Genomic DNA, 144,179 nt, shown 5'->3' with positions numbered 1-144,179 from the left:
TGCCAGTTCTGCTTTTTTTTTTGTTTTGTTTTTTTTATACAAAGAAATACACAACATCAGCAGCATAGTGGGGCGTGACTGGCGTGACATGTAACCCAACAGCATCAGGGTTTAATGTAACATATAACATAAGTGTCGAGCCGCACTTCCTAAACAATAACAATGGTCTATCATGGCAATAACAAAATTTACCGTCCATATTAGGCCTACATGGTGGTTGACCTTGTCATTTGCTCAGAGGGTAAGGAGCTCCTGGAACTCATTGTCTCCCCAATTTGCAGATAATTTTGATTGCTGTCTTATATCTTTGAGTTAGCTGCTAACTGCTTCTAGCTGCTTTTGAAATATCCTGGTAGCTTGATGCACACATAACACATCGTCAAAACATCACACTCGTCTCGTCCTGCTGGCTCACACTTTAACACAGATGTTGATTTGGCACTGTTACTGCCACCACTGATGGCCTGAAGGTGAAACAACTCTGTCCCACCATTCTATGTTTGTACCTTTTATGCAGAACAGCAAGGTGAATTAATAGCATAGCATTCCTGCCTTGAACAGGCAGTATAAAAAGAACTAGTGTTAACCTTGAGGGGAACTGGAGGGTGGGCGTGACGCCTCGGCAACAACCCTGCCCTGCCCAAGTGGGTCGGGACACTGCTATCAGGACGCTGTTACTCCACAATACTTTTACATTGCAAAAAGTTGTTTGCTGATATATTAATGCTTGTCCACCCCTTAAATTCAGGAAGGCTGCGTGACCCCCCTGTGAATCTTTGGTGACCCCTTGTGAGGGTTGGGACCCCCAGGTTTGGAACGAGTGCTCTAAGTAATAGTTAAGGCAGCACAACACATTTCTTTTCACTGCTTCTATGCCTTCAGTACCGGTGTTAAATGTTAGCAAAGTCAGCCAAACTACTTTTGGACTGAAAGCTGGTACAACCTCCTCTATTGTCCACTGTGATTGATTCTTGGCTAACAGTGCTATTAGCAGCAGGAGATGCTTCGTGGCACGCTAGGATTTTATAACTAAGCTATGACCAGAATGGGCCCTTTTTATTTCTCTGACTGTGTGGAAATCTAATATCTTCACATCTGTGATGATCAAAGGCATTTAAGTATCCGTGTCGAATTAAAAACATGAGACTCGTGTTGACTGTTGTGGGAGTTTAGTGTGGGGTGGCTGCTTTGCAAGGGTCACTGAACTGAACGGAGGCCGTGAATAATACATTGCTCATGATTGTAGATGAGGGGTGTTGAAGAAAATTACCAGCAATGATATTGAGTCTTTATGGAAAATTATAAAAAGTATTCATAGATAAGAAAAAGCAGGGACCACAAGCACATGACAGATTAAAATACAGACGTGGCTCTACTTGTTGTTCTCTGACTCTACTCTTGGCACAGCTTGTTGCCTTCAGCATCGCGTCCAGGAAAGAGCTGTGGTCTCATTACGGTGAAGTCGCGCTGGCTGCATGACTGCCTCATGTGAGTCGCAAAGAGAGCACAGGCATTAAATGCTGAAACGGGACTTCCCTCATGTCAGTGTTTGTGGTGTACTCTTTCTCCCCTCCCTCGACCTCCCCTCACCCACAGGAAAGAGGGGCTGGGTGAAGCAGGGAGGAAGAGAGGGAAGGGGGGAGATGTCTGGGAACGGGGGAGGGGTAACAGCACATTTGCTCCCAAGTTTCCCAAATCCAGGAAATCATCTCCTGGCTTCTGTTTCTGCAGTGTTTCTTCTCCACGTCACAGAATTTCAAAGTCAGTGAATGTGTGTTGGGTGAGATTTCAGAGTCTGTTACAAAACCCTTTAACCCCTGTCACCCTTAGGAGTTCTTTTGGCTTTTTAACTACTCAGCCTTTCACTCTGTAACGTCCTGTGTCTCAATCAGGAAAGTGTTTTGATTGTGGCAGGTAAATAAGTAACTTTGTGTGTGTTCTTTGTCACAGGTGACACATTTCTGTTTAAGTATATACGGTATATATGTACAGACCACTCACCCTCACCTTTGTATTTTATTTACCCTCATTGTTGCAGCCCTTAGTTTGCTTTGGGTCAGTGAATGAAACGTGTACACACATGCAGTCACAAATGGTCATCACTCAACTTTGTTCCCCAGGTGTGTGTGTGTGTGTTTTGTCTGCTCCTTTTGTTAACCAATTAGTTTTTTTTGTTGCCCCCAGTCGCCCGGACCCACCCACCCAAAAACAGAGACATGCCTGAGATTCTTTGGCACACCCTGAAAATTCCTCACTGCTTTCCGTTCTTTTGTGGTCATTTTGTCTCTCACTCTCCCGCCCATGGAAGCCACGCCAGCAGAAAATGATACCTTTTAGCTGTATGTATGCAGTACATTGAGACATTCATAAATTCACACACACACACACACACACACACACACACACACACACACACACACACACACACAACAACGAAGACTCTGTAAGTCTTTGCGTGGACTTTAACTATACAAGTGGAAATATAGCTGGGCTATTTCTGTCTGTCCTTCACACTCACCATACACTGCTGCTGCAAGGACAATGTATGGCCATGGGAGCATGCTCAAACCACAGAGCTCTCTCTGCAAGCAGTGCCTGACTGTGTGCGCGCCCGTTTGTTTGTCTGTACACAAGATTGTTTGTTTAGGCTGCAGTCTCATTCAGAGTGTTACTTTGTCTCTGTTATTTCCCGTTATTGACAATAAAAGGATACACACACACACACACACACACATCCTGGGCCTCCTTGCCGTTCTTCCGCTGTTATTCTGGAACCAGATTCTGTAGATGGCTATTGTTTTCCTCTCTGCTTCTTCCTTGTTTTTGTGAACACACACACACACACACACACACACACATACACACACACTGAGCTTGGGAGAAATATATCTCCCAATCTGTGGTGCACCAGACTGGACCAGTCACCAGCCGTCTGTTAGCTCTGTGCAGGGCTGATTGATGTCTGTTTTTCTTTTTTTGACTCTAGCCACTTTGATTCATCTTGAATCTGCAAAATATTTAGCTCCTCATATTAAATGACCAAGAATAAAATAAACATGTCTATTATAAGAACATCTGAATGAATGTAGCTTGAAGTGTGCAACAAAAAACAGAAAAGAGAAACAGAAACAAGAAAATGGTCGGGTAAAAACAGAAACTAAGTTACATCAGTAATTCTTGTTAAATTATAAATAGGGATGCACCAATTGTGAAATTCTGGGCCAATCCTGATGTTTCAAATAACAATTTGGCTCATAGCAATGCCAATACTGATACTTTTGTTGTTATTTATTTAGTTTTTGTTATTTATCCCCCCCTTTGTACCAGGGAGACAAACAAAGCTTCATTAAAACATAGCTGAACTGTTTTAAAGTCATTCAGTCCTTTATAACACTGTCTATGAATGAGCACAAATTCAGTCATATACATTTGTAAAACAATATTGAATACAACCTTCTTTTGCATGAAAAACTAGCTTTCTTCCTGCCGATTTCAACACACATTTGTTCTTCACAATGTAGCGTTATCAGAAAAGAAATAGGGTGCATCCCCACACGCATTGATCATGAGTCCTTTCGTCCCGTCGGTGAATGCCATCTTATTTGCCGATAGGCTAGTATCAGTCAACAAATAGAATCTCATCTGATACCGATGTTTTTGGATAATAAATCTGTGCATCCCTATAGCCTGAGTAGACAATAATAATCAGCGTACACAGAACCAGTTGCACAACTCAGTGAAACAAACAAAACATTATAAAAACAACTGCTAAGATTTCCTTTCTGATATCTTTTCATGTATTATCTCTTTATTCTACAGTTTGGAAGCACTGTTGAAAATGCTGCATCACCACTTTTGTTAGGACTGTGGCTCTGATCATCAAAGCCTGCAGTTGGGGATCCGAGTGAACAAATAGGCACATAAAACAACAGGGTGTCTGCAATGCAGGCGAAACCATTTCAAGCTTTATATACAATCAAAAGGGCTTAAAAATCAGTTGTGATTAATACAGGGAGCTAAATATGCTTTGCTTTTAGTTTGGTCAGGAGTCTAGCAGCAGGATTTTTAAAAAGCTTTAGCCTCTCAAAAGTGCATCAGTATGGATTATATAATAGGCTGTATAGACATAGTGGTTGGAATGTGAAGAGCTATCCAGCTATGGTAATATATGTCGTTGGTTAGGAGTGTTGCTAACTTCTCAGTCTTGTAGTGGAAATAGTTTGCAGCTAAATGAGGATCCAGCCCACTCTGCAGCCAATGAAAATAAAGCCATGAAAGATCTGGGAAGATTGCCTGCTATTGTACAGCTGGCTTACACGTTCACGTCCTGATCCAAAAGTTAGAAAAACACCCAGTTGTGTTTTCCATTCTGCACGCCTTGCCTTGTTGACACAAATCCATCCATTTTGTTTTCGATGGCCGGGCCTCTAACTGCGACAGTTTTTGCTTTCTTGTCAGTCTTTTTTGGTAACAGATGGGGTTTCTCACTAGCAGAGGGGGGAGACGAGAATAGGAGGGGAAGAGTGGCTGTAAATCAGGGTTGTGGAGAGAAACGGGTGGTTTTATGAGAGTTTACAGACCTTCTTCACTTTTAATGAGAAAAGACAGCAATTCTCTTCTAGACAAACAAAAGAGGGAGGGGAGATAGAAGATGAATGTGGCGCAGGCTAGGAGAGGAAGAGGAAGGGGAGAGGAAATGGGCAAGAAAATGGGATAAAGGAAAGAGGTAAAAGTCAAGTGGGATTAGCAAAGGAACTGGAATGGCGAGAAACCTTGAGAGGGAAGGGCAGGAAGAAGGGATGAGAGGCCTATCAAACTGTTGGCAGGCATCCATTTGGCGTATGAATCTAAAAGCAATCTGTCTCTGCCTCGCTCCGTCCAGAGTCTGGTAAACGTCGGTGGTTACACACAGCACACACGTAAAAAAGAAAGAGGGAGAGGTGGAGTGTTTGCAGCTGCTTCCTTCAGTCTTGGTGGAACCAGACCCCACAACATACTTAACACCATACAGCACTGACAACATGTAGCAGCACACACTGGGTGGGTTGGTCAGTGGGTCAGGAGTCAGAGGTTACAGTCATGCTGTGTCACATCCTATATCTTATTACCCACTTTCCAAATGTGTGTTTTTGTCTCTCTGTCTGTGTGTGTGTGGGGGGGGTGTGTGTGGTAACATAGTGTGTCTGTCTGTGTCTCAGTTTTTGCCCATGCATGTTACTGTTTACAAGCGAGGCCATGTGGAAGGTTCACCCTCATATTTACTACTCGTGTGTGTTTGTGAATGAGTGTTTGTCTCTGTGTGCTGTCAGTGCCAATGCTGCCCTGCCCACAGACAGGCCCTGTAATTATGCTTAGACCCCCACTTCCACAGCAGAGGGCTGCAGGGAGCCCATCATGGCTGCTGAGACCCAAAACAGCCCCTACGATCACTGTCATCCCATCCAATTTGAGGCCATATCCAGATGTGAGAAAGTCACAGTTTTAGTGCATACTTGCTGCCATGCCGTAACCCCACCCATGTGTAAAAACTTTACATTTTGCATTTAACATCTGTCAGAAGGGAAAAGAAATGTTATGGCAACTTCGGTGCAGTCTGTAGTTAGTGTTTGGACAGTGACACATTTTGTTGTTTTGGCTCTACTCCAGAACTCTGGGCTTACAATGAAACAGTCATTATGAGGTTAAAGCGGTAACTTTAAGGGGGAAATCCATTGATATTATACATCAAAGTATGTTTACAGTTCTTGGGGAGGCATATGTAGCAGATGAATTGATATGGTTGGGGTTGTAGAAGTTTGAAAATGGCAAAAATCTGGGCGTGTGGCTATAAAAAGACGTGAGGTTACCAGACCTCAGTACTCTGCTCCTCATCTCTGCTTCAGGGTAGCAGGGCTCAAAATAATTTTTCTGTGTACATGCACTGTAACTTTCAAAATTACATGCATCTTTTTTTTATATATATATATTTTTTAATCTTTTTATTTTTATCTGCAATTTGGCCGCAGCCATGGCCAAATCCAACCAAAATTACAGTAACGTACAGTAAAACCACCTCAAACTTCATATGGTCATAGGAACATTTTGAACAGCTTCTCAGCAAATGTAATATGGAAACATTTTATCATATTAGGACTTCTTTGGTGTCATTCACTTCAGTTGTATATGATTATTTTTCATGTTAATGAATGAATATTCTGAACTAATTGATCTCTACACTTCAGCAGCTTTCAAGGGTTTGTGAAACTAAATGTGACACTGGAAGATAGTGGGGTGGGGGGGTCATGATTTATTTTTCTTGAAAATATTTATATTCAAAAAGATATGCAAAAAATATTTATATAGAAAAATATTAAATATCCAACTTAAAACTTACTTCAGTCACAGCTGGCATGGCCGCAGTGTTTACATGGTGGTGGTGCTGTGCTGCTCTGTTTTGTCTGTTCATGTGCTGTCAGTCCTGTTTTTGCTCCAGTGTTATCTGCTCTAAATGTTCCTCAATGCTTGAGTAAATTGTCGTGCAGTGTCCGTAGACTGTGGTTTGTGAGCATGTCAAAAGTGTTCATTGCACAAGTCTCATGGTCAGTATGTGAGTTGGCAGCATGTAGAGCTGAGATTCATGTGCTTATCTTAAATTTGATGTGCGTTATCTTGCACATGCATATGGAATTTTGAGCCGACTGACTCAAGGCTTTATAAGCCAATACTAGCTTAAGACACCTGAATGTCTCACCAAACTGTCGCTGGTTGAGTTGCATTGTTTTTTTGTTGTTGTTGTTTACACAACAAAGAAGAATGCATGGAATATGAAAGACGGTATCTCAGGTTCTGCTTTTTCTCTTTCTCTTTAAACTATCCAACATAAGTTCGACAATATTAAAACAATGGTGAATTGGTGGAGTACTCTATCAAGCTTTAACTTCAGGGTGTTATGTCCACATTAACTTAACAAAAACACAAAGATACCCCTTTTTGACATACTCTCCTCCACTTTTTAGAGCAGCGGTTCCCAAACATTTTTAGATCACAGCAAAGGAAATACTTTGTCATGGCCCTCACCAAATATAGCATGCATTTACATAAATTCTAACTGGTTTTAACAATTTTAGATATTATATGACCGTATACATTAAAGGAACAGTATGTAGGATTAAGGGGATACACTGGCATAAATGGAATGTTAAGTGTATAATAACCTAATGATAAGAATCATATTTTCATTACATTAGAGTGAGTAGTTTATATCTACATGGGGAGCAGGTCCTCGTCTACATTAGCCCAGAATGGACAAACCACACTCTCGCTCTAGATAGGGCGTTTTTTTTCTGGTGTTGGCCACTGTAGTAAGCAGCCCCTTCGCAACAAGCATTGCCAGAAAAACACAGATTTTTTAATGTAAAACGGCTTTATTTAGTGTTGTTACCTGTTTAAATCACAGGTCAGTTTGTTCTGTAGAGGAAGAGACCTCTGTGGATCATTTGGCTCCCACTTAAATCCTCCTGACCAATGAACACTAAAGGAATTCTAACTGGGAGAAGTTTCAGCTGGTTGCAATCCGCACTCCTCACCACTAGATGCCACTTAATCCCCATAAATCTGACACTGCTCCTTTAAATGATGTAGGCATGTTTACAGTCATTCAGAACAAAAGCCAACAGGTGCTCTGCCGATTTACAGATAAATATTTAAAATGCACAGGGGATCAATAGGGGACTGAGTTTTAAAAAAAGGCACTACTATTTCATATACTGTATACTTAATCTGACTGTGAACACCCCTTAAACACCTTTATCACTTGCAGTGAGTCTTGTACTAAGGGTTGGGTAGACCTCGATTACACGTACCGCATTCATCCAACCTGTAATGCCAAGTCAGTAGCAACATGTTATGGGAAATGATTCATACATTTTTAGTAGACACTGTTTCATACACTGTCTCACACACACAAACACACACACTCATGTTCCCAGGTATGCGGACTTGTTGCAGCAGGATTCAAGGAACCTTGCCTTGTAATTTTAATCCCAGAATACAGCATTTTTATTGCTGTGTTCTGAATAACTTTATACATCATCCTTCTTACCTTGCCTCGGTCCTTGGCAGTTTATATACTAAAGTGCTGAAGGTTTTTATTTGGCTCTTTTTTTTATGAGCATTTGTTAATCACTAGTGCTTTTTCACAACATCAGTGATTCCTAAAGACTGAAAGATTTCTGACGTGATATCTCTCTTAGAGCCACTGCTTAAGCCATTAGAGAAAATACATTACAGTTCACACAGCTGGTTTGAGGTCAGAATTATACAGCTGCTCTTCAGATGGTTTACCTTTTTACTACAGTCTGTGAACACCTGGTGTTGCGAGACAAACCATATATTGTTGGTCTGTTATGTCAGTAAATAGTGTTGGCTCAGTATAGGGCTGCAGCTAATGATTAGTTTAATTGCTGATGAGTCTGTTGATTATTTTCTTGATTCACTGATTAGTTGTGTGGTCTATAAAATCAGAAAATGATGTCCTCACGTCTCCTTTTGTCCACAACCCAAAGACAGTCAGTTTACTGTCATAGATGAATAAAGAATCCAGAAAATATTTACATTTAAGAGACGTTTTCTTTTAAAGAATAACACAAACTCATTAATCAGTTATCAAATTACTTTAATCTATTAGTTGACAACCAGTTTGATAAAATTGTTCTGACTCTAGCTCAGTATAAGACTGTTGTTGCAGGAGATCAAGTGTTCTTCAGTATGTTGGATAGATTTACCAGTCAAGTGATTCAGCACTCATAGAAGTATGCACTATTCATAACTTTGAGTGGTTACATAAACTTGTAAAAAACATGAGGGTTATGTAAGCCTGGAGTTTTATTTTTCTTTATTGTATTTTAAGTGGACAATTTTGCAAGTTGGAAAAAAACAATAAGTATATGTGTCCCCCCCCCCCCCCCTCTTAAATGTCATGTCTGAATATCCACATCTTGACAGCATGACACAGGCCCTGATGTTGCCATTTCTCCATGGGCTTAGAGTTCCTGATCTGATAATATTGACTTTTAGCGGTTTGCATCTGTAATGATCAACAAAAGCTTATACTGTGTTTGCTCAGTTTAGTTACAGATGATGTGACAGATTGATTAACTGCATTCCACTTTGTAATCAAGCATGCAAAATGCCAAAAATATAGAGCCAAGCTAATTACATAACGGCATTATTACTGCCTTATTTATTGAAGGTGACAAAACTGTAAATCACTACATGTCCTTCAGACAGTCAGTAAAGCAACAGCTTACACAAAACACTACAATTAGCTTGATGGATTAGGGATTAAAATGCTTTTCTTTGCGTTCAGTTCACTGAATAAAACTCCTTTCTCAATTCATGCATTTCATTCCTTCTTCTTTTTTCATATCAATCACAGCACGCACCCCAGTTGCTGCAAGCTCTATGGCCTTTATGTATAACATAATATACATGAAGGCCAAATCACATGGAAAACACGTGTTGCATTTTAAGACAGCTGCTGTATGTGTGCACCAGCACAAGATGTTCCTGAAAATCTGCAGATGTCAGTAGTTGTGTGTTTGCTGATCGGTCTGTTCCTTGTCATTTTAAAAAGTACTTTACTGCTGGAAAGATGGTGTGTTTTTTTTTTTTTGTTTGTTTTTTTTGTGTGTGTGTGTTTTTTATAGAACTAGGCTGTCTAGAAAACAGAGGAAAAGGTTTGTGGCATTGCTTAAGCAGTAGAAAACCTACAACTACCAGAATGCAGTACACCAAACTGGACCAAAGAACGATATGGCAGCTGGCTGGTAACAAACGATCTCGTATTACAGTTAAACAGTACAATAAATATGCTTCTGAAAACGTTGAAGGCAAGAAATAGGAAGTGAAGTAACAAAATCTTTGTTATATTTGATCAGCACTGCTTAGTTTTAGTTTTAGTTTAGTTAGTTTTGATCTCATTTATTTCAGCCTCTGTTTTTCACAATACAGTACAATACAGTATGGTGCCAACTTCCTGTTCACAAATTCTCATATTACAGCCAAACAGTGTACTAAAATATGTTTCTGGTGTCATTTTATATGAGAAACAGGCCATGCAGTCACAGGATCTTGGTTTATTTTTGATCAGCACTCCATTTGATAAGTTTGTTTTGATACTGAGACAGAGAGAGACAGGCAGCTCTTTTCTTGATCCACTTGTGCTCTTTGCATTCATACTGGCGGTACAAAGATGAGGAGGTACAATTTGTAGTACAATCTGTAGTTTGTAGTACAGTCTGTAGTTGCAGAAACATCCAAAAATCTTAACAAAAATCTGCGGAATGATGCAGTGGATTTTTGCCAACTTTCCTTTTTTTTTCTTGCCCATATGTCCTTGTGTATTACTCTGTGTCCCCTTGGAGGTTTTTACAGGTCCATGAACGCAAGTTCATCCAAGTGCAGGCGGAACTCTTAATGAGTTCTTTTTTTCCTCAACAGCAGTTTGTTGAGTTTTGAATCACAGGGTGGATAATTAATCAAATGATCAGATCAGATCAGATGAGATCGATGGATGAGAGGAGCAGTACCTGCAGGAACAAACATAGACCCAGCACAATAAATGGTTAAGTTTCACTGCGCCTGATGTTCCGCTGCTCTGTCTGTGCCCACAGTACGCTCTGCGCTGCGAGAGTGTGGAGCAAATAATAACCCAGCGGTAAATATATTCCAACAGTGCTCCTAATGAATGGTCCAGCTCTACAAATAGAAAATCAAAACGTGGTGGCAGATGTTTTAATTGTGGTTGGCGGCCACAAACAAATGAATGTGTGGGAAACCCTGTTTACATATACTAGTACCCACACTGTTACGATACAAAGCTGGTTGAAAATTGTTTTAAGTATCCCTTTAAGACTGATAAAAGAAAGAAATATGTCCAAGGCTTAAGATGCACTCATTAAAGGAAAAGCAAAGGGAGAAGATGAGAGAAGATATCTTATTTTTATTTATTTAGATCCCCATTAGTCACTACCAAAGTAGCAACTACTCTTCCTGGGGTCCACAAAAGATAAAGACAAGAAGGAAGCAGTGGTTTAGTCCTTTGGCTGCAAGTGGAGGACATTTCTGTAAAATCTATCTGCAGGGAATTCTGTCATTATGCAGACACATGAGAGGAATTAGTTTAGGGTAAATATCCAAATGGCTGTATTTAAAACAATACACTGATCAGACAGTTTTTGTATCTTGGCCAGTAACACTGACTGCTATTGCCATTTGAGGATTTGCCTGATTTCCAAACCCTAATGACAGTTTGATCATCATGCACTTAAATGTTTCAATGTTCTTGCAATCATCAGCACAGTTTTATCTTTGCCAGTGCAGCTGTGATGCAGCCAGGGATTGTGTGATTGTAATTGATTAGATCTTTAAATTATGTTAATTTGGAATGATCTGTTTGCAGTGGTGAGTATCAGCTGTTAATTGAGCTAAAAGATCAATACGATGGGATTACATTTCTTTCAGATGTTACAACTTTATTCCTCAAAAATCATTCCAGGTGTTTTTTCAGCCTCTCTGCCAGGGATAAGTGGAATTTTATGGGCCCCTTTAACTATGCTTATTATTTTTCTCTCCACTACTCATAGTGGTTGTGTGTTGGTGAGAAGTGTCCACAAGTCTTGACTGCATTATGCAGTAATGTGTGTGTGCGCTGGTTGTTGGAAAGCGGAGCAGGGGGAGTTTACAAGTCTCCTGTGGCATTAAGTTTATGATGGTTCCAGTCAGCGAAGGGTTGGCAAGACTGCACCAAAGAAAGAAATATGAGCTCTATACAAAATGAGCCTTATGTTCACTCACACACACACACACACACACACACACACACACGCACCTTGTGTATTAATGTTTGATCAAGGTTGTGAATAATTGATGTGTCTTTATTATTTGTCCCTCTGGTGTCCTGCAGTCCTCTCTCTCTTCGTTCACCCCTCCCTCTTTCTCGCTCTCATTAATCCTGTTTTATGTTTGTCTCTCCCTCAGGACGCTGCTGCTTCACTGAAGGCCTTGTGATTGGACGAAGAGAGAACCACTGACTACCAGTATGGATGCGCTACATCCTGGAGTTTCCCACAATCCTTAGTTCTCACGTAAGTAGCAACTATAAAAGGGCTTCTTTCAAGTCTGTATGTTTTAAACATAAAAATAGGCTCTTGTTAGCCCTTCAAGCTCATAGAAATTGTTGTTCTTCCTGTCATAACTGAAAATATAGGCCTGGTACTACTTTTATTATTTACAAGCATTGCTTTGTGTTGTCCATAAATATAGGATGGTATTCAGACATGGTAAAGGTATGGTATTTAGATCATTTTAGAACATCTACGCTAAGCTAACCCCAGTGAATATAACTTAGTTACACTTCCTGTAAATACTTCACAGTAAAGCCATTATTAATTCTCATTTACTATGAAGCAGCAAAGGGCTCTTTCACACCTACCTTGTTTGGTCTGAACTTTGGGACTTTTCAGTTTGAGCTGAATAGATAGCTGAATCTTGGTCCAAGTAACAGGGTTGTCTCTGTCTATTATCAATTGATAAGAGTAGCGTGGCACCTCAGTGCGTAGTGTGTTTGGTTTAGCGACAGAGTAGAAATTAGCAGTAAAGTTGTCAAGTGGTAGTAAATGTACAGTTTGAGTTTGTCCATAAACAATGCAGCATAACAAAATGAGACAAGGTGGCACATGAGGAGAGGAGGAAGAAGTCATAAAAACTCCGAGACGATGAGAGAGAGAGGGGATATGAGAGGATAGGAGAGCTTGTCACTCACGTAGGTGATGATGACAGGACATAGGCATGTCATGTATTGTTCTTAAGTGCATTTACATAATTGCAATGTGAAACCAAAACTAACTGGATTATATGTATACAGTGTAACAAATATGCAAACCATGCTTCGGTCTTTTAGGTGTGAAAGGGCCCTTAAGCAGAGTTTTCCCTAAATCTAAGGTGGACTACTGAAGCCAAATTGGAGCATTATTGTTGTTTGGATGAGCAAGCATACTCACCTCATCCATAACAGTTTGGTAGAGCAGCACAGACAGTCATGCACGCAAAAAAAAAAAAAAATGCAGTGCATTGTCAACAGATCTTCCAATAATATTGGTTCCCTGCTCCCATCAATTGAATCATTGTATCACAAACACCCCATCAGAAGAGCAACAAAAATAAAAAGGTCCTTGCTCATCAAATCATCCCATGTCAAATACAGCTTTTTTCCCACTGCAGTAAGGACTCTGAACACCTCTCGCAAACCCTCAGTGCGTTTACATGACATTAGAGAACATTGATTCATTGTGTTTGTCCAACTAAAACTAGATTTTTAAAATACATGTAAACACGTAAGTCTGACTGAAATCGTACCGAATCGAATTTCTCAAAGTCGGACTAACACACTCAGATAATGAGACTGGGAGTCAAATTACTTCCGCATGTAAACAGTCAGTCGGACCCAAACCGGCCAAGGCGCTGTCGAAAGCATTAAATGCAAAACATTTTCAAACAGAAGAAGAAGCAGGTAATAACATGGCGGAATCTACATCCAGAGCCATGCATTTTTGGACCGATGAAATGTACAGAGTAAAGTTGTCTACCATGGTACAAGTTTGCTGCTAGCTAACCATAGCTAACTTGTTGGTTGATTGTTTGGTCTGTGATGTAATAAGCCAACCCGAAAAATGTCCAATACTAACAAGCTGAAAGGGGGCATATCACCACCTATTGTAGCGGAGTCAGACATACTTAGATCAATAAATCGATTCCCCTCCCGTGCTTGTATACTGGGACAAGGACAGTAGTCCAATTAAATGCCCTAGTTGAGCTATAATCATAGCTCGACTTAACTGTGCATGTAAACGCACTGACAGACAGTCATACTGCACTGGAACTTCATGTCAGTCATGCATATTGTGTGTGAATTTTGTCTTGTAATGTCATGTGACTAATGTGATGTGATGTTATTTTGTCTGTAAATGACACTGATATGTATTGAGCTTACCCACCACGACAACAAATTCCACTGACTTCAGCCATGTGGTCCATAATAAACGACTGATTGATTAAAACTTACAGAAGACATTATATCATATCCAGATAGGCAACACCTTTCTGTGTGCTGTGTACCCTCCATGTGTTAAGTACCGCTGTAGCTTCACTGTTAAACAGGAAATGCAATGTAAATAAATACAAAATACAAAAATACTCTGGAAAGCCACCTTAGAATTTGATGAACAGGGAAAACCCTTTCTTCTGTGCATTCAGTGGTCGATCATGTGGTATAGTTGATGTGTATTAACACGAGGAACAGTCCCTCACCAAACAAACAATCCCTATGAATTGACTACTTCCTTGTGTATCACTCCTGAATGCCTCTTTTATAATATCTATGATTTTGATGGTGTTTAGAGTCCCCTCACTGCCTTTCAGTGTTATGCTGTCTCCATAGAAACCGGCTATAGTTGGGTTCTACATGGATGAATGTGGTCTCCGAGGGCAACCCGAGAAGTTTTCAGGATTCTTTGCATTCTTCGTCTGATCATTCTTTTACTTCTTTTTCCCTCTGTTGTGTTCAGATCTGCAGCTGAGTCTACTGAACCCTGAGCCGTGACCAGCGCCAGTCTTTGACTGACCTCCTGTCAGGTACAACACACAGACACACACACAAACATGCTTTCACGCATGCTGTGTTTAGCGTTCAGTAGGAATGAAAACCTCTATAATCGTACCTCTTCATGCTGAGTGGTTCCCCATCCCTGCTCTGCAGTAATATCTCTCAGGAATGTAAAGGATACGCCTGCCAGTAGTCTGTGTTTTTGTTAATGTCAACAAATCCCTTGAAAAGGCCAAAACCAGCGCTGCATCTGTCCTTCTCAGTCTCAATACATTCTAGCCTTCCTGCCATGTCTGTGGTTTTCCTACAACAGCTGGGTAATGTAGTCTTTAGCAACCAATGCTCAAACAGGACTAAATCATGTATTTGTTGGGTACTACTTTCAATTGTGGATTTGGTGCATTCATTAATATTTACAGCGCCAGAAACCAGGAGGAAAACACTACTATACACGGCATCATGCTTTAGCTACGCAGACAATAGTAGTTGTTAGTTGCTTTGGTCTTTTCATAGGTTTTGTTCCCAAGAAAGAAACAACAGAATATTACTGGACCTTTTAAGGATGTTTTAATACATTCAGCAGACTTGAGTTGACCTCTGTCTGATTAAGGCTCTGGTATGATTAATTAGGTTTCTATCAATGTACGAACCAAACTAAAAGAAAAACAGCCCCAGGCTGCATCATTGTTATCAACTATTGTAGCATTTTTTCAATTAAGATTAAATATTAATAGTAAACACTGCATATTTTGCATGCCCGGATATATTTCTTTCCGCAGGCATTTTGCACCTTTAATGATTATAAACTTGCACATCAGGGGCCTCATTACAGAAAAGTATCATAATTGCCTGCCTACCTTAAAGGTCCAGTGTGTAGAATTTAGAGGCATCTATAAGCAGAAATGTAATGTTTCATAAGTTTATAATTACTTTAAACTAAGAACCGTTGGTTTTCGTTACCTTAGGATGAGCTGAAATTATATATATGTTTACAGATAGCACAGTTAGTAGCAGTGGGGCTCCATGCTAGCTCCAACAACTTTATGGACAATCACAAAGGGACGGGGCTTAGCAAACGTCAATTAGGAAACATGTTTCTGTAATATCAAAAATCATAAATGTCATTCTAAACTGAGATAGGATAGGATTTGAAACTCAGAAAGTTTCTGTGATGAGGCCCCTGTTTTGTAATTCTCCCCATGCAGTGAGCCAGTCATGAATATTTGCATACTCATGTACAGTTTGATGAAAAAAAATATGTTAATAGTCCATCTGATGCCATAGCAGTTCTTTATTTACGTTACATGTTTAACTTGATATAATATTGTATTCGTTTTTTAGGCAGAAAATGGTCTGTTAATTTTTACAGAGTTACAGTATATTGTGTTAACATAAATGCATGTGTGGATTTTAATGTATTCACTTCCTGTTCCCCCGGTCTTCCTCTTTCAGGTGATCTGTCTTGTGCCATGATGATGTCAGTAGATGTGACCAATCGTAACGGCCCCGCTGCCACGCCTCCCACCTCACTCAGCCTCCGCTCTTCACACAACCAGCTGTTGAGCAGTGATGTCGTCAAACAGGGCTCCGCCACGCCTCCCAAGTGTCGCAAAAAGTATGCACTTACCAGTATCCAGGCTGCCATGGGTCTCGGAGAGGCAGCCCCATCTTCATCATCCCCATCATCCCCGTCACAGTCTTTAACCCCCAACAATCCCAAATTAGCCAAGAACGGAGTGAACCAGCTCCGCAAGGCTGGTCAGGATCACAACAAAAACACAACCGGCTCTGACTTGACGGACCTGGAGTCAGAGAGTACAGCAGATGACCTCAATGTCAACACAGCTGAGGAGGATGACAGTCACACTCTCACCAATAATGATCGAGAGGATGATGTCATCGAGCAAGACGTTGAACTGCACTCAGACACAGACACTGACGCACAGCCCGAGCAGAAAACTGAATCAGACATAGACTGTAACATTAACACGACTACGGAGCTCAAACTGAACGGCAACTCGACAGATTCAGGCTTTGACCTGAACAATGAGGCCGAGGAGAGCGATGACATCAGCATTCTGTCTGAGAAAGAAATGATGTCAAAGATGAAGACTGAGGAAGATGGGGACGAGGTGGCAGAGGAGGAGCAGGAAGACGAAGAGAAGAAACCTTTACTGATGATAAAAAGTGAGTCTCCTGTGAAGAACCACAAAGTTTCTTCAGGTCTGGAGCTCATCTCTGACCTCCACTCCAACCTCAAGCTCCTCAAATCAGGCAAGGACTCTCCAGTGCCTCCTCCTCCCTCCCCACCTAAGCAAGTCAGCCCAGAGGACACCCCCCTGCTCTCTGTGGCCTCCTGCTCCTCCTCTTCCTCCTCCTCTCCAGAGACGAAGAAGGACAGAAGGACTGGAGCAAAGACAGACTGTGCTTTGAACCGCATCCAGAATCTGAACCCCAGTGATGAAGAGTTGAGTTGGACCACATTGTCCCAGGAGAGCAACTCCCCAGAGGAGACAGGTACACACATTAACACACACAACACATACTGCAGAAGTACACTTCACAGCCACTGTCATTTGCTGATGTTTGGCATAGTTTTCATGTGAGTGTGTGTCAGCTCCTCTGGTGTGTGATGTTTTTCTCTTGTGTGCTATGTGGTGGTTTCACCGTCCTCTCTGCTGATGACATGTTTCCATTTATGGTGACCCAAGTATGTGTGTGTGTGTGCGTGTGCAGAACTCAGACATTGCTGGAACAGAATAACAAACACTCCAGCCTCCAGTAAATCTCCCAGAATCCCTCTGGGACAGGAAGTGCCCTTGTAACCTCATGGGTGGTTAGCTAGCTAGATCAGCTGCGTCCTGTTTCATGCTGTGTCCTGAATGTGCGTGAGAAGGGCTTGAAGGCTAGTTGTGAGTTGATACAAAATCTGTAGCTGCCAGTGTCTCTCACTTTGTCTTTTTTTTTTTTTTTTTCCTCTAGAGCTGATACTCAAGAGAGAGGCTTTAGCTCCCAGTAATCCTCTGTATTGTCCCTTCCTAGTTTTGGTTTTCATCATTCTTTTTCTGAGAATATAAGCATTTGCGATCTGTAGATATTGACTGCAGGACACAGTTTGGACACACACATGCAGACAGCATTACAGCTGAGCATTTCCATATGTACCTGTTCCTATGGGTGCCATCAGAAAAGCTTAGGTTTGCATCCCACTTCTGTCCATAGGTCTGTTGGTGCAACATGCAGTTCAGTTCATTTAGTGTTACACGTTTGTATGATGTTCTAACCAACCCATCTTGATGGGCATACAATGACTGTGTTTATATGCACACTGATGTTCCACTATCATTCATAATCTGAAAATTTGGTAGGGATCATGTAAACAGCATATTCCATTTGGATACTGTGAATCAGGCCTTTTTCAGAGTGTAGCATTGTCAGATTAAGATGTGGGATATGCTGGTATTATTCTGGCTTTAGGAGCATTCTTTGGACATGTATACAGCACATTTAAATTATGCGTCTCAGTTGGGGTTTTTACCGCAGTTTGCAGCACACGGCCTCTTATCTGTTTACGGGCAGCTCTGGGTATTTTACGGAAACCAACAAGCCAACAGTTTGCAAGGCTGTAGTCGAGATTTATGTCCAAAAGAAAAGCCCATGTTTCTGGTCTGAAGGAGAAACACACCTAATTGTCAACATTTAGAAACACTTGGCTATCAATAGGTTTTTGGAAATGTGCAAATATTGCATTGCCAACCTTTCAAGGAAGTGGTTGAAGGAATGAAAGAGGGAGGCTGTGTTTGTGCAGCCAAACAAGTTTGCCATCAGTGGAAAACTTTGAAAAAGTCCTGTTGTGATGCAAAGACGCAAAATGGCTCAAGTGGCTCCAGCTGTTACACTTCTCCATATTTTGATCTGATAAACAACATTATAGGGTATGTTAATCAGAGTATGCACGATTGCATGTGAACTGGAATGTTAGTGGACTGTTTTCATGAGACGTGGTAACAGCTTAGCAGGAAATTCATCTTTTTCAGAATATGTGTCTAGACCCAAAACTGTCCCTATACCTATATTTAGATGTAACTTATGGTTATTATTTTTCATCTAAACTTGATCTATGAAACGTAAAAGAAATACTGAGGTATGCTAACGCCCCTCAGAACTTTCTTAAAGTGTGCTATGCAGGGATTGTCGGTTAACATTTTTATCACCCAACATTTAAACTTGGGCCCTCCTCCCTACCCTGCTTGTTGTAGAAATGTTATATTTGTTGTAATGGAAAAGTTGATACTTTAGCTAGCTAACTAAGCTAACTGCTGGCACCAGGTTAGCTCTGTGTCGCTCTTCATCCTTTCCGCAAGTGCTTGACAGTGAAAAAGTCAGTGAGATGTTTTGAGTTGAGCTTTGTCTGCCTGATGCTTCACCTTGTTATATTTGAGGGTTTTTGGGCCTTGAGTCCTGATGCCGGTTGTTATTACTTGGTCACTACCTTTTTACAAAGTCCCGACCTCGCCTGCACACTGCTCAGGGGTTTCACGCCTATAAACATCTCGCTTCTAACAAAACAAGAAGAAAAAAAGAAAATACAGGCAGAGTCTCTGCAGATAAAAAACACAGCCACACACTTCTAGTAGGTCATAAATGATGATTGAGAGGGATCATTTTTATAGGAGTCTATACATTTTTTTTTTTTTTGTAAAATCTTGCATAATATACCTTTAATCCCAAAGTGATGTCTTCAAATTTCTTGACAGTTCAAAAACTAGCCTGAGCCTAAGTCTATTAATCAATTAATTGTTTGAGCTGTAAAATGAAGTTACTGTACAGTTATTAGGAATCGGTTCTATCTTTTGATCTTCTGAGAACACAAATATGTCTTAACTTCATTAAATATCTCATTATTTATCAGTGTAATTACCTTGAATTGAGGATGACTATGCTCATTGTTTTTCCACACTGTTTGATGATACAGTGCGTACAGTAATGCAGAACTTTAGGGTGGAATTTTTAACTGAAGTTAATTCCTCTGAGTCATCACCTCCTGTCGTGGGCCTCTACTTTCTTAAACTTGCTTGTTGCCTACCTCTGCATAAGGTCCGTTAAAGTCTTTGTATTTCTTTGTCAGCGTTATGTAAAAATCTGGATGTTCACTTTAATTGGGCCCTTAAAACTCTCTGCCTCGTGCTTTGTTGTAAGACATATGAAACACATCCATCTCCTCTAAAGCAGCCGCCCCGACCTCTGACGTGAGCTCAGCTGTAAACCATCCTCTCACACTCTGTGATAGTTGCAGTGCTCTGAGCTGTTGAGCATTGAGTCGCTGCTTTTTTCTCCCAGAGTGCTTCTCCTCCAGCTCTCTGATGACTCACTGTCCCTTTCAAATCGAAGGCTCTGAGCATCTGTGTATTTCATTTCTCTGCAAGTATGATTACGAGCAGCTTGTCCATAATTTGTCAGAATTTACTTTCCATGTGTTTCCGTGTCCTAATTTCCTCTTGCTTGTCTAAAATTATATTCCAACGTAATAATTCTCTTATGGGAGAGCCTTATGTTTTGTGTAGATCAGTGTGCACATTGACGAGCCGAGGAAGGGGGACAAAAAGGAGATGTCGGTGGCACTGCAGTCTTTAGTTAAGATGTATTGTCCCCTGAGGATTTGCTAAAGAGTCACTAATCATGCTTCTGGCATCATTCATGTTGAATTTATCAATATCTAACACACAGTCACCCATACTGCGGCGCCCTCCTCTCTGCCCCTCTCTTATATTGACAAAGCCATGTTGTTTTCCCAGGTGTGTGTCAGATTCCTCTGTGGATGTTGCGGGTTAGAGGGCCAATACGACACTGCTTTCACACAGAGGGGCCAAAACACACACATGCACACACACATATATTGGGTTTAGGAAGGTCATTTAAAGGGGTCCTTTGCATTCTCACACAACAGCATGCATTGTAACGGCCCTGACACACCACGCTGACAGTCGGCTGTCAATCAATGTTGGGCCATCGGTGTGCTTCTGTCGCCCTAGTGGATGCAGTGTGTCCTGCACCATTACTCCAATTCAACATTGGATTGTATTGTTAATGTGCTAACTAGCATAATGACAGTCCTCTGGTTTCCCTTTTTGAATCATGAATCTAGACTACCGTCATCTGCTGCTGTGGGGAGTTATTTCCTCTCACGCAGGTGCAGAACGTACGTGCTAGTTGGCTGTTGGCTGTAGTCTTTGCGGTATGTTCATGTGCAGCTATTTGGCTGAGACACCGGCAACATGAAGCGACGCAATAATCGACTTTCATTGCCGCTACTTCTCTGAAGTCAGTTTGGTGTGTCTGGGCCTCAACACTAGCAAGGAAACACTAGTTGAACGTGGATAAGTGCAGCACATGAGATTCTGTGTTCATTTTGGCATCTTGTGTCTTCTCCCATCATCAGCCCTACTGTATACATCCCTGCTCCTCCTCCTTGCACCTCCACTGTATATGATACTGAATGAAAGATGATCTGGGGTTGCCAGGACAACCAAGAGAGGCTACAGGAAAGGTGGGAAGGAGGGGAGAAAGTGATAAACATAGACATTTGATAAGGATGCCAGATTTTTAGGTTCTTTCCATGTTGCTTGTGTGTGTGTTTGTCTCAGGACAGGAAAGGGAGGGCAGGCTTATTTGAGCTGTTAATGTTGCTGATGCTCCAGATAGAGAGGAAGGAGAGACAACAACAGCAAACATAGCTCAGCTGCAGGGGATACACAACCTCCATCTCTCCCACTCTCTCTCACTGTCTCTCTCTGCTCATGCTTGCACTCCCCCTCCATTCACTCTTTTCTCCCTCTCTTCTCTGCCTCCTTTTTCACATCATGTTCTCCGTGCCTCTCTGCCTCCCCTCTCTTGCAGTGTCCCCCCCTCTCTCCTCTGTCCTCTGTCCTCCCTCTCTCTCTCTCTTTCTATCTCTGTCTGGGGTTCTCTGTTTGGTTACAGCACTGGGTTTTGCTGTATGAGAGGCAGCTAGCTAACTATGATGCTGGGGAAAGACTACATGCTGGCCATTGTGATTGTCAATTACGAGGGTAGGTGCATCTGTCGGCTGGAAACTACAGTGTGAGGTTAGAGTTTGAACGCTGTCTGAGTGTGTGTGTCTGTGTGTGCACAGGCATGGGTATATGTGCCAACACAGGGAAGAAGTTTGTCTCTGTAATGATATCGTTCTCTAAATCTCTGCAACAGGAGTCTGATCCGTGCATGCTGTATTTGTGTGTGTGTTGTGAGTGAATGTGTGTGTCAGTCTTGTCGTGGTGGGATGTTTGTGTGGTGTCGTTTGACAGAGCATGTGTATGTGTTTTGCTCCACAAGCTCACTGCTCTCCCCTCCCCCCTCCGCTCAACTCTACTCTGGCATGGAGCTGCATGCTAACCGAGGCTATCACAGGCTAACTGCTACGTAGCTCTGCTGTGGCCCATTTCCACATGCTGCATAGGTGCATGCCAGTTCTTAGCCTCAGTGTTAGCATGCTAAAGCTTTTCCCTCTAATTCCACACTTGCCACGGTGCTCGCAGTGGGTGACACTGCCAACTTCGAGGCACGATATTCCATTCGAGCCAAGCTAGGCAGAGCACTAAAAAAGCCTGAGCTCTCCCTCTCTCTCTCTTTTCCTTGTGTACGTACATGCTTTAATCCACATCCAGCAGTCTGTTCATCTCATACTGGCACCCATTCTGTGAGTCACCATCTTCCCTCTCGCTCACAGCAGGCATAGACACTCAGGTTCCCTCTGTTGTAGTTTTTTATTTGCTCTGACCTATTTTTTTGCTCATAAAAGACTGCAACTCCCAGAAGGCAAAGCTTCACAGCTCCTTGCTCTAAAGCACAGTCGCAAACCCCAAGGGATGTCTGCTCCCCCAAGAACGTGTGTGCGCATTTTACTTTGTGGGTGATCTGTGTTTTATTAAATAAACAAAGTCTTAATAAGTGTGTGTGTGTGTGTGTGTGTGTGTGTGTGTCTGTGTGTGTATGTCTGTGTCTGAATTCCATCTTAATCTGGACCAACCCAGTCGTCATGATGACATATGGCCTGCTGTCGTGGCGACAGGCCCATGGGCTGTGTTTCATCAGCATGGTCAGCAGTTCGAGAAGTCTTTGTGCAATCACATACATAGACACACACACACACACACACACACACACACACACACACACACACACGGCACCAGCTGACCAGTCCCTTGGAGCCTATATCACCTTTATGAGTTGCTACACCACCTAATGCAGTTTCGTATCGTCTTTACTACCTTTGCCACTACATCAACTTCACACACACAAAGAAGCCATCAATTGTTCTATGTGTGTGTGCGTCATCTGGCTTGACTGCCAGGAAACTGCAACCTTCAGATGAGAAGACATGTAGTACCAGTACAAGAGGGACAGAAGACACAGTGATATAAAGCTGCATTTCCACTGCATGGTGTGGCACGGCTCGACTAAACTTGCTTTGGCACGTGTTTTTGGGGGAAAGTTTTCCATTAACAAAAGGTGTGGGTTATACCTGGTACTTCTTTTGGCACCAGCTTGGTTGAAGTTCCAAGCGAGCTGAGCCGATTTCAGCAGAAATATGCGCAACGCAGGACATCCTGCACGAACCCACCATTTTTATAAGTAAAGCAAATGACAGTAGTGATGGCAACATTTTTATTCACTTGACCCAGAACCACACAGTGGTCAACTGACGAAGCATAGACATTCCTCTAATCGGTTGCAGAAGAAAAGATCAAGTGAGAGCAGGATGGAGCAACATAGGTTTTGTCACACTAAAAATGATGTTCCCACGGTTTCTAGGGCTGTATTCAATGACCGAAATCAATTGGTCGATGGGGGAAAATTATCTGCACTTTATTTCTAGATTAACTAAATCGCCATGGTGCACTGAGAGCACTGTACCTGGTAGTGTTGTGTCCTTCATGTTTGTTTTCTCCTGTCACAGGGCTCGACATTAACACTAGCACAGGGCAAGTAAACTCTGTTCAGGCAGGTGGAATGCCTCGAGTAAAAGATAAATGTGATCTCAAGTGTAATATTACCTGAAAATAAACTGCGCACTGTAACGCTTTTCCACCTGAGCTGTGTGTGCAAGTCTGTTTCATCACTAAATGTTGAACGGGACTGAAAAATCTGACAACCTGGACCTTATAGAAGTAAACTTGGGTTGACGATGTCATATACGACATAACATTATTTACGTTAAATATCTCTGTATTGCTGCATGCCAGAGAGACAGTCGCTATTTTTGGCTCAGGAGCTAAGGTTAGCCATCCTGCCGCTCCAACAATGGCTCCAGTATGATCGTATCTGTTTCAGGAATTTATAATCCAGTCTTGAACTGCAGTGTCTTTTTGGAGACTTAGTAAATAATTCCATAATGATAAATCTGACATTGAATGTCTTTGGTGATTATTTATCTGTTTTCGATTAAAGATGAGAGTTGGACAATGTTTAACTTAGGGTAAAGTGCTGCGCTTGTGTGGAGAAGGGGCGGGACAAAGACCAGCCATCAGAAAGGACAAATATAAGTGTCTAACAACAGCGTAGAAAAGAAAACCAGCACCAGAACACCAGCGACCATCTGACCAATGAGAATTTGGTCGAACATGAGCATATCAATCAACCAATGGACCAGCCGACCAGAAGTTTACAGCCTTACCAGTTTCACATGAGTTTTACATGCCGTTGCTTTAACGGTCAAGAATCCCACCTGCATGGACAGGGTACTGTCTGTAGTGGAAAACAAAATCAAGAAAAGTTCCTGGTACCAACAGTGATTCAAACTGAGCCGTATCATGCAGTAGAAATACAGCATTAGTATTCTGACTCCATCACCACACAGGACCTGTGTGTGTGCGTGTGTGTCTGTGTGTGTGCGTGTGGGTGTTTTCAAGGCAAATGCTGTATTTCCTCTACATTCTATCAGCGTCAAATAAATTATGGTAACAGCCATCTGCTCTATATGCTGCTACGGTGTTCTGTTAGGGAAGTCTAAATTTTATGTGAATCCATACGTGCTGAGCCAATACGTCTAAGTTAATCAACCTTTAGTGTTTTTCTGGTTTTTGAATTACAGTAAGTGCCGAGTGCCTTTTAGACCAGAGCTAATAGTTTGTGCAGGAATATATTAATTTCATTTTAAGATGAATATTTCCTGTCCTTCCACTATATTAAGTAGTCCATGAAGCTATGTAACTTTTAGTGTTAATAACTTATGTTGTTTCCACATGTGTATTGTAAGTAAATATAAAACAAATAAACAACAGGGATGAACGATTCATCACCCACACTGCCAAAAGTTAAGCTTCACTGTCAAAATGCGACATGAAGCATAAATTGAGATTGCAGCATTTAGTGCTTTCATTTCCATCACTGGCAACATGTCATTAACTTTGTGATGTACAGAAAAAGAAGAGATGGACTCAAATTAAGACTTGAGGCTGATTTATTTGCAGCAACCTGTATAGCTGCAGACCTGGTGCATATCTTAAAAAAGAAATGGTGCAAATGATGTGCCTGGCTCTGTTTTTGTTGCCTCCTGAAATCATTTCCATTTCTAATGTTTTGATTTCAGTGTTAGAGGTTTTCCAGAGAAGTCTCTTTGACCTCTATCTAACGTGAGTGCTCTGCTCTGCATAGAAAGCATTTCTTGTTTTAGCAGGGGGAGTTGTTGTTGTGTTGGCATGAATATTTGAGATGATCAGGCATGTGGCATCATCCCGGGCAGCTGGTTACTCCACCCATTTCTAGATTATAAATCTTGTATCTGTGACATAACTTCTGATTTATGAGCTGATAAAAAACAGTAAATTAAAGAAGCCATAACAGATCATACACCCATGGAAATGAGAGAGCAGATTTGTTTGGGTTCAGAGAAGAAGCTAATACAATTACGAGGGCTAGAGAATAATAAGTCCTCATTTGTGTCATGTTGCATAAATCTTAATATATTTAAATTCTGCTTTGGGCTTGCTAGTTGGACTGCATCTGATATATGTTTCTCTGTTGGAAATATGAGAGGGATTGCCTGTGCCTCTGTGTATCTTTGTGTATATTTAGAAGTTGTTATTACAAAATGTTTAAAAATGTTTAAGGTATGTACGTGGGTGTGTTGCAGAACATAAAAACGGCATGTAACATGTTTTACCCAGTTGTTGTCTGTGGAAAGACATGGATTGTTAAAGGACAGCTGCAGCAGATGCTGGTAATCCCAGTCAGCTGTTATTATCACTCAGTATATGAGTTTGGGAGGGTTAACTTCCACTTAACAGGGGCCAAATCGACCGTATGGAAGAAACATTTATATTCTATGTTTGTGTGCAGTCACAGAGGTCTATCACTTTATTGTATTTGTGCCTTTTCCCCTTTGATATCAACAAACCATCCAAATGTCTGTGTGTGTGTTTTTTCACCAGATATCTGGAGTGAACAATCATTCCAGACAGACCCTGACCTGCCTCCAGGATGGAAGAAGATCACAGACATGGCCGGTATCTACTACTGGCACATTCCTACAGGCACCACCCAGTGGGAGAGGCCTGCCACCCGCCCAGCACCCACTGGACAGACAGAGTCCCAGGCCCTGGGCGACCACACAGCCTCCACACCACGTAAACACTCCCTGGGCTCACTCAGCCCCTCACCCACTCCTGACCACGAGGTGAGGGACAGAACAACAAACTGACACACACGAGCATTTGCCTTTTTGTTATTGCTGTAATTGTACATCTGCAGTTGTTCTGTTAAACGGAGATCACACAAGATGGTTTAAGTGATGGCAAACAGTTTGTTAGCCGGTCTGGCAGCGGTTAGCCTCAAACTGGAGTTGGAGTATAGTTTCCATTTTCCAGTCCATTCACAATGTAAAGAGATGATGAGAAGCAATGGGAAAAATAACAAAGTCACAGAATTAAATAAACTTCCATTTGCCAGTTACAGTAGGCAACTATTAATGAATATTATTGTTATTTGTTTGAAAATTAAAATAGTCATTAGTCTAGATCGAAGCTTCTGATGAGCATTAATCAGTAAAACTGCAGTTTGTCCTGTATCCTGTCTGTCAGATTTCATCTTCACCTATGGCTCTTGACAAAACTCTGATGGATATCATCGTGGAAAACACTATTTTCTAACAAGCATCGCACTTATACCTCTACTCCACCTACATGGAATAGGTTTAATTCCAGTTTGCACACCTGATTATGAACCGTTGGGAGCATTTTGACCAAAAATAAATTGCTTCAAAACCTGAAGAGCTGGTTCCCAGCTGTAGTGAAAAAAAATGACAGGTTTTGCATGACCTGAACCCATGTGAACTGTGATGAACTCCATGAGTGTATCTGATTCTACAGGTTGGAGAGAGAGGATGGAGAAGTAAAGTAAAAAATTGTCTTCTCATCATCATTAGTTGGTCCATGCTTGTTTTTTGGGTAAAAACAAATATCAGTAAAACAGAACAAAAGCTTGCAGGTAACTGCTGCTACTACTGTTTACTTTCATTTCACATTGTGCAACACCCTCCGCTGAGGGTTCATGGTAACAATGGTACTGCTCAAAACTGGTGGAAATACATTGTTGTTTCGCAAGATAGCACCAAGGTTTCAAGAATCCTGAACCTGAACCCGTGCTAATTTGGTGGAAAAGTGGTATTAGTTGATTTTTGTCATTTGTAATTGTGGCATTACACCAATGTGGTGGCACTGTATTGTAATCAGCACAGTGCACCGGGAAAGGCGCTGCCAAAACTGCCAAAGAGGAAGAGAAGAGCCGTCTTTTTTTTCTGTAGCAAAGTGGGTACCAGCCCTATAAACGCAAAAGAAAGCAGATGTGGTCATTATTAGTCTCCTTTTCACTGCCATTCAGTGTTTAAACACAGTTTTATGTCACCAGCTGTCACTTTCAAACAATGTTGTCAAAGTTAGCTCAGTGAAATCTTTGCAGTTCGGTAAAGCTGTAAAGATATTCACAGATTTGAACTTCCTGGATCAGTAACTCAAAAGCAAAGCGTTGTTAAAACACAAACAATGCCTCTTTCCAACTGTAGCGAACGTGATATCTCATGAACACCTTGAGTGAATTTCTTCAAATCTGGCACAAATGTCCACTTGGACCCAAGAAGAAACTGATTAGAATCTGGTGGTCAAAGGGTCAAGCATACTGTGACTTCCCAAAACATGTTGTTGGCCATAACTCAAGAGATCATACACCAAGTATGACAAAAATTGACATAAATGTCTAATAGGATAAAATGAAGTGATAACATTTTCTGTGTGTTAAGTTTCCACGTTTTCACAGACATGGATGTTAACTGTAAGTGCGATTTGACTCATGCACAGAGGCATACAACCGCAAGGCAGCAATTCTAGTTGGAAAAAAATTTCAGTAACTTCACTCTTATACGGTGTAGTGTCCCCCAGTCACTATACACACATATAATTATCAGAACTCCTAAAATACATTGCCAGAAAAAAGTGTTGGAGCCACGATACACATGCACATCTGTACACATGATCAGGATGGCACCACTGGAAAAAAAAAAACAGCACATAGCAGAAAATTAATATTAGAGTGGCTTTTCACATGTGTGGATATTGTACACTCTGTTGCCACTCTATTAATTATGCCTAGCTAAAAGAAATGCAGTCTAATACGACAGTCTGACTATAGATCCTTCATTCCTAAATCTATTGTGTGTATCTCTGTAGTCGTGCCAGGCAGAGGTCTTCTTCAGGGCATCAACTCGTTCAGGCAGCACCACTTCTGACAGCTCAGTGGAGCCTCTCTCCACTCACGAGCCCACCCTCACCACATGTGGATTTGTCAACAGCTGCTACTTTGTAAGTATCCACCAAATGTTTTTTTTCTGTTTCATTGTACCTACTGTCTGTGGTATTCTGCACATTTTGTACAAATCTATTTTAAGCCTTCATATGGTCCATCTAGACTGGACAATATATGTGTCTAATTGTTTTTCTGTAGTCCTGACTGAGATTAGTGGAGGATTGGCAGAAATATGCAACAAGACAGCCGGGTAAAGAGAGTGAGACACAGAAAGGACCATCAATACTGCAGTCTAGCAGCAGAACACAGGAATACAAGAACACCGAGTCAATCAATCAGTCAATCATGCAGAATGATGGAGGGAAGCGGAGAGAGGAAAGGAGATTGATAGAGAGGAGCATGGTGTAGATAAAATATTGATCCAGTGAGAATGGACTGATGTTGACAGATAGATGTGCCAGAATGAGATCCTGGCACATCTATCTGGAGCCACTGACATGCAGTCTACTCGACTATTAGCTAGTGACACCAGAGCCAAAATGGCAGATAGACTAATATGGTGGATGAATTCTCACTACGGTAATTTTAGTCATTTTTTGATCCTTGATCTCTCTTTGTCTCCCTTTCTCTCTCTCCGTAGCCTCGGTCCACATCTCTACAGGGGGTGCCCGATCCAGAGGGTCGCTCACAGCATCTCGAAGATGAGGAAAAGGTAGGCTACTTCAAAACTTTTCATGTTTCTATCTTCCTTGCCTGCCACTCTCCTTGTTCTCTTTTGGCTCAAAAGCCTTGAGTTGTGCTTTTATATCTTCCTGTCTGTGTGTGTGTAGCACAATAGGGCTAGGTATCGGTACTTGTTACCTTTTAAGGTATCAACAGAAATAAGCCAGCACCAAGAGTATCAAAACTTCTCCGGTCAATTTGTACCCAGATCCAAAAAAATGCTATTTGTATGGTTCTGCTCACAGCCAATCACTGCAAGCATTCTGCGATTTAATGTGACGTGATTGGCCCACTGCTGCAGCAGCTACAACCCATACAGTTTGTGGTGTGGTGAAGTTGAGCACAGCGAGTTAGCAGTTTAGCGTGTCAAGATGGTATTTTACACAACTGAATGCTTCCATTCACATGATGGGTACTGACTGAAGCAGAAAAATATGAAGTACTCTATTGGTATCAGTATCACTTTAAGGGTACTGGCATTGGAGTCTTGCTGTCAAATTCTTTTAAACGATACCCAGCCCTACACACAGATACAACAAAAAAGATACCTATAGCATCAGTATGTGTGTGTATATTACTGTATAGGTATGTCTACTTGTGTGACATACAGTGCAGTCTGTAAGTTTTTGGACAGTGACATGTTTTCATTTGTTTTGGCTTTGTATTTCAGCACTCAGGACAGTGTGACATCATTGACGTTTGATTAATAGTTTGTCTTTACTGGTGCTTTTTCTGTCATAGTTATAGTGATACTCAGGGATGGATTACTGAAAGGCCCAGAGGCCCAAAGTGTTAGGGGCCCCCCTGGCCTTCACCTACAAAATCTCACTTGAAGAGAGATGTAACCAACCTGGAAGAGACTGGAAATTACCGCAGAGAGATGCAAAACAGCTACAAAGAGACTCTCATCAAAAGGGGCAAAATAACAACAAAGACACACAGAAAGACAGCAAAGAGGTGCTAAACAGCTGCAAAACAACACGAACAGACTTTCAACGAGTACAAGAAGGGGCAAAACAACTACAGAGAGACACAAAATGACAACAAAGACACACAAAATGACTGCAAAGAGATACAAAGCAACTACAACAAGACTCAAAATTACTAAAAAAGTAACAGAAAAAGACAACGAGACACAAAATGACTACAAAGAGACACAAAGCAATGACAAAGAGACATAAAATGATTTTAACAAGGTGCAAAACAATTACAAAGGGACTCAAAATGACCACAAAGAGACCCAGAACGGCTGTAAAGAGACAAAGACACTCACAACCACACAAAGGGGTAAAACAACCACAAAGAGACAAAATTGCTTCAAGAGATGCAAAACCATAGAGAGATGCAAACCAACAATGAAGTCCATGTGTGTTGTTCCTTTGTATGAGAGCTGATGGGGACTTCTGCATATCTGTGCCCAGGGGCCCATGTCTCATTATCTGCCCATGGTGGTACTCTTATGTTTTTCTTGTTTTTTTTTGCTGACTTTGCACATAACGAGCTGAATGTCGGATCCATTTCAGATCCATCATCCAGAAAATAATGTCACTGTCCGAACAGCTGCACTCTATGTCTGTATTGTTCAAGTTTTACTAATCAAGAATCAATAGATTCTCAGCAGTGAGGTGAATGTTCAATAGGAGCAGCAAACACTTGAGAAAACATTTTCAAGTCTGGATCGACAGCTTTTCATTGAAGAAATGTTCTGCTGGGTGGCTCCTTATTGCAACAGGCACTCTGTGTGGAGTGAGCTAGTTGGCTAACAGCCCTCTTCTGTCTTTCTTCCCTCGCTCCCCTCCCACCTTTGACCCCCAATCTTTGCCCCACCACTGTGTGTGTACATGTGTGTTTTAACGCTGTATGTAGAAACAGGTGTGGAGTGATTTTGGCGGAAAGATTGATAGTGAAGTGTGGAAGGCAAGTATAATGCACTCAATGGGTCTTGGTCTATCCTCACCCACTCTTTGAGTGTGTGCATTTTAATGTGCTAGAAAATCACTGTCTGGGCAAAAGCATGTGTGGCTGATGCTTCAACATAAATGTAACTGCACCAACCACAGCATTTTGTCACGCCTGATATGTTAAACACCTCTATCTGGCTGCAGCAACACAGTCGACAGGTTCTTTCTTTCTTTACTCATGTGGCTAAAACATTGTCATCTTTCCTCCTGCTGGCACAGATCTGAATGTGTTTGCACACACAAGTGTGTGTACATGCTATGTGTTAACTTTCTTTCCTTGATGCAGCATGCCCCATTACACATAACACACCGATGACATTTCAGCATTCAGCAAGGCCATTCCGCCCACACTTGGATGCATGCTGGCATATACTGTGTGGGGTCGAAAGATTTACATTTGGTTTCTGCCAGCTTTGTGTCTTTTTAGCCCCTCTCCCACATGCCCTGTATGCGAGAGTGTTATGGCAGCTATACATAAGAGTGTTATGTTAGAACGGGAGCCAATTCGATTTTCTGTTTAAGATCCTCAGGCAGTGTGGGGGTAAGATTTCTGGATATCTGCCATAGCTGCAGTTGGCCCAAAAGCACAAAACTGCATTCACAAGCTGTACAATAAGTGAACTGTTACAAGAATAATATGAATTAAATGTCCTCGTGCATTAATAAAAGGTTTTCAAAATACATCTGGATCACTTTGAACTGCATTACCACACAACTATAAAGTGTCTTAAAATAAAATGACAACAAAGCTCTTATCTGTCTGGAGTTATGTCCTGTGGGAGTTTTTCTTCCCGTTAGTGAATGACAAAAGGTTTCAGTTTTAGCAGACAATATTACAGGTTACATGTGTGAAAGGGGCCTTAGTGTTGGTTGCCTTTTGGCCATAGATTGTGAGTTTTATTTTGGAGTCACTTTGCACTCTCTGATGATGTCACCTGTGTGCACCAGGACCTGCAGGCAGCCACAGTGAACCCTGACCCCAGTCTGAAGGAGTTTGAGGGTGCTACGCTTCGCTACGCATCACTCAAGCTAAGGTGAAATACCTTCACAGACACACACATACAGACACAGACACATGCGCACACACATGCAGATAAAAGAATCAAACTACCTTTGTTCATAAATCTCTGCAAGCAACCAGACTTGCAAGTAGATATCCAACATATTTTTTCGTTCTCTGTCTTGCATCTAGTTTTGTTGAGTTAGTCTCTCTAATCTTGTATGTAATCAGTGTTAGATTTAAATGATGTCAGACAAAGCAGGATGTTAGTTGTTCTACTCAGGAAATGGCTCCATGTTCCTATTAGTACAATGACTGCCAGTAGCCTTTACATGCAGGGCAGGAACCTTGTCAGTAAAGCAGCTAGTGGTTGCAATGGTAATAACAGCACACTGCTTCTTCTATAACTGCAGCCTTTTTTTTTTTTTTTTCCCCCAAATTTCAGGAACCGTCCAGCAGTGGAAGAAGAGGAGTCCAGCAGTGTCAACAGTGACCCAGAAACAAAAGTAAGGAGCCTTTCCTACACTTGACTTAACTGCAGAGACATGTCTGTGTTTGTAATCCGTGGTATAAGTCATAAATAGGGCCGGGCGATATGGAGAAAATTAAATGTCATGATATTTTTGAATGAATGCCTATATATTGATAATACAGTGATATTGTAGGGTCGGTGCTTTCACAAAATATTTACACAATGAGATTTTTTAAAAAATAATCATCAGTAATGTGGATATAATGACTGAGTGAGTAAAGGCAAATAATAGAACAGCTAGAACAGTCTGGTAAGTTAAGAAAATGACATCACTTTACTGTAATGCAGCCTTACAACACTTATGATATTACTATATCCAAAGTGTAAGATATATTGCCCAGCCTCAGTCATACATTTCCCTTCTATTCTATTGTTATGTATCTGTTAAGAAAATGTTCAGCTGTAGTACCTTTACATTTCTAAATGCTAAACAAAAGTTAATTGTAGTTTTTTTGCTTGTCAACCTGCTGCCTTCTTTGTGACTTTTCTGTGTTGCCATACCGTAAACTATAAAAAGCTATATATATATATATGTCATTGTGGTTACAGGCCCGTAAATTTTTTTGTTCAACTTTAATTCAATTTTATAAATTCAAGCCCTTAAAAGTCCTAAATCTTAAATGTTAAAGTCTTCAACTTGAATTTGTGAGGCCTTATTTTTAACTAAATTTGATCGAATTTATCCATCCTATTATTTCTTTTGTCAAAATGAGTCAAGCTTCTGCGTAGAAGTCTACATTTCAGATGTTACACATCTTTAAACGTTCCACTGAATCTAATACTGTCTTGCACCTTTTGGAAAATTTTAGATTAACTTATTGCACTTAAATAATGGTACACTACATAAAATCTACCTCTGCTTGGGACTGCATGTGTACTACTTACCAGTAGAATTTAACTGGAACACTTGAATAAGAAACAGATTATCTGTGCAAAAATCAGTCTTAACTTTGGTTAAAAATTATCTTGAAAATGTCATAAAAAGCATTAAAATTTAAGTTTCTCATACCCGTAGACACCCTGGGCTTGAAGAATACCTCCACTTGTGGAATGTAATGTTTTGCAGAATCTAAAGTTACTTATATTTGTGAGTTATGTAATCCTACTTTTAAACACTGTAGAATATAATCAACATTCCCAGCACACACGGCCTCTTGCCTTGAAATGATTCTGTTTGTATGTTTCAGTCTGTTTATGTCCTCAGCCTGTTTGTTTACTGGTAGTGTTTATGTCGATCACAGTGGCTGTCTGTGGTCTCATCTGTGTAAAGAGATATCTAAACAATACTGCCTCCATGTGGAGGAAGCAAGAAGTGCAGCTCAATGCAGCACACTGCTGCATCAATTACCAAGACCTCTTAAACATTCAGAGCGGAGATTCAAATGAGACATTTTAGGTTTTTAATCACAGAGTTAGGCTCAATAAAACAGGGCTTGGTAGAATGCCATGCCCATTCAGCTGATTCCAGCAAATGTCAGTAGAAGGTATAAATTAATTTAGAATCCAACTAATTAAACAGAAAAACAGATGAATTATTTATCTGATTTGCTACAGAGTCGTTGCATTTTGTCATAAACTGCAGCAGATTGCCAGGAGGCTAAAATACATTCCAAGGTGTGTGTGGTGTTCCCACAATGCCACGGTGGCTGAATAGATCAAAAAGCACTACAGATTAGAGTTTAAAGCCAACTTTCAGCTTGATGACGTGGTGCTGATTTGGCTGTCTACTGTCTGTTTCCCTCTGAGTGTTTGTCTGGCAGAAATTCACAATCCTTAGCAACAGTGACACTGTGATGAATACCAGACACAAACACAGATCTACAGTCAGGGCATCTGGTCCAGAGCACACTCTGAGACACACACACACACACACACACACACACTTCTAGCAAATAGTCCACTGCAGTATCGAGAGTTGAACATTCCCATTTCTACCGATATAAAGGAGTGAAATATAAACGTCTCACTCAACAACAATTTCTATCCGTCAAAGTCTAGAAGACTGAGCAGATAACTGCAGCACACACACAAACACACACACACACACACACACACACACACACATACACACACACACACACACAGATACACACACAAATATGCAGAACATTGTTTACTATTGAAAAAATCATATAAGCTGTGATAAATAAACAGTTATACCATACAGGATTGTTAGTTACTGTTTGTAAACAAGCTCAGCAGTGAAAGTAAAAGCAGACCCCAGCTTCGCTCTCATTTAGCATTTTGCTTTGCTATATTTCCTTTTTTCTGTGCTTTATCTCTAGGATGGCGGTTGCCTACAGTCTGGCACCTGGTCACTACCTTTTTATAAAGCTCTGACCTCACCTGAGTGCTGTGGGGGAACATGCCCATAAACGTCCGGAGCACAGAAAATAAAAAGAATATAAGAAAATACAGGCAAAGGGCAAAGTCTCTGAAGAAAAATACACTGCAACTCACTGAGCATGTTTCATAAGTGATGACTGAGAGGGTTTATTTCTGATGAGTCTATACATTTGTTTTAGGAAAATCATGCATTAGTGTATCTTTTAAATCTAATCTCTTACAACTACATTAAAAAAATCCCTGATGCAATATTGCAGTCTGTGTTTTCATGCAAGTTTACATTGCAAAGATGATAAAATAATGGTACATTGTGCAGCCCTACTTAGAATATGAGTTTAAAAACCTAGCAACCCTTATAGAGAGGCATACTCTAAGTAAAGCTATTGGTTGGGTGTGACACAACTGACAGTTCATGTGTCATGTAGCTGCTGCCACCTGCTGGTCTGGATCTGTGACACAACTGTCACCAGACTCCTGACAGTAGAGAGAGATGCATGCACACACACTGTGTGTGTGCATGTCCACACATGTCTGTATCCTGCCTGTGTGTGAATGAATTACGCACCTGTCAGCTCCACTCAGCTTTAAGTCAGCACTATAAACATCCCCACACTGAAGACACCATGTTTCTGTACATCCTGCTGTGACATACTAAAACTCTGTATGTTTGTGTGCGATCAAAAAGAACAGTAGGTAGACATCCTATTACTGCTTACACACGACAAACATGTTTCAATCTGTTTGATATGAGCACTTGATTCACAATATTGATATTTAAAGTCACTCAAAAAATGACCATAAAGCCTTAATAGAGCCTAAAATTAAAAACCTATTAGGTCAGTGTGCACAAACTGGTGATATATCTGTAGCCCCCATTACACTGCCTGTCCAAGGCGGGAATTTCACAGCATTATACCACCTCGCTTTTCTATATAAATGGTACAATTGTGGAATGGGAGGACAGAGTTATATTGCCTTAAAACTGGCAGTGGAGGTGATGGAAGTGATAACAGCACCAAAACAATGTGTATATGAAAGGGACAGTCGGCAGGACAGGACTATAGACGGTGTGCAACCCATTGCCAGGAGATTTGTAAAGCAGCTGATAGCAGTTAGCAGCTAACTCAAAAAGGTAGAGTGTCTGAAAATGTGTGCAAATTGGAGACACAATGAGGTCCGAGACTTCCTTACCTTCCGAACAGAGGGCAAGACCAGCCAACATTTAACAGGGATGGAAATGATTGTTATTGACATGCTATGCCATTTTATTGTTTATAAAGCGCTGCCGAGACGTTTGACATATGCTAGAGGTTCACATTGTTGTGTTACATGTCACTCACATCACGCCTCTTTTGCTTCTGGGATGCCAGCATGCTGTCTGAAATCACACACTGGAGTGGCACGATGCCACCAATGTTTGGTTCTCTGTAAAAATGCAAAGGCGACATAAAGAAGGAACGTTGTAGCAGCTCTAGAGCGCAATCTGTGTGTATAAGTGTAAGTAGTGTGCTGTATATATAACAGCATCATTGGTGTGATTGTGTGTCTCCAGTGTTTTGCAGTGCGCTCTCTGGGATGGGTGGAAATGGCTGAGGAAGACTTGGCTCCTGGAAAGAGCAGCGTCGCTGTTAACAACTGCATCCGACAGCTGTCCTACTGCAAAAATGACATCAGAGACACCGTCGGCATCTGGGGAGAGGTGAGGAAGAGAGCATAGTGTGTTTTCATGTGTGTTTCTGTGTTTTGTTTTGGCCCTAAAATAAAGGGTGTCAAGCTTTTAGCAGAGGAGGAGTGCTTGTACAGAGGCAGGACGATGAATTCAAAGGTAAGGGTGGAGCATAGATAGAGCAGCAGAAGCTAGCAGGGGCAAGAGTCTCCTGAAATATATGTCAAAAGATTGAGGGAGGAGGGGAGAATGAAGAGAGGAAAGTGGAGCAACGGTATGAAGTCTTTCCCTCCCTCTGCTGTGGTTGTGTTTAATGTGAAGTGACAGAACAGAGGGAGAGAGCTTCATCCTTCTTTCAATAACCTTTCATCTCCCACCCCCTCTTTTTAAGGTTTGATCATTTATTTAGAGACACACACACTCACATACACACTTAGGCACCACACATGCACACACAGGCAAATAGACTTTATAGGCAAGTAAAAGAAAGCACCTGACCTTTAGAGGACTACCTCTTGCAACGTCTTGAGCTGCAGGAAATAAGGATTCCATGTTTTTGTGATGAGATCTGAAGAATTTGTGTGCATGTGCGTGCCTGTGTGTGTTTTCAGGGGAAGGACATGTACTTGGTCCTGGAAAATAATATGTTGAACCTGGTCGACCCCATGGACCGCAGTGTGCTTCACTCTCAGCCAATCGCAAGTATCCGGGTCTGGGGCGTTGGCCGGGATAATGGCAGGTTAGTCACCGTGACAACCACATTTCCTTTTTTTTTTTCTTTCTTTAAATATTGATTAATCCAGTTTCCTTGTCTTCATGACTAATCATGAGTGTGTAAGATGTGAGGCTGTGGTTTTCTCAGAATGCATGCTGTGCTCTAAATTGTCTTTAACATTTTTGTAGAGATGCACTGATTTATCATACGAACATCGGTACCAGCAGATATTCGCCTTGTTTACTGCCATCGGCCTATTGGCAAATAAGATGAAATTCTGCTTTGGCAATAGCCAATGTTTCCTGTCTAATGACGTCAATTTTGCACAGGCGAAAAAGCAGGCGTGAGACTAATGGCGTCATGTCCTCTGGGGGACAATACAAACCATGTTTAGGATGACCCGAGATCTGCCCAGGGTCACCTTTGAGACAAAACTCACTATTGTTGCATCAGGGGACACACCTTACTTTTCCCCTGGTAGTGCTACATTGAGAACAACAAATGTGTGTTTATATTGGCAGAAGAAGAGCTAGTTAAAGTTAGCTGTTAGCAGCTGATGGAACTATCCGCTAACGGAGATTCCACTGAGTTACAATATGATGGGTTCAAGCTCTATTTAGTAAAAATGTTTATTGGACGAAAGTAAATAATAATCATATCATGATGTGTTCAAATGTAATCTTGTAAAATGTAGTTTTTGGCAAGAAACTTGAATAATTACAGCTGTTAGAAGGAGAAATTTGTTGATGTTTTCACAGTAATAAAGAACATATATTAGAGATGGCATTGTGATATTTTATATATAGTAAACAGACTTCTGAAGCAGCTATTTTTTTTTAAAGATTTTTTTATGTGAAAGAAGTTTATATAAAAAGTTATTTTATGAATTTGTGTGATTGAATTTGTGCTCATTCAAGGTAGGGTAATGAAGGGCTAAATGACTGTAAAACACTTATTTGTTCCCCTGGCACAAAAGGGGGAATAATTAACAGACACAAAATAAACAAAAACAACAACAACAACAACAAAAAAACGTTGATTATTGGCTGATGACCAAAGGGTTATTTTAAACATGAATGAACATGAACAGAATTTCACATAGTTTTCACATTTTCACATCTCTTCATTTCTGTAATGTAATGGCTGACTCATGTTCAAGTTAAGACACGTATACGTGGACGAAGCCTCTTGTCCGTCATTTTGTGCATATTTGTACACGTTTTCTGAAAGCCTAAGGATAAGGACAAAACGAAGCAGTACCACCTGAGATCATAGAGGCATTGTAGTGTAGTCCCAGCAACATGCGAGCGAAGAGCACGATGAAGACAATATAAAAACTACCTAACGTAATGAATCTGTAATATTGTGAAAAGAATTCTCCGTCAGAGGCAACAGCCATCTACACCTCTGCCTCCATTAGCAGGTACATTATTATGACCTCCTCCACAGTCACTATGGTGTCAGTAACTTTTGGCTCTTGAAATGTAAACGGAGTACAAATATCCTGAGAGTGTTATTAACCAGTCATCCAGGTCATGACTCACTAAGGCTTTTGTTATCTGGGTTTAAGTTTTTAAGAACTTAAATCGATAGATTAGTCACTAATGTAAATGAAGTCAATGGCACGTCACAGCTACTCAGTAAAAGGTCAGGGTAACAATTGAGGGCAGTGGACGGGCGCTGTGGTGACAGGCACAAGAGAGGAGTTAATGATTGATGATGAAGGGATGCTAATGAAAGATTAATTCATCAGTACAAAGGACAGGATGAGAGGCAGAATGGCCTTTATTCTCTTTCACCACAAATCCCCAACCGACTATCCGTCCCTCGCTTTCACCTCAGTTTAGCTCAAAGAGGAATTTACAGACACAGTGTGGCGGTGCTGCTGGGTGACCAGCGAAGGGCGCTCTGCACTGCTGCTGAATGCACAACAAGAAATGTAGGTTATCAGGCACAGCCAGGTGATGTGGACTGGAGAGGTCGGCTGCTGTATAGTTGGAGCTGGCACGTGCGAGAGGGAGTGCACTCAGGGAAAGAGGCAAGGCTAAAAGCTCTTGGCATATGCAGAGCTGCAGAATTCTGTTGCCTCAGGGATCTCTCTTTTCTCTCTTTCACACACACACACACACACACACACACACATGCAGCAGTGTATGTTACAGCAGATTCATAAGATTGCCCTGTCAGATAAAAGGAATGTGTGTTTTCCGAGTTCTTTTCAAGCATCCACATCTACATATAGCAGGAGAGTCGGAGCAGTGGGAATACCTCAGCTGCAGCAAAGGGAGGAGGAGGATGAGGAGAAGGAGGTGGTTGGAGGGAGGAGGAGTAGAGGGGGGGTTATGGCAGGAGAGAGGGAGAGAGGGGGGATGAAGCTGCCAGAGGGGGAGGCATGGTTAGTGCTCACTGGGTGTGGAGCAGACAGGTTGAAGAGTGTGTGCACGCCTGCAGTGTCACCAGGAACAGATGGCGTAAGCGTGTACAGACGCTCCCGTACGCAGGATTACCTGCCAAAATAGGAAAACAAACAGCTGTGAGTATATTTATATACCTTTATCTTACTTTTGGAACCATCACTTCTGCTGTTATGTTTTATTGCAAAGTAGCAGAAAGACAACAATGAGCTAAAAGATCAGGCCTCAGTATGTGGGAGAGGTTGTAGTTTGTGGATTGATTTTTTTTTTTACAGACAGTGTGAGGTGTGCATGCCACAATTTAGAGGAACTCAAGTGGAGTGTAAAAATCAGATGTGTGTGTGTATGTGTGTGTGTGGTGGTTAATTACAAATAGATTAGGTGATAAAGGAATCGTGTTAATCTGAATCTGGTGTTTGAAAAGCTTCAAACAATGAAATGTGCAGCAGTTCATGACTAAAAGATTTTTAGTTATTGTAGGAAATGTACATCCAAATTTCACTTCACAGTTTATATTTCAGATACTTGAGATGTGTGTGTAGGGACGTAAAACATAGCAGTGACTTGCTGAACATCTTGCATTTAGTTTTTATTTATTTATGGGTTGTTGAACTGTTTTGTTTAAAGATACGTGATGGAATTTGAAACCTGGAGTAAGGATTCTCCCTCTATCGCTCTCCCTCTCTGTCACACACTCTTACACCCTTGTGAAAGACTGGAGTGGTTGTGTCAGTACAGGAACTGTACCCCGGTGCCCCCCCCCCCCCCCCCCCCCATGTGCCATGAAACTCATTATCGCCATAGGGATTACACATTCCCACAGCAACCTTGACATTTTCAGGGGCGTCGGCATGATGATAAGATTATATTAGAAATGAGATATCACCCCTCCCCCCCTCTCTCCCTCTCTTTTCTTCTGACTTTTATCTTCACTCTTCATCTGGGTGTTTTATTCTGCCCTCGTCTTTGCGCTTTTATCTTTATCGTGTACGTTGTTGCAGTTCACTTCCAATTTCCTCCCCCAGTATTTCACTTTCCTCCCATTGCTCTTACTTACTCCCTTCTCAGTAACTTCTTTTTTATGTGGCTTTTGGAAACTCCCAGTCCTTTCATTTCGTTTAAGAAACACAAACCGTCTGCAGCCAATTAAAGCTAATTGCGCCCATCCAACGCATCTCTCTGTCCTGCTATTCCTCTCTTCTCTCTTTCCTTCATATCTTACTTAATTTCTACCTTGAGGTTGAATAAAAATTACCTGCACTGCTTCTTTGACCTGTTCTAGTTCTGTCAGAGTAAAGAAGATGACAGAATATGTAACCTATTGTGATAGTGTGTGAGTGTGTGTGAGTGCCTGGTTGCCATCTCTTGTCCTCCAGCAGGGGGCTGGTATGAAGATTTTTTTTTTTGTTTTGTTTTTTACCTCACTTTTATTTCTACTAACTGGCTTCCTTTCCTCCCTTGCTTCCTTGGACACAGAGAGAGGTAAACACATTCCTTCCTTTCATCCCTCCTACAGTATCTCTCCATCGTCTCCGTCATTCCTTATTGTTTAATTTCCTCTGCGTCTCATTTTTCTCGTCTTCAAAGTGGCTCTGGATGTACTGTAGCATTGTGCACGCACACTCACAGATGGAGGAAGTAAAAGGTGACCTCCTCTGTCCTTGTGTGTCTACAGGCATTTTTTAGAGTACACACACACACACACACACACACACACATGCACACATAAACAAACAGGAATCTTTTCAGGAGTTTCCCCTAAGGGGCCAGGCTCAGAAATCTTGTTAACCCTCAGGCCCGTGTTTTTTATTGCATGCCATATTGAAGCACACAGCTTGAAGGAAGTTATTTAGATTGGTTTTATGTGCATTTCTGAATGATGTAAATCAACGTTCGTACGTGTGTGTGTGTGTGTGTGTGTGTGTGTGTGTGTGTGTGTGTGTGTGCTGTTCGGGTTTAATTTGTCGCAGCTACATCTTTATTTCTCCCTCCCTCCTTTTCCCCTTCCTTCTTCTTTTCATTCCTTCTACTCAGCGGACTTAAATAGTTTTCAGCTCCAGTGGGCCCAGGGGAAAACTTCTTCCCTGCTGTCACTCATTCAACTCCCTCTTGCATCACGCTGCTCTATTGATCTCTAGGGTCCATCAACCTGCGTGTGTGTGTGTGTGTGTGTATGTGTGTGAATGTGTGTCCTGTTGTCATCAGACTGATAAAGGTCAGTTCATCTCTCATCTGTCTCTCAGAGCTGTCAGAGTCAAAACTGGACACACTCACACAGACATGTACACGTCGTTCTTCTTGTCTCTGAGTAGTACTGAAACTAGTCCATCAAACTCTTTTTCCATCATCATCCCGCTGATGTCTTTTCCTTCTTGTGTACTTTCCTCATTGACACTGTTTTCCTCTTTCCCAGGGACTTTGCATATGTGGCACGAGATAAAAACACCAGGATCCTGAAATGTCATGTGTTCCGCTGTGACACGCCAGCCAAAGCCATTGCCACCAGCTTGCATGAGATCTGCTCCCGGGTAAGTGGTTCAGGTCAGAGGAGGAGGGGCCTGGAGACACTAGGCCAAGTTTGGATTTGGCAGATAGATTCAGATGAAGCTCCAACTCATTGTGAGAGTGTTTCGTCTCAACAGCGAGGCTGATGGTCATTATCACAAGTCATTTTACAAAAAAGTGGCACAGATATTCTTTCATTCATTTACTCAAGCACCAGTGGTCATGATTCCAAGCAGCAACCTCCAGGGCTGAAAAATGAAGACAATGCAGACGTGCCAAAAACTGCAGTTCCTCTTATGACCACTTGAGGCGGGGGAGAATTTTTATATAACTCACATGTTTACATTTTACTAAGACTTAAAGTTATACATGATTAAGAGCATGGCCGCTTTGAGGGACAGATGGGCGCTGTTTGATGGCAAGTCGCTATTTCAGTGCATTTTAAGTTCATGAAAGTTAACAATAATGTTTTCATCACCTAAAAAGTTTTGTTGAGAGTTTGGTTTGACTAAAGGACCCTTTAAGTCAGTTTTTCTGGTAAGTAAATATTATTTTAATGGTTTTAAGCCTAGTTTTTGCAAGCAAAAATTAGCATTGTCACATATCTGTAAATGCACCGTGCTAACTAAGATAGCAGCTGACATCATGGCTAACTGCACCCTCTCATCCAAATATGGTCACTCCTGGCTCCAAAAAAACCCAAGATGGCAATGACCAAAATGCCAAACTCGAGGCTTTAAACCAGGAATACACAAACAAACAGGTGACGTCACGGTGGCTGCATCTAATATTTATACAGTCAAAAGAGAGACTACATTCAAAATGCCCATCCTCAAGAGTGCTAGTATTGTTTTACCTTTTCTGCTATTCCACACCCCAGGCACACATTTAAATCTAATCTGCAGTCTAAAAACAAGATTAAACTCATCTAAATTTCAGACCCAACAAAGTTTCTTTCTCCCAAAACACAGTCATCATCAGAGAGCTTTCTCTGCACGTCCACTCTAAGATGAATGCAGATTAATGCAAACAGGGTTAGAGTATTCAAACCATGTTTTTGTTTTATTGTGTCTGCTTTTTACTATGACTCGCCTGGAATTAATGGACTTTCCTTTTATTCCCAATAAAACACATTTATCATTTTAAGATTTTATCCAACGTTGGAGAAGACATTTAAAATCTTTCTATATTTATGTAGACCCATAATTTGGTGCTGAATTCCATTCCGTGTAGCATGAAAGGGGTTTTATAACTTCTGATATCAAAAGATGCCTTGCTATGTTCAGTGACTTGAACAAAGTGTGTCCCCAAAATGTCATTTGTTTGAGGAAAAAGGTGGAAAAGAAACCTTTTGTCCCTCTTCTCATCCTTCATGCTAATACCTACTGTTCCACATTTTACAGTCAACATACAGTACAGGCCAAAAGTTTGGACACACCTTCTCATTCAATGCGTTTTCTTTATTTTCATGACTATTTACATTGTAGATTCTCACTGAAGGCATCAAAACTATGAATGAACACATGTGGAGTTATGTACTTAACAAAAAAAGGTGAAATAACTGAAAACATGTTTTATATTCTAGTTTCTTCAAAATAGCCACCCTTTGCTCTGATTACTGCTTTGCACACTCTTGGCATTCTCTCCATGAGCTTCAAGAGGTAGTCACCTGAAATGGTTTTCCAACAGTCTTGAAGGAGTTCCCAGAGGTGTTTAGCACTTGTTGGCCCCTTTGCCTTCACTCTGCGGTCCAGCTCACCCCAAACCATCTCGATTGGGTTCAGGTCCGGTGACTGTGGAGGCCAGGTCATCTGCCGCAGCACTCCATCACTCTCCTTCTTGGTCAAATAGCCCTTACACAGCCTGGAGGTGTGTTTGGGGTCATTGTCCTGTTGAAAAATAAATGATCGTCCAACTAAACGCAAACCGGATGGGATGGCATGTCGCTGCAGGATGCTGTGGTAGCCATGCTGGTTCAGTGTGCCTTCAATTTTGAATAAATCCCCAACAGTGTCACCAGCAAAACACCCCCACACCATCACACCTCCTCCTCCATGCTTCACAGTGGGAACCAGGCATGTGGAATCCATCCGTTCACCTTTTCTGCGTCTCACAAAGACACGGCGGTTGGAACCAAAGATCTCAAATTTGGACTCATCAGACCAAAGCACAGATTTCCACTGGTCTAATGTCCATTCCTTGTGTTTCTTGGCCCAAACAAATCTCTTCTGCTTGTTGCCTCTCCTTAGCAGTGGTTTCCTAGCAGCTGATTGGTTCTTGCCATAATATGAATTTTAACAGTTGTCCAATAGGGCTGTCAGCTGTGTATTAACCTGACTTCTGCACAACACAACTGATGGTCCCAACCCCATTGATAAAGCAAGAAATTCCACTAATTAACCCTGATAAGGCACACCTGTGAAGTGAAAACCATTTCAGGTGACAACCTCTTGAAGCTCATGGAGAGAATGCCAAGAGTGTGCAAAGCAGTAATCAGAGCAAAGGGTGGCTATTTTGAAGAAACTAGAATATAAAACATGTTTTCAGTTATTTCACCTTTTTTTGTTAAGTACATAACTCCACATGTGTTCATTCATAGTTTTGATGCCTTCAGTGAGAATCTACAATGTAAATAGTCATGAAAATAAAGAAAACGCATTGAATGAGAAGGTGTGTCCAAACTTTTGGCCTGTACTGTATATCAAAGTACATGGAGTCTGATTAATGCAGACTTTTCACACATTCATAAGGAAAAGTGGAGGATTGGCCACAGCAGGGGTTGCCGAGATGTAGATCAGCTGTGGAAAAACTCTCTGATTAAGACAATGTATAATTTATGTGTGGTATTTCCAGGTGTGTGTATGTATGTGTGTGTGTGTGTATGTGTGAATGATTTTCACTTTGGATTTTCTAGTTCTGTGCTTGTATGTGTTTCTCCCTGTGAGTTGCACTGCAGGAAAAGCTTTTACCGTGATTTGGAAAAAGAAGTGTGACCTGATTAGTGTGTGTGTGTGTGTGTGTGTGTGTGTGTGTGTCCCCAGGTGAAATGAGTAGACAGCATGACAGTATCAGGGGTGAAACTGCTCGAGGTTTTTCCTCAGCTCTTTGGTGTTGACTCTTTCATCTTTTTCTCCCCTCATCCTCTTTTTCTTTTTGTCTCCTCACCCTCCTCCCCTGTGTCTCTGCCACTTCTCCGTATACCGATTCTGCTCCGTTTTTACACGCCATTTCCTCATACTTCTGCATCTGCTTTCGCTCCTCTCTCTCTGTCTGTCTCTGCTCCAGATCATGACAGAGCGAAAGAATGCCAAAGCGATGGCAGGAGGCTCTCTCCAGGACAGGATGCAGACAGGACTAGATCTCCCTTTACAAGGTAGGCCTCACACATACAGTACCTCTCTCAGTGTGCTTGCCTGTGTGTGTGTGTGTGTGTGTGTGAGAGAGAGTGAATGCGACAAGTGCCATGCATCAATAGGCGCACGGCAGTCATCACTTCTTTGGCACACTGCATGCATTTAAACTGGTCATTTGTAAGAGCAGAAAGACTGAAATGAATTGCTGTGTTGTCATTAAAGTGTCCTCTGTTAATGCTCCAAAGTCAAGAGAAGTTAGGAACACACGCATCAAGGCACTTTGATTCATAAATAATTAATTTTGGAGCCTTTAAAATCAGTCAGTGTATTTCAAAATATCTGCAACCACCACTGTGAGTAAATCTTGGCCATAAAGGGATACTTTGCAGAAACATATTTTAGCTTACTGTTTAACTGTACTAGCCGGGCACCATATTGTTTCCTGTGGAAAAACCAGGTCCCCAAGAAATGTGCAGGGTATTGAAACCAATTTGAAGCCAACAGTGGGATTATAACTCCCGAGTCCATCACGTGATGCCATTGGGCCCAAAAAGACTTCCTCCCATAGACAAACATTGGAGAAGCGACGTCTGCATATCAGTGGACACATTTTCTTGTGCATCACAACCCCTCAGAAATGACTCATTCCACTATTTGGATTTCATCTATTCGGACCGATAACGTTTGGAAAGTCTAGAAGAGCCGCAAAGTTAAATGATTTATCCTCATTCAATTTAGCGGAGTATCTAAACTGGAAGTAGCCAGCTCAGCCTGCTGAAATATCTAGTGTGCTTGCTCTGTGGGCCCAATGATATGAAAGCAGTGTCAATCATCCACGTAATTTCATACTGTGGATATAGAGCTTTTTCAGCTTCATGTGCCTCTGAGCGACTTTCTTAGAACTTAACAGGGTCCCGCCTCCAACACTGTATCCAGTTCTCTTTATACATCCATGAGAAAAATTGACAAGTTTGCATTGTGTCAACCAACAGTGGGAACATTTATTGGTCCGGTGTGGAGCAGTGCATTCTGGTAGTTGTAGGTTTTCTACCTTTTGAGCAAAAGCAAATTCCACAGTCGTATTTCTCTGTTTTCCCTGGTTCTGTAGCACCAATTTTAAAAGTATTTCCATCTTTCTACTGCCACAGCCCAGTTTTATGAATAGACCCATCTGTCCAACAATGAAATACTTTCACTGCTGAAAAGATGCACTTTTCTCACGTTTCTTGTAAACAAACAGTTCGGCCAGTTACTCACCAAAACAACACCAAATGCTTCATTGTTTACATCCATGTTTTCACAGACATGGATGTAAACTTGACTGTTGCATGGAGACATACAACCGCAGGGCGGTAATTCTAGTTTTACTCCTGCATTGTTTACATCTATATTCACTTGCCTTCAGTCTACTTGTTTCTTGGCTTCAGCTCAGTGCTACTTTTCTTTGTGCATTATGGCTGCCAGCTGTCAATCATGAGAATAGCGGGAAACAAAACGGAGACCCACACATGAAAGCGTTGCTCTGTAGCTCTACTAGTGGCCAAAAACTCCACAGGGTACATTTTAACAGTTGTTCACAGTTTACAGATCTCGGAGTTGATGGTCCAGTGCACCAGCATAATGTGCCAGTGTTCATTATCTCACATTTACAGAGAGGAGGTGGAGGAAGATCCTCAGATTTTTAATAGCCAGACAGATGGGAAAAGTAGCCAGCCAAGGGATGTTGGTGTCAGCAAGACAAAGTTACTTGTACTTGCAGGAAACAGTGCAGGAGAGCAGTGTTGAAGAGATAGACAGGCTAAAACATATATATGTATATATATATCTGTTGCTTAAAAAAAGGATGCTGCATAAACATGAGGGCAACGAACCATTTCTGTTATCCCTCACTGTTTCCTCTCCTGTCAGCTCTCTGTCCCTGTCAGAGAGACAAATGATTGGCTGTGCCGCACTATGTCATTTATATACAGTACATTCATGTGATTGGACGAGATGCAGCAACAGTCAGGCAACCTGACAACAGTCCAGCCTGCTGCTGACAGCTCGTCAGATCAAACAGCTGCAGTGTCTGCCTCTGCTTAAAATAAACTTAGAATAAATTGACAACAACTTTAAAACATGAGAACCAGGAGGTGCTGCATGACAGTATGTCATTATGGTCCACTGGGACAGTCCATAACAGTGTCCTGTTATAAAATGAAAATACCCAGTAATTAATAACAAACCGGTCTGAAAGAACTTTGTCTTGAAGTCATCTTTCAGAAGCATAATTGAAGACTATAATGTTAACTTCCTTTGCAGTGCATGGAGCCACGCCTACAGCAGAGAGTTATGCTTTTGTCAGCATCAGTTGAACTTGGGTAAACTTAACAAGCTCAAGGACCAGAGTGACTTACCATCACATTGTTCAGTCAACAGCCTTGTTAAAATAATTTATAGTGCATCTAGAAAAGTTGTGATGTTTAGATATAATAGAAGCCATTAAGAAGGTGGTTAATATCCAGATATTCAGCCAGCAGGCTACACAGGGGAACCCTCTGTAAATGTGCAGTGTTGTTTTTTTTTAAATGTAGTTAAATATTTATTTTTCAAAGCACCTATTAAATGTGTCTGTGGCTTCTCCCCAGCAGAGTTCCCCACACCAAAGACGGAACTGGTTCAGAAATTTCAGGTGCTCTACCTTGGGATGCTGCCTGTGGCCAGACCTATTGGTTAGTCTGACACACACACAAGCACACAACCATGCAGACCTTAATGAGATGCAAAGCACATGGTTGGTGGTGATGCTGATAATCCAACTTTGCTTTTAACATGCTCTGCTCCAGGCATGGACATACTGAACGGAGCTATAGACAGTCTGATCGGTTCTTCCAACAGAGAGGACTGGACTCCAGTAGCCCTCAACGTGGCAGATGCTACTGTCACTATCAGCAAAGACAAGGTGAGACACACATCAGCTGTAACCACAGCTGCCTGTATGGAAAAATAAAATGTGATTAAACAAACTCCATAAACAAAACAAAACAAAATGTGGGACAGGTTTGGCATTATGGGAAAACAACCACCATGTTCTTAAAGCTTTATTTCACAGTTTTTGTGCATCCTTGCACCTGTCTTTGGGATGTAATTGACTGTTAAGATGGAGGAGCATCCAGAGGCTGGTTGGTGAAGTTTTCTCACCCACCTTGTTTACCTTTTATTTTTTTATGTGCAAAATAGATTTGACTGATAAAATGCCTTTACAGAATATGACTGTATGACAAGACTGACAGTAAGTGCCAAAGAGACTAACATCAGTATTATCCAAACAAAATGTCTACACACACGCACAGCTAGTGAGCTTTGGTCATCTTTGAATGAGTAAGCCTGATTTATGATAGGGCACTCAACACTTTTGATAAATGCAGCTCAACAGAAACTAAACAGTTGTGCATAGTTTTCAATTTATGCTTCAGCAAAAGGTTTCTGGTCATCGCCATGCTAACCAGAGATCCCCTGCATTTTTTGTCATGGTTTGAGTCTGTCACTGTCATGTTGAGTGAAGTGTAATCTGCAGCGACAGCTGTTCTCTGAATGTGTTTTTAATTTATTAACCGTATCTATGTTGATTGATGAGCTCCCAGTCTGTCAGTGAGCAGCAGATTCCCCTAACTCTCTAGGGATGGCTGGGCAGTAAAATCAATTAATCTATAAGTACAAACACTGTTGATATCTTCCTGTGGCACAGACATGAAAACTCTTTTGGTTTAGTAAATGTTTGCTGTCAGTCAGTCTGGTGGAGCTAGTTATGCCAGCCTCTGTTAACTCAGCTCACCAGGAGCTGCCAGATACATGGCTGCTTCTGTGGATAGAGACACCAAATGCAGGTCAGATTTGGTGTGGATTGAAAACTACTATTTCCATAGTGACGTTAGTAAGACTACAAATTACTTTGCGTGATGAAATATGTCTGTGTCTGTGACAAAACAAAATTCTCAAGGTGTGGGCCATGAAAGGAAAGTGTCGCGCAACACGTTTTTCTGTCCAAAATTTGTCATTTCTGTCAAACAAAACTCATCAAAAGTATCGAGCGTCCAACCATAAATCAGGCTTTAGTGTCCTCCCCATTTGGCTTCACTTGCCTCATACTTCTTATTATGTTGGGGGTGAAGAACATTTTGTCGAGCCTGTCATTTATTTCCCTCAGCAGTCACCACAGTTTAAAGTTTATCCGCTGCTCACTCTTCACTGTTGATTCCCATGTGTGAAACTACAAAAATGGTTGAAAACTCCTTTGACTGACACTGTCAGTGCCCAGAGCAAGACAAAAGATTGAGACAAAAAGCAACTCCACTCACATTAAATCTGCATGTTAAACCTTAACAGCATTCAACCATGCAGATGACATAAAATGTCAGTTATAGATCTCAGCTGTAACAGCAAGGCACTTAAAGCCCAGCTGCTCCAGTGGACGTGTTTATTAGAAGGCTGCAGTTTTACTGGGCAGCTCCCCAGTATGAACATGTGTGACTATGTGACTGCCTTCAAATGCAGAAAAAATGTTGATTGTAAATTCCTTCACTAATGTGTTCTCATGACGTCTTTCCCTCCCTGTTTAAGAAGTACAGTTAAATCCTAAAAAATACGTACTTCACATATCTGTGACTTTCTGATGAACCTTACACACCTCTGTATGTTTTTGACTAGGATGAAGAGGAAGTGTTGGTGGAGTGTCGTGTTCGATTCCTGTCTTTCATGGGCGTTGGGCGGGACGTGCACACGTTTGCCTTCGTCATGGATGCCGGCGGCCATCGTTTTGACTGTCACGTCTTCTGGTGTGAGCCCAACGCAGGGAATGTGTCGGAGGCTGTGCAGGCAGCTTGTATGGTGAGTCACTGAGAAAGAACACGAGCTGACACCAGGACTCATTAACACTGAGCCAACTCTGACTATGTTTAGTTAAGGGAGAGAAAACAAAGGAATCTCTCCCAGCGCATGTACATCCATGCTCAAATGTCAAATTACATCTTGAGTTGTTGGATTGTAGGAAATGGAGGGTGTGTAATTTTAACATAAGACTGTAGACTGACAGGAGACATTTCAGGCTATTTGAAAGCATTTAAAATAGATAAAAAAAAACCCTGTATGTTAATTCTGTAAAGACGTTTTCATGGTAAGTAGAAACTGCACCTTTTTTTGTTGCTACGCTTATGAAATACTTCTTTTAGTGCTTGTTTGCACACAGACCTTAAAAAAATCTTCAGAACATTCAAGCATGAAACACAAGACAGCAATTGGCTTAACACTATATGCATAACCTTATTAAAACCAACTGGTCTTCTGAAAGGGTGTTCCTCTAGTCCCAGCTGATTAAATGCAAAATATTTGCCTGTTGATAATGTTTTTAAACTAGGATCATCATCACTTTAAGTCCCCCTCCAGATTTTAAAGTTTGTACTTATATAAATATGTAGTTTCACATAGTTTTCCCTAATAATAATAATAATACTTAAAAAAAACTCTTAAAAGGGGCTGGACCAAGATCTACCTTTTCTCCCTCATTGATATATTCTGGATGTGGCTCCTGCTCCATCCACCTCTGCTGCTAATGGTAGGTTCTGCTCTCCACTTTCTCCAGTGCTGCTCGCTCTTGGTTGAATGGTGAAAGAGCAGTGTGCATCAAGATAGCTAGCATTAGCGTAAGAGGAAACGTTTGAGGGATTCAGCCATACATGTTTGAGCCTCAGTCAGACTCGTATAGGAATAGACTATGTACGAAAGGTGGTTGTCAGCAGCCCTCTTAGCTGCCATGCAAGCAAGAAGTATTCGGCTTTTGTTATGGCACTCCAGTGCGTTTTTTGGAAATTTGACATGCCTTTGAAAAACAACCCCATTTTATCTGCCTCTGCAGTACAAAGTTGGAGTTTCACCCACAACCTTAAATGCCAGTTAAAATTCTGCTTGCTCTTCAGCTCATAAAATTTGTTTTTACTCGCCACTATTTCCTTGTTAAGTGCCCGATGGGTCCCGTGTATAGGCACGTTAACTGAAATGAAGAGGAAGCAAGATGGCTCTCTTCATAGCTACTTCCTTCATCAGAAATTTTGTGAGTTGCCCAATGTGGCATTTTACTTCCCCCAGGCAATTAGGCGATACTTATTGTTGAGCCCTGCTGTGAATCATACAATAATATCTGCCACAACAGTGGAGCTTCTGCCTCTGCACCAGCAATAGCAGTGGCCGGAGGCATTATGTTTCCGGGTTGTCCATACGCCCATCTGTACATCGCATCCTTGTATACATGATATCTCGAGAACGCCTCAATGGAATTCTTCAAATTTGGCACAAATGTTCACTTCTTATTATGACAAAACACACAAATGTCTAATAGGATGAAATAATGAAGTGATGACATTTATGTCCAAAAGGTCAGAGGTTAGCTTGTTATATCATAATGTTCTGCATAAAACACTTTTCTGGCCATTATTCAATGCCGCATTTTAGGAACAGAAGGGTATTTGGTTAGATACTTAATTGGTGGAGCTCATCTTGGGTGTCCACCTTGAACATGGGCTGATTGTATAGCGCTGTGGGGGGGCAATGGGTGTGAGGCATCCATGTTTTCACCGACAGGGATATAAATGAATGAATAATATGGATGTAAACTTAACTGGTGCGTAGAGGCATACAACTGTGGGGCAGTAATTCTAGTTGGTAGATGACAGGAATTTCAGGGACTGGTTTATATCCAAAAACTGCACACTCTTCCATGTTTGCTGTCTCCACTCTCTGTCCTGACAAGTCTGCTCTGCGCTGGAGGTTTCAGGTTTTTGTACCGGTGTTGTGTCGAAGTTTGTTCCCCTGTTGATGTGTGTTTACCATTTTACACAGCAATTGGCTTTTGTCTTAGTGATGTACCTAATCTAGCTGACTGGTGTACGTTTGAATCTCAGATTTTTCGGGAAGTGCACAGACATCATCTCTCTCAGTAGAGGAATGGTAAAACATATCTCTAGTGACAAATTTTGCACAGATACAAGTCAGAATACTCAAGGTTAGACATTTTAGGGACATAAACAGAAGAAAACGCATTTTTAGGTGTAGGGGGACTTGAAGTACAGTTGGAGAACACACTTGGAGCCTGTCTTTCTGAGAGTGAATGCCCTTGACTGTAGTTCAGTTTGAGCTGGGTTTTCTGTCTTGACAGATGGTTGTTTTACTGTCAACCCAGATGCTTTATTCAAGTTGTAATGGGGCCCTCTGTCAAAACACTGCAGGTGTAAAACATGCATTGAAATCAAGAGAAGCCCCCTAAAGGTAAAATATAGTGTGTGTTCAGCATCACTTGTCTCAGAGAGAGGATGTCCTTGTAGGTTTATCTGGTATAGATTTTCTGTTCGCGGTTGTTTTAGATTGTGCAAGGCAAAGTTTGAAGAGGAAACGTGTACAGTCAATTAATAACCGCTGTAATAAACCCATAATGTCTTTACAGTGTTTTTATTTTATCATTATAATTATCCATAATCACAGCCCACTATGCCCTCTGTGGTGTTTCCACTATAATGCAGCCCATTAATGGAGATTACTCATCTTCCTCTGCCCTCTCTACTGCGGGTGAGTCACAAGATTAGTTGACTGCTGGCTGGGCTATTGATCACACATCAGAACTTTGGATATATGGACACACACACACACGCACACACACACACTAAAACTGATTCATGGTGACAAGAATCATCAGTCATTACTATTGATCACAGCTCGCAGCCTGCACCAGTCCAGCTCTCCCTTGTCTCTCTCTCACAGACACCTCCATAGTCGTATACTCAGCAGCTGTAACTCTCCATTATTTACAATATGTCTCTGTCTCTTTCAGCTGCGGTATCAGAAGTGTCTGGTGGCTCGACCCCCCTCCCTGAAGGCCTGCGGCTCGTCGCCCCCTGGTGACTCAGTGTCCCGTCGGGTGTCGACCAGCGTGAAGCGAGGCGTCCTGTCTCTCATCGACACCCTCAAACAAAAAAGACCCGTCACCGAGTTGCCGCAGTAACCACGGTTAAGTGCTACCAACTCCCCGCCACAACCTCCCAGTCACCATGGTAACAAGTTGCATCGCTGCCAAAACCCATCGCCACCACAGACCCCAGTAACCATGGCAACACAGCAAAGCCCCAGGGCTTGGGGGAAACCCTGTCACAATTCCTTCTGGACTAAAAATTGGAATTTCACCTCAAGAGTTTATCGGCTCTTGGGCAGAAATTCAAATCTTTTCCCTCAAAATATCCGACATGAATAAAGACTTGAATCCCACATCAAGAAGGAACAACCACAGATAAACACCTGAGTGATGAGCGCCCAGGTGATCGTGTACATAGAAGTAACTCTCATCCCCCTCGGCACAGAGAAGGAGTGAGGAGAAGAGAGCAAAAACTGAAGAAGTAGGAAGTGCTCCTTCCAGCACGGCATATGTGATGAGCGAGCTCATTGCTGCCCAAACTGCTGATCTCTCCATGCTCTAATTGTATTTGTGTCTGTGCCTGTGCTGCCAGCATGACCTTGCACTCCTGGCCACAACCCCCCTGTCATTCACCTGTTAGTCTGTAGTGGCTTGTCCCCCTCTGTCCCTCTCTCTCATTGTCCTCTGTAGACTGTAACGTACAGTGAAATGGAAGAGATGAATCTTGAAAGCCATCGTGTCTGATTTTCAAATCAGAATGTAATGAATGAAAGTAGGAAGCTGCTACAGATTAAAGAGATTTGGCCGTCAGTCTACACACTCTAACCTGTTCAACTGATCCTGCATGAACCTTTTATATAAAAGTGAACCATTCTTGACAATATCAATACACTGCTGCTGCTTACAGAAGGGGTGAGAAATCCGAAGCCACATTGTGTTTCCTGTCTTCTTATTTGTTTGTCGACTTTGCAAGAATCAGCCTGGAGGGTCTGAACGAGCGGTGACCTTTCACCCGAAACATCCCTCATATTCTTCCTGTTTACTTGTTTTTATTCTTCCGTTATCCCTCGGAAAACGACAGACGATAGCCATAATGGAGAAAGAGCTGCAGGGATAGACAGAACGTTACCCCTCCCTCCTCTGCTCCCCTGCTCTCTGGTAAACAGCACCAAACTGCTGCTCCAAACACAGGAGACATCAGCACGCTGCTGCTGCTGCTCTTTGATACACATGCTGGAGGAAATTTGACAGATTCTCCTTTAAATCCCACCTCAGTATCTGTCTTCAGAGACTTTATGTCCACTAATAGAAGGGGCTTGGCAACATGAGAAAGGCTGGAGGAATCATACAAAGAAGATGACTGGAGGAATTTGGTGACAGCTGAGATCTGACCTGTGAGGAGGGGAGAAGGAGACAGACAGGTTTCATCTCCAGCCCCCCGACAGAGAGACATGTTGACTCAAATTAACAGGACTTTCCTGGGCTGCTATCTATATCTAATCTGTCTCCAGGGTTCTGTTCACTTGAATGCGCCTTTCTCTGTTTTCTCATTGCCTACTTCTTTACTGTAAAACTGTTTTCATCAGTGCCACGAGATCACTTGTTTTTGGTCCGTTTTCTGCAATGTTTCTCACACAAATCTCACTTCAACGCTGCTAGCTCCTTATTATCACATATCTGACAAGCTTGGATGTATGGAAACAGCTTAAGCTCTGTAATTGACCGATTGCTAAACCCATGCCAGATAGCAACTGTCTAATCACAGTTTGGCCAGCCTGTCAAGCTTCTGGGTTGCTCTGCATGTTTAAGAGGCTGTTGGAAGACAACTACTTGGTATGTCAACAGTTTGGAGGGTTGTGCCTTTTATATATCACCTTTTCAAAAACCAATAACATGAGCACACTGTGTTTTTCTGCTCTAATCTAAGCTGCAGTTATTAGCATGTCAGGCTAACTAGCTTACTATAGATAGCTAACTATATTTTAGGGGTTTACAGGTTATGTTAAAAAAACAACTTCTACACTGCAATACAGAAACACAGTTTCTTTATTTTCATGCCTTCTAAGTGGATCATCAGCTGCTGAGGAGGCTAATGTATGACCAAGCAGCAACCTCCAGGGCTAAAAATGAAGCTAACATGGAAGTGCCGAAAGCTGCAGTTCCTCTAATGTCCACCTGAGGCTGGCTCTAAAAGCAAGTCAGTCCCCATAGACCCTTTAAAATTCTCAACATGTACAATGTTAACTTGCCTGGCACAATAACAGTTTTGTTGTCTATAGCTAATTTCCCCATTAATGAAAACTGTACAGGGAGTGAATTTTTACATAACTCACCTGTTTAAATGTGTTTAAGGCTTAAAGTTATTCATAATTAAGGGCATAGCCTGTTTAAGTGACAGGCTGTCTGTGAGGTGTCACCTTTGGTTCTCAGTTAGATCCACCCAAAGCTCCTCCATCTCGTCCAATTACGGTTACTTCTGGCTCCAAAGAACCAAGATGGCAACGGCCAAAATGCCAACTTGAGGCTTTATAACGGGAGTCCACAAACCAGTGGGTGACATTACGGTGGCAACGTCCATAATTTTATTCTATGGCTGCAACATGTTCAGTTGTTAGGATCCCCATTAGTTGTGCCCTAAAGCACAGCTCATCTTCCTGGGTTCCATTATGTAGCTGAAGCCTCTGTATTTTAGCAAGATATTGTGTATGCAGCCATTGAGTGTTTATCAAGACTTCTACAAGAATTTGTTTTAAAAATGAGTCTAACATTTTAAAGAGTTTTCAACCAACTAACAGAGCTATTATTAGCTTTATTAGCTAGCTAGCAAGCTGATAAAATGTGCTTGTCCTTTCAGCCGCCGAAATTGACGGCCACTGGTTAAAACGAAAAGCTGCTTTTTTCTGCTCATTTGTATTCAAGTGGTAAATCTGCCACCTTAGTAAACTGCATATATGTGTGAAGGTACAGGCATAGCAACAGTATGTAAAGGGGGCTTACTGTAGTGAACGGTCACATTGTAACATCTGTGGCTGCATCTTATTGTCTCCGTGTCTTGCACCGAGCTTTTGAACTGCACAGTTACCACACAGACAGGTTAAAGGAACCAGGAGCGTTATTGAGATTTTGCTGAGAAACTTAAGCCACATCACCTTCTTTTATCACACGGATGTTGAAATGTGAATGAGATGACAAAATGTGCGTGTACATAATAGCCATTTTAAATGTAACATTTGGCATTAATCATTGTTATAAGCTATCTTTTCATTTTGAATGTCTGTAGTTTTCTGTTATTTCCTTGTAATGAAATGCCTTTATTTGAGAACTCACCAAATGGCCAAAGTGTAAAATACTGATATACATTGTTGTAGATAAGAAAAATACGAGAGCAAATAATGAAACCCGGAGAGGTGATTGGAAATTTTCACAGTTGTCAATTACGTTGATACTGAATTTAACTGAGCAATTATCTATGCATTCTTTTGATCTCGAGAAATGGAAAGTCGTGAAAAGCCTTGCATGCCCTTGGACGGTGAAAAGAACGACTGTATGTACTGAACAGAAATATTTTTTATTTTATTTATTCTATTTTATAAAGGTATATACTGATTTTATTAGTTGGGGCAAGTAAAGTCTCTTGACTCTGTGTCACTGTCTCAGTCCCTGGTTAACTCACAATGCTACAACAAGCTCCGCTTTGCAGAAAAAGGCCGTTAAAGGAATATATCTTCACCTTGTACAGTGCACTGAGAGCTGGGAGTCCACTGTTGGTCTGAACACTTTAACAGGAGTGAAGAGGAAGATGATGATGATGATGATGATGATGGTAACAGCAGTGGACTCTTAGCATCTCTGTCAAGCTCACACACATAAACAACAACAAACACACACATTTCCCACAGATGGATGTGTTGGCTTCTGTTTGCTGCTCACTGATTTGTACACTTTATCAATGTAATCAATTGTGAGAATAAACAGCATTATAAAACAGAGCACCTGGCTTTTGTGTGTGTCTGTGCATTAAGGTGTCAATTAACATTTGTTTTCATTTTCGATTTACTTCGTTCACTTAAGCCTTTTTATATTTTCTTACTTTCTGAACAATCAGTTGCCTTCCAGGGATGAAAATAAAGTTGAAGCTGAAGTAACTGTATACCTCATGCTAGGCACACGAGAGAACACATTTTGCAGGTGTAGGCCCCCCTGGCCTCAGACTCAAAATGACCCCAAAGACTCACAAAAAAGACCACGACGAGACAGAACAATAACAATAAAATTGGTCAAAACAACCACAGAGACGCAAATTGACCAGTAAAGTTGACACTTTGACACACAAAGTTTGTGTCTTGTTTCTTTGTAGGAGAGGTGGTGGGGCCTTTTTACATGTCTGCGCCCAGAGGCCCATTCTCTCATAATGCGTCCATGCTCGAAAACCAAGACAATGTGTGCGACAGGCATCCTTTTGTCTGACAACATCAAGCAATACAACCTAGAGCTCTGTGAATTAAGCCTATTTGCATCATGTTCTGAATTTTAACCAATGAAAAGTCCATCCTTCGAGCTGGAGTTGAACCAGCAACCTAAGGATCACTACTAGTATCAACTGACACTCTGCTGCTCTGCCAACTGAGCTACTGAAGGGAGCGAGTTGCTCTCCATTGTGCAGCCTCTCCAAAGATGGTGAAACTGATGCTTACCGTTATTTTTCAAAAACTCAACATTATAGCACATTTTCAAAGGTTAAAATCGTTAGAGAACAACTAAACTCAATAACCAAGATCATGGATTCAACACGTATTCTTTTTGTCCCACGACCATAAGCAATACTACCTATGACTCCGTAAATGAGGCCTATTTACATCATGTTCTGAATGTTAACCAATGAAAAGTCCATCCTTCGAGCCGGAGTTGAAGCAGCGACCTAAGGATTTCTGCTAATATCAACCTACAGTCCTCCGCTCTGCCAACTGAGCTATCGAAGGGAGCTAACAGCTCTGAAGTGTTCAGCCTCTCCATGGATGCTGAAACTGATGCTTAACCAAGGTTTATTTGCAGAGACTCAACATCAAAACATTTATTACAAATTTACAATGTATGTACATTTTTCAATTGCCCTTCAGGGATGAAAATTAAGTTGAAGCTTAAGTTACTGAACTGCTCGTGCCTCATACTGAGACTCAAAATGACCCCAAAGACTCACAAAAAGACCACAAAGAGACAGATAAATAACAACAAAAATGGGCAGATCAACCACATAAAAATGCAAATTGACCGAAGGAGACACAAAATAACAGAAAATGACACAGACTTACCTCAGAGACACACACAAGAAAAACACAAGGAGGCACAAATCCACAAAAAGATGCAAAGCTACAAAGAGACGCAAAACAACAAAAAAGAGGCAAAGTCAACTCAAAGTCTGTGTCTTGTTTCTTTGTTAGAGAGGTGGTGGGGCCTTCTGCATGTCTGCGCCCAGATGCCCATTCTCTTATAATCTGCCTGTGCTTGATAACCAAGATAATGTGTTCGACAGGCATCCTTTTGTCTGACAACATCAAGCAAGACAACCTACTGCTCCAGGGTAACCTGCTGCTTTGGGTCTTCTGTCAAACATGTCCGTAAGACATCCTGGCAATCTGGAGAGAAAGAAGACGAAAGGTGTGGGTGATCCATCAGAGTGTGAACTAAAATCAACAGATGTGTGTATGCTGGTGTGTGTGTGTTTTTCTTACCTTTGGACAGCTCATTACTGATTCTCAGCTCCCTGCTTAGGATCTCGGTGGTCACAAATATGGTATCCCTGTGGAGTGTCTGGAACAGTAACACCCTCAGCTGCCACACTGTGGTGGGGCAGGCCCTGTAGATAGAATGACTGTACCACTCTGGAGGGGAGTGGGCAGTGGTACCTAGAATACACAGACATAATATTAAGATGGTGAGGATGAGGATGAGCGGCTTTGTTAAAATGTAAAAGTCACAGATAGATAAGATAGGGCAGAGTTGGAGCCTTGACATCTTGCCGTAGACATGATAAAAGGTCCTTTTCTTGATGAAGCAGCTCAGTCCAAAGTCAATGATACGAATGCGCAGGGCGTCCGAGCCGGTCTCAATCAGGATGTTTTCTACCTTGATGTCAGTGTGAAAGATGTGCATACCCTGAAGTTCAATTGCCGCATCAAGGAGCTGTTTCAGTATAATCTAAGAGATGAAAAGAGAGAGAGATGAAGGATCAGAGAGGAGGTCTGACATTTTTTCTGTGACTCTGGTTTAACTGCTGTGATTGAGAGCTCACTACAACTGCAAGATACAAAGTTTCTAAAACCATCTTTCAAGCCCATGGCAGCTGAAATACTACTGTCTACTGCTGCTTCTATCAGTTAGTTTGTTTGTGTTATTGTCTGACTTTGGCATTTAAAAGGGTTAATTTGCATTCACCGAAGTCACACAATAACACAAACAAACTAACTGATCAAAGCATCAGTAGACCAGCAGCTCCTGTGTTTTAGTCTGGTGGGCTTAACAAAAGCATTGACAGGGATCTGAATAGCTTCCCTGTCAAAATAGGCGAAAGGGCAAAGTAGTGAAAATACTCTCAGTATAGTGTACATTTTTAAACTATTCTGTTTTATTTTAGATGGGATTTTTTTAGGAGGCTAAAATCGGTTTTGTTGCTGATCCCCACCTAAAGCAGTATATTGTTTAGCTTCAATGTCAGACTCCTGTCTGCTTCTCCAAACTGGGAGCGTGCCAATGTCATAGGAGCTTTTCTGTGATGATTGGTGACCTCCACTCATCACATGCATCTCTCCGTTACGGGGTACCACAGGGATCTATTCTTGGCCCTGTCCTATTTTCATTGTATTTGCTACCTCTGGGATCAATAATAACAAAATACAATCTGTCTTTCCATCTCTATGCAGATGATTTACAGATTTATTTACCCATGAAACCCAATGAAAGTACTGCATTTCATAAGTCAATGGATTGTATTAGTGACGTAAAGCAGTGGCTGGCACAAAACTTTCTGCACCTGAACGAGAGCAAAACTGAATGTATTTTGTTTGGCACTTCACCTATGTCGGATGTTAGTGCAACAACCTGTAGCACTCTGGCCCCCTTTTTTAAACCACATGTAAAAAATTTTGGTATAACATTTGACAATGGTTTAAAATTCAATAAACAGATTAGTTCTGTTGTTAGAACGAGCTTTTTCCAGCTCCGTCTCTTGGCCAAAGTGAAGCCTTTTCTCAATCGGCAGGACCTTGAGAAGGCAATTCATGCATTCACCAGCTCAAGATTAGATTACTGTCATGCCCTTTTATGTCGGCCTCAGCCAGTCTACCCTTTCACAACTTCAACTTGTACAGACTGCTGCAGCCCAATTTTTAACAAACACAACCAGACGTGAACACATCACTCCTGTGCTGTCGTCACTCCACTGGCTTCCAGTTCGTGGTAGGATACATTTTTTTAGGTTTATTTATTCTGTTTTAATGTATTTTATCCTATGTTGAAAGGCTTTTAATACCCTGTAGCACTGTCACACTTTCCATTGTTTTTTTTCTTTTATGTATTGTTTTTTTTTCTTGTTGTTGTTGTTTTTTCATGTACTTTCATTGTTATTTGACACTGTTGTTAAGCACTTTGGGTACCTTTGGGTTTTGTAAAGGGCTATAGAAATAAATGTTGATTGAAATGCTCATTGATCTACTGTATCTAATACACTGACTATGGATAAATACCTCATACATCCCCTCTTCAAAAAATCTGAACTACCCCTTTAACTCACACATTCACAGGTCTCCGCCAGTAGCCTGCCTTGGCCTCCTCTTCCTCTGAGGAGCCCCCGTTGACCTCAGTGTACTTGAATAGGTCCATGGAGGGAACTGGTCTCCTGGTACAGATCATACCAGTCCAGTAGGGACACAGTGCTGATGTCCCCATCGATCCATCCAAGAGAGAATAATCATTCATCCATCATACACCCAGTTTGGACTTCAGATTCTAACAGCAGCAAGGTGTTGTTCACTCACCATGTGTTTGCAGTAGATTTTATCTTTTTCTATGTGTTTAATGGCCACCTACAAGACACAAACAGCACTTTGATTGGCACTTTCTGACCATACTGTGTGTGTACGTGTGTATGTGTGTGTGTGTGTGTGTGTGTGTACAAGACTGTGTGAGTATCACTTACAGATTAATGATCTGCTTTGCGATAGCCAGCAAACACAGATCCACAGCCTCCTTAACCCAGTGGATTTAGTTCTTCATATTTGGCCTCAAACTCAGCTAAAGAGACACACACATGTATTTTGTTTTAATACATTTGTGAAAACGTATTTATACTTAACATAAAGACCCAACATTTATCGGTATCTGCTGACCTGTTAGGGCCTCTACTGACAGATCTTCCTCTTCTTTGACCTCTTCCTTGATGTCTTCTGGATCCAGGCTCTTCCTATTTGTTGTTGGTCCCTCTCCATCAGCGGCAGCCTTCCTCTTAACACCTCTCTTGCTCACATCCTCCACAGATGTGTTGCAGCTTTCTACAGATGAGAAAAAACACAGATCAACATCAGCTTGTTGACTGTCACAGTCACTAACGTGGAATAAAAGTTCCCCAAACTAAATCATAAAACAGGCTGTCGTTCTTGCAGAGTTACTTGTACATTACTGGAGTATTTCTGTTTTCCACTGTTTTATACTTCTACCCCACTATGATGCAGAGGGAATATTGTGCATTTATTTGATACCTGTGATTACTTTACAGACTCCGATTAAAAATACAGACTATAACCAACAAGTATGATATTCATTTCATTCATTCTTTTTCCCTAACCGCTCATCCTGGTGGGGTCGGAGGTGGGCTGGAGCCTATCCCAGCTGACTGTAGGTGGAAGGCGAGGTACACCCTGGACAGGTCACCAGATCATTGCAGGGCTGACACATAGAGACAGACAACCATTCACGCTCACACCTACGGTCAATTTAGAGTCACCAATTAATTTTCACATGATCAGCCTACCTCTGTCAGTGTCCGTTGAGGAAGGCGCCACCTACTGGTCATATTTGACAATGTCCACTCTTCTTCTCTTAATCATCTTCTTATATATTCCCTCTCCATCCTCCCTGACTTTCCTCTTCACCCTTCTCACCCTGACCTCCTCTTCAGAGGTGTTTGGGTGCTCAGTTTCAGAGACCCTCATCCTTTTCCTGAGGGTCATCATGTCAGGACTGGCCTTCCTTTAAACCCTCCTAGCAGGGCCATCATTTGACGCTGAGTTATGTCCTGACATGCTACTGTTACGATCTACAAATGAGAAAAAACATGTTTGTTGTGAATTATAGTCACTAACTGTGAAACTGTTCTTTTCTAATCATCTCACAGTACAGACTCAGATGACAGTGAGGGAAAGGGCTCAACAGCCTGGACCAGAGGTCAGTCTTGAGGTACTAACTGAATTACTCTGCCTAATAAGTCATATGGATCATTAAAGGAATACTTCAACCACAGAATGACCTTTTGTAAATCAGTAAGTCATGCCTTGTTACCCTGAATTCTTTAGGAAAACTTTGCTGTTCTCACATGCCTTCACAGAAAACAGGGAATGTATTCATTTATTGATTGAGTGGGGACCACATTTAACAACAGCAAAACTATATCAACACATCTGTTCACAAACTCTCACACAACACTTTGCATTTTCACTAAAAAACCTTAGTATTGGAGTCTGGGTTTGAGGAGAGCATAGATAGAAAGATTCACTTTCAGCTCAGTTTAGAATAATAAGGTTTTAGCAAAAATACAGGTGTTTGGGAAGTACTGAGGGTTCGGCTGATAAATGAGACTTAGATTATACTGCATGAGTTGTGTGAGAGTTTGTAAATGGATGTTTTGATCTAGTTTTGATGTTTGGCAAATGTGGTCCCCGATCAATCATTAAATCCACGTGTTCACCATTTCTCAAGGAGGCATGTGAGAAAAACAGTTTCTGTCACAAATTTAAGGTAACACCGCGTAAGTGAATAACAAAAGATCAGTTTTTGAGTGAAGTATTCCTTTAACTTGTTTCATGGCAGGTTTTTGTCTGGATTTCTCTCTTACCTGTAACTTTTCTTAGAGCCGGAGAACCACAGGTCTTCTTTGCTGGATTTGTCCATGGTAACGTCACAGAAACAAACGTACGTCGATCCAACACTTGTGAGTGAACTCTACCTGTGTGTTCTGATGCTTTAATGTTTGGAACACATTTGAAAATGTAGAGATTACCGACTGACTCATTAACTCACATCTCAAAGGATTCAGTACAAGCACACATAGGTATAAAGTATGTTGTTAACTTCTTGATTTCATTGGGAAAATTCTTTATTCATTAATAGGATAGAAGTCTGTCCAGATTTATTTAAAGATTTTCATGTATTTTTGTGTTATTATTAGGAATAATTTTATTACCTTATTAGTAGTATTTAATTGTTGTTATTTCAAATTATTATTTTTTCTAATTATGATTAATTACTGAATTGTAATAGCTTATCGCACTTAATCACATTTTTAATCATGTAAAAATTTGCAAAACAGTTTTCAAGTCCATATTAAAAAGGTAAATCAATTCTTATCATGTCTTGACTGGGAATCAAATAAATGCAAAGAAATTTACTTTATGATCTTGACTTTCAAATATATTTCATTCAAATCAGAGCTGCACCACTACATCAGTGTGGTCTTATAACCATGACGTAGAGGTAGGAGACAACTTCGAAGTGCTTATTTTGTGAAATACAGGTTTTGTTTTTATTTATTTTTTAAGATTACACTGTTCCACAATGAGAAAATATGCAGGAGTTCATGTACAAAATGTGCAGCAAATTTCAATAAAGTGCATAACAAAAAAAAAAAAATACTCCATAGCTCCATTCACTTTGCATTCAGTTGTAAAAAACCCTTAAGCTAACGTGACAGTAAGAGATATGACTGGTTGTAACATGCCAACCTGAGGATGTTCTTCAGACCTGAGTCCTCCACGGTGTTTACTAGTCTGCAGTCAGTTGCCACCAATTTAGGAAGCACTATTTCTAACTTCTTCGATTAAGTTTCATCCCCAGGTCTGTGGTGATTTCTACACTCAAAAATAGTGCCTTGCTAGCTTTAGCGACAGTTGCCTGCTGACATCAGTCTGATTAGCTGCACCTGTATGCTTAGCTCTGAGCTACCACCTACGAGCTATTAGGTAGTTCCAACTCAAAGTACTTCAGTGAAATTTTAATTCTGTTTGACACAAGGCGCGTATTACTTTTGATTTGCCAACTGAGGCATCGGTCTGTGAGGTTTTTAAGTGAAGTGAGCCATTTATTTGCACTGGTATTTTTTATTTTCCATCACAGTCGCAGCAGGAAGCCGCTGTGGCAGGTTGACTAGTGCATCGAAGAGACAAAGTAACAGCACGCGATTAACACGTTTAAAAAACAACACATTATGTTTGGACCTTAATCGCCTGGCAGGAAATAAGGCTCACTAATGTTAGCAGTAATGTAGCTAACGTAGGTAATGTGCTGGCTAAGGCAAATCGCTGATGGCTAGAAACAAACCTTTATGACTCCACTCCACTGGCTGCAGATAATCTAAACAAAGAACATGTTTTCACGTGGTGTCCTTTCTTAAATGAGCTGTGGTGAATGTGACTATATTCTGTTATGATTAAGGAGTCAATGATAATCAGACAGTGTGGGAACTGCCCATTGGTTCGACAGCCCACTGGTTCGACATCCCATTGTTCCGACCATATTAAACTCATTGTTACGAAGTCCGCTCCGAAATCATCATGATGCCCTGTGGTTAAGGTCTGGTTAGGTTTAGGCACAAAAACCACTTGGTTAGGGTCAGGAAAAGATCATGGTGTGGGTTAAAATGAAAAAGAAAGTGGCAAACACATAAGCCGTGAGCCTGCTCCACCTCAATCCGGTCGCGGCGCACCATACGCCCGCTGCGAGCCGTTCAGCACCGCGGACAGTCGGACTAATGGGATGTCGAACCAATGGGCTGTCGAACCAGTGACATGGACCCAGACAGTGTTAGCTAGCTAGTTGAAAAGTTCAAATCCATGCTTAAAGCCATTCAAGACATGAACAAGTCCTGATTGAACTGTTATTATGATTCCCATCCTGTCCGCTCCTGTTGACTTTCTTGTCCCGTTCCCAGTCATTAGATGAACAGCAAATCTGACTCCCATCCAGCGGGAATCCAACAGAAACACTGCGACCCACAGGGTTCCTGAAAAACGTCAGCCGCTTGCTCAAAGTGCAAAGATTTTAAGGTCATGTATTTGGACTCCCATTAAACCATTAATACTGTAGAGTAATGAACGTTTCTATGGGTTTCACAGGAGTGTATGAAATAAATATAAATGGGGAATGAAAATAAACTTTGCCCCTTTTCAGCACCCACACTCCACCCTAATAATTTACATGCAGTCCCTAAGTGTTACAAATCTAAGGGTTCAATTTGCAATATTATAAAACAGAACTTTGGCATTTTTACTTAAGTAATGTGTTGCTGTGATAACTTGATTGACTGATCAATTAATTGACTAATCACTTTAGCTGCAGTGTACAAGTACTGAAGTCATGCCAGAGAGGAAGAAATGAGTAAAACGGCTTAATTATTTTTCACATATTTTTATTTCTTACAATAACATAATTATATCTTTTAAATAATTTCAAATAATTTATTTGGAAATCCTTTATGTTATGGCTGCGCTGACTGCAGAGTCAAAACATGCTGATAATTTAATTTACCACAGCATCAGTGAGCACATTCTTCTTATAATCCAGGCAGAGAGATTAAGGAGGAGGAGGATGCAGATATTTGGGTGAGCTGACAGTGGGAGGTCTGGGACGGCTGCTTAGAGAGGGAACTACCACTCCTGCTGTTGAATAAACTAGAAGACGTGGAGGAAATTGGTGGCAGGACAAAATCTGCAGGCTTCAACACTTCCTCTGTCACCACCTCTTTCTTCGGTCTGACCAGCTTTCCTCCGGCCTTCCCCGGGCTTTCTGGTTTAGCTTCATCCTTCAGTGTCTTCTCTGCTCTTTCAGGCACTGTGTTGTGTCTCTGCACCTGCTTGGAGGCTGCAGGTGGAGCAGGACGGGCAGGAGAAGAGGTGCTTGAGGCAGTCTGCTGTGATTTAATCGTTACATTGTTACTTAGCTTGTGTGCGAGGGCTGTGATCGGAGACAAGTGGTGGGAGGGTTTAGCAGAGGATATTAACGTCAGTGTAAGACGAGGTATTCTTCTCTGTTTATTTTTTGTAATGCGCCTCTTGTAATGTGATTGGCTGACTTTTCTCTTCTTCTTGTGTCTCTTAGAGTGATGCTTCGAGACTGTGGCAGTCCTGTTGGTTTGTTTTGGTCGTCGTTTTACCTTTCGCTTGTTTCCCTTAATCCCTCCCCCATTCTTTCCTCCCTTATCTTCATCCTTTTTATTCTCCTTTTCCCCCTCTCCGTCCTCACCACATTCACCCTTCTTCTCATTATCTCCTAAAGGTGTATCTTCTCCATTCACGTGCTCCCTTCCTGCCTGCCTCTCTTGACTCGAGGGGGATGAAGGTTTGCTGCTGGCTGATGGGACACGATTCTTCCTGCTTTTCCCCTTTTTGCTGGTTTTCGATTGTTCAGGAATTATTCCACCCAGGAGGCCCTTTGCTGCTGCCCTTGCCAGCACGTCATGGACTGTTTCTACCTTAGTGGGATCCGCCTGAAAAAGCAAGGGCAGCTTAAGATTTGATGTGAAGACACAACACATTAAAACTACAAGCCTCTGGGGTAACATAGCACCAAGGAGATCTATACAACAAAACTCGACGCTGTAAAGGAGCCACAGCTATAAAGTTACCCTGCAGAAGAGGAAGAAGAAGAGGAGGAGGTGGAGTTTATATCCTGACAGAGCAGAGTGGGATATCATTTCAAAGGCAACATGATAGTTACTGTCACAAGCCACTCATATTTCCTCCCCCTTATATAGTCATGCTAGCAACTCTGTGAAGTTGTACTTCGACACAGTGGTGCTTTGAGCTAACAGCATTGTCAGTATGCTAACATGCGGATGTGTAGCAGGCTTTGTGTTTACTATGTTCACCATCTTAGTTTAGCATGTAAGCATATTAACATTTGCAAATTAGTTCTAAACTGAGAGTACAGTAGCTAGTCAGAAATGTCATGGTCAGTTACGATGGGCCCCATTGCATGCTATTGTGATGGGCCCTTGTGCACACCAGTGACTAGTTAAATGGCACACACACACACACACACACACACACACACACCACTGACAACTGTTTATAAAAAAGCCAAAGAAATCTAATTTAGGGAGCTTTGCCACATTTTCCTCCTGTTTGTTTCTCTCTTGTCCTTTCTTACTGCCACTTTTTGTTTAAAGGGTGTGACTGCTCGCTGGGTTTGCAGATGTCAGCTTGTCAGTCTTGACAGATTTTGTGCTTGAACTGGCTACTGGGTCGTATCGTGTTGTCACATGACGAAATAGAGACTAGACATAAGGCAACATCAACATATATGTTACCCAACAAACATAATTGCATATCTGTATATGATATTTGGTCAAAGTATTTGGTCAAAGACCAAAGTATTGGAGATTACAGATTAAATTTTGACGAGATGATGGCGCTAAAATTCAAGGCAACGTGGTGAGTAATCCATATACAAATGGTCATTCTGCAGGGGAAGCACTTCCCTAAAAACGAGCTATGGCTTCACCTTATATGACTGATCACACATTTAGTTTACACTTAACTGAAACCAAAGTGATTACAGTCCAAACTGAGCATGGATGTGTGAAGAGAACTGGATACAGTGTTGGATGTGGGGCCTTGTTCATTCCTATAGAAGTTGCTCAGTTGGCGCATGAAGCCAAACAAGTATGACTTCCAGGTATAAAATTACCTGGATCTTCCACATTGTGAGGCACATAGACCAAGCATACTAGGGACTTTCACCAGCTGAGTGGCTGACTTCTGGTTCTGGTTGTGTGGCTCCTCTGGACTTTTGGAATGGATCACACTCTGACAGTGACATGAGTCATTTCTCAGAGGTTGTGATGCACAAAAAAAATCTATCTGAAGATTTACAGACATTTCTCTCACAATTTAGGTCTATGGCAAAAAGTTTTTTGGGCCCAATGGCATCATGTGACAGACTTGTACTTTGTAATTCCACAGTTTGGCCACTATGTTGAATTGGCTCCAAAGTCCTGTTCAAAGAACTGGCCCTGGGAGCTTGAAACTGAGGGAAACATGAGTGTTCACTGCAATCCATCCAGTAGTTGTCGATACATTTGAGTTTGTACCACCATGGTGGACTGACTTCTGCCAGGTTCAGAGTTCACAATATTAACCCAACAATAGACTGACCAGACAGACACATGGTGTTGGGAACAAAAATTGCCACTGAGCACAACAAGTGATCACCTCATCCCCGTCGCGTATCATTAAGGTGTTTTCAGCTCAAACAGTTCTGGGGACTCCCTGAAAGGAACTGCCCACTTGGGAGCTCCCCTGACAACTACATACTTTGAGGGTTTTTTTTTTCTGTTTGCATTCACACCTTAGTAGGAATGCTGAAGTGACGTTAGCCAGCTGGTGGCTGGTAGTGCAACATCTTGCTATCAAAGATTATTATATTTCACTTTGACAAGTCAAAATTGCATTGTATTGCGCCTCCTTAGTCTTTAGACCACTCAAAGCACTTTTTACACTATGCCTCACATTCACCCATTCACACACATATTCATACACTGGTGGCTGAGGCTGCCATGCTAGGTGTCACCTGCTACTCAGTTTTTAACACACTCACACACTGATGGAACAGCCATCGGGAGCAATCTTGGGGTTCAGTTTCTTGCCCAAGGATGCTTCGACATGCAGACTGGAGGAGCCGGATTGAACCGCTGATCTTCAGATTAGTGGATGACCTGCTCTACCTCTGAGCCACAGCTGTCTGTATTATTTCCCCCATCGCATATACAGTATATATGCTCAATAAAGCCTGGACTTCACTGTAGAGCAGTGGTCTACCTCCTAAAGTGGTTCAGTCCCTGGCCCTGATAATCAGATAGAGCCTGGGATGAGCCTTGGCCACCAGTGTATGAATGTGTGTGTGAATGGGTGAATGGTGCTTGTGTTGTAAAGTGCTTTAAGTAGACTTTGCCTCTCTATAGACTCATGTCGCTTGCTTGGTTAAATTACAGTTGTTGCCTGCGGCTAATAAACAAGCTTACCCTGAAAATAGTCCTCCTAATGTGTCTTTACAGGGAGGTCAGTGTGAGCATTAAGATGAACTGATTCAGCACAGAAACAAGATGTAGCCAGCAGCTCATTAACACCAGAACACACACACTTTGTTCCAAGTGTACATACTGTACTGTATATGTGCAGGAGTAAAACACAGTCTTCATCTGCAGAGACATTCAAACAGAGCATAAATCCCTTCAAATCTCCTGTAAGCCTTTCTCTTCCCCATCCTCCTCCCTTTGTCTTTCTGTCCGTCTGAATCTTCATATACTGCCTCTTCTCTAATGAAAGTTGAATGATGTTCAGCAGGCTGCTCAAAACACTGCAAATGCATTTTTTATCCACTCTCGAGTGTTTAATCTGACTTTACACTGTTTTTCATTTTTCCTGCTTTGACAGCAGTATATGCTGTGAGTCATTCATAAGCCTCAAAACTTTAATTATGCTGCAAAATGAGAGTTTGTAATAAAATGGAGAAGACTGGAGTGTGCTGGAGAGAAGCATGAATGATGGCAGCCTGTCAGATGTGTTTTACACAAAAGATTTTTCAGGGTTTTTCACACATTTTTGGACACATCTGTTTCTGGTGTCTGTTTGCTTGTGTCTTTGATTTCAAGGAGACTTCTTGTTGCCTTGCCTCATCTCTCTCTGTGTCTTTATGCTGCCATGTTGTCCATTTCAGATCCCTTTAAATCGTCCTCTAGCACAGTTTGACTGCTGTGGAGTCGTTCATCTGAGCAGCAGTCAAACACTTGTGAATTGCCAATGTAACTTAATCTGCAGCCACAGCTCTTGTGTCTGCTGTCGGTTTAGTTAGACATGACGGTCATTCGATTTTTTATTACTGTACTGTCACCAGACAGGTGAGCAAGACACCTGCCCCCCTATATCTGTGTGTGTGTGTGTGTGTGTGTGTGTGTGTGTTTGTATTTTTCTAACATAAACACACAGTCCCCTCCCTGCACCATTTTTGGAGCTGCAGGGGATCAAAAGAGCAGCATCTCATTTCCTTCTGTTGTATTTTTCTTCTTTTTATGAGAGGAGCAAGAGGAACGACAGAGGAGGGGGGCAAATAGATTGAGCAACGAGGTGATGCAACAAGACCGGAGGGCTGGAAGAATGATACAGAGAATTATTCATTCATCTTTGCTGTAAAGTACTGAAATGTTTCAGCGGCTCAGACGTAATTCATCTTTAACTTGTCTCTTTTTTATGGAGTATTGGAATAATGCTGCAGTGTTTCAGGGAGAGATAGTCAGTGTGTGCGTGTGTGTGTGTGTACGTGTGTGTGTATGTGCAGACAAGCCGAGCCGACCGACCTCCCAGCAGACAGACAGTAAAAGAGTGCTGCCTCAGCACTACTGGAAGGTCTCGTCGCAAAGCAATCACACAGAGCACTCACTCACACACACACACACACACACACACATACACACACTGTACACACAAACACACAAAGAAACACAAGCACACCCCACAAAACCTCTGTTCACCCTCAATCTCCAAACACAACCTTGCCCTCTACATGTCTCTCATTTTTTTTCCCGTCAATCTCCACGTCTCATTCGTTTTCCTCCCCCTCTCTCACCTGTCGGGACAGCCGTGCAATGAAGCAGCCGTTGGTGTACTGAGATGTTTCGAGCCTGAAGAACTTGGAGTCGATCGTGTCTCCTGGCGTGGAGTGATCAGGGAAAATCGGACCGTTCACCCTGAGAGGGGAAGCAGTTGTTAAAAGATGCTATGTAGCATTTAAACATTAATTTGTCGCTGCCACATTAATTCAGAGACATATTACTGTCAACACAATGGGAGTATTGCCCACAGGTGTCGTCATATACACAGGTATCATAAATTATTCGTGACAACCAATACAGAAAATGTATCATTTACACCCTGTGGTCAGTGACACCTTTAATAATTTGTTGTTGAGTGTTTTCAGGCAGGTGGGAGAGAGAACTTTTGCAACTTTTGTAACTTATAAACTGACGCCCAGTTTTTGAGGAATCGGTTGATACAGTAAACACAATAATCGTTTATACCAGTGATTGGACACCAGATTGGACAGTGATTGTTCAACACCAGTGAAACAGTATACTTTATATGCACAACTGTTGTGTAGATGTAAAGGGCCTTTTCCACTGTAAATTTTGGCCATGCCGAGTCAAGCCATACTGTGCCAATTTGCGTTTCTATTGTCAGTTTAGACGCTCCATGCCACGCCAAGCTGCACCAGAGATGGACTTTCTCATTTCAGATGACCCAGGCCTGCGCAGATTCCAGAGTTGGGTATAACGCGTTAGAGTATATTGATTAGTTTTTGCAGTAACGAGTAACCTAACGCGTTAGTTTGCTGTTTGAGTAATCAAATACTTAAGTACATTTTCAAACAAGACATCAGTTACTTCCGTTACTTTTAGAACGCTGGTCCTTCAGCTCCGAAACAGCAACGACTGTGGTTTGGTTCTAATAACGGAGATAATGTTAAACCTATCAGTCTGAAAGAAGCCACGGAGCTTGTGGCTCGCTACGTGGTCGGAGAAATGCTGCCATTGTCTAAGGTGGAGTCTAAATAGGTGGAGTAGGACTCGCTGACAGACATATTTCAGACTCAGGACTTGCATTAACATTATGCCTGGTACATGCTACAAGCTGGTACTCACCAATTATCCCCGGTCGTCTTTCACGGCATGTGTGATGTCATCGTGTTATTCTTGTCCTATTTTTATTACTTTTACCATCATCTGAGTCACTGTGTGTGTTCATGTGCCAGCCGACATGTTGTTGTAGTCACCTAAAAGCGTCAGCAGATGGCAGGAGCTACATTTGAAGCGCCACATGTAAACTATCAAGCTACTGTATCTTCCACAGGAAGTTCTGACAAATGTTTCAGAATAAAAGACTATTTAGAAAATGGAGGGATTCTCTCAGCCGAGGTTATAAGGGGGTTTTAATTTGAAACAAGTGTTGAGTTTGAAATGACGGTGCGATATGTTAACTTTATAAAGACAACAGAGCGGATAAAAAGTAAATATATAACCACACAGAGGGATTAATAAATAACGGACCGTCTATAATGCAGTTTGTTTCAAATGAAGCTGGGAGCCTCTGCAGTTGTGGTGAGTAAAAGCCCCGCCGCTATTTGTTAATGTTATTACTTTATGTCCGACCGCGAGGATGTACCATTGTTTGCTAGCTTGATGCTAATGACAGTAACGTTAACTCAGCGGGTTGACAAAGTGCCTCTGCTGTTTCACACCATCATTTGCCCCTTTTACTCTGTGTGGTAACATCCCTAGAGGAAATATTAAAAACGCTGGGGTGTTGTTGTCATACAGTTGTCTACGGCAGCAGATCGTTCTGTGTTTCTACTGGTCAAAGTGACGGCTGTGATGGGAGAATTGGATCTCAGTGAAGGGCAAGTGGTCCATAACTTTAATTTTGGAGACAAAAAATGTAGGCTGAGCGCCCTGTGGTCCATTGCCCAATAGGAAATGTAGAATACTCAAAAGTACTTTAAAAGTGCTTGAGTTACTTTTCTCAGGGAGTAACATTTGAAGTACTTTTAAAGTAATTGAGTTACTTTGGGATGTGAGGATTGTTAAGACAACATCTGTACAGATGTGAAGCCCTGAGTACACCTGACTGATCTTTAATAAAAGCTGTTGTCTTGTTTTTTTTTTTTTCCTCTGAAAATATTAACCTAATGGTCAGACACAATTTATTTAGCCTGTGTATTTGAGGGGACAGGTCTGCTCTGCAGCAGCAAACTGACATGATGCTGATTTACATGAGAATTCATGTAAAATGGAGTTTGAACCATGACCATAAATTTCAGATTGCCTGTAAATCATTTTAAGAGGATGTGAGTGTTTCTGTGACTTCCTGTACAGACTGAAGGTTGCTGGAAACTGTCTGGAAAGTGTCCGACTTCATTGCAGCTATTTGTCACTGCCTCCTGCTGTAGCCACCTGATCCCATCTACTTTCCTCAAGGTGAGATGCAAGGTGAGATCTTGAATGAGCCTTCTTTTGGCCATGTTGATGTTGCGTTTCCATCGCCAGTGGATCCAGCTCAGAGCCTCAGGACAGTCATGTTTATGTGCCGCTGCACTGCTAGCTATCACTGCTGGGTCCTGTTCATTGTATATATGGTATAAGTGCCCTCACCTTAAGATGTGTTGACAAATGTTGGTGAGCAATTCTCAGCAGACCAAACTAACCAACTAAGTTACTATAGAAATGTGATTATGATACGTATAAAAACATACAAATGTATTTCATTTGTTTGTAGACACGTACAATGCCAACATTGTCTTGTGATGACTGGGCCGGTTGTACCTGTAATCACATCCAACAGTAAAGTTACGGTGCACCAACAAACCCCAGAGTACACTTCTATTGCATCACTGCATTAAGTTGCTCTTAAAACTTAAGATTTAACAACCTGGAAAAACTAACTTGTGCTAAATGATAATTCTGTAGTTCTGATCTGTTTGTTTTACTGCCAGTGTCTCTCTATCACATTCCTTCTGCAGTCAAATATACAGGAACGACTTCCATGTTTGAAGTTGAAATGGAAAGCAACATTTTCATATATGAGGGAATCAGTGTGGAGGTAGTTTAGATGAATGTGTGTCTGGTATTAGTTGCTACAGACTATACAGTCATAAAAAACAACAGGCAGCATGGTGCTACAGTACCTTTGTGTTGTCACTGAACAGGTTTAGTAAACACAGAGGTGAAATAGCTGCTGATCGTCTCACTGCACAGCAGTAAGTTGATAAAAGAGCCTCTGTGCCCAAATATAATAACATTTGGATTTCTCTAAGACGATGGATGGCAGGAAATGAGTGGTGTGGAGCAGCAGGCGTGAAACAGACTCTGAAATCTTCTCCACCCCATTCACCCCGACTGTGGGATTAACTACTGTCCCCACAGCAACCACAGCTGATCCTTTATACTGTCGTCAGCGCGGTGACTGTAACCTCTCCCTCTCTCACACACAGACACACACAGCTGTACATATACAGTATATAATGTGCAGATATAAGACAGCCTGTCATATTTACAGTAGACAGACATTATTTACTCCTTCCCTCACTCACTCTGTCTCTCTTACAGTCTCTCCTGCGGTCTGTACCTCTCCAAAATTAAGCTCACTGCTCACTGTAATTGGATTCTGCAGTTAGATACGCATGCAGATGTTGAATGAGCAGCTGTTGAGCTGAGCTGTATTTTTATGAGACTGTGAATTTATCTCATACACTCTATGCCTATATATATTTTTTTTTAACTTTCTGTTTATTCTAATTATGCCACAGTATGAGGACGGACCTGTTACTTGTTGTCTGCATAATGCAAGCAGATGTTTTATAATCATTGCTTATAGCTACAAGGACTGTAGATTTTCCCCTCAGGCTAACCTCAATTTGAGATCAGTGAATGAACGGGGAAGCCTTCTGCAGAAGAGAATAACTAAACTACTACAACTAGTTTCAGTGCAGTTTCGTGTGTATGTAGGTAAGTATGTATGTTTATGTGTTTTTAGCCATACTGGAGGTGTTGCCCTTGGGATGGCATTGTTGGTCTGTTGGTAGGTCCCATAGACCAGGCATGTCCAAAATTTGGTCCCGGGCCAATTGTGGCTTGTCTTTCAAAATATACTATCTGTGGTCCGCCCGGTTAATCAAGCAAGATCACTTTACATTTTTTTCTGTTCACCTCATGACGGCAGGACTATCATACAGTTTGTAGACATGCACCAAGTAGGAGCTACGCATGATGGGCCCTAAAACATCTACTGTATATTTTACAGTCAACATACATATTAACAATCACCAGCACAAATCTGTATATGACAAAAATACCAAATTAAATAAGAATTTACTTTTTTAAACGGTTTATTTATATTTTATATAGTTTATGTAAAATAAATGAAATAAACATATAATTCTGATATACATTGTCACTGACTATTTCCCAAAAGAAAAAAAAAGAAACATTGACAGAGATGGGTTTGCAAGGGCATCTAGGCCAGATGACAGCATTTGTATTTTAATGTGAGTTCTTTCTTGAAAACAGGCATATTTCTGAGGTGGCAAGCTGAAACACTCCCAAGGGCCCCTTTGCTGCTTCAGAGAGAGCGGGCCCTCCAACCACTCTTTCTACAAGCCCTCCCATCCCATGGGCCCCAGTGCATCTGCACTCCCTGCACTGTCTATGTTTACGCCCCTGGATGCCACAGACTGTATAACGTAACAGCTCCCCAAAATTGAAGCCAAAACATTTTGATTGCCCCCCAGTGGCTGGCCACAGTATAGGTCATTTTTTCCAAACATAGTTTCTGTCATTTTAGGAAGTTCTTATCACCTTGGTGTATATAAATGTTTGTTTTTCTGAAAGTTTGGTTTTAATTAGTTATTTGATGCTATAAAAAAAGGGGTGGCGTGTCAAGCTTGACAGCTGATCAATGGCGCTGCTTGTGATTAAGTCGAGCTGGTGTATTGGCAGGATCTTGACAGCACGGCGAGAACGAGATGCTTTGCTTTGTATGTACTGTCTATAGTCAGTCCAGTTTGGTCCAGACTGAAATATCTCAGCAACTATTGGACAGACTGCCATGAAATTATAATCCCCAGAGGAATCTTGCTGAGTTTTGCTGATCCCTAGACTGCTCTTATAGAGCCACCATGAGGTTGACATCTTTGGCTTTTGGTGAGATATCTTGACAACTATTGGATGAAATTTGGTTGAGACATTCATGGTGTCCAGAGGATGAATCTAAGTGACTTTAGTGATCCCCTGACTTCTCCAGCAGCATCACCGTCAGGTCAAAATGTTGATTTGTCCAATGTTTGCTTTTTTGACCCAAAACTATTGACATTCAAATACTAGCAGGGTAACACGCTATGCTAACAACTACAACATGGTAGATACCTGCTTTGCATCAGCATGTTAGCACTGTCATTGTGAGCATGTTAGCATGCTGCCATTAGCATCTGGCACAGCGTCACTGCTGCTGGTGCGTCTGTAGACTCTTAAGATTGAAGATGTGCAGGTTGGTTTTATATTTGGCATGTTGTTTGATCTCAGGGAAAGTAATGGCCCTGATGGATGAGCATAAATTCAATAATCTGACAGAATCTCAGTCACACTGAGCGCACAGTCAACTTCAAAGTAAATTTTATATTAAAGCAGGTGAGCTTCACTGTGAGCTGCCAATCAGCTGTCGCTCTCTGTCACAGGCTGGTTGGGTAGCAGAGGGAAAACAGTGTCTAAATGCTTTCAGCTTAGTGTTTCCCTTTGAATGCAGCTAGAATTACTTTTTCTGTCGAGGAAACAGTACACTACCAATTTCATCTTTCTCATATTTGTGGTTTGAGCCTGTGGACTTGTAATGAAAAGTCTGAGTGCATAATTAAAAGCTTAATAGAGAGAGAACTGATACCTGCACGAAGAGAGAGCAGGTGTGTGTGTGTGTGTGTGTTTACCTGAAGGGCAGCAGTTTGGGAGGAGTATGTGTTTTCTCTAACACTCTCTTCACCAGCTGTTCATTTTCCTCAGGATACACTGAGCGCGTGCAGTAGACCACCGTCTGAACCTTTGGGACTTACAGAAAAGGGGAGAATACAAACAGTTATCCTCAATTCTGCTCTTATAGTGCCGACATCTTATCAAGATATAAACAGGAGAAACAACTGCACAGACAGTGTTTTAGTAGTCTGTTTATGTGTTTAATATAGTGCTTCATTGCTCTGTAGGCCTATCTTTGTGTGTGTGTGTGTGTGTGTGTGTGTGTGTGTGTGTGTGTGCATGCTTTTAATATATACTCACATGAGAGAGCATGTGCTAGTAGTCGTGCCTGCTGGGCGGCTATTGTGTGTATTTTGCTGTGGGATACATAACTTCGACACAAGTCTGGCAGTAGATCCCAGTCTGTCAACAGAACCAAACTTATTTATACTTAACAAAAATTTAAACATTTAAACCTTTGTTTGTACTCCTATTTTTCACAGGTTTGAGTTAGAGATAGATATATGTCTCAATAGATATATGTCAAATTTTGGTCACAAATTTTTTAAAATCCGTATTAGTGAGCACTTCTCCTTTTCCAAGATAATCCATCCGAACGCATTTGTGACCAGAATCTAACAGGTATAAATCTATTGAGTGCATGAAAAAGTCATACAGCTTGAACTTAAACCTGTGAAAAAAGGGCGCAAAAACAAAAGGGTTTACATTTTTGCTCAGTGTAGCATTTTTTATCATACTTGACAAATTTAATAAAAAGACACTACCTTTATCAATATTTCTATGTATTTATTTCCCTATAAGTTCATTTGTTATGTACCTCCATGTTCACTGTGGATGGTAGGCACGGGGTCATTGAGTGCAGAGGACGAACACTGAGGCAGCACTATGATGACCTTTAAACGCTGGACAGCAGCGTCCCACTCATCCAGACCAAGAAAGGCTTCTGAGAGTACTCGCACATCTACATTGGACATGAATGGCATCAGAAATGTCATGCGAAAGTACAGAAGTTGTGCTCATAGATTAGAATGGAAAAAGCCTAAAAAAATGTCCATTACACTTACATAACAGACCTGCATTAAATACTTTTAGAATATATTTTGTCTCTACACTCCTTTTATCACTCACTTTTGATGTCCATTTGTGTGAGTAGTTCTTGTATCTCCTCTATATGTGAGGGAGTGTGATCAGCTCCACACACCAACACTCGGACAGAGCGGGCAGAGGCCGCCACAGCGATGTGAGCCACAGTCATAGCAGAGAAGGACCCCGCCACCAGGACATCTCCATTATCAAACAGCAGGGGGCGTAATGTGCTCACTGCCACGCACACACTCCTGTCCTGCAACAAGAGACACACAGATGCACACATCTTATTCAGACATACAGAGTATTCTCCAGTAAATCTGCCTTTAATGAAGTGTACATACATAAACATGTCATTAGTGTGCCATAAGTAGAGGAACCATAAGATTAGCATCATTTGTGCTGAGTGGTTGGCCAGCGAGGATAAGAAGAATATCTAAATTTACTCTGTTGGTGCAGTTCTTTTTTTAAAGGGACAGTTCACCTCAAAATCAAAACTAAATATTCTTACTTCTTACCTGTAGTGCTGTTTATCAGTCTAGATAGTGAGTTGCTGAGAGTTGGAGATATCGGCTGTAGAGATGTCTGCCTTCTCTCCAATATAGTGGAACTAGTTGGCACTCTGCTTGTGGTGCTCAAAGCACCAAAAAAAGTGCATCGGAAAATCTCATCAGCAATGTCTCTTTGCAGAAATCATGACCCGGTCACTCAAGATGATCCACAGACCTTGTGAGGAGATTAATGTGGGAATTATTTTCTTTCTTCTGAACAACACCTTCCAACTGCACTGCACAGAGGGAAGCGTGTATCTACTGCTAGCTAACCTAGCACCACTGAGCTAGCTAACATTAAAGCTCAGTTGAGGATCTGATACATTTTGTACTGTCACAAAACCGCTCACAACAAGGTCTGTGGATTATCTTGAGTGCTTGGAGCACCACAAGCTTAGCGCCATCTAGTTATATTATACTGGAGAGAGGACAGACATCTTTATGGCTGATATGTCCAACACTCGGCAACTCATACCAACACAATCTAAATTTATATATAGCATTATAGGTAATAGAAAAAATACATAGTTTTGACTTTGGGGATTGTCCCTTTTTATTTAATTTTTCAATTCCACTTATGAAAGTAAAGAACCAGTAAAGTAAAAGTACTTCTACTTCAGTTGGACATGTACTCTTTCCATCAGTCAGTCTTGTACCTGTCTTCTAAAATTACCTTCAAAAGCACCCGAGGGAGGAGAGCACGTTTCTCATTAATGAGTGTTACCTATATTAAGCTCAATTACACACTTCACTACACGCACAAGTTCATATACGTACCTGTGTGTTTAGTGCATGTGTAGTTATGAGGCTGCTGTGCTGCAGCAGAGCATGAAGCTGTTGGGAGAAGACAAGTGTGTCTGGACAGAGAGGATCTCTGCAGAACGTTGCCTCCCTGACGTCAGCGATGATCTTCACTTCACACAAGCCGGCGCTTTTTAACGCTTCACACACTTCCTCAACACTACAGAGAAGATAAGATGTAGAGGATATTTATGACAAATATTGTGACTCAAATGCACTGCAGGTTTTTCTGTTAAACATTGTTGCAGCATTTTAAGCTTTGCATCAATAACCACGGGAGTACTTTTTACCCCCAAGCTAAAAGAATGCTGAACGCTTCTGTCTCAGATACGCCCCGCTAAACTTCACTCACCATTAACTTCATATTGCAGTCCCCCCAAACAGAGCCTGTCATATTAAACTCAGTGTCATTCTATGAACAGCCATTCTGTTAAACACTCGTCTTTACACTGACGTCATGTGCTCCTATAGAACCAAACAGATTATATGTGAAGTCTATGTACCATAGAGAAGAACAGAGGAGTCCTGCTGAATGCACAAGAGTCATATAGATAATTTAATATGTTCAATATGTCCTTAAATGCAGGCGGTTCAGGACATGAGAAAATATCAAATAAGAGCAGAATGAATGTGTGAACAAGTGTGAAATAAACAAATGACTGCATGACCCTCTTTCTGCGTGTGTGTGTGTGTGTGAGAGAGAGAGAGAGAGAGAGAGAGAGAGAGAGAGAGAGAGAGCGTACCTTGTCTTGTGAGTATTGACCCAGGCGTAAAGTGGCAGACATTTTGCTCTGTTCTGTTTGGTCCTGACAGGATCAGACAGAAAACGGGAGACGCTTTGCAGATTCTGTTTTACTCTGCACCGAGCTAGAGATGCTGCCAGCTTGGTCTTACACCTGCAACAAACACAACAGTCTGATTAACTTAAGCATATATCATGTCACTTTTTTATGTCTTTCACCTTCAGTTTGTTTGCTTTCCAGATTTAACTACAATTTCAAAGTTGCATTAGCAATAAACTCTTAAAGCTACAGTTGGTAACTTTTATGAAAATAACATTGTGGCATATTTGCTGAAACTGTCACTATATTCTGAAAGAAGTACATCAGTCACTAAACCAACCAACCAACCGGTCAATCAATCAATCAATCAATCATTCATTTATTTGTCACATGAAATTATACAAGACACAACTCCAGTGAAATATGATCCCATCAGCTCCTTCAACTTGTGCAGTGTAATTTAGTCCTTTTGCGTCTGCTTGTTGGCTGCTTTATAATTGTCCATGTTTCTGGATGGCTCTGATATGGTTGCTCCTGAAGAACAACAGCAGCGCCGCTCTGCAGCCACCTCTGAAGGGTGTATAGCAGGGAACCACAGCAGGAGCAGGACAGCACCTCACATTTCCATCATGACACCAGTCCTTATTGACTGTAAAGCACACGCCTCCTCTCCTTCTCTCACTAGAGTCCTCTGCTCTGTCTGGCTTTTCTGTTATATCCTGTGTGTTACGAGTCCTGAGAGGTTATTTGTGCAGACTGTGAAAACAAATTTCCTCTATAGAGGACAATAAAGATTGAATCTGAATCTACAGCTTTAAATGCAAGATGTTAATGCTTAACACCTACACATGCCTGCGCGCACACATGCACACACACCTCTGCAGACTGCTCTCCAGATTCCTGACTTCCTGCGCAGGCTCCTCCCCTTCCTTTTTTGAATGTTCACGCAACAAAAACCTTCGGTCCTGGAAGTCAAACAGCATCACCATCGCCAATGGCAACAGGTCGCTGGACTGAAAAACATAGGCATTTTTATCATCATCGTCATGATGATCATCATCATATAGAATATACAGACATGTTGGCAAAATACCTTGTTTTCAACATTTTTACTTGTCATGATTGCAAGAAAACTACAGTTCCAAAATAAATTTTGTTAACAGTGACTCAGTTCCACCAAGTGTCCCGGTGAGTCATGACTGTGAACCAGCCTGCATAAAACCAGGACCCTGGAACTAACTCACCTAAACATAATACAGTCATTTTTAATGTTATCAAATACACTTGTACTTTTCCTGCTATGACAAAAATGTCTGCTGTGAGGAAGATCAATTGTGATCATCTTCAGTGATAATCAATATCTTTGGCCACCAGGGGGCAGTGGAAACAAGTTGTAAACACAACGATGATGTCTCATCTGTCTGCAAACAATAACAATTACACATACAGCAGATATGGAGCAACATTAGAATGCATTAAGGTGAATGTAAGTCCAGTATTCAATTTCTTTTGACTCTGTTTTTGGTCTCCACCAACTATAATATCAACCATAATATCTGTCTCTTTAGCTGCTAAATGCTGCACTATGTTCACCAGCTAGACTCTAACTGTATGTGTGTTAGCTGTTTGCTGCTGAGCAGGAGGTGTACAGGGGCTATAGGGCTTTTTGTTTCTTTTTTTTTTTTCTTGCTAAAAACAACTTCCTGCTGCATCTGTGGGTTTGTCACTACAAGCAACCCCTTTCACATTACATTCATTCCTAATATTAGGAAAATGATCAGCAAATCTTTTCCCAAATTTCCCTTTCTGTCTTTTATAGCCGCATGAACACTATTCTTTCCATAAACTTCAATTAAAGTCTCAGTGTGTGTGTGTGTGTGTGTGTGTGTGTGTGTGTCTGAATATGTATATTGCACCAAAGAGGCGTATGGAATCACTAAGAGCTGTGCAGCTTTTATAGTCACACTTGCAGACTAATGATCTGCCAGCTTGCTCTATGTTTCACCCATTCCTCAATAAAGTCATCCATTACACACACACACACACACACACACACACACACACACGTTAGATGTGTCTCTTTATCCATGTATGTGTCATTGCACAGTGTTTTATAGACAGTGTTTTATAGTGTCCCAGTTGGAGGGTGCGTCTGCCTCTCTCCTGTGTGCACCATTTGCCACCTATAACCAGCCAGACTCCATCCAGATCTGAATACAAATGGCCTTTTACTGCATCCCCGTCACCTTCACTTATTCTCACAGAACACGGCTACTTTATCTGAAGACAGTTTAACAGTCAATAAGTAAGTGCTGAGGTGTTTTTACTTTCAGTTTTGGGTTTGAGACCACTCATGTTAAATCTGGTGGGACTCACAATGTGCTGAGAAGTGTGGAAGCAGCTGTCAGTGATGATGTCCTCCAGTAAATCTTGGTCTAGGAGAAAAACGATGTTGTTAATGGGCAGAAAAATATCAAAACATCAGTTGGATTTCATATCAAACACATTAAAGCTAATAGAGAGAAATCTTAAAGGCTCAGTTCACCCAAACTGCTAAAATTGACATTTATAGCTACACAAAAATAAAATCAAGGTATCCTTATGAAACGGTTCGTATGATTTCTTATGAATTAGTGCCACAAGCATGGTGGGTGTCCCGTGGGCGTCGGTAGCATAGTGGATAGTGCTGGCGCCCCATGTACAGAGGCATTGCCTCGCTGCAGCGGCCGCGGGTTCAAATCCGGCTCGCAGCCCTTTGCTGCATGTCAGTCCCCACTCTTTCTCTGTCTCACTCTCTAACCTGTCAATAAAGGCAAAAAGCCCATAAAAATAATCTTTAAAAAAAAAAAAAATGGTTGGGTGTCCCGTTCTCAACTAGGCCCTATTATAGGATCTGATACCAGACTCCTAGACTGCGCCAGGAATATAAACCAAAAAAGTTTCTACAGTTTCCAGGTATACCTGCGCTATATGTGGCCCCATGATGTGCCATAGTGTTTCTCTGGCATGGCCCCGCCTGTTTACATTGTAATGACATCCCAAATTTTTAAATGGGAAAATGCGTTTTGGGCTGCAAGGGATTTTTTGCTGCAGTGCAGTGAGTGGCCACGGGGAAAAAAATGGTAGCAAGGTTTCATGGTATTGCTAAGGCAGCTTAACATTATGACATGATGTGACCTGTTGACGTAACTTAATGTTTAGTTTCCACATGGTCACGAACACCAACCTCCTGGGTGCTGTTTGAACCAACCACCTCCTCAACCTTCTTCCCTATGAAGACTTTATCGTCATTTATATTACATGGCCTCACTTCCTTGTTTGCCCCTGACAGCCTGCAGTGCATAGGTCATATGATTACATCTTATATCTTGGCTATTAAATACATGGTTAATGCGAATTACAGTGTATTACTTTTTGTAGTTGTAAGTACCAACAGTGAATCAGAACAGCACTGCTCCATCCAGCTTAGTCTTGGCAAGGTGCTGGAAACATCAATAAGTCCGAACAGGTAGAAAAGATTTCCGCACTATGACATCTATGCAGTGTTTCACTTTATTCTTGAGCTTTCGGTCTGTTAGATCTTTATCAGAGCATACATCTGATGAAGGTTTAATAGACCAAAGCTCAAGAATAAAGTGAAACACTGTGTCAGATGTAAGTGAGTGGAAATCCATTCTGCCAGTTCTTGCAGCGAATGAAATTGTGTGAATCGGACTAATAGATACTTATCAATGCAGCTTTTTCACTGCTCCCAGCAACACAGACATACAAATCAATTCAGATGCACTGTACTGAGGTGGCAGCAGACATCTCAGAGAGCAATAGCTCCAAAGCTGGCCAAATAAAATCAAAACTATCTGCAGATACCTGTCACCCCCTACATGTGCAGTCAAATACTGTGTGTGCTTGCTCTGCCCTGTGTGTACGTGTGCCTTTGTGTGTGTGGCATTGTGTGTGTGTCCATGCCATGCACCCTCTTATCGCCTCCCATACAGACATCTGCTGCACCTCCAGCTCAAGTAATTTGCAGTCACATGGAGAAATGTAATGTATGACTACATATACTATTTAATCTACAGTCTGCAGTTGAAGCCGCTTTTCAAAAGTGGATATTGGAGTTGACATGCTGCAGCTCCACTGGCATTCATTATGGAGATAAGGCTTCCTTATAGGAGGTGAGTAAGGTCTGCAGAGATAGCAGGAGAGTAGATCAAATTAATTTCTCCCTGACTTTATGTTTAACCATCAGCCCGTGCTCTCCAGGCAGGGTGCGTGCTTCTACTTAAATCTCAAAGTTAGTAACTTCAGTAATTAATACATTTAAGTGTGTTGAAGGCAAGGTGGTAGGCCTGTCTCTGGGTGGCTTTGTCGCCACTCTCTGGTAGTGGCGCGTCTGTCTTCTTCCCATAATGCAGTAGTTGTTGTGCGGCCTGCTTCTCTGTACGCAGCTGCTGGAAAACATCTGCTGCCTGCAGGTAGGCCTGATCTGAAGGAGGAGAGACTGTAGAGAGAGGGGATGAAGTAAGGAGATCGAATTGGGAAGGGTGAGGAAGAATAGAGGTTTGTGGGATATTAAAGTAGAGCGTTGATGCAAATTGGAGAGAGAGGATACAAGGAAATGTCATGAAAGGAGGTGAGGAGACATCAGATGAATTAAGTTACAGTGCATGCCCTTAGAAATGATACTGCTGGCTGATAGTGTAGCTGCTAACAGTATGAGGTTTAGATATCAATAGGCAGTTGGCCTTTGTCACAGCAGATATTTTATCCTAAGCTCTAACTTTAGGATAAAGTTTTTTCTTCTGCTTCAACTGCGGCCTACAGCTCAGCTATAGGTGACTGCAACCTGAGGCCACACAGGTATATCTGAGAGCCTTGTCTTTGTTTTCACAATAAAAGCCCTTGCCCTTTGTCCGGTGTTGAACTCATGGATGGATTACTGAACGGGCCTACCGGGCACAGGCCCAGGGGCCCAAAGTGTCAGAGGGCCCCCCGTGGCCTTCACCTGCAAAATGTCACTCCAAGAGACTTAAATACATGACAACCAAAAGGGGCAAAACAACCACAAAGTGACTCAAAATCACTACAAAGAGCTGCAAAACAACCTTGAACACACACAAAATGACCAAGAAGACACAAAAATAACTGCTAAGACACACAAAATGTCTACAAAGAGACGCTAAAGAACTACAAAGAGACTCAAAACGACCACAAAGACACAAAATTTCTACAAAGACATTCAAAGCAAATACAAAGAGAAAGGAAGCAACTACAAAGATATGCAAAATGACTTTAAAGACACACAATGTGTCTATAAAGACATTCAAAGCACCTACAAAGAGACACAAAGAAACTCAAAATGTGTGCAAGGAGAGACAAAAAGACAACAAAGACACACAAGAAAACTGTAGACAAACAAAACCACAACAGAGAGATGCAAAGCAACTGCAAAGAGACTTAAAATGACCATAAGAAGACGCAAAAAAAACACAGACTCACAAAATGACTCCAAAGACACAAAATTACAACAAAGAGATTCAAAGGAACTACGAAGAGACACACAGCAAATACAAAGAAACTCAAAATGCCTACAAAGACACAAAAAACACCTCAAAGAGACACAAAATGACAACAAAGAGATGCAAAACAGCTGCAAAGAAGCTCACATGACAACAAAAAAGGAGCAAGACAACCACAAAATAACTCAAAATCACTACAAAGAGACACAAATCAACTACAATTAGACTCAAAATATCCAGTAAGAGACACAAAACAGCTGTAAAAAGACTGAAACTCACAGAAATTACACAAAGGTACAAAACCACCACAAAGAGACACAAAACCAAAGTGAAATGCATTACGACAACAAAGAGAACCCGCAGAAAGACAAAATGACCACAGAGAGATGCAAAACAACAAAATGAGGCATTTCTCCTGTGTAGGAGAGCTGGTGGGGCCTTCTGCATGCCTGTGCCCAGGGGCCCATTGTCTCATAATCCGCCCATGGTTGAACTGCCACTTTCATTATATGAAATGAAGTTTGATCAGTGTACGCCCGTACTTTTCTTACAGCCTGCTTGATAAATCTTTGAATATACACTGACCCCTTACACTGTGCTACAAAAGAGGGTTGAATAAGAATCTTACCTGCTGAAGGTAAAGGTGCATGAAGAGGGGGAAGAGGAGGTAAAAATGATACGGGCTTCTTGTGGTCCTGATGTGAGATGAAGACCTCCTCTGTCACAGAGCTCGTGTTCACATCCTCACTGCAGCCCACTGTGAGAGAGGGGGAACAGCTTATATTACACACTCACACAAAACAAACAAACACAACAGCAGCATAAAAACCTTACCTTTGCCTGCCATGATCACAGCAACAACACCAAACACTTGTCAAGCCTGTCTGTAAACACTTTTCAGTCTGTCTCTCAACATTTACGTCTTCTACTCTTTTATGCTCCCGCCAGCCTCTGCTGAGGCAGCTCACATCTAAACAGACACAAACATTGTTTGTTTACAGAGTTGAATCTGAGCTGTGCAAATGTAAATAAGACGCATAGTGCCAGTCAGGGCTGACATGTGATCCACCCTCCAGTTTCTGTGAATGTGAGACAGTGCGGCTGTTGGACGCCGTGGGTAATTGGGCTCCTCCTGGTGCAATTAGACGGCCAGTCACATACATCAGCATAAATAAATTATAGGCCGCTGTCCGACCCTGGACAAAGGTCCACCTCTCACTGACCTGCTTCACTTGTTTTTGTGCAGTTTCTCTCTCTCTCTCTCTCTCTCTCTCTCTCACTCACACACACACACACACACACACACACACACATACACACACACAAATATGAAGCAACAGTATACAGGATGCGGTTTGATTACAGGGGTGGAAAAGGTGCTCAGATCTTGTACTTCAGTAAAAGTAGTAATACCACATTGTAGAAGTATTCAGTTACAAGTAAAACCCCTGCAATCAAAACCTTACTTAAGTAAATGTACATTAATATTAGCATAAAAAATATACTTAAAAGTAAAATACTCATTATGCAGAATGGCCCATTGCAGAATAATATATATCATACTATTGGATTATAATTATTGATGCATTATTGTGTTCATCACTTCAGTGTCACAGCTGCAAAGCTGGAGCTCATTTGTATTACTTTATACACTGCTGGGTAGGTTAATCTTTACGTAACAACCTATTGTACTTCATTAAGTTTATATTTTAGATTAATAATCTGAATCTGCAACGTAACTACAATCATCAAATAAATGGAGGGGAGTGCCCCAGAATTGTTCTTAAGATTTTAGGTGATTTAGTGTTGTCTGATGGTAAGGATTGCAGAATGCAACCAGCTGAAACTTTTCCTGGTTAGAATTCCTTCTGTGTTCATTCATCATTGAGAAGGTTAACCAGAAGTGAAATCTCTCCAAAACAAATGCACCCAGTGAATAAAACCAGTAAAGTCCTTGTAAAAAGCAGTTTGATAGAGCTGCAGAAAGGCAGCTTGTTTAGCGCCTGTTGTGTATTTGTTTTTTTCCCACCGATAACTGAATTTAACTTAACAAATAACTTAAGATTCAGACATTCAGGAGGTTTTCACCGAAAGACATATTAGCCGCAAAGGTTTCCTCCTCTCCAAAACACATAGGCGTGGTGATTTAAATTGGTAAAAACACTATGTAAAGCAGTTTCACGTTGGAAAAAACAACATTTTACTACACTCTTGCTACACTCTTGCTGCGTAGGGGCTGCTAACTACTATAGCTGATGGGAAAACGCAAAAATGCAAAAAAGCAAAAACACAAAAATGCAAATGGCTCTGTCTAGAGCCAGTGTTTGGTTTGTCCACTCTGGGCTACTGTAGAAAGATGGCAGTGCAAAATGGTGATCTCTGTAGATGAGGACCCGTTCCATCAATCTAAAGTAACGAAAATAAAATGATTATTATTTTAAGAATTTATTTCCAAATAAGATATAGTGGAGTAGAAGTAAAAAGTAGCAGGAAATGCATATACTCAAGTAAAGTACTCTGAATTGTAGTTAAGTACAGGATTTGAGTAAATGTACTCAGTTACTTTCCTCCACTGGGTTGAAGGCAGTGATGTAGGTCTTTGGATGACATCACTTGAGTTGACAATGAGAGCTGGCACCTGAGGGATTAACATCAGGAAGTCACTGGGAACACTAGCCTCTAATTAAAGTGGATTAATAGAGAGAAACACAGACAGAACGTAATCAGCTTTCACAGCGCTCATCAATGTTTAAGCACAAAGTTGGAACTGACCAGAAATGTGCAGCGTGTCCAATAAGGCCATGTCAGTGCAAATGGAATAAATTAATGAATATCAAACAGCAGTGATTTAATGAGTGTGAGGCAGTTTCCTCTGCTCCACAGGCAGGAGAAACTCTTAAGTCCACTTTAGAGGAGCAGGACTGGAAGAAAAGGCTACAGCGGCTTAGTGTAATCTGCATAGACGATGATGGGCTGTTTAAAATTGCATAGCAGGTCTTACCTTTGTCATTCAGAATCCCCCTCACAGGAGCAACACAGCTCATCTTCTCAAAGAAATGCAGCCTGAGCAAATATCCAGACTCTGACCACCAACCTCAAACTGGTGGTCTCTGCTCCGCACTGGGTATCACATAGTGTCCCAGTGAATTAGAGTACTTCATACACTCATCACCTCTTTGTCTTGCGTGGTTTTGTTCTGTCCTGAGTTTGAAATACCATGGCAACAATATGATAATGAAGGAGGCCTTTCTTCTGTGAGACAGATATACAGTAAAAATATATAATATATTCTGTTTTTATTACCTTTAATACTGACAGGTCACCATCATGTGTTATCCCTGTAAGAGTCTGCAGTACAGTATACAGTACCGTGTCTGACCAGTTGGACTTGTTGTAAACTTTATTCATACTGTCTCCTGATGAGTGACAGCAGGGAGGCATCAGACAGGCAGACCAGATTGAGACTGCCCCCTACCGGCCGCTGCAGTGCTTCACATCTCAAGCTGTGGTTCAGATGTAATTCATTTCATTCATGCACCAAAGACATAGGTGTCATTTACACTGGGGACACTGAGGACATGTCTTCATCACTTTTAAAAGCATACTTTGTTAAAATTTCAACACATACCATATTAAAGTCTGGGAGTTATAAGTTAATTAAATTAATGAATGTGTCATTAACATCATTAGGTGCCACATGCACATTTAAAGAGTTACTTCTCCAAACAAAGAGGACTGAAGACTTAGAAGGGAAACTTGTAAATGAGAAAAGTTCATCTACAAGAAAAAATAAGTATGTGAAAGCAATACAAGTGTTTGACACCAACTACTCTGACCTCATACTGATCTCCTCATTACAGTATCTAAAATCACACAGAGCAGGTTAGGAAGACTGTGTCAAAAAGTTTTTTTTCCTCCAAACCAGTTTTCAACATACATAAAGTGACGCCCTTGGCTAAAGGACTCACAGTACCAGAAACCCTGTTGAGTAAAAGTGACTTTGAAAATGCAACATCGGTCCCTCCCCTGTTATCACATCCCGCCTACACAGGCTATTTATATTAGCTACGAATTGCATGAGAGAACTTGCTCTGCGTAGGTTAACTTTTCATTCTTGTGAAACACAACAAAGGTAACTTCATTTGGCATGCCACAGCAATGTCAGCGCCTGGGACTCTTCCTTTTGTGTGCACTGCGATAGTACAGTTATGGGATCTAGTGGGTTTCACCACAGCCCCTTGGAGCTGTTAGAAAAGTTCCTTTACATCCTGAGAGCTCTTTTCATGCTGAGTCTAAAGAAATTGGTTGTAGATTAACCATTTCATCAAAATGACTCTCTGCAGCCAGAGGAGGCTACATCAGTTATTATTTGTGACCTGCTGCTTCTTATTGTTTTCCTTTTCTCCTCTGAATATAGTTTTGCTTATCTGGCTCGGTGTTGCTGGAATCCCAGCAGAAGCCATTGCTCAGCTGCTGTAGGTAGGTAGGCCTACAATCAGTGTCAAACACTGTACTGTGTCTCTGTTTCATTGCTTTCAATTGTATAAAAGTGGAAAACTAGAATTTAAAATGAGTGTTCTGTAGGCTACATCATTTTTATTTGTGCTAGTCTGGTAAAGTGTTATTAGACTAAATAGAAAATGATTAGCTTCTCTCAATATTATGCTAAATTCCTCAGAACTTTAGCGAGCTAGTATACATTCTGTACATTAGCTAGCCAACAGACAATTTATTCTGAGCATATGCTACATTCTAGCTTTATGTTATGCCATCATTTGTAGAGGGAAAACTCATTTTTACAACACCCTACATGATATTGTTTCATATTGTAACATCATAACACTTCACTTCAACCAGGACATGTATGAAAAGGTAGATAATGTTGGCCTCAATATGTGATTTTGCGCTGGAACTGTAATTGTGGAAATAAATTTAAAAAAAAAAAAATTAAAGTGTTTTTTCCTGCAATTATGTCTCCTGTGTTTTACTCTCCATCTCTTCCATTTCACACTTAATGATATTTTTTATTGGTGAAAAATGTGACAAAATTTAAAGTAAAAAGAGTTTAGAATAGTCTCTATTAAGTGTTAATGGACCAGGTTGAACATTGTTACGATACTGACTTGTTTTGTAGGCTTTGTAAAAAGGTTGCCAACTGTCATAAATAGTGAGAAAAGCACTTAAACTCAGTGGGCATCTTCCTTTAAACTGAAGTCATAAATCAGAGCTGTGTGACATCTGTATGAGACCAACAGGGGGAGACATTTTACTGAGGTGCGTTAGCGTTAGAGTGCGGCCTCCTTCCTGCAGTGTGTGACCCATTTCAAAGCCACTTTCTGGCCTTTATTTGATTTGAGTACGTATATGTATGTGTATGAAGCTGCCTCTTCACATCAGTCAGCTGCATGAACAGGGCGCACACTAAACTCAGCAGATGAACCCAGTGTCTAAATCAGTAGTACTGGAGCATGAGGGATAAACACAGAGTAGATTTTGGTAGTTTATTAGTGCTTGGTAAGCTGCAGGGGGTTCATCATTGTGTGGAAAAACCTCAGTGAGCTTTTTTGGGGGCCAAATGAGCCTTGCTTCGTTGCGGGTGAGAGTACAGCTGGAGAGATTATCCCATCCAACACGCGTCATCAATGTCGCCTCACAACAGGCCTCCAGTTGCTCCCTATGTGTCGTGTTTGTGTGGGTGTTCTCGTGTGTGTGTGTGTGTAACGGCATATTCAATAATCGGCCCGGTTGGAGACGGCGGGTCGTGCGGCCATAAGCCGACCTGGAATTTTCTCAATAAAGGTCTAATCTGTACGGGAAGCTGTACAGTGCTTGAAGGAGTTTCTTCTCTCTTTTTAATCATAGCTTCATACACTCACACCAGGGTTCTTCAATCACATTCAGTATTATCTTTTCTTTAATGTGAGTGTGTTGTCTGCTTGAGTGACCTTGAGCTGATCTACTGCATAAAAGGGCCAGGTGTCCTGCAGGTATTCTGTGGCCAAAAGTAGTCAAGTCAGTTTTATTCATGCACCCTAATGTCACAAATAACAAATTTGCTCACAACGTTTTACAATCTGTACAGTATATGACACCCTCTGTCCTGTGACCCCTGATTTTGATGAGGAAAAACTTCCCCAAAAAACCCTTAAACGCAGGGGTCTTCAACATTTTCAGGCTAAAGAGTCCTTTACTGAAAGAGAGACGGAGCAGCGACCCCCTACTGCATACTGTGTAAAACTCAGTTGCACTTGAGATAATTCTCTGAATATTTTAGGGTCTTCTCTCATTTGCGCTTACCTGCTGCTGCTAGGTCAGCAGCAGTTGTAGCATGGCTAGGTGTATTAGCCTCACCCTTGGCACTTTTGCCAGTGGTTTCTGAGGTGGGTGTTGTGTCAGAGTCTCTTGTCGCTCGAAAAGTTATGAAACAATCCACTGTAGCTCACAAGAATGTCTGTAAACTTTGAATAATGACACAGCTAATTGGCTAGTATGTTCAATAGTATGTAACTGAGAGCTAACTAGGTCACCTTGACATTATGGACAGGTGCTGCACAGTAAAGACAAAAAAGGGGATTTGTGCAGGGATTCAGAGATAGCTAGCTCACATGATAGTACAAGGATTCTTGGGTTAGCCTGTTGTTACTGTTGTGTACTGTAAATGAAATGGGTTTTATGAATGGGCCAACTTATCTTCTATGTTGGATTTCAGACACATTTTTTAAAAAAAACTTAAGTAAAAACTTGAAGGAGTACCCCCCTTTTGGGTAAAAAAATTGAAAATTTAAGAAACCCCGGGACGGACAGACGTGCAACAGATGTCGTCTGTACAAGGTCCTGTGAATGTAACAGATTTTCTTTTCATTTTGGGTCTCTCACTTAAATATGAAGTTCCTAAGGCTAGGCAATATATCAACATCATATCGATATCTTGAGACTGGATATTGTCTTAGATTTTAAATGGTAATGTGTTGTCTTTTCCTGGTGTTAAAGGCTTCATCACAATAAAGTGATGTGATTTTCTGAACTTATCAGACTGTTGTAGCTGTTCTATTATTTACCTTTAACCACTGAGCCATTCAATCCACATCAATGATGATTATTTATCAAAAATCTCATTGTGTAAATATTTTGTGCTAACACCAATAGTCAGAGATGTGCACTCGAGTCACATGACTTGGACTCAAGAAATAGAATACATTTGGAGAACACGAGAAAGCAGTCACCACTCCTCTATGAGATAATGTGCTGTTATAGTCACGTATGAATCCACTGACCTTGAAGTCCAGGCGTTGCCACCCTTTCTGCTGTACTCAAAGATTCCTCAACTTTATGCGTCACTTCTCTGTAGAGCTTGGCTTGTCAGAATGAAACAAAAGCCTTTGTTTCAGCAACGCTGTATGGACGCAGATCTTTGTACATGAAGCAGGTGATGGACTGTGTTATTTTCTTAGCTCTCTCAGAGTTGGATGGTAGTTTTGTAAAGCCAAGTGTGTCCAGTGTTAGTTGATTTTTCGGCGGAGGGAATTTATCGTTAGCTTAGCTAATGCTGTCTCTGGATGGTGGAGTGTTAGGTGAGCCCTCATGTTCGTAGTATTTTGTTTTATAGTATAGAGTATGTCATTCCTATATTACACTGCCTGCAAATCGCATGTGTCATATCCAAAATAATACTGGATGTTTGATTTAAATGCAGACGGCACATTCCTAATTTCTGTCTCCAGTGCCTCTACCTGCCATATGCTGCTGACTGAGACCTCTGCTGACCTCACCAGACAACAAACAAAACATCAGCATCATCTGGTGGACTGAAAAAGATGATTTTATTATTCTAGTACCAAAAGTTGTATTGAAATGTGTATTTGCAAAAACTGATAGTGTATGTAATAAAATATGGCGTCTTGGTGTCTGTGTATCGATACAATGTCGCCACTCAAAATATTGTGATACTATGCTGTATCGACCCCCCCACCCCTACGTGATACCTTCTCCCAAGTCCAAAGATAAAAAGTATGTTCTTTAAAAAGTTTGCCACAAATCAATTGTTTGAACAATCCAACAGCATCCAATCAAGTATCAGGAGAGAACCATGAAGCGCTAACATTATGTTAGAGCGACAGCTGGAACAAAAATTATACTAAAGATCATTTTGTTCATGTGCAAAAACTACGAAACAAACTGCAGTATACAAAGCATGCAGGTTGAAAATTACAGATGGAAACGCAACAAATTCCAACAAACTTGTTTTAACAAATATGTCCTAATTTTAAAAAGCACTCATGATTTTTGTAAATTTAAGGTAGCGCATTACTCTGTTTTCTTAAACTGCATTACATTTGGTGAAGAGCGCATTATGACTTGCTTAGTTCAGGACAAGTTCAGGACTTGGGACGTGACTTGGGACTTGAGTGCAAAGAACTGAGACTTACATGTGAATTGCAAAACAATGACTTGGCCCCACCTCTGCCAACAGTCAGCCCCACAAAACTGACCTCAAAGTATTTGGTCAAAAATATCATGATTTTTGATTTTCTACATACTGCCCAGCCGTGGTACTGCTTATATTGTTATTCATTTAATATGCACCAACTTTTTCTCAAAAATCAGTAACAACTTAAATGTCAAGAAAAAAGCCCAGTCCAAAAGTACCGGTACACAAAAGTACCTGGACAGGATTGTCCAAGTACTTTTGGCCATGTAGTGTATTTATTGTGGATGTGTGTGAGAGAGAGGTTGGGTTTGATCTCTTTCACTCATCAAGACCCAATTAGAGACTATAAGACCCACATCTTAATCTCACACACACCACCCCTGCATGTATGCACATGCACACGCGCACACACACTTCCACATAAGGCTAGGCTGTAATTATTGTGGCAAAGTGGAGAATGCTGCTTTTGTGTAGTACAAGGTACAAGTACAAGGTCAGAACTTGACAAGAAATGTCGCTACATCACAGCCAAATATGTAAGTGATCTTATTTGTGTAACACGAGAGACAGAGAGATTAAAAACAAGACACACACACACACACACACACACAAACACACGTCACTCGATACAATTTGACATCATAAATCCAGTTCACCAGCAGATACAATAGTAATATGATCCAAGTTTTCCTCCTTTCTCAGTTTTCCTTGTAGTGTATGTGATGGCTTGATCGGGCCCACTTGCTGCAGGTGAATAGATACACTTTGCCCCGTCTCTTTGTGTGTCTTTGTCGGGTGTTTGGAGCACCAGCGGAGTGTCTTCCTGGGAATCCGTGCACTCTGTGTCTCAGGTCTCTTCTGTCTATTGTGTAGCAACCAGGGCAGGGTCTGAGCTGCTTATTGTGGGAAAGTTTGCTTTTGTTTACACCCTGTGAAAAGGCTGCACATCAGCAAGTCTGTGTGTGCGTGTGTGTGTGTGTGTATAAACTAAACGTTTGTGAAGCCATCATTATCATTAAAGGATAATTCCAGTTTAACTATTAAAGGAATAGCCTGACATTTTGTAAAATAACGTTACTCTTATTTGCTTTTTAGCATTCTGGACTCTTGTTGTCACCCTAAGTTTGACAAGCAACAAGTGAAGTTACTAAATGAGACCAAGAAAAATCTGGCACATAACCTGCTGTGAAAACAACCAACAAACAAACTGGCTCTGTCCAAACTTCTGGATGGAACCAGGCTAGCTTATTCCCCCTATGCTAAGCTAAGCTAAGCTAAGCTAAGCTAACCATCTGATATATGTGGTATTCATGTTCTCATCTCATTCTTGCCAAGAATGTGAATCGGCTGAATTTTAAAACTCCTTTAAAAGCTAAAATTTATACACACCAAAGTAACTGCTGAGATCTCAGACAGTGGTGACATCAGAAAACGGAAGTCAACAAACATCAGCGGAGAGAAAACAAAGACCAATGGAAAAACTATTACCCAACTTTGTAAATCTCCATCACAGGTTACAGAAGGACTTAGTGGCTGAAACCAAGCAGCAACCCCCCGGGCTGGAAAATGAACCCAACTTGGAGGTGCTAAAAACTGCAGTTCCTCTAATGACCACTTGAGGCTTATCCCTCAATGATTGAGTCAATCCCCATGGGCCTCCATGTTACAATGTCCAACTTTACAGCAGAAATAGGCATGTTTATAGCCTGGCTGGTACAAAAATCAGTTTCAGTCTCTATAGCTAATTTTCTCTGTCATGACAACCGTACAGAGGATGAATTTTTGCATAACTCAACTATTTAAATGTTAATAAAGGAGCAGTGTGGAAGATTTTGAGAGATTTAGTGGTATCCAATGGTGAGGATTGCAGATTACAACCAGTTGAAACTTCTCCTGATTATAATTCATTCAGTTTTCATTGTTTATGAGGTTTTTACCAGGAGCTGAATTATCTGCAGAGGTCTCTTGCATTTTCAAAACAAACAGACCAGGTGATTTAAACTGGTAAAAACACTGAATAAAGCAGTTTATTTTCCTTTTTATTTTTTCTAATATGGCATTTTTCCAGCACTGCTTGTGCAGAGGGGCTTCTGTCTATGGTAGATGACGCTGAACCATAAAACCGTGAAAATACAAATGGCCCTATCTGGAGACTGTGTTGGGTTTGTCCATTCTGGGCTGTTGTAGAAACATGGTATATTCCATTCTGCAAATAAATCCCCCACAGGGGGACAAACAAATCAGTCTCCAGCGTGCCGCTGTCCAGCAACCTCGAATCTGTAGGGGAGGGGGGGCGGACACGACTCGCAGCAGTATTTTGAATTTGAGTGCAGTAACCGTTTTGGCCACATTCTTACATACAGCACCTTTAAGGTTTAAAGTTATGAGTAATTAAGGTCGTGGTAGCTTTGAGTGACAGGTGGGCGCCATACATTGACAAGTAGATGCCATGGCGACAACGCTTGTTAGGTTATGTAACCATGCCATAACCCCAGATTAACAGAGTAAAGGTGTAGCCATATCTTTGGCTATTTCAGAGTGTTTTCAGTTCATGAGAGTTAATTTTAACGTTTCGGTCGCCTTAAAAGTCATGTTCAAAGACCCTGCAAGATGTCACAGCGTTTAATTTTTTTTTTTGGTAAGTTTATCTTATTTTAATGGTTTTAAGTCTGTTTTTCATTAGAGATAAATAGCATTAGTATTATCACAGTTAATCATGTCTAGAATTGCGCCATGCCAACTACGCTAGCAGCTAGCATTCGGGTTAGCTCCACCCTCTCATCCAAATATGGTCACTTCTGGCTCCAAAAAGGCAAGATGGTAGAAATACCAAATACGAGGCTTTAAAACGGGAGTTCACAAACCAATTGGTGACGTCACGGTTATTTTATACAGCCTATGGCAATTTCCCATAGACCCCCATATTAAAATGCCCAACTTTGTTTAAAGCCTCCAGCTATGTCCATTATTTTAAAGTCTATGGGGTAAAACTTTGATCTACTTGACCTACCGTAAGTGTGCATATTTGCAATTTCCTTCCTGCATGTTGTATTTGCTTAAGAAGGCTTCAAAAATGACCAACCAGTGTTTTCACAATAACTTAATATAAAACTCTCAACACTTGGTGAACCACATACTGTTTGAGGAGGTGTATATAAAAACTCCAGCCAATAGAGTAATCTTAAACCTTTGAACAATCCAGACCCTTCCATCAAATAATATGACCTTTATCTTTATTACCAAAATCTGTCTGGTTTGTGAATGATCCTCCCTGCATTATTCCATGACCCAACATGTTGTTTCAACGGGAGACAGTGTAATAGCATTAGAAACATACTCTTTCAGTTTTAGGAAGTTGCATGTTAAGGTTTATATCAAAATCATCTACAAGACTATATGAAAGCTGTGGAGAAAGTACTTCTGACACCTGTGCAATGTAATGTGATATAATTTTCAGTTTATCTAAAGGTTTTTCATTCCAAGTAAGCTCCAAAATGAGACTGGGACCAAATATTCAACAAACATCTTACATTACTGTATAAATGTTTTTATTGAGCCATTTCACCACATGTTAAAGGACCACACAGAGGTTCATACAAGTCCCATTTATTTTAAACAACTGATAACTGTTGCCAAAGCCTTTGAGATACTTCCATTCATGACATGTCAAAGTTATTATACTGTCAGTAAATTAGTATTTGATGCAGATGACTTTCAAAAGCCTGCACTGTATAAACATGTAGGAATAATGTGACTTAAAGTCACAGTGATGGATTACCTAACCCGAGCAAGTCTCTGCAAGCGGATTTTCATACTGTGAGAAAATGATTGAGGAGTTATGAATGGTGGAGTTGGGACTAAAACACTTTGGTGTGATTTGGATAGTTGTCAACATGAGTGGATGTGAACTGTTGTAGCTAAAATACAGAAAGACACTGAATGTTTTTGTCCTGCACATGTAAATAGACTTTATCTGCCAACACACTGTTACTCTGTAATCAAATAATGATGACTAAATACTGATAAACCACTTCACTGCTTCCACCTGAAGTAAGAAAACTTTTTTCAGCCTACTTGCAACATTACAGATCTGAAAACTGAACTCAGTGTTATGAATGCATCTGCATTTGCACACTTCATTCAACTTGTGTTAAGTAAGCATTAAAGTGAAACATATTAAGCAACACGTCCAACGGCTCCGGCCTCCTCCCAGCCCGGAGTTCAGCCGCTGTGTTGAAACGTTATTTCTCTGTGTGAGCACGTCTGACTCAATCTCAGTTTCCTATACACACACACACTCGCAAGTTCCCTACTGTGCGTGTATGTGTGTGTGTGTGTGTGTGGGGGGGGGGGGCTTTATCTGAATGTATTCGTGTGTGTGTGTGTGTGTGTTGTTACTCTAAACAGAAATCCAGCTTCCTCACTTCTCTCTTCTGTCCTCAGTCTGTCAGTTGGCTGACTGCGGTTGTTACTGCTCAGTACAGCTCTCTAACTTGCTCTCTGTCTCCATGACAACTTGCTGTCACGAAGACGTCACACACGCCACGCACCTGAGATCAGGAAGGAGGAAGTGCCTGGTCCCGCCCACGTCGAATTCTGCAAGGAATCCAGGTAGGCAAACACACACACACACACACACACACACACACATACACACACACACCCTGAATGAGAGGTGAATGCAGGAGGCCTGGTAGTGTTGAAACTGCTCTGCGTGATCAAACAAGTATGAAATTGTCAGAAATAAAAGAGAATTAAGAGTGCGTGGGAGATATGAAAGAGGAGAATAAGAAACAGCAGTTGAGCCGGTGGTGTTTGGGTTATCTTCCACTGTTTTACTTTCAGTTCAAGTTTCACATTTCAGGCCTGTCTGTGTCACACTCACGCTGACTGACTGTTTGAGGAATGAAAATCGGGTGTGAGACAGTTGTTATTAGTGAAAGTTGTCATTACAGAGGCACCTGCGTACGTCAAGGGTGTGAACGGTGTAACATAAAGACAGCTTGTCCTCATGACGTCGGGGGTGGGCACATGCATTTGTGAATGAGTGAAAGGTCGGTGTGTGTGTGATCATCGGTAATAACCATGTGGCGGATGAGAATGATCATGTGGTGTGTGAGGTTTTGAACTAGGTGTGCAGGATACTCCTTTACAGGAATGCTGCTCTGGCTGAAATGATTCAGGTCTGGCTGCACACACACTAACACACAGATTGGCCAGGCCACAGGAGGATAGCATTTCTCATCCGGAATGATAGGAGGGAAGGAGGGAGGGAGGTGTGTTGGGGGTTTGGGCAGTCAGATTCAGGTTTGGTGAGTTTTAGGAGGCGGCAGTGTGTACACCACACACATGATCGAGAGAGAAAGAGGGACGGACAGAGAGAAAGAGACAGAAGAGAAGGCTAAACACTTTGCGAGGAAGTCTTTGGAGAGTTTTGGACCTTCATTCAAGATCATGCAACCTCTGACTTGAGCTCCGCGTCTGCGATGCTGTGCTGTAAGAGAAGATAGATTTGTGTTTGTTTTCAGGTGGATTCTCTGATGAGTTTCCTGGGATCATTAGCGTGTTGGTGTGTGTTTGGAACTTTTTCCTTTCTTTTCTCCTCCCTCTCTCCCCCCTTCCCAGGAATGTGGGGCTTATGTCAGTGAGAGTCAGGTACAGACTCACTAATTACCACTGCCATTCCTCCCTCCATCTCTCCCTCCCTCCCTCTTTCCTTCAACTCCACCACCTTCCCTCTCTCTCTCCTCCACTTCGAGACCTTGTGTGCTCCCTCCCCTCTCCTGCCTCCTGCTGTTGCGTCTACGAGCGCTGTCGTGACTGGAGCAGAGGAGAGGACAAACAGAGAGGATCTGAGTCAGAATCCAAAAAAACACCAAAAGGAGAACAGAAACTCTGACTTGTCCTCTCTCTTGTTCTCAGTGTGTGTGTTTGGTAGATGTATCTGAGAGTTTGTTAGTTGTGTCTGAGATCTCTTCTGATTCTTCTCTGGGGGACCTGTCATTGAAGACAGGAGGCGCCTTGACAGCAAACGAGAGGCCGGAGAGAACCTGACAGACAGAGCAAAAGGAGGAGAGAAGGAGGAAGAGAAGATGAGAAAGTGACAAGCTGGATCGTTGCTTTTGAATGGTGGCAGAAGAACCAAAACGACGGCACTGTGATTACACGTCCCATCATCCTACAGGTTGGCCGGGAACCCGTCATGTGTTTCTTTTTCTTTTCCTTTCTGTCTGTTCCTCGCTTTCATCTTCCATCAGTTTGGCTGCTAAGTTAAGGGACATGGTGTGTTTTCTCACCTGGAGAACTAAGAACACACACACACACACACACACACACACACACACAGTGGGTATCTGGAAGGACATTTCTTCAGCTGGTCCAGTGTTCACACTGACCCAGCTGACTGCTATAACCTTCATTACAAGGTTATGGGACAGGGACTCGATGTTTATTTGTGTGGGGATTTATGTGTGTGCGATCAGTTGCTGTCTTGTCGAGCTGTCCTGTTTGTGTGTGTGTGTGTGTCAGAAACTGGTTGAGCAGGGCGCCAGTCAGCCTTGGGTGTCCTGTTGTTGTACAAACGAGATTTTGTTGTGTGAGCATACATATGTGTGAGTGCCCTTGCCTGTGCATGGATATATTGTACATGTGTGTGAAGTTATAGTGTGTGTGTGTCTGTATGAGTGTGAGTGTAATAGAGCAGCCTTCTCTGTGACGCTCAGCCCAGACTGTAGTTTACAAAATCTTTGAGATCATTAGATCAAATTTACAAAAAGGTCATTTCTTAAAATGTAGTTTGCGGATCTCTGGTCATTTGTTATGTGTGTATAACATATACAGTATAACATGACATCCAAAGCCATTATGTTATGATATGTGTTGTCTTTTGACAATATTTTAAATTTTTAGTACTTTGTGATTTATGGTAGAAAAAAGTGATTCACTATAAAAAAAAAAAAAAAAAAAAAAGATTTAAATTGATTTGCAAAATTTAAAAAAATACAAAATAAGACGTGAAGCTTGGACAATTGGACAATTGGTTATGTAGCTGCTGTCAGGCTACATAACCAGCACTGCTCACAGTAGACTGCACCATGGACACTTTATGGACACCACAGCTGTCTGCTGTTTTGCACATACAATCACTTGCACTAGATGTGCTCCCTTTATCCAATGCTCATTTTTTGCTCATTTTCATTCACTGCTGCTCATTATTATCCACTTCCTGTTATTTTCATTATTGTTATTATTAATATTATTATTATTATTGTTATTGTTATTTATCGCCGTCTCTTGTATTTTTGTACTTATTTGCATGCCTAGTTATTTAAGTTTTTTAAGTTTAATTTTGAAATCTTTAATCTGACTCTTTCTCCTTGACTGCTGTAACACTGGAATTTCTCAATTATGGGATCAGTAAAGGTGTATCTTATCTTATCTTATCTTATCTTATCTTATCTTATCTTAATTAGTATGGAATTAACTAAGGGCCTAATTTCTGTAGATGTAAACTGATGCTGACAGGTTAGAGGTGGTGGAGAGAAAAGTTTCACTTACTAAGTTACTGTTTTCTGAAAATCACCTGTGGAGATGGAGAACAGGGAGGTGCAGAGTGACACCTGCAATACACTCCTTTGTCAGTTAGTGTACGTGCATGTAAGTGTGTCTTCCATCTCAACAGATGGCCAGCTTCCTTGTGAATACTGAAAATACTTCCACATGTTTAAGGTGTGTGTGAAGGGTGTGTGTGTGTGTAAAAGTGCTGGTTAGACCTGATGAAGTGATGACACACAGGTTCTTCAAACTAGCTCATGCAAAACCAAAACCAAAAATAGATAGCTGTTAAATGGTTAGTTTATGATAGTTATTCAAATGGACCTGTCTGTCTGTCTGTCTATCTGTCTGCCTGTCTCTCTGTCTGTCTGTCTCTCTGTCTGTCTGTTTCTCAGACAGCGGCTGTGTTCATTACAGATTGTGCAAGAGGGTTCAAGAGGTAAACCATTTTTTGGAATGATACTTATCTCTCAACCCACTGTATCACATTCCACAACTGCTAAAAAGGGACAAACAGTCACCCGAGACAGGAATTTATATCTACACTTTTTTTTCCTAGTGTGACCTTAGTGGTATCGTGTTTGGGCCCGCTCTAGTTTCAGGAAGACACACAACAGGAGCAGAAACAACGGGCAACAGGAAGAAAAATACAAGATGTTTTTTTTTAACCTGAGACAAAGGTTGGAGTGATTCTTAAAAGCAGGAAGCTGATGGGAAATAATTATTCAGCAAACCTCAAGTATAGTATAAGGAAGAGAAACAGCTGAAATGGCTTGAATGATATATACACAAACACGTAGGTACGTAGTATATGGTTGTGTCACGTGATCATCACATGATCATCTCATGCTCATGATGGGGAAGTGCGTGTGTGTGTGTGTGACAAAGCCATGAGTCTAATCCACCGACACTAAAGCAGAAATCTAAAGCTGCAGAATACAGACAGAGAGAGAGAGAGAGAGCAAGAGAGAGAGAGAGAGAGAGAGAGAGAAAGAGAGAGAGAGAACCTGTTAGCACTATTGTGTTGTTTATGAAACACCTGTAACAAGATCTGATCACCCTCTCTCTCCTCTCTCTTTCTGTTTGTCACAAACACACATACCTGGAAAGCACAATGGCCACATTCTTCCCCCTCTGTCGACCCCCCTCCACCTCCCTCTTTAGCTCCCCTCTGATCCAGCCAATCACTGGACAGCAGCGAGACGAGGGCGAAGTCAAAACAGGTCAAAATTAGGGTGGCACAGACAGGTAGAAAAGGGAGGAGTGAAAGATATTTTTTGATATGCTCAATTTGTTTACAAATGCTAAGCGGCTAAAGGAACACAAAACGGATTTGACCAGCAGATACTTTGCACTGTAATTTAATATTTGGTGCTGTTCTTTCAAAGCAAAGAGTAAAAAATATTAATAAACATTTTTTGAAAAGTTGGAAATAAGAAGCAAGACGGACGGAAGTTGTAAGAATGTTTTACAGAGGAAACAATGTTAAGGAAAAAAGTGTCATGGAGGGACAGAACAGCCATAAAAAAAGAATAAATCTGAAAAAAGAATTTAAAAAAAGTTAAGATAAATAAGTAAAAGATAAATCAGTAAATAAAAAATCTAGAAATATAAAGAGAAATACACAAAAGAATAAATAAATGTGAAAATATAAAGACAAATAAAATGTAAAAGAATAATTATGAAAAATAATTGTGAAAATAAATAAATACCACTACTACTACTACTACTACTACTACTAATAATAATAAAAATAATAATAATTATTGTTATTATCATGCTTTTTCTATTTGGTCATTTTTCTTTCTATTACTATTCATCAATTATTTTATGTATTTCTCTTTATATAGCTATTATATAAATTTGCTTTTCATATTTCCACATATTTTAATTTACTATATTTTTAATTTATTCATTTTCACATTTTTTTTATCAACGTATTTATTCTTTTATTTATTTCTCTCTATATTTACCCATTTTTTTAAATGTATTAAAAAAAAATTCTGTTTATATTTTCACATATTCTGTGTACTTATTTATTCTTTTTTAAATTTCTAGTTAGGTTAGCTAGATTACAAATGATGGTTTTGGTTTTGTTTTGCCATGCCTTCTAACTTTGTAAGTCCTCCATAGCTGTTCATATTGTTGTTGTCTGATCTGCCACCTTTATGTTAAAGGTTTGGTTCTGTTAAGGTGAAAAAAAAAAAAACCCGACAAAACTGATTAGTTGAAAACAGGACGCCACCACCAGTTTCCTGTGTCAGCGTCTTACACTTTTTTCACCAAACCACCAACCCCAAACTCCCATCTTAGAGGTTTTGCGTTGGTTTGACAACGTCAGGGTATTTCTGCCATTGCTCCTGACAGTCATTATTAACTCACCACAAGACCACAGGAGGTCCTCAACTGGTAGACACAAGATGCATAGGTTGTTTTGAAAAGATGACCAATGCTGTCTGTTTTCTGTCGAGGACAGTCTGTAATTTGTTCAAGTTTTTTTTTTTTAAATAGTATTAATATCTTGGAGACAGGGTTGGGCAGACTGTTGTCTTTGGGACTATTTCTTCAGTTGACAGTAGTTCCGTTCACAGTGATTATCCAAAGTAACAGGGACAGTATTAAATGTAATTAGTTATTCACGTAGGAGGCAGAAGTCTCAGACATTTCAAAACCAGGTCAAATGAAATCCAAACTATGTGCATGGATTAATAGAACCAGACCTGTGTGACCAAACACACTCTTACTTACTCGTACTTTCCTGAACACAATGATCTGAGACATTGTGCAACTGCCTCTCCTCTGAGAAACGTGGCAGGAACGATGCACACTGTTGAGTGTGTAAACAGGTGGCATCCACTCACTGTGAAGGCTGGATCAACACTCCTCCTCCTCCTTCCCCCCTTTCTCCCTACACCCCCGCCTTCTCCCGCTCAACCTTTGACCCCTGCGTAACCCCTCCACCCCCCTCCTGTGTGGTGACACTGCTGAACCCTCCCTCCTCTCCTCCCTCCTTCCCTCCTTCCCTCCTCTGTCCTTCAACCTGCTCGTACACTAATGCTGTTATCATGCTTCATTTCACGGCTAGTTTCCTCCTCCTCCTACTCCTCCTCTTGCCTTCTTCAGCTAAATGGCAGTTTTTAAGGGTTAGATCGAGTGAAGACACTGAAGACAACTCAAAAGCCCACATGTACATTAAAGGCATCGCTGACTGCTGTAACTGTTCCTCTTGTCCATGCTGGCTGTGAAGAGATGTCTTCCTTATGGATACTTTATTGAAACTGCTTTAAGAGGAGATGTATGGACAGGAGGAACAACTCCAGCAGCTGATAACTGTGTAAATGTACATGTGGTTCATGCTGGTATTGTTTTAAAAATGTGAACCTATCAATTTTCTTGCTTGCACACACAAACATGCAGAGAGCATCCAGTTGCCTCACGCTCACACAGGCTCTTCACTGCATACCTGTTGCTACACACAATGGGCTAGTTGTCTGGACAGCAGGCCAAGAGGCAAGGTGCATGTGTGTGTGTGTGTGTGTGTGTGTGTGTGTGTTAACAGTGGGTGATTTGATTCTGGCAGAGAAGGCAGGCAAATGCAAGTGGTGTTGAGGGGTGTGTGTTTGTGTGTGTGGAAATGAGAAAGTTTGGTGGACAAGAAACTACCAGAACAACAATGCATCTCGTGATAGGAACCAAAACACCCACACGTGAACACACACACGCAAGCACACGCACACACACACATGCACCTACTCTGCGCCCCCCTCCCCGCCTTGTCAGAATGGAATGTTCCATGGGCTGAGACTGACTCTGTGAACCCATTCACAAAACTGACACGAAGTAGCCATACTCAGGCCACACACACACACACACACACACACACACACTGTTTTTAGTGTGTCCTTCGTCTTCTCTCTCTCTCTCTTATGTTCTCACACTCCCTCTCCCTCCCTTCTTTTTGTTTGATGAGAAGTTTCAGCAGGTGAACAGGTGGATTACAGCGTTTTAGTTTCTCAGGATGATTTTTTTTGGCTTGTCATAAAACTCTTGTTTCGCGTGACACTGTTTAGCAGTTTAGCTATTGTGTGTTCAGGGATCTGTATTTAGAGGGGCGTAATAGCTGGAGTTGGCTGACGCTGAATTCCACCAGCTTTTCATTTAGCTCTTATCTGCCTGTTTTACTTCCCCATCTCACTTTCCTAGTCGTTCTGTGTGTGTGTGTGTGTGTGTGTGTGTGTGCGCGCAGGAATAATTCGCTTTTCCAGGAAACCAGGAATGGTGAAAATTGCAGGTTTAAGATTGCCAGAAGATAATATGTCTGTACATGGGTGTTGATGAAGGTGATAGTACAACTATTACTAGTCAACACTCCATGATCTACTCTTTTGCAAGTTGTAATTATTATTGCTTACTGAATTATTATCCTGCCATTTATTGCAATAATGAGATGCTACACACAGGGGGAAAGGGTCATTCAGAAGCTTTGAGTGAATTGTTTTCAGTTACAGTGGTTTTTACCTGAAAAAACTGAGTCGGATTAAAGATTTGGCAGGGGAATATCTTTCAAGGATGTAATATAGACACTCAGGCTTGTTGTACCTTGTTTTAAAAATAGCCAGGGTGTGCTGAAAAGAAAACTAGTTTGCACAAAGCATCGCCCTACCAGAGACAAAAGTGTTCATGGCTGCAATTAACGTCTGACATAATAGAGAGACACAATGAATCATACAAATTGGGATGTTGACGGTAAACAGACTGCATTTATGTCAAGCTTTTCTAGTCTTAGCAACCACTTAAATTACTTTACACTACAGGCACCATTCATCCATTCATCCACTGATGGCCATACAAGGTGCCATCTGCTCATCAGATAATCATTCTCGTATACTCACAGGGAGAAATTAGGAGCAATTTGGGGTTCAGTATCTTGCCGACTGGCAATTCAACATTTAAAGTGAGGGTTAAAGCTGCGACCTTCTGATTGGTAGACACCCCACTGTGCACATTTTGCACTTAGGTGTACCCACAAAAAGGAATGGATATAGTCAGTAGGTGATCTGATAGGAAACAAGGGTGGACGCCATCTATTTCAACTGTTGCAGCATTTGTAGCAGAGATTGAGCGACCAGTAAACTCACTGACCAATTGCATAGGCTAAATCATGTCACGTGATGCTACTCAGGCAATTAAATCTGCCTTCTGGTGAGCATTGCGACCTGAGTATGTGAGATACCTACACAGGGGAGGGACAATACGAAAGATCACAGTTGGAGGAGTGAGTCAAATAAAAATAATTTCACATGGTGTGTTCTAAAGAGAGAAAAGTAGACAGTGAAAACAGCTTTTTATCAAGAACTGACATACTCTTACATGTACATCCTTCTCACGGGCAGTTAAAAACCAGTACTTCTCATCATATGTTCAGAGACAACATACTTAGCCAAATCCCTGAGGGCACAGAAAACAAACCATATCAGTCAATCATCAATTCATTTAGGGGGCGTGGGTCTGTCACCCGTGTTGAAAATTAACAGATTGCCTATTGTGTATAGTGGTGTTAGCAGTGAAAAAAATATGTGAAATACTTTATAAAACTTTAAAATACTTTCAATTCTTTGAAAAAGCCCCAAAAATATATCATGCAGAACCAAGCTCTTATTTATGTAGTTTGGGCCATCATTCATGTATTCATTAGTGTAACATCTCACTCACAGCTTTAAGGCTTGAAAGCAAACACTGACACGTCTCATTTGACGCTTGTTTATTGATGCTCCTGTGGCACACTGCAGGTATCAGATTTGAAATGCCAACACCACAGAGCCAGCAGTATCTTAGGGAAAAGGTCACTGTTTAGGCAACATTATTGTATATTACGGATATACCCATTAATATTCTATACATTTCTATTTGAGTAATAATAAAAACTGCAGTTTATACTTTTATTATGATACTTTATTTCTTTAGTAAAATATATGGGAGAAAAAAACCCTTACCTTTTTTTCTGTTTAGCGCTCCCCAAACTGTGGCTGCAGAAAAACAGCATTGGTCGCTGCATTCTTAATTGACCCCCTGAAATGGAAACAAGGTCGGAGTAGGGACGTCAAAGCAGTTTGACGCACATTATGATATTTTTAGTCCGTGCTCCGCCATTGTAAACAAAAGGTGTACTTTAAAACTAGTGCACTGGTAGCTTTCAGTGTGTTTGGGCAATTGCTGGTGAAAGACAACAATGTAGTGACACCGCTTTAACAGGAAGTGCTTTGGTACAAGCAGCAGGAGCCATCACATGATGAGACAGGTGAACTGGAGGCAAAACAAATATGTCCATTACAAACTGCTTTGTAAAACTTCATGTATGCATGTTTATATTAAAATGGGCCCTTTTGTGCTTTTCTGTATTTTGTGGCTCATATGGTGTTACAGTGAAGGATGATTAAACTTGACCTAAGTGTCAAATAATGATGTAAACATACATAAAAGTAAGCAAAAACCTCAGACTTCAGTCTGTTCTGAATGCTTGGTTTTCAACAGGTTTTTTTTCCATTCTGGCTTCAGGATGACATCATACTGTGTCGAATTTCCTTATATGGTCATCTGCTAAAAATGTAATCTTGAATCTCTCAAATGTTATAAATCGCTCCTAGATTTTAGAGTGTACTCGAGTCCTTCTGGAAAATGTCCAGTTGTATTTAGAAGTTTTACTGGCGATTTTTTACAGTAGACAAGTACTGATATTCTCCGTTACAGTCATTCCCCAGCTGCAACACTGTTAACATACATGTACCGACATGCTAACATCAGGCAAACATGTAAACTCAGTTGCAGATGTTGTTAATTACTCCCTGACTTTGGATCATATTATTCCTTAGCTGCAATGATGGCGCAGAGATCCTAAGATATGGAAGACCCAGAAACACTGACCAATCAAAGCAGGGCTTTTTCAAGAGGGGATCTTAAAGAGACAGGCTCTTCAGACAGAAGGTGAATACAGGTGTTCCAGCACAGACAGTGTGAGAAAATAAAGTGTTTTTTGACCATTTGTTCTAGGAGAAACCTTAGATACAAGTATGAACCTGAAAATGAGTATAATAGGCCCTCTTTAAATACAATAGGTAAAATGTACCGCAGTCTAAGTTGGATTTGAAATAGACAGTGTGGGCACTATAGTCAATGTTCACCTTTGCCTTCTTTTCAAAAAAAGAGATTTACATATTGTGGCTGAAGTGTGAATTTAACAGCTGATTTATTTACAACCCGTCAGACTGTCTGGACTGTTCAGGTTGTCTAAATGGACTCCACATAACCAAAAAAAACCAAATCGTAAAAATTATGGAATTTATCTATCCAGTTGTCATCTCAGATCTATTCATTCTGTTCAGTTCCTTTATTTAAACTCAATGCTGGTTATACTCTATCACATGATGGTCAGTGTTGTTTCCCAGGGTTGGGAGAGAGGACAGTCACACATGTTGACGTTACAATGGTTACTGGTTACTGACCAGATAATTACTGGCGTCAATGTGGTTAGAAGTCATGAGGATGACTCTGTATCTCTTTCTAATGTGCTTTAGTCTCTTTAGCTCCTTCAAATCTTGTCTCCATCTCTCTCTCTTTTTCTCTCTCTCTCCTTCCTCGTCTCTTTGACCTTGGCAGTGATTGTAGCACCTAAACACACAATGCTCCTGCGCTGCTATTGGTTAGTGACAAGCCACATGACTGCAGTGTCAGCTGACAAAATTCTAGGCAAAAGGGGAAACTTCTTTCATCAGGATGGAAGAAAAAATGCAGGACTTTAATGTCAGATCCTGTGTGTGTGTGTGTGTGTGTGTGTGTGTGTGCGTGTGCGTGTGCAGTGGGAGGGTAAAAAGGCTCTTGTTTTGTGCTGAGTCATTTTTGTTAATCATAAGTGGGACACAGGGATTGGTTGACAGTAGTTACAGGATGTGAGGTGACCCTTTGAATGAGGAAGTGTTGCAACAAAACAGAGTTGTACTTTTCCCTGTTGGATCAAATGCAGTTCAACAGGAAAGTCTTAAGTCAAGTTGCAAGTCCTGTACTTTAAGTTTTGAATCCTAAACAAGTAATAATGCGCTCTTCACCAAATATAATGTACAAAGTTGATTAAATCGTAGGCACAACTGCAATTTTGCAAGTAACATCAGCTGACTTACAGTAAATCCGCCTGTCCCTTTACGCACACGCACGCACACACACGCACGCACACACACGCACGCACACACACACACACACACACACACACACACACACACACACACACTCTACCTGTGAGTTGTGTGTGCTCATGTACAACTGTGTGACACCCTGTGGTGTTTGCTCCCTAAGTTGGGACACTGGGGGTCAGTTGAGGTTGAGGAGCTCGAATAAACAGTTTAGATCAGTTTTTTAAGTCTTTGCATTTCAAGTTTCGCCTCTACTGGATTTGAAAAAAATATTTTATTTTGTTACTGAAGCTTTATGTGTTTTATGTTGTTTTAATCAAAAAAGTGCTACTAAGGTGTCAGAAACAGAGGAGTAGGCCATTACAGTAATTATATGTATTTCTTAAATGCTAGATTTAGTTCTAGTTTTCTAGAAGTTTCAATTTCTATTTTGTGGAAATGAAAATTAGCTCATCTTTCATTTTGTTTCAGTTTTAGTTACAGTGAAATTAGCAGTGATTATAGAAAATAAGTGTCGCACATTCTGGCTCCATATGCATTTCTTCTATTTTGATGATGATGTTTTGACCCTTGGGCCCTCTTTAAGATCAGTTATACTAATGTTGAAGAAGGCCCAAAGGCTGAAACCTCATCATCAAAATAAAAATAATAAAGGCTTGTTCCTAGTGATTTTTTTGTTCTTTACAATCAATAAACTCATTTAAATGAATGCTGTATATTGTCTGTAAGGAAAAGACAACCAGCCATTTGAAGAACAATTAATCACCTAACATGTACAGATACATAACACATTAAAACAGGATTGTTGAGGAACTCAATGTGTTAACAGTATGGTTATATGCACATTAGATAGTTAGTAACATTAACTGTAAAATAAGACACCAGGGTATATCAGCATGTGATTTCTTATTGTTTCAACTAGCCTGTACACTACAACAGCAATAGAATTACTGAAATTCATTTACGGCTTTAATTTTTGGTGTACTGCCCCAAGACTTTCAGTGGCCCCATCGGGCCACCACTATGAAACATTTCTGGGGGCGTCACTGCTGCTGATGCACTGCAAAACATAACGAATGTTTTTAAAAATACATTTCATGTGTGTGTTGATGTCAAGGCAGTAAGTTTCTATGACCCACATTTTAATCATTTCTAAACAGAATTATCAGCTTGAAGGGCTCCTGATACCAAGTGGAAACTGACACACAGTATAGCGTGTGTGTATGTGTGTGTGTGTGAACATGCATGTATGAGTGATACCAAGTGGAAACCTTCTTAGAATAAACATTTATAGCAATGCCTCAGCCAGTATTATTATTTTTCTTGCACAAACAAATACAGTGTGATGAAGATAAGTCTGTTGAACAATAACTGTTAATTTTAAAGATTACAGCACAGAAAATATGAGGTAATAGGAAGTTTCAATCGTTGAAATTTAAATGATTAAACCCAAAATAATGAAAAAAAAAACTATCTGTACATAAAATGCTGTCATTGGGACGTGCTGTATTTTCCTGCCATGCAATCTCTTTTTGTGTATCTGTAAACATGCACAGCTATAGCGTACTATATGTGACATTGATATCTGTGAATGTGTGTATCTGGTTGTCTCAGCTAGGTTGGCAACCAGGTGGCAGATTCTTCTTCAGACTTTATCACCCCCCTATCTGTCTCAGTGACCGTTGCAAAACTGTTTGTGTGCAGCTTCTTATAGTTGTGTGTGGGTTCATATTGGACCAGTCGGGCCAGTTCCCCCATGTCTCTCTGTCTGTCTCCGTTAACACCACACTGATGGCTATCTTCACAGCTGTCTGCATTCTTCAGTGTATGACTTGTGTCTTTATTACTTTTGTATTATTCTCATTATCATGATCGTAATGTTGTTGGATTGTGTTTTTCTTTTTTTTTTACTAACTGTGAGAACTTTCTCATCAGAGAGGGTTCTCTTTTGTAAGCAGATTGAAGTGTTCAACTTAAATCTATTCAAGTGTTTGTCTACAACCATAACTCCTCCTGTAGGCACCCATAAGTGGATGCTGCTGTATTAATAAATAGTGAATGACAATAAAATGAAAAACAGCTAATGATATAAAATGCATCTTCATTGGAGAAGTCAGAGTTGTAGACTCGAGTCACATGACTTGGACTGAAGTCAGAATCGAATCACAAATCTGATGACTATAGACTTTTTCTCGCCTTGGGAAGCATATGCATGGTGGAAATTAATTTAGTACATTTACTTAAGTACTGTACTTCACTTCAAGTTCAAGATTCTTTTAATTTGTATTTGTGTTTAATGCTTCAATACTTCTACTCCTCTACATCTAAGAGGTAAATGTTTTACTTTTTACTGCACTACATTTGCGTGACAGCTTTAGTTAGGATTCAGATTACAGGTTTTCATCCCCTTCCTGTCCAGTGAAAACCCCGGTATTACTAGATATGTTGATTTTAAATGTTTGAGATGAACAGGACACACGCTACAAACATATGTTGATCTTATAGGGAACATTTTACAACCCAGTACTTTTACTTTTCATATACGTTGAGCACAATTTGCTGAAGTATGGTTTTGAATGCAGGACTTGTAACTGTGGTAGAGTAATTTCATAGTGTAGTCGTAGTACTTTTACTGAAGTAAACAATCTGAATATTTCTTCCACCACTGCCAATATGTAGTATTGAGCTGTACAAATAAACTCTTTACTTGACTTAATGTGTGTGTGTGTGTGTGTGTGTGTGTGTGTGAGAGAGAGAGAGAGAGTGTGTTTGTATGATATAGTGTGCTGGTAATAAAGTAATCTTGGTCGCTGAATCACGCTCTCCTCCACCTTTAAAACAGATTTATGGCTGCGTATGGCCTTCACTCCAACCTTATTACACCCTGTTAGACAAGAGAATACATTTCTCCATCTCTAAACTTTGAACTGGCTATCTCCATATACTGTGTGTGTGTGTGTGTGTGTGTGTGTGTGTGTGTGTGTTGCCAAAAAGGCGAGAATCAGTGATTGCATGTCCTTCATTAACAGAGTCATTGGTTAATGTGTTACTTGTACAATGGCAACAGCACACACACATGCTCACACACACTTGTACTGGAGTAGAACGACACCCCGTCTGATAAGAGCATACAGGTCTCGTTCTCCCCTTAAGGGCTGTTTAAGGTTATGTACACTTGCACACATTGTCAGCGTGATCTCCTTCCTATTCTCTCTGACCCTCTCTGTGTTTCTGGCAAATATGACTGGAATGTGACAGCTTTAGTCTAGTTTGAATTGTCGTTTATCTCTATTGTGTGTGAGAATGTCAGTCAAAGTGACTTTCAGTTCATACTTAATGCACCCTGGGAAAAAACAAGCATGTTAAGTGGACAGAAATTCAAGGTGTACAAATGCCCTGAGTGGTTACATTGCAGCCTGTTTCGCCACTGTTGGCTGCAGTCAATACCAGACCAATTTTAAATTTTTTTGTCCTCATTAGTCAGTTTGACACAGAAACATGGTAAAATAAGGTCCAGGTTGAAAAATACTGAAGTTTCCCTTTAATACCTGGATCACTTAGAAGAGGTCCATTTGCACGCTGTGGCAAAAACAAAAACATGTTGTTTGAAGATCAAAGAAACATTTGGCTACCATGCTGATGAAATACTTTGATTATCACGCATGGATGGTTTACTCAATGGACCTACCAAGCATAGGCCCCCTGGACTTCACCAGCAAAATGTCACACGAAGAGACACCTACCAACCCAGAAGAGCACAAAGAAACAAAAAACAACCACAAAGAGACACAAAAGGACCTGAAAGAGACAGAAAACAACTACAAAGAAATGCAAAACAGCTGTACAGGGGCTAAAGAGACTCACAACGACTGCGAAACGGAATAAACAACCACAAAATCACACAAAATGACCACAAAGAGACTTAAAGCAGCTACAAAGAGATACAAGGCGACCACAAAGAGACACAAAACCACAGAAATGTGTAACAACTACAAAGAGTCACAAAACAACAACATAAAGAGGCTCAACAACTATAAAGTCTGTGTGTCTTGCTCCTGTGTGGAGGAGGTTGTGGGGCCTTCTGCATGTCTGTGCCCAGGGGCCTGTTGTCTCATAATCCGTCCGTGTTATCAAGCCACGCTAGCATTCAAAGCAGCTGAAAAATCCAAAGTAATCCCAGTAAAACCTGTAAAATTCAGCCGTCAACAGATTTATCCCAAAAATGCCTCAGGCAGAGATTAGGTAAAGTCATCTCTTCTGATTTATGTCCTTTCTCTGCACTGTTTGAATTATTGAGTCTTTATTGACCTACACGTTTTTTTGTCTAACAAGCCTGAAGATATTCAAAAAAGTAAATATTTAGTTTAATGAAAAATGGAGATTCTCTGAGTAAAAGTGATCTCAAATACTGCCAGCTGAAGTGACTGGGATGAAGTGCTGCCACTTGTCCACACTCTCAAGGACTGGCCATATTTGTCAATCCACCACTGTGGTCTGAGCTGATATATCTTTGTAACTACTGGATGGATTGCCATGAAATTTAGTAGAGACATTCATGGTTCCCAGATGATGAATTCTACCAAATATGGTGATCTTCTGACCTTTATTCAAGTCAAAGTTTTTAGTTGCCCAATACTTTGGTTTATGATCAAATACCTCCAAAACTGATGGCATTCCCATCGCCCATCACAATGCTAATTAACAACTTTACCAGACTAAAGCCCCTTTCCCACCGGATAAAAACACCACTAACATCTGATTTTTGTCTTTAGAGGGAAAGGTTACAATTGGCTTTCATTCCCAGGACAAATGACTCTGCAGTAATCAGTAGTATTTATCAGCTCCAGCTGTTTTCAGTAGTGATGGAAACATGACACATATGTCAATGCATTAGTACTCATCCCCCACTGAAATAAGTGCATATATGCAGGGTTTTTTTAAATGTAGAGTGAAAATGTTACCATTGGACTTCTTGTTTATATCCCCTACTTATTACGCCCCTCAAACTCTGTGTCAAATCATTTGGAACAATGTTCAAGCACTGCTTGGACAGAGACAGATGGACTTTATGGCTAAGATGACAAAGAGTTGCAGAAATTACTGACAATTGTGACAGAAAGGGGTTGAAAATTAAACCCCTCTCTTACTGGACAAAAGCCCACAAACACTTGCTAATAGCTGGCTTTTGCCTTTAATGGGAAAGACAAGACAAATGACTCTGCCGCAGTCACAGGTATTTTTCAGCTCCAGCTCTCATCAGCAGTGATAAAAACATTACATCTGGGTGAATGCACTAATTTTGCCCCTTTTTCAGCGTGATACAATGACATACTGCCAATAAAATACTGTTCATCTCCATCCATGCAGCACTCAAACATCTTTCCAAATTAGTTCGCACCAAGTTTGAAAGAAAGACTGAATAAGTGAGAAATATACAAAAACAAGTAACCACCGTAACATTTTCACTGGCCTCCATGCTGCTTTCTACTGTTTCATAACCTGTTTTCCACTGCATCGATGACATTGAACGTGCCATTGTCTAATGCAGAGCCGGGTACACTGCTCTAGTCTTCCAGCAATGGTAAAGGAGTCTACAGTCCCATGCTGCTTTCTACTGTTTACTAACCCTGTTTTCTAGAGTGTTTGTGACACTGAACGTGACACACCAGAAATAACACAGAAAGGCAAACTTGTCTACTGGCAGTGGGAAATAAGTCTATTACTCATTTTTAACAGGCTTTCCTGTGTGTAAAAAACCTGCAAGTACGCGTAGACTCTTTTACCATATTTTTGGTGTAAAAAGAGTATAACATGGTGTACATGGTAAACATACCTCCTAAACATCTGCATGTTAGCAGTCTCATGTTAACATTCAGCTCAAAGCACTGTTTTTTAGGCCTTAACTAGAAAGACGAAAGTGACAACAAGCCGCTAACATGTTGACACTAAATCTTGTTTTAAAAATAGTTTCATTTTTATTCACTGTTCAAATTCTGACTCAGATTATCATTACTATTATTATTCTGGGCTGGTCCATTTTGTTTCTGTGAGTATGTCTACACACTCAAACACTAGCTCATGACTTTTCCCTGATTGTCGTCAGTCATCACCTTTCGTCACACCCTCTGCCCTTTTATCCCTTCCCTTCTCCTTTGTCTTATTCCTTATCAGCTGAGAGAGAGAGAGAGATTGAAGGAGGGAGGAAAAAAGGTGGGGGGTTACCTGTACTGAGTGGCCCCACCTCTCTCTTCATTGAGAATGGGTAAACACTAAACCACCTTTGCTTACCTCCACACTCAAACACCCAGACGCAGGCAGGCAGGCGAGGAGACTCTCTTACTGCTGCAGCGTGTCAACAACAGTGAAGAGTGAATGGACAGAGAGAGATAGAGTTTTAGACAAGTGTGATTGTTCAAAGTGATTCCCAAAAGCAAAACGTACCTTCATCTGCATCTTTTCGGCCTGCTCATCGATATCTGCTCCTCAGGTTGGGATACAGGTACTGTGTTCATGTCAACCCTCAAGTGTGTTTCTGTCTTTTGCTGAAATCATCTCGTTTAAGTTTCTTTGAAAACTTGTCATCAGTTCTTGTTGTTGCATCACTCTATCATTTAAACCTTTTGTTTTCTTTAAAATCACTTTTGACCCACAAAACTCTTGTCTTAAAAAAATCAGCTTGTTAGCAAAAGGTTGCACCTCTGAAACTACTGGGTATCTTTATGATGGATGATATGATAGTAAAAATGTTGGAAAGCACATTTGTTTGATCCTCTTGATGATCAAACCTTACAGTCTTTTGATGGATTTGTCTTGGTGCCCATTTTCTCTCTTCTCATGGAGGAAATCCATAAGAAGAGACTGTGTCCATGAGAAGGACACAGTTACCAAACTCCCCAGTTTCACTGCTTCATCAGAGCTGAAATGATTGGAAACTGACAACAGAGGCACTTAAACCAATCAGATTTAAATGGAGATCAAGATGTCCTTACAATGAAACCAGTGGAACCAGCGGAGTGGCATGGCACTGCATTTGTGTGTGTGTGTGTGTGTGTGTGTGTTCAGGGTGGGGGATAAAAATGCTTCAGTGACGATATGGAGAGAGAGGCTGGTAGGCTATTATTATAGGCCATAGACTTCCGGGTTCTCTGTCATATAATATATGGACTTTTACCCTGGTGAGGAGAGCTGTTTGTTGTGCGTGTATGTATGTGTGTGTGTGTGTGTGTGTGTGTGTGTGAGAGAGAGAGAGAGAGAGAAATCCAGTGATCTGCTGCTAAATTGAATTAATTTAAGTTGCATTCAAGGCTAAACATGCAGTGAACATATGACATTATTGGCTGCTTTTTATGACTCAGTTCACTTTCATTTGTAAGAGTTCATATAAGTTACAGGTAAACCATTCTTTCATTCAAACCTTTATTTAAGCCTTAAAATTCTTTGAGGTTCCCCCCATTTGCCATAATGTGGAGATAAAACAAATGCTTGGATTGACAGAAATGCTATTTCAGTTGCACGTTTCTGACATTGTGCCATTGTAGTCTGACACGTTCTCTTACCTATGTTTGTTGACTGGGTGGGACGCTGTTTGGTTATAAAAGTGTGCCTGAAGGTTAGCTCTTTTCTAAGCCTGCGCAGTGAGTTTGAGAGTAAAGGATGGTGGAAAAAACAAAACAAGGTTATATGCAAATATTTGGGTCTTATTAAGTGGCACCCTTAAGAGGGTGGTGGTGGTGGTGGTGGTGGTGGTTGGTGGGGGGGCATAGCCACCCTAATAAAAATTTCTGCCCGCCTACTGGATGCCAACATTACTCTCTTTAAGGCATTCATTGGTACCAGCCATGAGGGAGCTGAATAATGCTCCAAACATAGGCAATGTTTTTGGAACAACTGGCATGGCCATTTTCAGAGAGGTCTCTTCAACTCTCACCTCAAGATATCTAAGATACTGAACACCAAATTGCTCCAGATGGCTGTTCCATCAGTGTGTGAGTGCGTGTGAATGGTTATTGAGTAGCAGGTGACAACATCTTTGGTAGCCTCAGCCACCAGTCTATGAATGTGTGTTCATTTCTAGCTTTTGGTTTTGGTGCAAAATTTCAGTGGCCTCATTTGACCACCCTCATGAAAAATGCCGGGGGGGGGGCACTGCTTTTATTGTTTAGTGTGTCAGATATCACCAATTCTGCACTCGCCTTAAATCTTGTTGGTTTTCCCTTATACACACACACACACACAGGGGGCCACTAAAGCCTTTATCACGAGTGTGTGACACTGTCAACGTCAGTAGTAATTGTCTGAAACAATGTCTGCTGTGGCCTTGAACAGGCTAGCTGATTAGCCTGAGGAATGTGTTTGCCTAAGGAAGCAAAGCCCCTTTCAGCTAGTGCTAATGCTAAAGCAGCTCTTATGATCAGTAATGACTACAAAGCTGTGAGGGGACATATGTGGCAATATTTGGTTGCAGTTGACCTTTCTATCCTGTCATGCTTATGTACTATAGGGCTGACTCAAAGCCTTTCTGTTTATAATTAGTGCATTAACCAAAGTTTGAATGAGCTGTTGAGTGGACAAATATGAATAAGTCCTGGAGGCAGGGGGGCTCTCAGAGTAAATGAACTGGAATCATCCCTTAGTGGTGAAGTTGGGGTGGGCTGAAGGCAGTCCCTTATGCACTCCCTCTGACCTGAAATTCTTTAGGCCAGTTTAGCTTTAAAGGGCTTTCTTGCTCTGAAGGGAGGCCCGAACATTTGGTCCCCTCCTCTCAGTTCGTTAGCCTCTCTGGCTGCTATCCATCTGGTCATGTCCTCCTCAGACTGCCTCTCCCTACTCTTTTCTACATATCCCCCCTCAGCTTGCCCTCCTCTCCACACCTTCCCTGTTTCTTCTGCTTTTCCCCCTCCCCGCTGCTCTTCTTTGAGCTTGAGTGAACCAGAGGTATGAGGGTGACAGGTACATGGATGAGAGGAGAGAAAAGGGCAGAGAAGCAGGCAACAGAGGATGGAGGCAGGGACAAAATGAAGGGGCTCAGATTTCGGAAAACGTCGTTTAAATTAGATTTAGATTTTTTTTTTTATGATGGATATTTTTCACCATATTCTGACATTTATTATTATTAATCAATGGGAAGATAATAAGCAGATTGAAAATTGTTGTTGCTGTGTCTCTGCTATCAGTGTACAGTGACTCAGTGCTTAAAGACAGCAGCTCCTCAAAAAAATTGTGAAGGGACAGCAAACAGATCTAAATTAGGACACTCTGATAATGCAGCTTCCATAAGTGTGACTTAATGCTTCATACTGCTTCATCCTGTCTTAGTCAGGGTGCTGACAGTTGAACTGTAAGCCACAGTGTGAGGACATCATGTGTCCTGAAGGATCAGCCACAGTTCTCACTTGTCTTTTGTTAAGTAAATTGTTTTACTCAGTTGTGGTCATTTACTGTAAAAATGCAGTGCAGTCCAGGTAATAAGGCCCAGACACACTAAACTGACAATAGATAACTAGTGGAGACAAAGGCCGACTGTTGCGTCGCTTCACATTACCTGCTTCTCTGCATAAAAGTTGCACCTGATCACACTGCAAAGACTACAGCCAACAGCCAACTAGCATGTACGTTCTGTGTCTGTGTGAGAGGAAATAAACCTCCATAGCAGCAGGTGGCTGTAGTCTGTATTTCTCATCCAAAAAGAGAAAGTGGAAGATCGACAGGATGGATTCAAGACAGTTACAGTCTTTAATACTCCTTGTGTTGCTTTATATCTATAATCAGCAAACAGCTCTTTCAAATAATACCTGTTTCACATTTTTAAGGATATAAATTATGAAGGTATTTTTTGGACACGGTAAAGTTGTGTGAACTGCCTGAAACAATTAAACATTTTGAGATACCAAAAATCCCAGCAGGAAGTTTCTTTTTTTAGGCTACGTTCCTAAAGCAGTTAGTCAGTTTCTGCAGTTTGTCTGAGAGGAACTGCTTCCAGGAAAACACAGCGTGGGACTAAACACTGCGGTGTACTCCTACAGGTCGTATCTCTCTACAGAAATAAACAGCAGGACCTCTGGTCTTGTGACACGCTACTCATTTACTTATATGGATGATTTGTAATAAGAGATGGCAGTCATACAGGCTCTATGGCCAAGATACTGATTACCAGCACGGCTTTATTGCTGACTTTATTCCTGCTTATTCACAGGTTTTGTCTATGTGGCAGATTCCAGTGTATGTGTGTGTTCTGTGTGTGTGTGTGTGTGTGTGTGTGTGTGTGTGTGTGTGTGTCTGACCCTGGCCTTAATAGAGAACCAGCTTATCAGAGATAACCAAAGACTAATAGCCACTCTCTAATGTGATTACTTATGATTTAGGTCTAGTTAAGTAAATGTGTTTCAGCTTGAGCCCAATGCCAAAGGTTTACAGTGTTGAATATAAAAGTAGGTGATTTCCAGTCTGCCATCATGAACAAACACCAATCCTGAGCCAGAATGTATGTATGTATGGAAACACACTAGGCTGTTCTCATTTACTGTTAGTAACCTACTTATACCTATGAAAGCAATGCAGTATACAACCCACGTCATTTTGAGCCAGGAGGCTGTGAACTACAAAATGCACGTAGGCAGGCGGTCAGGGTGATGGATGGGTCAAACCAACAAAGGACTTTGACCCAGGAGACCACTTTTTGCATCCTTGGTGAAACCAGAAGTCAGTGTTGAGTTATTTTAAGTTATGTACATGTAACATTGTCATAATAGATTAAGTAAGTGATGTTAAGATGTACAACCATGATTCTTTTACTGAACCTAACCAGTTGGAGTGTAAATTCATAAGATACCAGGCAAACCGTTTAATGTGCCAAACTTTTCATAAAATATTATGTGAAGATATGTTGGACACACACACACTATCCCTGTATACAAAGTTGGTAATATTTTATACTTTTTGTGTCAACAAATACCATTAAAAGACCAAAACAAACAATTGATCCAATTAACAAGTTCCTCTGTGCCACAGACCTTTATTGTTGTACCAAAACTACTAAAAACACATCATTAAGCCACCCTGCTGCAATCAGTCACATGTTCCTTTGTTATGTTAATGTGGACACTGCATTTTATTTTTAGTTAATCCTACACATACAGTCCTGGTTTAAGGTTTTGTTACAGTCTGACAGACAGACATGAGCCCCTATACACTGCCTCTTCAAGGTGGGAATTTCACGCAGTTACGCCACGTAGCCATTCTGTATAAAAGGTATAATCGTGGAATGGGGGGGCAGAGTTGGTAAATGATTGTTATTGCCATTGTTATTTTTTATGAAGTGCTGCCAACATGTACATTAGCCTATATGTCACACCAGAGGCAGACACTGTTGTGTTACACGTCACACCTGTCACACATCTTATGCCTCCGCAATGCCAGCATGTTGTGTAAAATCACACACTGGAGTGGAATGATGCTGCTGTTGTTTGGTGCTGTGTAAAAATGCAAAGGTGGCGTAAAGAGTGCACTTCATAGCCGTTCTATAGCACAATCTCTGTGTAAAAAGTACTATAGACTAAACACCTGGTAAAATACTCCGAACAGCTTCTGTGGTAGTTCCTGCAACTGATGGTGTCACCAGGACCACATTTTGCCATGAGGACACACACAGACTCATAAAGGGAGACTGTGACCCAAAGACTTACAGTATACATAAATCTGAACTTAAAACCACAAGTAAAACACAACTAAAGACCTGATTAAACCTGAAGCAGCTGGTGTGTGTGATGTGTTTGACAAATGATTTAGTAAGTATGTACAATGATTACAGGCTGAGAGACAGTAAATGTTTTTACTAGTGGGGTCCAACGGTTAACCGTTGACCTGATGGTCTGTGCGGTCACCAGAACACCTAAAGCCTGTGAGGCATGTCTGAGTCCTGATTGGCTATGGCTAATGACTGACAGTTAATCTTTGACTTAGATTGACCTCCTTAGAGGAAAAGGCCTGATCTGTGAACCTGCTCCCCAGCAAACTGCGCTTTTCGTACTTTTGCGCACACGCCAAATGATTGCGCAAAATAACACACACACCTTCACATACTTTTACACACACCTTTACAGACACACCTTTTTGCTATTAATTACATGTAATTCACTCCTGCTAGTGTCATGGTAATGGCTTTGACAGTTTTATAATTAGTAGCTGATTATAGGTGCTACAGTTCTATATATTGCTCTCTATCATGTGTGCTTTAATCTCTTCTTTGCTGTCTATCCATCATTCTTTATGCTAAATAGACTTTCTTCTTGGCTGTTTACTCAGTCGTTAAGGAGTGGGGCCGGTTTCAATAGCAGCTGAAACTCAGCGCACTGTTGACCACACACTGTGACTTTCATCTCTCTCCCTCTCACCCCATCTGCTCTCTTTCTCTCCCTCACTCCCTCTTTTCTTGCCCTTTCCAGAGAACTGAGGAGAATTTTTTAGACAGAAACTCTGAGCTAGTGACTGCTGTTTTCCTCTCAGTCGTCTCTCTATCTGCTCTCTTGACTGCCCAGGAAGGTGTGTGTTGTTTGCTTAAGTTAAGCTGTGCTAGGAACGTGTTCACCGTTGTTATGTACAAAAAAACACATGCATATGCCCAATCACACACACACACACACACACACACACACAGTTGTAGTCTTGTGCTGACATGACATAAATCACTCTCGTGGTACCTCCCAGTCAGAATTTCCAAATGTCCTCTCAGAGTAAGAAAACAACATGAGGAAGTATTCAGCATGAACATTTCCTGCCGTTTTCCCAATTTATGCAACTATCAGCACAAAACCCTTGAAACCAATGAAAACTACTTTTCCCATCAGCCATCTCTCCTGCCCACTGTGTCTTCACTGGTAACAGAGGGAAGATTTGTGGGTTTGTGCAACAGCTGCGTCAGTGTGTGCATTTATCAGTGGTGGAAGAGTATTCAGATCCTTTAAGGACCAATAAACTAATGTAGGAATATAATCAGCAACATGTACTTAAAGCATCATTATTATTAATTATTATTATATATGACATTATTAATACTGATGCAACAAAGCATACGTAACATTTTACTGTAGTAGCTGGTTTAAGGTGAAGCTAGTTTTAACTACTTCATATACTGTAAGGTAATTTAGTCCAGTCCAATCTGAGGGGTCATGAGATGATTATATATATATATATATATATATATATATATACACATATATATATATATAAAAACAACAACAACAACAAACATAAAAAACAAAAATAAGAATAAGAAAATACAACCTCCCCACAAATCTACATATTGGAGCATTTCACCTCTTTTGGGCTAAAAAAAAGGCCTCATCATAACACTTTTTAATTAAGGGTTCAAAGGCCAAAATCTGTTAAATCTTTTTTAACAAATCATCTTTTCATATATATGTAAAATCTGAAAAGAAACAACTACAACTGTCAAATAAATAAAGATAAATTATATTTAAAGGAATACTGCAAAATGTTTTTTCTTTGTATACCAATTACACACCCCGTGCTACATTAAATCTGTGAAGAAAATGTCTTTTTTTTTTACATGCCTCAACCATGAACGAAGAATCCAAAAACTGCGAACATCCTTGATAAATTAAAGTTGAGGATGCTGCATTGAAATACAGCAACACTATATCAAAACATCTGTGTATAAACTCTGCTCTGAGCAGAGATCAAGTGCATGTGCTTGCCTGTGCACTTGAGATTGTAAATGAATTTTTTCATGTAGTTTTGGTTTTGTTAAACATTGCCCCCCTTTACTTTAATTCATCAAGAATTTTCTCAGTTTTTGGATTATTCGTTCACCGTGGAGGCATACGAGAAAAACAACATTTTCTTCAAGAACTGAATGTAGCACTGGATGAGTAATTGATATACAAATGATCGGTTTGTGGGTGAAGTATTCCTTTAATCACAGTACTTGATTTGAATGTAAAAAAAAATGCTTTCCACCACTGGTATTTATGTGTGTTTATGTATATTGTTTACATAAAAAAACTTTCTACTACACCTCAGAAGTAGGGCTGGGATCCGCCCACGAACACATACACACTCACACAAAGTACCTGCCTAGCTCCACCCTCACCAGCTCTCATGCTTGCAGCTTTGGCTCAGTGTGTGTGTGTGTGTGTGTAGAGGAGGCTGGCCTCTGTGCTCAGTGCCCTGCTGTACCTGTCTCTCATGGAGGTGGACTTACACTCCCAGAGCAGGCAGCCAGGCAGCGGAGCACTGTGAAGCAACAGGGGTAGCTATATCCTCCCATCTGACCGCTCTCTGCTTCTCCTTCCTCTTCTCTTTTCCACCAACATCCCTCTGCTACAATACACTCCTCAAGATTTCTGCTTTGTTTCAGTCTCACTTCCCTCTCTCTGCAACTGCCTTTGGTTTTATAGAAATTCTTCAGCCTTCATAGACATGTTTTTGCAACTGGAGACTTTGTACAGATCATTGTTTAACATGAAGGCAGGCTTGAATAGTATCTGCATGACTCAGCTGCTTTAACGTTATCTATCGGGTGTGTGTTATGTGCAGGATTGGAGTGTTTGTGTGTGTTGGTGTTTCATTGATCCTCTTCTGCTGCCTTGTGACCCTGTAGTTGGGGACTGCTGGGTAAACATATCCACGTGTGTGCACATACAGCTAAGATGGCTGCTTCCGTGGGCCTGTTTTCTCCAGTACACTGGATCAGTGTCACTCAGGATAGAACAGCAAACTAAGAGACGCATTGTTCCTTACTGTTGAACACATACTTTGGTTTTCTTTGCTCCATAATCTGCGATAAATTGGGAGTCAGAGAGAGGTTTGTTGGCTCACAATCTTCTGAATAACATTTGCGAATGCTCCAGAGAATACATGAATACAGTGTTGATTTAGCGTCAGGTCAGTGGCATAAATACTAAAGGAACTTTGCCTCATTTGCTTGTTTGAGGAAAAAGATGGGATTTGCCAGCAAAGGTGGATCTGTGTTTATGATATGACCTAGAGGAAGCCAGTAAAAGCCTTTTTGTCTGCTCATAAAGCAATTCAGCCCCCAGTAACATGTTGTTAGTACGTAGAGAATCAGGTGCTTCTATCAATCATAAACACAATGTAATGAACAATCTCCACTGCAATAACTGGAACACTTTAACCCGGCAGGGTGGCACCTTTACCCAATCAAATCGCTGCTCTTTAACTTCCTATTGCAGTGAGCAGGCCAGCCAGCTCTTCCCTCCATGTGCTACCCTGAGTTCACAACCTTTGACCAGGTGAACTCTGTGTCTGAGGTCTGTAGATTATGTTTTTCCTAAAGCTGCTAGCTGTTCCTGTTGTGCTGCAACAAAGAGGTAAAATCGGGATACAAGAATCGCACATAAGCTGTCATTACTTTGTAACATTTTAGTTTCTTAATAACTGAGATGTCAACTGTAAATCTTTACGATCTCAGTGAGTAAAGGCTGTGATTTGTGTTTGTCACGGTTAATCATCTACCTGTCCCTGCCTCAGTTTTCTCTCTCTCTCTCTCTCTCTCTCTCTCTCTCTCTCTCTCTCTCTCTCTCTCTCACACACACACTCACAGACACACATGCATATATACACACGACTGCAGAGCTTTCAACTAAATCATTGTTTCTTTTTTTTACTTTATATTCTTTTCTAGATTTCCTCTTTTATGTTGCATTACTTCCCTACTGCTTTTGTCGCACACTCTTTCAGATACACTTAGTTTCCAAAAGAACCTGCCGCCCCCCCCAAACACCCACACACACACACACACACACACACACACACACACACACACACACTTACTGTTCTCATTTTCTTAATATTATGCAAGGGGAGAGAGGTTGTAACAGACCATCTGAGTTCCGCTTCGCCTCTGACACACACTGAGTGCTGTGATTTCCTGACTCTAGGAAAGGAAAGGAAAACCTCAGCACAACAGTGGTCCGGACTGAGGAAGTTAGGAATATCTCCAAGTGGTCAAAAGCAGGAAGTAGGTTATCCCCATGCTAAAACTGAACACTGAATATATTGGATTTTTGACAAACACAAAATGTACAGTTAAAGGGAAACTTTGCCAATTTTCAACCAGCTTTGTGTCATAACAGTGTCGGTTCTATGTGTAAATGAACTGTGGTAAACTTCTCTCCGTCTTGCCAGCACCCAGATCTCCATGCTCATTTGCCAGCTCAAATCCACCGGATCACACAAAATGTGTAATTCAGCAGGCGTTCACTAGCTCTTGGGTGTTGCTCAAACTACAGATAGTTCCTCCACATTTTTGTATGACTGCTGCCACCACACACATAGAGAGTATAGAAGCAGATCGAGAGAGAGAAACGACCCCTCTCTGTCTTACCCCTTTCCACCAAATTATCTCTGGTTGTTGAACTGGATCCATCCAGGACTTTGTAATCAAGGATGTGTCATCAACATAAGGCATTGCTCAATTCACAACTGAAGCAAACAGTAGTAGCAAGATGGCAGATGGCACTGAAACTCTTGATGCATTTTTACAGATATTTGCTTCATCCAAAAATAAGCATGGACAAACTATTAATAACACCACTGCACAATCTTTTTTTTTGCAAGGATTTCTCACTTGACGTCTCTATTGTTGCCGTCCCCATTCTCTCTTTCCAACTTTAGAACATGACACGCCCACTGATGTCGTCACAGTTTGCACTTCAAGTCAAGAAACCTGCTATTTTTTGGTTCCAGCTAAGAACCAACTTTTGAAGTTCCGAACCAATTTATTTTTGGTGGAAATGCTCTGAGCGGTTTATAATTGGGTGCAGGAACTGGAACTGAACTCTTTTCATGTTGGTGGAAAAGGGATATCTGGCTCTCTTAAACACACCAAATGCAGATCAAACAGTAGGCAGTGCTGATCAAATATAAACCAATATTTGGTTACTGTGTTGCCTGTTTCTCTTCTAAAATGTCTTCAGAAACATATTTTAGCACACTGTTAAATTGCATTACGAGGTCATATGTTAATAGCCGGCTGCCATATTGTTTTTGGACAAGCCGAAAGCAACTCAAGTGCATTGTGGTAGTTGTAGGTTTTCTACCTCTTAAGCAAAAGTGAATGCCCTTTTTCTCTGTTTTCTGTGGTCATGTGGCACCAATTTCAATTTCAATATTAGCGTCTCTACTGCATGGACGGCCCGGTTTTATGATAAGACCATCCAGCAGTTTTTTTAAGAGCCCTAAAATGACTACAGTACTCTGTTACACACAATGTCAACCCCACAGTGTCACACAGCGTCTTTTTATCACCAAGCAGAACTCCCAGAGTGAATATTGTCCTCCCTTTGTCATCAGTCTGACGAGATAAGGCTGATAAGAGACAGAGTCATGTTAGCACTTCACACGATAGGAGGAACAGAGGTTGAGCTGTGGAGGCAACTCAGACACAAGTAATAGAAAGCTGTTACAGTAATATATCAGGCTCTTTTTGGCAAAACTTTGAGTGATGCTTTTGAAAAATATTTTCTTTAGTGCAGAAAAGGGAACTGCATCCTCGCTGAGCAGAATCAGAATGTGTCTCTACAAACTAGATGTCCACATAATTCTGTCAAAAACTGATGCTTTTATATAATCTAATGTCATCTTGACCTATGTCAACATGCAGCAACCAACTCCTGGCTAAAGATAGCAGGAGGAAACAACATCCAGTCCCTCCCCTCTCAGTTTATGCCGTGTATGGTATGTCCACAATATTTAAAGCATTTAATTCTATCGAGCTAACATTTGCATCATTTTTATTCCTCTGTGGATGAGGTGTGCACTACTTTGCAGGTAATTCTAAGCCCTGCAGCCTTGGGCGAACTAACAAGTGAACAGGTGTGTGTGTGTGTGTGTGTGTGTGTGTATGTGTGTGTGTGTTTGTGTGTGTGTGTGTGTGTGGGGGGGGGGGGGGGGTATTGGGTCAAGTCAAATGAGTGTGTACGTTGCCATGGTTGCTTGGCTTAGTAGTGTTTTACCTTTGTTGACTGCCTTACCTATTTCAATCAAAGTCCAGGCAATCTTGTGACGCACAAACGCACACAGACCCACACACAGGCCCACACACACCCACCCACCCACACACAGGTTGTTTTTTATTTGCTTACATGACGTTGAGTCTCTCACAAAAACTAGTTTGCTTTGTAGTCTGCTGTAATTGGCTGCCTCAGTGTTGCACAGTGTTGTCCGCAGTGTGGAGATTTGGGGATTTAAAATGCTGTGGATTTTTCCTTTCTGAATGCTGGCAGTGTTGGAAAATAATATAGTAAGAGGTTTATGCTCGGGAAGCCGATTTCTGATTGTTCTCTGTTCCTCTTATAGGGCTGCAGCCCTTAATGAAGTGGTGCACACACAGAAACACACAGACACACACGCACAGAAAAAGCTGCACCCATAACACTTATGATAAAAAAAGTTGAAAGTCCAACACCCTCTTGTGGTGAGTGTGCAACAGGTTCATGTGTAATATAGATGAATGTGCACAGTCTTCTGTCACTGCGTGGAGTCATTGGGGTCATATCTTACACAAAATTCCTCATATAGCTTAACTCCAACTTGTCTACTTGTCTAACTTACTGCTGACACACACACACACACACACACACGCACACACACACACACACACACACACACACACAATGAGCATGTGACCTAGTCATACTCAGTGAACCTTGAGCTGGAGGTTTCAGGGTTTACAGCGGTTCATTCTCTCTGATAGGGGTTAGAGGTCAGCAAGGGATCTGAGCAGCTCAACAAAACAAGGTTGTAAAACCACTGATAGAGGAAGGTGGGATGGGGATTTATAGATGCTGTATTTTCATCGTTCTGTCCAAGTGTCACATTATGTACCTTGGTTAGTTTGTTAGGTAGGTAATCTTGCATGTGATTGCTCCTGCAAACTGATGATCATTTTGTTTTGAAAAGCAAGCATATTATGGGTTTTTGTTGTTACAGATGCTTAAAAAGGCAGCTTCTCAACATTAATACGTTTTTCTTATTTTTATTCCTTCTAGTATTTCCTGTTCCTTCTTGTATAGCAGTTGGTTTATACAGCTTAGTGTAATTTCATAAGCCTGTCTCTCTTTGCCCTCCTCAGGCCCCAGATCTGATTGGATGGTTTTGTCAGAATGACAGCCGAAGATCCCGCTTCCTCCTCGACCATGAGCAATAACGCTGCCCCCAAACCCTCCAAACCTGCTGGTGCCTCCCACCACCCTCTTCATGGACAGATGAACATCCCTGAAGGAGTTGCAGGTGCTCCCAATGAGGCTGCACTGGTGTCCCTAATGGAGCGCACTGGCTATGGTATGGTCCAGGAAAATGGTCAGCGTAAATATGGCCCTCCTCCTGGTTGGAATGCTGCAACTCCACCACGTGGATGTGAAATCTTTGTGGGCAAGATCCCACGGGACGTTTATGAGGATGAGCTGGTCCCAGTGTTTGAGTCTGTTGGACGCATCTATGAGATGCGGCTGATGATGGACTTTGATGGGAAGAACAGAGGGTATGCATTTGTGATGTACACAGAGAAACATGAGGCCAAGCGTGCTGTCCGTGAGCTCAACAACTATGAAGTGCGGCCCGGGAGGCTGTTGGGGGTCTGTTCTTCCGTGGACAACTGTCGTCTTTTCATTGGTGGCATCCCCAAGACCAAAAAGCGTGAGGAGATCCTGGAGGAGGTCTCCAAGGTGACGGAAGGGGTACTAGATGTGATAGTTTATGCCAGTGCTGCAGACAAGATGAAGAACAGAGGCTTTGCCTTTGTAGAGTATGAGTCACACCGTGCAGCTGCCATGGCTCGCAGGAAGTTGATGCCTGGGCGTATTCAGCTTTGGGGCCACCAGATTGCAGTGGACTGGGCTGAACCGGAGATTGATGTAGACGAAGATGTTATGGAGACAGTGAAAATCCTCTACGTAAGAAATCTTATGATGGAGACCAGTGAGGAGACGATCAGACAGGTAGGACTGGCAGTTTCGCGGTGCATGCTGTGCAAGAAGCGGTACAATAGCTTACCATTCTTAACCAATCACCCATTTTCTGTGTAAACCAGGTTTTCAGCCAGTGGAATCCTGGATGTGTTGAACGTGTGAAGAAAATCCGTGACTATGCCTTCGTCCACTTTACTTCCCGGGATGATGCTGTTATGGCCATGGACCACCTTAATGGCACAGAGGTGGAAGGGTCCTGCATTGAGGTGACGCTTGCCAAGCCAGTTGATAAGGAGCAGTACTCACGTCAGAAGGCCTCCAAGGGAGCTTCTGCCACTCCAGAGCCTACTCAGCAGAACTATGTCTACCAGTGTGATCCCTATACATTGGCCTACTACGGTTATCCCTACAACACCCTCATTGGACCCAACAGAGACTACTTCGTCAAAGGTTAGAAGTCATTCTTTCTACTTTTGTACAAGTATTGATCAGTTGCAAAAGCCACAATGTTTTTCTTGACACCATTTATTTTTGTAAATATTGGTGGCAGCAGAAACTCTAGGGGCCAATGCACTGCTAAAGATCTCAAAATGCCATTCAAAAGATGCTATTGTAGGAACAATGACAAACCCACACTATCAGTAGGGAACTATGATTTTTAAATTGTCATGATAATAATGATTTAATATTTGATGACTAGAATATCATTTGACAGACATTTTAAAATCTTAACTTGATGAGGGTTTGTGGCTTAAAAATCAGAGACATGTTGTTAAAGGCAAAGACAAAGCAAGGTGATGGACCAATTAATGCTAATCCCATTACCTTTGATGACTGATTTTATATGGTGTTTGGGTGGTAGAAGGATAATCTATTTGACTTTCAACAATCATTGTGTTTTGGTTTTCTCTCCAAAGGATCCCCAATGATACAGAACAATGGTAATCTCTCACATCCTTATTCCTACTCATTCCTTCAATGAACAATGAGCTCTCTTACCATGTCACGAACTATACATTTTCTAACACCATCCTTTTCCCGCTGTACTGTCACCTCCCATTTCATGCTGGGTTATTGCAGAGATCACAACAAAGCTAAAGATGTAACATCAAGGAATACCATTTCATAGTGCCATGAACTTGCTCCATCTGATTTAAGAGTCAGAGTAGCGCTCAAGAAAAAGGCCAAACCGGACCCAAAGAACTCCAAAAAAATCCTGAGCTCAAACAGAAATTTCCAGTTGCAACTGCACTTCATGAGCAGATTTTTGCCTTAAATTATAGCTGAAGGACTCTTCTTGCTACCTCAGTCCTGATACTTTTGAACAAGTTCTAAACCCAACATAAAATCTCGCCTTCCATGTCGCCCAACGCACCTTTAAGTAAAAGTTACCTCTACTGCCCAAATCCTAAACCACAAGCCCTGTCATCATATTACTTTAATTGTATTTTAAGCAGGTACTGTGCGAGGTCGTGGTCGTGCTGCTGCAGGTAACCGTACCCCTGGGCCACGGGGGTCGTACCTGGGGGGTTACTCTGCTGGTCGTGGCATCTACAGCCGCTACCATGAGGGCAAGACCAAGCAGCCCGAAAAGCCCTATGAGCTGATGCCCAGTCTGGAGCTCGCTGCCTCTGTCAACCCCGTTGGCATCAAACCTGGCACAAGTCAGTGACATAGATATATATCCCTCCATATCCTTGCCCATCTCAAAAGCCTTTGTTAAACCTTCCAGCTCACAATTTTCTATCTCTCTCTCCTATGTGGTTTGAGGAACATTTTGTAAATCAAAATTGTGGCTGTTGCTGGATGGTCAGGCGCAAAAGGACTTCCTTTCTCTTTAATAATGACACTTAATATCTGTCCTTTCTAGCATGACCAGAAAGTAACTGCTATGATTTGTTCCTTTATTCTGTCCTTTTTTTCCCTCCATATCAGAAATTTGTCTTACTAGGTGTTCAGACCAGAAACAGCACTGTGTTAAAAGAACACAAGGGGCTACATTGTTGGGGACATAATGTTGAGATGGTGAAAAAACAGTTAAAGGCTATCAGACACCAAATCACTGCACAGTGGTTTAAGAAACCATTAGAAAGGATTGTACAATCCTCTGCCATGATGATCACCCTGGCCACTTTACAGACTGATCTACCTCTAACATATTTCATTGGCAGTGCTTTACATTGTGTTGAGGCAAAAATTGACTTTCTTGCTAGATGAAACTACATTTATTGGCTTCTTCGCTGCATCTATTAGCAACCCCAATGCAGTGGTTTCCATGTTTCTTCTCACAGTGCTGTTGTCTGTCTGAACATGGCCATTGTTATGAGGGGACCAATAGTTCCACAATCTCCTTTTACACATGCACTCAACTCCAATTCTTTACTGAAAGGTGGTTGACATGATTTTGAATGTAAAACGAATACATACATCACGAAACCTTTGCTTTTTCTATTCATATGACGTTGTTTTCTTTTTCTTTTTTACGTTTCTCCTGCGTAGAAGCAGCTGCTTTAGCTTTGTTAGTGTTACACTTTCAGTCAAGAGCGGAGTTGAAATGCAAAACTATACTCACAAACTAAAGATTATTTATCTCCTCTTTTCTATTGTGTCCACTCTATCCTGATCACTTAAAGGATAATACCAGTGTAATGTAGGGTCGCAGAACAATGTATACTGCAGTATACATTTATTCTACACATATGACCTTCATAATTTTGTTTTGTTTTTTAAATATGAGGTCTAAACTGTAAAACATGGCCTGAAATCAGCTGCTGCCCCAGCAAAGAGGAATGTAATAGTAAAGCTGTAAGGTGGCTTCTATTTAAAGGATTATTTCCCGTTTTTTTTCCCCTCTTTCCAGGAAATGCAAATGCACTGACATGAATGGGGCGAATCAAAGCAACTCACATAAGACCATAACAAAACAGTAAAAAAGTTGCATGTTTATGTGGGTGGATCATTAAAATTCTACAATTCAGATTTGTTTTTATACCGTAGAATAATGATAGTGATAGAAATGCACACACTGGTATTATTTTTTAGGTTTATTACTAAACACAGAATAAATATATTTACCAGATTGTTTTTCAACATAAATTTGTTGTTAATATTAACATTGTGTATTTGGTGATCAGAGGTCCTTTTTGTAAAATGGCCCTCCTCGGTCTTAGTCCTGGACTGTGTGGAATCACAGGATCACCACCAGATTGAAAAGACTTTTGTCCATCTGAAACAATGACTGACGTTGTGCTCGCTCTGTGTGTGTGTGTGTGTGTGTGTGTGTGTGTGTGTGTGTGTGTGTGTGTGTGTGTGTGTTGGAGCATTGAGGTTAATCCACACCATCATAATCCGAATCACACCGCAACGCCAACTTGTGTAACTTCTTATTTTTTCCCTTCTTAACTAAATTGTTTCCTTCAACTTTGATTGCTTCAGCAGCTACGTCTATCATAGATTCCCTTTAGATCTGAGTTTGTCTGTTTTATGGGTGCATGTACGTGTGATTATTTCTTGTATTTTTAATGCAAACATGACATCATCTCTTACTCATTGCCTGCAGTCAACCTGTCTGTTATCCAAGCTCTCATTCTTGTGTCTCTTTATGTGCAGTGGCATTGCCAACTCTGGGTGGGCAGTATCCAGTGTTCAGCACGGCTCCTGCAGCCAAGCTGATGGAGGAGGGGAAGGTGCACACGGTGGAGCACCTTATCAACCCTCTGGCCATGCAACACCCTGAGCACACCCCTGCTACTGCTGCTGCTGCTGCCACCGTCCTACCTGCGGTCTCCACCCCTCCACCTTTTCAGGTGTGCCTTTGACAGTTATATGTTTCACAGACACATAAAAATGTTTGAATTTTATTTATGCTGATAAAGGTGTGAAATGCCCAGCTCCATCTCAGGACATGTTGTTTGATGCATTAAACACTGTCCAGTGTGTGCCGCATCATACAGTGGCCTATCTATGAATCAGATTTTGCACCACTCCACTGAATTAGCAATGAACTATAACATCATTGGAGTCATAGCGGCCAGTTTCAAAATGATCAAATCTGTTGCAGCAGAACCAGAGCCATCATCTTTTAATTCGATGCATGCTTCGATCTTTGTCAAAACATGGCACCTACATTACCCACGATGCAACCCTTCAACTGTGTTATGCCAATAGCCGCTAATGTAGCCTTGAGTCTCTAGCCTCAAGCAGAGACGAGGACCTGACAACACTTCTTTCCCACACACCTATATTTTTATATTTGTGTCAAATAAACATAGTGGAGTAAAGATTTATACTCTTTATACTATGCATGGAATCGACACCATACATCTCCCCAGAAACTATAACTATATAGCTAACTATATGTAGCTATGCACCACAGATGGAACAGTGGAAACAAAGCTTTTGCTTGCCTTTATTTCACAGATAAGAAACAATAAATTGTTAAGATAATAAAGTCCCCACAAAAGAACATTTTAAGCCCTGTGAGGATTTATCCTGGCTTCATATGAGTAGAAGAAACTCTGCTTGCCACTAGGCTAATTTATACAATGTAAAATGCCATAGGCTTATGCTAATAACATTAGCATGTTGTATATGTAGGGAGAACATGTCTGAAATAAGACAATTGTTTGGTCTGTGAACCTTGTAAGTTAAAATTGAGCCAAATTTTGTACTTGTGTTTAATAATGTCATTGTTAAGCTACATTTTATGTGTGTTTTCAATCAATCAAACTTTACAGCCCTTCACAGAAACTTAACACAGAGGCATAGAAAACCTACGACCAACTAGTATTGTGGTGGTGTAATTGCAAAGTGAAACTGACGCACAGCTGCACAAATATAAATGCTCACAACATGTCCCCTGTGTCCCGCAATGTAAATTATGCCCCTGTATCCCACCACTGATTATGACACACATTTCTTATTTGAACTTAATGCTGGCCTTTTCAAGGTGAAAATAGAGAATGAATGTATTCAGTTGAGAGTTGAATGCATCTGTTCAATGAATGTACAATGAATCTGCGCAATGCTTTAGAAATCCTCTTACTCACTATGGTCCTTCTGTTCTTCCTGCATCTCCCAGGGCCGTCCTATCACTCCAGTCTATGCCATGGCCCATAATGTACAGCGTATCCCAGCAGGCGGTGGCCTGTATGGAGCTGGATACGTCCCCATCACAAACTACGCTGCCAACACAGCAGCTCTAGCCGCTCTGCAGAAGAATGCAGCGGTGGCGGCTGCAGCATATGGGGGATACGCAGGCTACGCAGTGCCACAGGCCTTTCCCGCCGCAGCCTTCCAGCTGCCCATCCACGATGTCTACCAGACATATTGAGTCTGAGGGTCAGACCACGTAAAAAAAAAAGTTTAACCCCTGCTTGTGACTGAACCATCACCGCAATGTCTGTTTTATCATACAGAAACATCACTTGAACACATGGACATCCAAAAGCTCTAAAGGAAGGAAGCAAACATTTAGAAAACGGACAGAAAAACAGTGACGTCACACATCTGTCCCACCTACTGGCCTCAGTATGTATTGGACCAAAGGCAACCATATGACAGGCTTAGTTATGCAGCATCACTGTAGTCCACACACTGAGGGAACCTACCTGTACGTGGTGACAATCATCCCCCAACAATAAGCATTAACTCCTAATAACAATCGTCTCTCTGTCTTGCTCTATGTGTCTCTGACCCCCGCCACCTTGTTGCTACGGCAACAGAAACACTGAAGGTACATTTGAGTATTTATGAAGAGAAGATAAATATTTAAGGTTTTATTCTCTGTAGATTATTAATGGAGCGACATTTGTCCTCTGAAGCAGGAAAGATAGACCTTTACACTGTCTAATATTTTTTTAACTGTAAAAGCTTGGGGGCAAAAAGAAAGAGAAATTAATTGAAAGAAAATAAAAATACAACAGGAACTACTGACAAGAGAGGATTCCACTGAAGACAACTGTTTTTGGATATACTAATGCTTTGTTTGCATTATTATATAGTATTTTAGCCAATTCTACATGCTGTAGGTGATGCTGTCCGTCCATGCTGGTTGAATGTGTAAGCTTCAAACATGCCTGTTTGGTACGTTTTGGTTTTATTTAGTTTCATTTTTATTTTGGTTGTTTTAAATGAAGGTTTCTAAGTGTTGTGTTTATTTGCTTATAATTAGTTTGCTTGTTTTCATGTCTCCTCTTTAACTTTTGGAAACATATTATCTTGGTTTGTTTGAAGAAAAAGTTGCTAGCCAAATAACATTATTGTGGCAGATTCCTTTGGGAACAAATACTAGAAAAAGAAAACTGGAAATGTTTTTGAACATGATTTATGTATAAGCCTGACAGACAGCGACACCATGTATATTGAGATGTTCTCCATCCTCAGAAACTGCGCTGACAGGGGACTCAGACTGAACAGATGTTAGTTGTTTTTTTTCTCTCATTTATGTATGTCTTTATTATTGTGTTTTTGAATTGTTTTACTTTTGAAAGCTGAACAAATATGGACAGAAATAAGAGACATTTTTTCTATGTGGGCTGGGACACTCTGCCACTTAAGCGCTCCTGCATTTGCTGATAGTAACCAAAAAAAAAAAAAAACACTTGAAGGGATGGTTCAGATTTTTTTGAAGCAGGGTTGTATGAGGTACTTATTCATAGTCAGTGTATCACATATAGTACATGTCAGTCAGCATGCCCCCAGTATGGAGAAGCAGGCTGGAGTTCAACACTGAAGCTAAGCAGTGTACTGCAGTGGACGGGGCCAGCAACAAAACATTTCGTAGCCACCTTGAAGTAGTCCCACTTAAAAAAATCAATATCACTTAAAGTGTACCCTAAATTAAGAGTGTTTCCACTGCTTTACCATAATGCCAGACAGTGATTTTCAACGGGAAAATGAAGCCGTTGCATCACTCTCCTTAAAACCAGTCTCCATTGAGAAAAACAGTGATTTAACATTGCGGAACACAGTAGCTGCTGGTCTACCACTGCCACAAACAATTATTTTGTTTGTGTTGTTGGGAGACTTTGGCATTTAAAAGAGATAGTTCGGATTCACCAAAGTCACACGGTAATACTAACTAATTTATCGAAGCAGCGGTAGACCAGCAGCTCCTGTGTTCAGCAAGCTAAAATTACTGTTTTTCTCAGTGGAGTCTGGTGGCTTTCACAAGAGCATGGATGGAGAGCTGAAACCCTTAACAGCTTCCCTGTTGAAATAGGCTGTCTGTCGGAAAGGTAAAGCAGTGGAAAATACTCTCAATGTAATGTACACTTAAACTGATATTGATTTTTTTAGGAGTTATATTTTATGTGGCTAAAATCTGTCTTGCTGCTGACCCTTCCACAGCAGTACATTGTTAAGCTTCTGTGTCTGCATTCCAGCCTGCATGTCCTAACTGGGGTCATGCCGACTGACATCTACTGTATGTAACCCACTGACTATGCATAGGTACCTCATACAACCACACTTCAAAAAATCTGAACTATCCTTTTAAGGCCACATACACTCCAGTTTCCTGATATCAGAAAGATTCTATGTGCCTGACTACAGTGCCTTACATGTGTATGTGCCACCTTGTGCTTTTCACTGTGCCTTTTGTAACAATGTGAAGCCCCTGAGGTTGGCACAAAGAGGAAAGATCTGTGCATAGCACCAGATTTTCCTCCACTGATATTTCCAATGATTTATGGTATTACTGTGTTTTGGTGAGACAAGTAGGTTTCAGTCTCTGCAGTCAGATGTGACAAGGCTACCTCTATCCTGTAGTCTCTTCTCTGAACGCTCCTGCAGTAACACTCCTTAGGCCTCTTTATTTCTCGTCCTCCAAACTGTGCTTGACCGAGGTGCACTTAAATGTATTTATAAAAGGCAAGAGATTGTGACTCCTAGATGAAGAGATATTAAATGCTGAGCATGAATTAATGTGTGAACTGGGCCAGTTTGGGCATTTCTCAATTACTGTATGTGTGACAGAGTTTTCCTCGCAGGTAAAGCATTAAAAAATTTCCCCTCCTGAATGTTTAGTAGGCACTTTTTAAACTCTGCGGTGTGTTGAAAACAAGTTTGGAGTGGGAAAAACTGGAGCGATACCTCACGCTGAAATATACAAGTAGCCATGCACGTATGTGCTATAACACACAAACATAATGGATGCAAGCAACTGCTGATCATAAAGTCACACACTGCATTAACCATCTTTGTATAACAGAGTGCAAAACATTTGTAATTGTCAACCGGTTCTGGTAGTTTTGCCTTTTCGAACCCAAATGTTTTGTTGGGGTTATTCTCTGTTTAGAAGAGAATATTCTAATTTTCTATCACCTCCTCAGATTTTTACTAAAGTTTGTACACACGTAAAAACATACTGGGTTTGACTTTGAAGATGGCCTGAATCATGAACTACGTTTCATGTCCAACAGATTGATTATCCACAGCAAGCAAGATGTATTTGTCTCATCTACACCTCCTTGCCACCTCTCTCTTCTCTGAAACTGGATTTGACGTAGAAAACAAACTGCTGATAACTGCTTTTATTATTTTCCTGTATGATGATAATAAGTCAGGATATATTTAATATATGCATTACGTGTTTTGTCTATGAAGTGAGAAGAAAAGGTATAATATATTCTAAAACGTATTTCTTTTCTTTATGTACACCTTTTTTAGGGATGAAAAGTCAGAGTAACAAAAGTAGAGAAAAAAACTTTTTGTTTTTTTTTGCCAAAGTGTCCAATAGTTTTTAAAAATTAAAGGTTATTGTGTTTTTGTTATGTTTAATATTCTGTTTGCTATTGTGTACTGGATGTGGTGTTATGAGTGGGAACATGAAGGCCTTCTCGTTTAGCTACGTTTTATCAGTTATGACTAAAAACTAAAACTCCATTGCTGTGTTTAAACCCATTGGCACAGTGAGCCATTGGTGTTGCAACTTCACTGATTGTGTCAGTTTTGGCTAAACTGTTAAAAGTCTGATCATGATTTAACAGCCATCCAAACTTTATGTGTTAGACGGCAGGAAACTGTGTCCCTCTGTTTCTGCCTCCCACTCAAAACACCTGCTTCACTTTCTATTGCCTGCATTTCACCCACACTACAGCAGCAGGATGAACTTGTGCTCCTTGTGTCAGTGGTGTGGATCGACATATGCCTAGTTTAACATAGGTGTTACCATTTAAATTCCTCCTAGTGTGTGCCTTATTGCCAAGATGTGCCCTTTGTTATACCTTTGTAGACCTATGCAGACTGTTTTCTATCTAAAGGTTTGTTTTAAAAAAAAAGCTTGTTCTGTACTGTCATATTTATAGTGAAAAAGTAGATAAATAAAGCATTTTCAAAAGGAAGCAACGCTGTCATTCATTCTGTACCTCTACATGTTTGTCTGAGTTCAAAGACAGAAACTGACTAAACCACGTCAACTTGCCTTAGTTTTAGATTAAGCCACATAACTAGACAGTGCTAAAATGGGCAGAAGTTTCTTGAAAGGTCCGGACGCAGAGGACTTTGACTCTGACCTCTGTGAATGGAAACCCATCCCTGACCTCCAGCGTCAGTTAAGCAATATGTCATGGTGGAGAGAGGAGAGAGAGACCACAGTGTTTGGAGAATGTTTCATAAACGTCTCTGTGGTGGGTCAACTTTACTCCAGAAACATGTTGTACCCAAGCAAGGAGTTCAGGGCAGCTTTAAAGAACATCAATAGCCTTCATCAAGCAGTACAGTGTGTCCAGGAGGGTAATCACAGGTGCATAGAGTTCCTTTCAATCAACTTCTTCACCAATAAAATATGGTGAAATGTAATAGGACTACACAACCTGTTTTACTTATACTACCACTACTAAACCTTATTTTCAATAGCAGCAACAGCAGGATACCAATAGATCTGTCTCAAGTTAAATCATGTTCTGTGCACATGCATGTACACACTAAACATTTGCTATTTACCATTCATAACTTGTTTTGACATAGAACTCATCAGTGAGTAGCAAAATGCATTATGGGATAGTTAAAGTTTTTTTGAAGTGGGGTTGTTTGAGGTACATATCCATAGACAGTGCATTACATACAGTGGATGTCAGTCAGCATGCCCCCAGTTTAAAAAAGCAGGCTGGAGCTCGACACACAAGCTACTGCTGTGGATGGGGGTGGCAACTAAATGTATTTCAGCAACTTAAAAATAACATTACAGTGTACAGTTTAAGTGTACACTATATTAAAGTATTTTCACCACTTTACAGCCCATTTTGACTGAGAAGCCATTAACAGCCTCATTTGGCCATCTGTGCTTTCATCAGAGCCACCAGACTCCATAGACAAAAACAGTCATTTTAGCTTGCTGAACACAGGAGCCGCTGGTCTCTCTATAAGTTAGTTTGTGTTATTGTGTGACTTTGGCAAATCTGAACTAATCCTTTTTCATGGGAAAGTCACACAGTTTGAGGCAGTGGTAGACCATTCCTGTGTTCAAATATGTTAAATTTGTTTTTGTCAATAGAGTTTGGCTTTAAAGGGAGCGATATAATGGCTTAATTTTCCCGTCTGGCATTAATGTAAAGCAGTACAAATACTCTCAATATAGCATGCACATTGCTTAGCTTCCATGCTGGACTTCAACCTGCTTCTCCAAACTGGGGCTGTGCTATCTGTATGCTATATTGAGAGTATTTCCACTGCTTTATCTTAATGCCAGACAGTGATTTCCAATGGGAAAATGAAGCTGTTACATCGCTCTCTTCAAAGTCAGACTCTATTGAAAAAAAGAAACAAAAAACAAACAGCTGCTGGTCCACCACTGCTTCAAACAGTTATTTTGTTTGTGTTAATGTGACGCTGGCATTTAAAAGAGTTTGTTCTGTTTCACTAAAATCACACAATCACACAAACAAAGTGATTGTTGCAGTGGTGGACCAGCAGCTCTTGTGTTCAGTGAGCTAAAATCACTGTTTTTTCAGTGGAGTCTGGTGGCTTTGACAAGAGCAGAGCTGAGGAACTGAAGCTGTTAAAACAGGCTGTCTGATGGAAAGGTAAAGCAGTGAAAATACTCTCAATATTGTGTAATCTTGAAATTATATATATATATATATATATGTATATATATATATATAGAGAGAGAGAGAGAGAGAGAGAGAAAAAGGCTATATATATATATATATATATGTATAGCCTTTTTTTCTGAACCCTCCACAGCAGTTTGTTACTTGGCTTCCATGTTGGATGCCAGCCTGTATCTCAAAACTGGAGGTGTGCCGACTGACATCTACTGTACGTTATACACTGGGTAAGTACCTCATACAACCCCACTTTTTAAAAAAAATCTGAACCGTCCCTTTAATGTTTAGCAAATCACTCAGAGATAATAAAGACATATTTATAAGTTGCATATTAATGATGTTTTTACTTCTTTAATCATGGCATATGGTTCCTACCTACATGATATTTGCTTTTTATACTAAACAGTAACACTATTGGTGTCAGTATTGGTTATTCTGATTCTGTTTTTTAGTGGTATTAGATCAAAACCTAATTTTGTGGTTTAGCTCAGTCTGCTTACAATCCAGTGTGGTTGTATGTGTGTACACATGGTGTGTTCATGATCAGTGCATGTTTAATAAAAACTTTACAAACTCTGCCAGACAAGAGGCAGGACTGAGTTTAATTCCCTGGAATATTATCTCCATCATACTGACCCAATAAACACATCAACACCACACCCACTTAACAACATTGGCTGATATAAGGGAGATGGTTTTTAACCAATTTTAAGAGACTTTATGCTGTCAGTGAGGTTATACATTCAGGACAATACTGCCATCTGGTGGTGAATACATCCCATCAGAACAGCCTGCAGCAGAGCTGTGTAGAGCTCAGACCCGGCAGTGCAGGTTTTCACTGGCAGCCATGTTAGCTCCACTGTCATCAGTGCAAAATATTGTAGGACACAAACCACACTTAGTCTTTCTTGTGGTTAAAATGTGAATTCATCATATGCATGAAAAATACATTATCATACAGTCTGACAGTTACAAAAATGTAACTTAGCCTATTAACTTATTTAACACAGAACACAAAAGTACTTGAGGCAGGGGAAAAAAATATACTGATAATAGTAATTTTACCTTGTTTTATTTGGGTTGATATGTGTGGCAGCCAAAGTATTTGGACATTGGACATGGACATTTTCACATAATTACAATAATACTGTTTTATTTTTGTTATTTTTTGTGATATATGTTGTTGTAATTTTCTCTTGGATAGGATCTTATATTCCTTTTTTGTATCCTAAAGTACGACAAAAAAAAAGATAGAAATATCCTTAAAACAAACTCTACGCCGTGTTGCTCCAACTTGCACTACAGTTCCCATGATGCCCCGACGGCCAACCGCGTGCGCGATGCTTTTGCACGTCTGCTGCTGCTTTGTAGATTTATAAAAACAGCATGTCCGCTGACTCGATCTGTAAAAGCCACACGCGGAAATCCAGATGATTTGTAAAGCTGCTAAAATGCGTTGCCGCTCCTGAATATAACCTCAGTTTATATTTGGCTTAAAGGAGACGCAACAAAGCGCACAAAATGGTTGTGCAGCAGGCCCGGGCGAATAAGTAGGTTTGCTATAGCTTTAAGAACGCGAAAATAGTGTCTGCTTCTTTAAAATTATATCGGTTTATTGCTGAATAGATAATTAAGAAAAGTTTTCAATCCCTAATCAATAAATATATGCATTTAATTTGCGACGAATCTAACGCATTCACAGAAAATGTCCCACTGTTGGATAAAGGCCGCTTGCAATCAAAACGTCTTTATACCAGATGTTGTCCGTTTTTCCTCAATTTGCAAGTAAACCTGCTTGACTTTAAGCTGAATTTGAAGTAAGCTGGAGTGTCCTCACGGTGATGGAACCGGCTGGCGACCGAACCGAGGGTGTAAATAAAGGCGAAGAGTCGGCGGAGGACAAGGCCGCAGAAGAGACCCCGGCCACCAGTACGGCCGGTACCCCACGGAGGGGGCTCAGAGAGCGGGGAGTGTGCCGCCCGAGGTCTGGCGTCTCTGCTTCATTGACAGACGTTAACGGGGCAGCGTCGAGCCCGCAGAGCTCAGGACGAGTTTTAAGGGACAGGTCCACGAGGGCAGTACCGGCCTGGCTGAAGGACACCAAGAGCGACGACGACGAAGACGAACCGAGCCCGGACACCGGTGCGACTAAACGGAGGAAAGTTTCCAACTCGAGGCGGAAGAAAAATTCTGAATCTGCGGGTTCGGCTGAGACTGGAGGGGGGGTCGCAGGTGACAGCCTTCAAGGCACAGAGTAAGTTTTAATAGCTTATAGACAACTGCATTTGTTTATAATGAGGCTGTCTAGACTTAAAAGGTATGTGTTTATGTCTGTGGGATCAGTTCCTGTCAAAAGCACGCCTTCAGCATAGCTCGTCCCCTTTCTGCAGCTCTGCATGGGGAGGGTGGAGTAAAACTTACCTGCCTTTACAATTTGTCACATTTTTATTCGATGCTAAAAAGATTTAAATGCATTGTTGTATTAGAGATATGATAAATGTCATAAGGTCGCTCTGCAGGTAGAGAAAATGTCAGCTCTGCTTTTTTCCTCTTTTTTCTCTGCAGCTCAGAGGACCCCAAGAAACCTGCCACAGATGCTCAAGGTAATCAGAGAAATGTTGGGGAAAAAACTCTTTGATATGTGTCTTGTTAAATCTTCATTAAAGGTAAATGTAATTGTGTGCAAGAGGATTGTGTCTATTTCAAAAAACGCTGACTTGTGTGTTGTTGTGTCTGCATGTGCCTGAACCACACTATATGGCATACAGGATGTTTGATGGCACACTTTTGCTCCCTCACTCCAGCTCTACCCTCCAGACGCCCCCCAGCCCAGACTCGTGCCAAGCCCCC

At 41.1% G+C, this 144,179-nt stretch overlaps 4 protein-coding genes across 29 annotated transcripts in view; 3 read left to right on the top strand and 1 right to left on the bottom strand.

Annotated features, from left to right (window-relative positions):
• apbb2b (amyloid beta (A4) precursor protein-binding, family B, member 2b) overlaps positions 1 to 53,974 on the top strand; it is a 67,345-nt gene extending 13,371 nt beyond the window's left edge. For 3 of the 9 annotated variants that reach the window (XM_033623780.2, XM_078164230.1, XM_078164232.1), the window contains exons 2-18: positions 12,019 to 12,125; positions 14,604 to 14,670; positions 16,094 to 17,158; positions 26,092 to 26,336; positions 28,381 to 28,512; positions 29,097 to 29,168; positions 31,046 to 31,096; positions 32,089 to 32,174; positions 32,586 to 32,646; positions 36,571 to 36,717; positions 37,296 to 37,423; positions 42,227 to 42,341; positions 45,604 to 45,691; positions 48,299 to 48,382; positions 48,497 to 48,612; positions 50,358 to 50,537; positions 53,527 to 53,974. In XM_033623780.2, the coding sequence (XP_033479671.1) occupies positions 16,111 to 17,158; positions 26,092 to 26,336; positions 28,381 to 28,512; positions 29,097 to 29,168; positions 31,046 to 31,096; positions 32,089 to 32,174; positions 32,586 to 32,646; positions 36,571 to 36,717; positions 37,296 to 37,423; positions 42,227 to 42,341; positions 45,604 to 45,691; positions 48,299 to 48,382; positions 48,497 to 48,612; positions 50,358 to 50,537; positions 53,527 to 53,697 (2,724 nt within the window). In that variant the 5' untranslated portion in view covers positions 12,019 to 12,125; positions 14,604 to 14,670; positions 16,094 to 16,110 and the 3' untranslated portion in view covers positions 53,698 to 53,974. Of the gene's footprint in view, positions 1 to 12,018; positions 12,126 to 14,603; positions 14,671 to 16,093; positions 17,159 to 21,552; positions 21,712 to 26,091; positions 26,337 to 28,380; positions 28,513 to 29,096; positions 29,169 to 31,045; positions 31,097 to 32,088; positions 32,175 to 32,585; positions 32,647 to 36,570; positions 36,718 to 37,295; positions 37,424 to 41,189; positions 41,296 to 42,226; positions 42,342 to 45,603; positions 45,692 to 48,298; positions 48,383 to 48,496; positions 48,613 to 50,357; positions 50,538 to 53,526 lie in introns of those variants that run through there. The other 6 variants (XM_033623781.2, XM_078164236.1, XM_078164243.1 and 3 more) reach the window with 5 other exon arrangements.
• A 12,283-nt stretch (positions 53,975 to 66,257) lies between these two features.
• On the bottom strand, positions 66,258 to 89,363 carry LOC117255142 (putative methyltransferase NSUN7). 2 transcript variants are annotated; one of them, XM_078164226.1, is made up of 13 exons: positions 89,172 to 89,363; positions 86,799 to 86,927; positions 84,970 to 85,152; positions 83,028 to 83,086; positions 81,528 to 81,664; positions 80,613 to 80,765; positions 79,846 to 80,029; positions 78,560 to 78,773; positions 78,249 to 78,392; positions 77,732 to 77,833; positions 77,389 to 77,506; positions 71,488 to 71,608; positions 66,258 to 67,351 (listed from the first exon to the last, which is right to left on the bottom strand). In XM_078164226.1, exons 1-13 carry the CDS (start codon positions 89,212 to 89,214, stop codon positions 66,419 to 66,421), a joined length of 2,520 nt encoding a protein of 839 aa, XP_078020352.1. In that variant the 5' UTR covers positions 89,215 to 89,363; the 3' UTR covers positions 66,258 to 66,418. The 2 variants fall into 2 exon arrangements, 1 of the variants encoding a protein (XP_078020352.1); XR_013488537.1 differs by lacking the exons at positions 66,258 to 67,351; positions 77,389 to 77,506; positions 77,732 to 77,833; ... (7 more) ...; positions 86,799 to 86,927; positions 89,172 to 89,363 and adding an exon at positions 72,560 to 72,726 and having other exon boundaries at positions 71,487 to 71,608.
• Positions 89,364 to 99,024: 9,661 nt separating this feature from the next.
• rbm47 (RNA binding motif protein 47) lies at positions 99,025 to 139,622 on the top strand. Of its 14 annotated transcripts, none has more exons than XM_033623703.2 (8): positions 99,026 to 99,209; positions 100,612 to 100,782; positions 129,444 to 130,308; positions 130,401 to 130,728; positions 131,196 to 131,219; positions 131,733 to 131,942; positions 133,888 to 134,084; positions 135,359 to 139,622. In XM_033623703.2, the coding sequence occupies exons 3-8, from the start codon at positions 129,475 to 129,477 to the stop codon at positions 135,608 to 135,610; spliced, it is 1,845 nt and encodes a 614-aa protein (XP_033479594.1). In that variant the 5' UTR covers positions 99,026 to 99,209; positions 100,612 to 100,782; positions 129,444 to 129,474; the 3' UTR covers positions 135,611 to 139,622. The 14 variants fall into 14 exon arrangements, with proteins under 14 accessions (XP_033479597.1, XP_033479594.1, XP_033479591.1 ...); XM_033623700.2 differs by having other exon boundaries at positions 100,608 to 100,782; XM_033623701.2 differs by lacking the exon at positions 99,026 to 99,209 and adding an exon at positions 99,942 to 100,094 and having other exon boundaries at positions 100,608 to 100,782.
• A 3,100-nt stretch (positions 139,623 to 142,722) lies between these two features.
• The window catches only part of zfp91 (ZFP91 zinc finger protein, atypical E3 ubiquitin ligase), a 7,607-nt gene continuing 6,150 nt past the window's right edge, over positions 142,723 to 144,179 (top strand). The window contains exons 1-3 of one of the 4 annotated variants that reach the window (XM_033624547.2): positions 142,723 to 143,583; positions 143,895 to 143,932; positions 144,098 to 144,179. The exon at positions 144,098 to 144,179 is cut by the window's right edge and continues 89 nt beyond it. In XM_033624547.2, the coding sequence (XP_033480438.1) occupies positions 143,171 to 143,583; positions 143,895 to 143,932; positions 144,098 to 144,179 (533 nt within the window). In that variant the 5' untranslated portion in view covers positions 142,723 to 143,170. The remainder of the gene's footprint in view (positions 143,584 to 143,894; positions 143,933 to 144,097) is intronic. The other 3 variants (XM_033624548.2, XM_033624549.2, XM_033624550.2) reach the window with 3 other exon arrangements.

This window comes from Epinephelus lanceolatus, chromosome 3 (genome assembly GCF_041903045.1).
Source record: "Epinephelus lanceolatus isolate andai-2023 chromosome 3, ASM4190304v1, whole genome shotgun sequence".
Taxonomy (NCBI): Eukaryota; Metazoa; Chordata; class Actinopteri; order Perciformes; family Serranidae; genus Epinephelus; species Epinephelus lanceolatus.
The sequence above is the reverse complement of the archived record's forward strand: the minus strand, read 5'-3'. Positions and strand labels throughout refer to the sequence as shown.

What these genes read in the sequence shown, in the direction of transcription:
- rbm47 (XM_033623706.2), top strand. Translation starts at nt 129,475, where the DNA reads ATGACAGCCGAAGATCCCGCTTCCTCCTCGACCATGAGCAATAACGCT. An exon ending in CCCAATGATACAGAACAATG is followed by an intron (nt 131,220 to 131,732) that starts GTAATCTCTCAC and finishes TTGTATTTTAAG; the next exon opens with CAGGTACTGTGCGAGGTCGT. An exon ending in TGGCATCAAACCTGGCACAA is followed by an intron (nt 131,943 to 133,887) that starts GTCAGTGACATA and finishes CTTTATGTGCAG; the next exon opens with TGGCATTGCCAACTCTGGGT.
- LOC117255142 (XM_078164226.1), bottom strand. Translation starts at nt 89,214, where the DNA reads ATGAGCTGTGTTGCTCCTGTGAGGGGGATTCTGAATGACAAAG. An exon ending in CTGGAGAGCAGTCTGCAGAG is followed by an intron (nt 80,766 to 81,527) that starts GTGTGTGTGCAT and finishes TGTTTGTTGCAG; the next exon opens with GTGTAAGACCAAGCTGGCAG. An exon ending in ACTAGCACATGCTCTCTCAT is followed by an intron (nt 77,507 to 77,731) that starts GTGAGTATATAT and finishes CTTTTCTGTAAG; the next exon opens with TCCCAAAGGTTCAGACGGTG.